This window comes from Sycon ciliatum, chromosome 1 (assembly GCF_964019385.1).
Source record: "Sycon ciliatum chromosome 1, ocSycCili1.1, whole genome shotgun sequence".
Classification (NCBI taxonomy): domain Eukaryota; kingdom Metazoa; phylum Porifera; class Calcarea; order Leucosolenida; family Sycettidae; genus Sycon; species Sycon ciliatum.
Window position 1 is genome coordinate 47,110,728 of NC_088643.1, and position 141,297 is coordinate 47,252,024.

General features: G+C 46.9%; 10 protein-coding genes and 1 non-coding gene across 13 annotated transcripts in view; 6 read left to right on the top strand and 5 right to left on the bottom strand.

The window, feature by feature from the left end:
- The first annotated feature begins 909 nt into the window (after positions 1-909).
- LOC135829352 (chromatin assembly factor 1 p55 subunit-like) lies at positions 910-13,348 on the top strand. The gene is made up of 15 exons (XM_065341760.1): positions 910-970; positions 1,513-1,588; positions 2,740-2,837; positions 3,057-3,111; positions 3,289-3,349; positions 6,513-6,548; positions 6,888-6,944; positions 7,245-7,312; positions 7,642-7,705; positions 9,015-9,077; positions 9,400-9,477; positions 10,324-10,400; positions 10,559-10,616; positions 11,066-11,176; positions 12,325-13,348. Exons 3-15 carry the CDS (start codon positions 2,750-2,752, stop codon positions 12,397-12,399), a joined length of 891 nt encoding a protein of 296 aa, XP_065197832.1. The 5' UTR covers positions 910-970; positions 1,513-1,588; positions 2,740-2,749; the 3' UTR covers positions 12,400-13,348.
- Positions 13,349-13,368: 20 nt separating this feature from the next.
- Positions 13,369-23,052, bottom strand: LOC135829333 (interleukin enhancer-binding factor 2 homolog). Its single transcript, XM_065341741.1, has 16 exons — positions 22,874-23,052; positions 22,745-22,784; positions 22,259-22,321; positions 20,657-20,704; positions 19,967-20,047; positions 19,077-19,179; positions 18,811-18,864; positions 18,405-18,437; positions 17,745-17,834; positions 17,515-17,593; positions 16,991-17,078; positions 16,706-16,767; positions 16,309-16,378; positions 15,121-15,240; positions 14,585-14,603; positions 13,369-14,091 (listed from the first exon to the last, which is right to left on the bottom strand). The coding sequence occupies exons 1-16, from the start codon at positions 22,933-22,935 to the stop codon at positions 13,940-13,942; spliced, it is 1,164 nt and encodes a 387-aa protein (XP_065197813.1). The 5' UTR covers positions 22,936-23,052; the 3' UTR covers positions 13,369-13,939.
- A 162-nt stretch (positions 23,053-23,214) lies between these two features.
- Positions 23,215-45,025, top strand: LOC135829388 (exportin-4-like). The gene is made up of 22 exons (XM_065341797.1): positions 23,215-23,333; positions 23,429-23,534; positions 24,387-24,528; positions 25,699-25,843; positions 26,376-26,492; positions 28,660-28,822; positions 32,697-32,794; positions 33,026-33,183; positions 34,164-34,344; positions 34,553-34,768; positions 35,007-35,315; positions 35,675-35,863; positions 36,280-36,521; positions 36,982-37,225; positions 37,838-38,215; positions 38,780-38,846; positions 39,120-39,230; positions 39,413-39,504; positions 39,877-40,007; positions 40,878-41,007; positions 42,159-42,254; positions 44,123-45,025. The coding sequence occupies exons 1-22, from the start codon at positions 23,280-23,282 to the stop codon at positions 44,315-44,317; spliced, it is 3,564 nt and encodes a 1,187-aa protein (XP_065197869.1). The 5' UTR covers positions 23,215-23,279; the 3' UTR covers positions 44,318-45,025.
- Positions 45,026-46,215: 1,190 nt separating this feature from the next.
- Trnap-cgg (transfer RNA proline (anticodon CGG)) lies at positions 46,216-46,287 on the top strand. The gene has a single exon. It is a non-coding gene; the product is annotated as a tRNA-Pro (tRNA).
- Positions 46,288-46,389: 102 nt separating this feature from the next.
- LOC135829410 (GDP-D-glucose phosphorylase 1-like) lies at positions 46,390-63,555 on the top strand. The gene is made up of 12 exons (XM_065341822.1): positions 46,390-46,739; positions 50,183-50,272; positions 50,618-50,712; positions 52,134-52,250; positions 53,167-53,274; positions 54,206-54,361; positions 56,101-56,159; positions 56,611-56,713; positions 56,974-57,074; positions 58,350-58,495; positions 59,019-59,090; positions 62,801-63,555. Exons 1-12 carry the CDS (start codon positions 46,622-46,624, stop codon positions 62,941-62,943), a joined length of 1,308 nt encoding a protein of 435 aa, XP_065197894.1. The 5' UTR covers positions 46,390-46,621; the 3' UTR covers positions 62,944-63,555.
- A 306-nt stretch (positions 63,556-63,861) lies between these two features.
- On the bottom strand, positions 63,862-71,502 carry LOC135829420 (L-xylulose reductase-like). Of its 2 annotated transcripts, none has more exons than XM_065341832.1 (8): positions 71,320-71,502; positions 70,068-70,165; positions 68,970-69,127; positions 68,381-68,423; positions 66,734-66,833; positions 65,660-65,724; positions 65,003-65,120; positions 63,862-64,603 (listed from the first exon to the last, which is right to left on the bottom strand). In XM_065341832.1, the coding sequence occupies exons 1-8, from the start codon at positions 71,357-71,359 to the stop codon at positions 64,500-64,502; spliced, it is 726 nt and encodes a 241-aa protein (XP_065197904.1). In that variant the 5' UTR covers positions 71,360-71,502; the 3' UTR covers positions 63,862-64,499. The 2 variants fall into 2 exon arrangements, with proteins under 2 accessions (XP_065197904.1, XP_065197913.1); XM_065341841.1 differs by lacking the exon at positions 71,320-71,502 and adding an exon at positions 70,822-70,867.
- Positions 71,503-72,092: 590 nt separating this feature from the next.
- LOC135829397 (ubiquitin carboxyl-terminal hydrolase MINDY-1-like) lies at positions 72,093-83,269 on the bottom strand. Of its 2 annotated transcripts, XR_010555811.1 has the most exons (9): positions 82,790-83,269; positions 80,756-80,862; positions 79,927-80,150; positions 78,280-78,422; positions 76,946-77,208; positions 75,955-76,374; positions 74,673-74,916; positions 73,276-73,377; positions 72,093-73,030 (listed from the first exon to the last, which is right to left on the bottom strand). XR_010555811.1 is itself a non-coding variant. In XM_065341808.1 (8 exons), the coding sequence occupies exons 1-8, from the start codon at positions 83,108-83,110 to the stop codon at positions 73,010-73,012; spliced, it is 1,743 nt and encodes a 580-aa protein (XP_065197880.1). In that variant the 5' UTR covers positions 83,111-83,269; the 3' UTR covers positions 72,093-73,009. The 2 variants fall into 2 exon arrangements, 1 of the variants encoding a protein (XP_065197880.1); XM_065341808.1 differs by lacking the exon at positions 73,276-73,377.
- A 5,777-nt stretch (positions 83,270-89,046) lies between these two features.
- LOC135829438 (uncharacterized) lies at positions 89,047-106,231 on the top strand. The gene is made up of 12 exons (XM_065341849.1): positions 89,047-90,004; positions 91,649-91,739; positions 93,228-93,322; positions 93,536-93,607; positions 96,269-96,317; positions 97,768-97,834; positions 99,494-99,711; positions 100,044-100,816; positions 101,781-101,869; positions 102,758-102,815; positions 103,557-103,712; positions 104,902-106,231. Exons 1-12 carry the CDS (start codon positions 89,480-89,482, stop codon positions 105,277-105,279), a joined length of 2,571 nt encoding a protein of 856 aa, XP_065197921.1. The 5' UTR covers positions 89,047-89,479; the 3' UTR covers positions 105,280-106,231.
- Positions 106,232-109,437: 3,206 nt separating this feature from the next.
- LOC135829447 (NF-kappa-B inhibitor-interacting Ras-like protein 2) lies at positions 109,438-111,004 on the bottom strand. Its single transcript, XM_065341855.1, has one exon. It carries the CDS (start codon positions 110,693-110,695, stop codon positions 110,126-110,128), a length of 570 nt encoding a protein of 189 aa, XP_065197927.1. The 5' UTR covers positions 110,696-111,004; the 3' UTR covers positions 109,438-110,125.
- Positions 111,005-119,024: 8,020 nt separating this feature from the next.
- Positions 119,025-126,654, top strand: LOC135829469 (phosphonopyruvate decarboxylase-like). Its single transcript, XM_065341875.1, has 10 exons — positions 119,025-119,457; positions 121,278-121,364; positions 122,086-122,190; positions 122,581-122,751; positions 123,057-123,216; positions 123,555-123,610; positions 123,842-123,948; positions 124,344-124,560; positions 125,305-125,505; positions 126,013-126,654. Exons 1-10 carry the CDS (start codon positions 119,392-119,394, stop codon positions 126,193-126,195), a joined length of 1,353 nt encoding a protein of 450 aa, XP_065197947.1. The 5' UTR covers positions 119,025-119,391; the 3' UTR covers positions 126,196-126,654.
- Positions 126,655-127,251: 597 nt separating this feature from the next.
- Positions 127,252-141,297, bottom strand: part of LOC135829458 (mucin-19-like) — a 38,186-nt gene continuing 24,140 nt past the window's right edge. Inside the window, exons 29-36 of the mRNA XM_065341864.1 lie at positions 141,210-141,296; positions 139,616-140,155; positions 137,030-137,344; positions 135,312-136,556; positions 131,826-134,913; positions 130,068-130,111; positions 128,138-128,157; positions 127,252-127,942 (exon numbers count right to left, since the gene is read on the bottom strand). Of these exons, the coding sequence (XP_065197936.1) occupies positions 127,858-127,942; positions 128,138-128,157; positions 130,068-130,111; positions 131,826-134,913; positions 135,312-136,556; positions 137,030-137,344; positions 139,616-140,155; positions 141,210-141,296 (5,424 nt within the window). The 3' untranslated portion in view covers positions 127,252-127,857. The remainder of the gene's footprint in view (positions 127,943-128,137; positions 128,158-130,067; positions 130,112-131,825; positions 134,914-135,311; positions 136,557-137,029; positions 137,345-139,615; positions 140,156-141,209; position 141,297) is intronic.

Sequence of the window (141,297 nt, forward strand, 5' to 3'; positions counted from 1 at the left end):
TTTTTTATCGGATATAACATACTTTTGAACACAGTGCATGTTTTCTATTCGCGTATGGAGTACTTATACAATACTGCTTTTTTATTGTTCGTTGGAGGTACATGTGTGTTGTACTGAAGTGGCACTGTCGTTCGATGGGTCCATTTATCCAATACCCATGCATGCTGAATTGAAATTTAATTTCAACACCAATTTACACTAACCAGTGCCTGCCATCATCCACTTGGTAGGTTGTACATGGACGTGTACGTGCGCTGGCGTGAAGACACGATCTATTCAAGCTGCAGCTGTGTGCACGACCGACACACAATCGTTGGGCGTGCCTGTAGCCCCGTGTCTCAGCACACTGCTTGGATTGGCATACTCGTCGTGTCCTGGCAGTGCATTTATGCAAGGCTCCGCGGCGTGTGTGCTCAGCTCAGCACAAATCAAATCAGGATAGTGTTTTGGACTCCAGCATGGCTACGGCATTAGTCATGTGATGTCCGATCTCTTCTGAAGAGTGCGGCTGTCAGCTAGTAATTAAAAATAATGTTCTGAAAACGAAACCTCTAGTTTTGAGTCCAGGGTGTTCTAATTATTGTTGCTATCTGCCGCAGGAACACCCATGATAACGTATAGTCAACTTGCGTATAGCGACACTCGGCGGGGCATCAGAAAAGTGTCCTTATTCGAGAAGTGTCCTATACCCGAAGTCTCATTGTATGTATTACAGTTAGATGGGACTTTGCTCTGGGCACGGAAATTCTGTCGTTATTCGCGAATTGTCATTATATCCGCAGTCATTATTAGCGAAGTTGACTGTACATGCTGGTTTATCATTTTGGTGTGTCTGTAATTCATGCATGTTTGTACTCTTTGCTGCCTGTACTTAGGTCTGATGAGCAAAATCATCTTGTGATTGCCACTGTTCAGTTGCCCAACGAAGATACACAATTTGATGCAAGTCACTATGACAGTGAACGAGGAGGTGAGGCACTGGCGAATCCGAGTAGCCAAATTAGCAGCTGAAGAGACGTGTCAGGGAGAGCTTGAGTTGGGTTTGAATTTAAATTTAAATAGAATTCTCGCCTCGCAGGGTCCTTTATTTTTGAGGCTATGTTTTTCAAGTATGTCCCTCGGTGCGTTCTGCGGCCAGTCTGTTTTCTGATATCACTAGATCCGCTCATGAAACATTACACCACACTGGCTATAGGCTATAGCTTCGCTGTATGTGACTCCAGCCGAAACAGCCCATCTCCATACGAGCTGTGGACAAGTTCTCCGGCCCTCGTGCCGCGATATTTGCATTGTAATTTCGCGACACCTAGAAACTTTCGTGCCACAGGGGTCAAAGTGAGGCCCGTCACAAGCCGCAAGCGAGTGAGGCACAGGCGTGACCCGTTGTGTCTGTGTCTGTCTACTCGTCGCGTTGTGGGCATTGGTCACTACAATCATGTACATGTAGGTTTGACTGTTACATCATACTGCTCTGTGTTTCTTATGTGACGGTTTTTTATTGTATTTTTTTAGAGTTTGGCGGGTTTGGGTCTGTATCAGGCAAGATCGATCTGACGATCAAGATTAACCATGAAGGCGAAGTGAACAGGTATGCTACTGTTAGGTACCTCCTCCCGTACATGCGATGGTGTGGCCATGGATCTAATGGGAACACGTTTGGTGTGACAACTACCATGCAACAGGGCCTGTGATGCTCAAAGTACTTGTGATATGGGAAACCGCAACTGAACAAGTATTGCGTCAGACTGTTGTTAAATCTGCACGGGTTGCTACGTAGAATCGTTTGGCAAAGAGATATGGGTTTTATTCACGGGATTTGCGAGATGTACGTCTGGCGAAGCCAGGGTCCAGTAGCCTATATTGTATATGTGTGTGCGTGGGTGGTGTTCGCACGTACCATGTATCCCGAGTGCCTGCAACTTCATACCTGCCAAGTATCCCGAGTTTTTCGGGATTATCCCGCATTTTTGGATAAACTCCCGCGATCCCGAAATCCCTGTCGATTATCCCGAAAATCACTGTACACGAAACAAGTCTTGATATTGTTCTCTGAGCACTTCAAGTGACTTGTCTAGTTCTCCCCTCGTACTGCCATAGCCTGTAGTTCCAGCGGATCTACTAGTGGCAGTGCTCCTTTTATAAATTGTTGCTGAAACCTCCGCTTTGAGTCCTGAATTTGCGTATATTATGATTGATATCACTGATAATGTCACAAACGTTTTGCATCATCACTTCAAAAAAGTTGGAAATGGAATTTTGGAAAAAAATAAGACATCCTGAAAAACCAAGGCAAATCCCGAGAATTTGCCCTGGCGATCCAGGAAAAGCACTCTCAGTACTTGGCAGGTATGCAACTTTGCCAGTTGCTGCCACGATGCCAGCGCGCCCTACTGGCTTTGGTATCCCGCGTGTGACCCACACCATTGTACACATTCTGCTGAGGTCTTAAATGTATTTGAACATGGCCAGCAAAGCGAGGGTCGACGAGCGCACGTTCTGTTGCACTGCTGTGCGTTCTCTGCCTTGTAACGTGCTGTCATCATCAAAGCATGTTCTGTTGTTGTAGATGGGAGGATCGTTTTTCCAGGGTTGTGCTACTCTGGTGCAGGCTCTCTGGTTTTGTGCATCCTTTGCAGCGCACTTACATTGGGTTGTCGTTGGACCGTGCATAAGGGAGCTGTTGTTCTTTGTCTTGAAGATATCTTTGTTGTCCTTTTGGTTGTTGATACACTCTACCAGAGCCCGGTACATGCCACAGAAACCCTCGGTCATCGCCACAAAGACTCCGTCATCTGATGTCCTCGTCTTCGACTACACCAAACACCCTTCCAAGCCCGGTAAATGGAGTGATGACAATACATCTCCCATTATCATTTTCATTTCCTACGTGCACGTCTTTTTTTCTTGAGTTCCTTGTCACTATGGTTTGCATGAAGCAAGTGATCAAGTCTGTGAAGGAAGAGTTTGTGTATATGTGTACGTGTGTGTGTATGTGTGTGTATGTGTGTGTACGTGTGTGTACGTGTGTGTGTGTGTGCTAACTTTCTATCATGTAGATCCTAGTGGAACGTGCAATCCCGAACTGCGTCTGAAAGGTCACCAGAAAGAAGGGTAGGTTAATAACATTGCGCACAAGTCTACAGCTTCTGTTACAAGATATTGGTGTAGTATATCTGTAGGTCTTACTACAAAGGGGTGATGTGTATCCTAAGCAGTTGTGTATCACCTTTATTGAATAGGGCTGATGGCATCTTTGAGTCGTTTTGCTCTTCTGCTCCTTGTTTGCAGGTATGGTCTTTCATGGAATCCGAATAAGCCTGGCTATTTGTTAAGTAGCTCGGATGATCATGTAAGCACTGTGCCATGGCGTGTTGTTGATTAAAAATTACTTTCCTCTTGGTATGTTTTAGTGGTGAAACTTCTGCTGGAGGAAGATCAGGGCATCTGTGCTCTCTTCCGACGGACCAGCACGACACTTGGTGACAATGTAGCCAGCAGCAGAGAACAGTCAACACCCTCTCCGAAGGAACAGAAGTTGCTGGCACACACAACATATACTTTTGTCTATTTGACCCGCATCTGCAAGCTCGAACATCGACACATTGTTATTGATGTCCACATTGACCAAGTTCCGACCCGCAGCATTGAGGAATAGAAGGGAGCGCGAGCGCAGCTCCAGTGCAGCTGCTGGGAAAGCCTACCGCAACCGTAGATACTGCATTACCCTAGCAAGAAACGATATACCGACTCACCAAGGGCGCCGGGCATGGGGCAGGCGCGCAAGCAACTTCTTCCCAATGGTCCATCGCGTCCGTACTGACAGGGTGGGAAGTAGACGCTTACAACGCAACTGACGAAGAGACCGCCGGACAATCTGCCGGGCTGCATGGGCCGTAGGGCTATGGCGAAATGATCAAGCCAGGACCACGAGCCATGTTTGCAGCTTCGTCGTGTACAACGGTCACAACCTTTTCACTAATGCTGAACTTCTCTATAATTTCCTTGAACTGAGCAGCGAGTTTGACTGCTGTATGCCTGTCATGCAAAGGGCGCGTCGCTAGAACAACGCTCTGCAAATCCCAGTTGTCATCAAGGAAATGCGCGGTGAAAGTCGAGTACGGCCGGACTGCTTTCGATGTCCAGCCATCGGTCGTCACTGCGACACAATGAGCAGATTTCAGCATGGCCTTGACTTCCTTCTTGCCATCGTAGTGCTTGCGCTTGATAACGGAGGCAATGTGAGTCCGACTCGGAATGTTTAAGCCGGGCTCGATGAAGTGAAGCAGCCGCTTGAGACCGTCGTCATTTACTATGTTCAAGGGACACATGTCCGTCGTTATCTACTCAACAAGAAGCCGCGCCAAGGCTTCAGCTTTCGCTCCACTGCATGGTTTAGTGGCTCTGGCTCCACGCGAATGGACAAACAAACTTGTGCATTGCACCAGATTTAGGAACTTTAGAAGCGGGTTCATTCGAAACGACAACGGACGGATGTGCGGACTTCAAGTGAGCAAGTAAATTGCTCGTGGTCCCTCCGTTGTAAATACAATTCTTTTTTGCACAACTTGCAGATGGGCTCCTTATCTTCACTTGTCTCGACGTGATCCCAGACTTTGGAGCAAGAGACTTGATTAAACACAACTCTTGGACATGATGAAAACACTCTGCAACTGACGACTGACCAAGCACAACTTCGCACAAGCAGGAGCTGACAATGGAAGTCAGATCGACAAGCAGTCTTTCGTGCACGTTCCGTTCAGAGCGCGAGCTGCCCTGGCAGTGATGTGTATGTGGCTCTTCAACGACACTGTACAGAATGAGTGTACACTGTGCTAAGATACTGTGCAGTGATGAGTGCAACAGTTGCAAACCATGTCACATCATGTACAGTTGTGGCAAGTGAAATCCGACACTTGCCATAGGGGACAGCGCCTCAAATGGACATCAATGATGTAATGCACTGCACCTAATTTGTACTATAGAGCCGTATGCATCCCAAACAGGTCGAAAGGTCACAGCTTAGATACACACAGTTCACAAACATGGTACACATAAGGAGTATTGGTATCCAATTCCCATTCATTTTTGCAGCACCTTTTGAACCTTGACTGATGAGTACGAATTCTGTCATCAGACAGATAAAGTTGTATGCAGCACATGTACTGTACGTACGGTATGCAGGGCTAGCCGGCTGCAGAGGCTGCAGGATGCATGGTGCAGTCCCTTATGCCAAGTGTCGGATTTCACTTGCCACAACTGTACATGCGCTGTCCGTGTGTGCTGCAGTTCAGAGTACAATGATGTACATGTTAAAAATGCATCCTCACTTGACTCCGTTTAGCGCGAAACACTGTACACTCGAGTTCAAAACGAATATTAGTTTCAGCGTAAGCATTCGTTTGCTTGGCGTTTCGGAAGAATATTCGCATATCCCCATATTAGTTTCGCCAAGCGTACATAACCCCCAAGAGTGTGCAACTCCCTGCACAACCTCTATACAGTGCTGCGACTGGGCAAAGCCTGGTTTTGCCAGTGAAGCTTCGACATTTTACTAACTCATCATCGATATTTTGCTTTCATTTTGCCAGGGCACTAGATATTTTTCTCCCTTTTTGCTCCAGTGCGAGGCCAAATTTGTGTCACGTGTGGGAAAACTGACCAAAAGTGGGTCACGTGTTCGCAAAAAATTAGAAAAAAGTGAGTCCCGCAAAACATGTGCGAAAATGAGTTCCGTGCACAGCGTAAAATCTCCCAATTTCCAGCGAACATACCGATATTTTGCTCCATTTTGCCAACAAATTCTCTTGTCGAAATTAGTTGACATTTTGCCTGCATATTGCTAGCAGCACCGGGCTATGTCTAGCTGCGACGGCAGAAATTCACATCACCTGACATGATATGATTCAAATTGTTACGCTGGCAAACAGTACAAAGTGACCACAAGAAGAGTTGAATCCAAAGCATATCTATCATGCACAGGGTGAAAAATGTGTACATGTTCGTCGCATGATGTGCAATTCTGCCGTCGCAGACCCCATAGCTGGAGTTGCACCATCTTGGGGGCTGTGTACTCTTGGTTTCACCACTAGTATGTTTGCAAAACGGATGTACACGTATTGAAACAGTTCTTGATGGGCCGTTTGCTTCAGCACGATTTCCTGGAAGCATACTAATATAAGTTTCAGTGTGCAGATCCTGGTCTTAGAGATGTGGGATTGGTAGCTGGCTTCAGTATATCCTTGTTGTCATTTCTCTGTAGACCGACTTTGCCAACTCCGCCCATCAAGTGCTGTTCGAGCAACACTCCTGCTGTGTGTGTACATGCACATTTGAAACCATGTCCATCTCCTGGTTATGTTTGAATGCAGTGGTTTTGGCAACTGCTGCATGTTAATGTTTGGTGTGACGCCTTCCAATGGTTTTCAGTTCTACTTATATGGGCAGCTGGACACGGACTGGGCAGCAATCTGATTATAACTGCCATTACCTGTTCACTGCTGTGTTTGTTGCAGACAATCTGCTTGTGGGATGTGGAGGCTTCACCCAAGGTAAGAATGCGCAGCTGACTGGGCAAGCCCCGCTGTACTATTCCAGCTCGCATTGCGTGCGCTTTTGTGTACGCAGTCGTGGTCTGCAGCTGTCTTTTCATGTCCTTTCTTTTGGAGAGTGCAATGGGATTGGGTGATTGTCATGCAAAGTATTATCATAGTTGCAGCATCAGTGCAACTCGTGTGTACTTTATTTCCTTGTGTCGGAAACTGCTCATGGGCCAGGGGCGGGTGGATGCCGGGAGAACTTCTTTGCCTTATCACATGCCTTAGAGTAGTTTGTGCATTGGCTGGCCGTTCAATATGAAACAAATTGACTCCTGTTCTCTCGTTCTGTAGGAGCAAAAGACGCTTGATGCCAAGAACATATATTCGGCACACACAGCAGTGGTTGAGGTAAGTCAGGAGTCCTATATATATTTTGTACTTGCTGCTTCTGATATGTTTGGTGCCTATTTCCTTCTCTACTGTGATAGCTCTGTGTATGGTTGCCTTTTCTGACATATATTGGGAAGTGCTGTTGTCATGGAATCAAAGGCTTCGATAGCATTTATGGTCTTAAGTCTTCCAGTACGTATGTGTTTGCGTTTTGTCTTATTTTCCGTGCCTGATTCTCTTTCAGTTGAATTTTGCTCGCCTGTGCCTGATTCTGTGATGCAATGTGTGTGTGTGTGTGTGTGTTGCTTTCTCCTGTAGGATGTGGCATGGCACTTGCTTCATGACAGCTTGTTTGGCTCTGTTGCCGATGATCAGAAGCTGATGATGTAAGTAGTTAGAGCCTGGCTTGTTGTTTTCTGTTTCGAAGAGCTCACTCTATCCAGCATTACTATGTGTCTAGCGGCTTTATTGCAATTCTGTGTTGAGATACATATACAGGTATTTTGATGTCCCCGTTACTGAGGGAAGAGGTTATTTTGCACTGGGTCAATTGAGTATCAATGATGTCAAATGTGGTAAAAAAATTAGTCACTGCATGCTTTGTATCAAAAGAAGCAGCTTCTAGCTACCACTGGGTGTGCTCTTTTAGATGTGTAGTGCGAGTATTGTGTTTTGGTTATCTGGCGTGACAGTTATATTGACTGTGTTGTTTCAGATGGGATGTGAGGAGCTCGAACACTTCGAAGGCTAGTCAAGTATTCCAGGCCCATTCTGCAGAGGTAGGTCTTGTGTAGCAATGGGCCAGCGGGTGTGATCTGGAAACGTGGCCATTAGACACACTACAGTCGTCCATGCACACTGCCACTGTGCTCTCGGGCTGCAGGTAGTGAGTGTAGGTAGCCCACGGTCAAGTCTGACTGAAGGGCCCAGCAATAGCAAGAAACTCTGTGTTCCATTTAGCACATTGTAGTGGGTGCATTGATCTCCGGGCTCTTCTTCTTGGCGCATCTGCCTCCCCGACTGACTCCCGGGACTCAATCTTGCGGTGCTTGTAAGGGTGGGATTTTGTTCGTGCATGATCAATACTACATGTAAAAAAAATTAAGTAATCGTATCGTATCCGTTCCCGAAGGGAACTAACGACGGCCGCTAACACCCGGTAAACCCTATGCTACGTGTACTGGTAATCAAACTGGCATATTCATGCTTGAAGCGCCAATGATCTCGTGTACATCAAAAACCGCTTAGTATGTACAGGGTGTACGCCGTTCTATTGTGTAGTACAGTCATACTATTTGCAGTTGACGTGTAGTACTAGTAAGTACTTCGGCTAGGAAGTGCTTTTTCCGTGTTCCCTTAGGGGCCATCCGTAAATATCGATAGTTTTTTCAATCCGTGAATTTTACAAAGTAACCAGGACCCACCACCCACCCCCCTACTTTTTATGGAATAAAATATTGATGACACATGTACTGTACCTACATAAATGTAGGTGGAGTCCATGGAGTCCATACACACGCAGGCATGCGCTCACCGTGTCATTCATAACTAGAAGAACTTATCTTTTTTGGCAGCTGTACCAAACAAAGTAGTCTGCCGTGCCATTTTCGTGAGGCCACGCTCCACATGGGAACTGTTCCAACCATTGGCGATGTAGCAATTCTTCGATGTGGAGTTCAAATAAGAGCTGGACTTGACCCGGATTAATCAGGTATTGTGATACTTCGAATAATTGTGCAATAATTATACTTGTGAATAATATCTGACAAACTTCCCTCTTTCTTTTGCTTCAAGAGTTTCGATCTCCACTACATTTTTTGGAGACAACAATCTACGTGTACGTGTGGTTCGACGCACGCAGACCCACGCACACGCAGTACTGGGCGCCAGGTCCGCATGTCATCGATATTTTATTTACTTTGAATTGCGGCTGCACCCACCACCCAGGTACGAAAATTTCACGGATTGTAAAAACTATCGACATTTACGGACGGCCCCTTATGGGTACTAAAGCTACAGTATCAGGGTTTGACTGTATTTCCATGTGTTTGTGCTTGTGGTCTCCACCTGTGTGTGCTTGGCTGGCAGGTAAACTGCTTGGCGTTTAATGCTTTCAGCGAGTACATTCTTGCGACGGGCTCGGCAGACAAGGTCAGTGGTGACACCATGCTACCTGTTGCTAACCATGTACATTGTAATTAAAATTTCTCTTCCCGGTCATTTCCCCTGTCAACAAGCTGCTGGTTCTGTGCTTTACTGCACTTACCAAAATTTCTGTTGAGTTGTATGTGTATTCCATTGTCTTCCTGTCTTCATTGGCACTACCACCACAAATAAGCATTTGTAATTTGTTTCACTTTTGCAATGTGTGTTTGCTCTAGTTACTGTATCTTTGTTTGTCTCGTTGGCTTCTGTTCATGACTGTCATGTGGTTTCGGCGGTCTTTTCTCTGCTTTCAATCATCTCTTCACAGACCGTAGCACTCTGGGACCTGCGTAACCTAAAACAGAAGCTGCATTCGTTTGTTTCTCACAAGGATGAGATCTTCCAGGTTAGAGGACTCTTGAATTCCTCACGTTGTTTGTGCCTCTGCTGTTGTTTGTTACGCTGCACGTGAGAAATGTGGAGGGAGAGAGAGAGAGAGGGTATTTTACGTTAGAAAGAAAAGTAAGTCTAACAAATGATAACTGAGGTTGCAGCGAGAAGAAATTCCAACTCCTTCCCCTTGCCACCGTGCTCTGGGTATATTGGGCCAATGACACGTTACACGTTATTGAGCCAATATCCTATCAACTCCGAAGTGGCCAGATGATGGATGATCATGGGCCAGGGCAAGCGCCTGATCACCCAAGGAGGCAGAGCAGTCAGTTGGTCGTACGATTCTTTATCCAGGGTAGAATCAACACTTCTGTATGTAAAGTGGAAAGTTGTTTTTGTTGTGCAAATAAGTTATAAAATCCTGGACAGTGGGGTTTGAAGCAGCTGTGTCCGAAATAAAGGGTTGGATAAAATCGGGTCAGGTCGAAACAGGTGCTCGAACAACGACAATAGCCAGTGAAACCAGGGGAAACATTTGGTGGGGGGGGGGGGGGGACTTCCAAGATACAACGGGTTCGAACTTTTCAGCGTTAGCAGCAATACCCTGGGATGAGACTAGAAAACCAATACAAGGTAGGAGATCAAGCCCCGCAGGGTTGTGTTCATCAGCCGCTGAAAGGTGGCGGGAACATTTGTGAGTCCGAACAGCATACGAATAAACTGGAACAAACCATCAGGAGTCCTGAGAAAGAGTGAAAGAGAGGAAGAGGCAGACATCAGTGGATACTACAATAGAACTGGTAGTAGGGGTGTCCTTCCTTTTGGTTAAATGCCCGTTTGCCTGTTTTGTCCTTTTTAGGTGCAATGGTCACCTCATAACGAGACGATACTTGCATCAAGTGGAACGGATCGCCGTCTGCATGTCTGGGATCTAAGGTTTGTGTACAATGTACTGCAGTTGAACACTTTGCTTGTGTAAGCCATCTGTTGCGCTTTGCTAGGCGGGCTTGCTATCGTCTGATCATCTACTGAGTATCCTCTGATCATCTCGTGATTATATTGTTGCCGTTTGAATTCTGTGTGCTTCCTTGCAGCAAAATTGGCGAGGAACAAACTCCAGAAGACTCTGAAGATGGCCCTCCAGAGCTTTTGGTTAGTGCTTCTACATGCACAATATTATAAACGCGTTGTAGTCACCAGTACGGACATAAGATTTGAGATATTTTGACCTGTGTTTCCCCTTGATATGTTAAAATACTTGGAAGTTCCATGCTGTAGGTTTAGCTGAAACTCACACAGTCACTGGGCTTGGTGTTTGTACTGGTGGCCGTACATGTGTCACGTGCAATGCAATGTCCAGAGTTCCCATGTCTCGTGCTGTGCAGTACAAAGCATCGCCATGGCACGTCGTCTAATGGTGCACATGTGTTCAGTCCTTAGACTGCACTTATCATGTTATGACTATGGGTTTGATGTGTGGATAGATAAGACTTGGCTTGATCCTGTGCTTTCGGACTTGCTTGAAGAAACAGCCGGTGTCAGTCGAGTTCTACCTGACCGGGATATTCTTGATTCTGCTCTTGCTGCGATGTCTGTTGTAGTTTGTTCATGGCGGCCACACTGCCAAGATCTCCGACTTCTCATGGAACCCTAGCGAGGAATGGGTGATCTGCAGTGTTTCTGAGGACAACATTCTGCAAGTGTGGCAGATGGTGAGTAGTGCCCATCATTGGGCTGCGCTCTGCGTGAGCCGTTGTGCGGCTTGGAAGGATTACAAGAATGTGCTGTCCTAATCTGGTTATCCAAACATGTGTTACTGTGTTTGACCGTACTCCTCAATTTGTTTCGCGTTTAGAAAAAGGACTGCAAACTGCCGCATTTCTGTAAAGTAACGTTAGTAATGGCTACCAACAGATCGCACACCGTTGGAAAGGTCATTTACTCAGCCTTCCTGGGATACTAGTATATAATTATTTGTGATTGGACCAAAATTGACTGATAGGAGACAAAAACTGGCAGTTCCTAACAGCCCCATATGTTGGCAAGTCATACTTCAGAAGTGAAAATGAACGGTATGACGTACAAGGTGTACCATTGTGTGTGTGTGTGTGTGTGTGTGTGTGTGTGTGTGTGTGTGTGTGTGTGTGTGTGTGTGTGCCAGCTAGTTCGGTTGGTGGGTACACTTATGCCGGATAGTGTTGGGTCTGTTGCCAACGGGCTCGGCTGCTTGAAGGTGTAATGTTGTACCTACCACCTTTGTTGGTTTCAGAGTTCACATACTTTCTATATATACCTGTTAACCATGGACTACTTCTGGCTAGATTAACTCTTGTGTAATCATGGTGCTAGTGAAGCTTGTATCAGATCCACTCTTATTTAGCCACCCGCACTAGTTGCAAGTATTACCTTCACTGGGGGCAGGGGTAACTGCAGTTGGATCCCGGGACGGATACCCTGATGCCGTCGATCCTTTTTCTGCACCTTGTCCTCACCCACTTACTGAGGTGTGGTGAGCCCATAAGTGGGATCATTTTCAAGTCCACCCAGAGTTTTGGGGATTTCAGGGGGTGTCGGCCGTTGGGCGGTTCAATAGCCAATTAAGTCATCTTTCCAAGATTCCTTTTGAGTCTCTCTCCCCTCTCCCGGGAAGACCCACGTGACCAGTTTTGGCAGTGAGCAACAAGTGCATGTGTGTGTATGTGTGTGCATGTGTGTGTGCGTGTGTTGTGTGTGTGTGCATGTGTGTGTTCAGATAATTCGGGTGTTCTGGGTGGCGATGGGTTTCTGTTATTGTTGGGGTTTGCTATTGCCCTGTGCCTACTCGGGTGCAATGTGCTTGACTTTTCACTCTGTTTTGCAGGCGTCAAACATCTACAATGATGAGGAACATGAAACACCAGCACAGGAGCTGGAGCCTGCCAGGATGCAAGAATGAGAAGAGCAGGTGTGTGATGCACTTAGCCGCTTGCATCAAATAACCACTGGTGCATTGGGTTTTACCTGCGCGTGTACGGCCATGCAACGATGGGCGTCTGCCACTGTATCGGTCTCACGCCATGCATTTTCTTCCAACTCCTAAGCTCTGCCGTGTGATTGTGTCAACTGGCATTTGAGTTAGCGTCGGCTGCTCCTGCTTGTTCCGCCCCGGCGTATTCCTCCTTCCCTTTCTGATGGCTTGCTATTGCTAGTGCTTGGTGTCCTGGTTAGTGGAGGTCGGTCTGCCGACAACCTTTTGAACATTATGGGTAGACCTGTGTGCGAATGGCACTCTATAGCCTGTCTTTTCCAAACTGTCTGATAACCTGGCTTTGTTCAACTGTTCAAGCACACCATTTCATGTTATTACCACTGTAGCATCTACCGGCTTTTGATATCTCGTTCCTTGACTGTTCGCCGTCCCACGCAGTGGTTCTTCTTGGTCCAGTCAGTTTTGTCTTGACTTTCAGCCCACGTGTTTACCACAGTAGCTTTCTCTTCTATCTGTGTGTGCGTGCTGGGACTAGCTGGACATCGATATGCATGTGTTATTGCTGCTGCTGCTGCTGATGGAGCTGTGCGTGGTTGTTAAGTTACGTTGTCTTCTTCTTCTTTTCATTAGTCCTGTGGTTGTTAGTTACGTTGTCTTTTTTTCATCAGTCCTGCCAGCCGATGCTATGCTGGCAGCCGTGTTCTTATGGCATACCGGAATTACCCCTTGCCTGCCTTACATGCTTTAATACCTGCATGCTCCTTTGCTCATTGGTTCGCTCTTGCTGCTTTCAAGTTGCTCTGCGATGGCAGACCGCACTTCGACATGTGCCACTGGCAAACTAACTTGATTCGAACCACAAACAGACATCTGCTCTGATCAAGAAGTCCTGAAAGCAGAGTGATCCACAAACAGACATCTGCTCTGATCAAGAAGTCCTGAAAGCAGAGTGATCTTATTCTCGTGTACTACTACATGTAGCAGCACTGCAATGCCATGCATCACGCAGCAATGACGGAGTAAAAGCGAAAGAATAAGAACGGGCATCGGGCAATAAAAGATATACGAAAAACACACACACACACACACACACCTACAACACAAGTTAATATAAATCAGTACTATGTACAGAAGGAAAGTTGAATGCACCATACTGACACGACACACGCACGCACACAATCGGGTACCAGCACACAAATCGGATCAGAGAAGAGGGCAAGGGCAAGTACAGATGACAGCACAGCTGAAACCTCCAGTAACGGGGGACTTTGTATAAAAATGCATGCACCGACCCACTACCACAGAGGGTAATGCATTCACATCGGACCTGCTATAATTCCGTGCTGGCAATCTGCTCACTTGTTCCTCTCAAAAACTCGGTGACATTACTGACGATCCTAATATAGGGACAGGGAATCTGTACAAGTGGTAGAGCTGGCATGCACGGAGCCTGGTTACAGCTAATGTGTGGGAAGCGAGTGTCGGAGAGAAAAATGAAGAACTTGAATTACGCCTTCGCTGCTGCGGGTACTGCTATTGCTGGTGCTGGTGCTGCTTCATCTCCAGCCTTTTCACTGCTAGTATTTGTCCCTCCTGCTTCAGCAACAGTTCTAGAAGGTTCAACAATCACTCCACGGCATTTCACGGTCATGCTGATGTCTGTGGAGGAGCAGAAACGAAAGATGCCACAGTTACTAGGAGAAGCAACAAGTAGACGCAGTGAACCGCGTGCCATGCACACAGACACAGAGACACACAAGCGCACACATCACCAACGCAGTACACTGATGAAGAGCCCTGAGCACAGACCAGATAGGAATATCTACAAGCGATCGGTAGAGTCTTTCACACCGCAATACTGGTCAGCGGCCAAAGAGTGCATTCACTCCAGCTCTTCGCAGTAAAATCCTAACCGACTACTGTGCGAATCCTATCTGACCACCTTTCAACACTGACACTATAATAGGGAGGATATTCAGGGTACCACATGGCTTGCCCCACATTCTCAAGCAACAACTTCTAGAATACACGTTAGATCAACATTGAAATAGAATGAAGGAACTGGCAGGTTATGGCCACTGAACAAGAGCATACAGTGCCTGAAAGTCATGGAATTTTAAGTTACACAGCAATTCGGAACATCAGCACCTACCTGCTGCTTTGCTGACTCCCTGCTCAAGAAAACAGCACCGAAAAGCACAACACGCATGCATACGCACACACGCACATACACACACACTAGCAGGTTATTCATGAGCAGCATGTGAAGGGGAGAGGAGGGCACCCCTTTCAGCCGCATCAACATTTCAACCTCCACTGGTGCTGTCCATAGGCACAGCCATACAGCACATAGTACACCGTAGTACATACCGGATAGTGCGGCGGATACGGTATCACTGTCAGGAAAACAAAATACATGTACTCAGTAGTAACCGCAACTACAGTAATGTTAGGCTTCGAAGACTTCGGCTGAAAGGAGAAATGAACGCGTATATGTACCGAATGCTTCTGCTGACTTAGTATAATAGAACACCACTTCTGATATTGGTCGCTTACGACACATATGCTCCCATCTGGACATTTCAGCTTGTGATCACCTCAAAGGCAGAAGCAGGCACAGTACATGTACATGCGAGAAGCAGCACAGCCAGACAGTGGCACTGTCGGCATTGCTTTTCATCCGCTTACCAATCCCAAGACTTGCTTCTCGGCACCGTGACTCAACCACCTGAGCAATGTCTGTGCTGCACAGCAAAGTACATCCTGACGATTGTTTTCAAGGTGCTGATGCACTCGGTAACAGTTCGGCTGTAACAGTTAAGATAGAAAGGAAGGCAGACAGACAGATTTGTATTTATAGATTCTCCACAGGCCGTAGCCTAAATCAAGGGAGTCTCCGTAGATAGACAGAAAGGAGAGAGCCAAAACCCACAAGATGTACATTACATGCCAAACTTAGGTTTGTGAATACAAATTATCCCAAGATCCAAACAAGAAATTTCATAATTATTATCTTGTGTACAATTACAAGCCTGTCTCATATATACAACAGAACAACAAGGACAATCAAGGCTTGGTTGCTGCTACTTTAAGTTTCATGCTCACGCAATCATCAGGCAACATGAAGATCGGGTGCCGACCATGCCGGTATATATATGCCAGGAGAGGGTGGTATAAAAAGCTGTGTGAGACTGTGGGGGCTAGCGCAGTAGCGGTGGTGTTAAACAGTAACAGTAACAGTTTTAGGCAGGGGCTGTGTGCAGAGTGTGTGGTTGTTGAAGGCAGGGGCTAGCAGTGCAGTGTTAGCGCGGAGTGTGTGGCTGGTGTGGGCAGGAGGTGGTGAACAATGCGTGTGGATGTTGTAGGCAGGAGGCTGTAGAGCTAGCAGTGTGATAATAGCGCAGTGTAAATGCATATGGCTGGTGTGGGCAGGGTATATCGGCGCCACCATTCAAGTCACGCCATGCCAACCACATGACTACAACAAGATACGAGAAGTACTCCAGCTGCACTGAGTTCTCCAACTACATCTGGAAGCTGAAGAAATCCAACGCCCAATACGAAGTCGAATGGAGGATAAAAGATCGTGCCCGGGCATACTCCAACATCACGAAGCGGTGTTCCCTCTGTACCAGAGAAAAGTATCACATCCTGAACACGCTAGGGTCACCGTCCAGCCTCAACAAGCGCTCCGAAATGGTGTCCAAGTGCCGACACGAGAACAAGTATCTCCTAAAAAACCACGGTGTCACATACACATGTCTCCACAGCCTCCTGCCTACACCATTCACGTCCACACACCTTGCTCATAACACTAGCCACGGGCTCTGATGGACACTAAACAAGACAAGCAATGGCCGTGTTGACACGTCTTACCTCACAGGGGTCGACAATACCAAGGTTCTTAGCTAGAAAGAAACCGCTGGCCAGGAACTGCAAGCTTCGCCTGGAGGGCAAACAGAACGCGGCAATAATGTGGCTGATCGAGACAACAACCGGTAATGACATAAACCACTTCGAGAACCTGCTTCATATTCCTTACTTCCAAAGCACATGCACATACATGTTCCTAAACTGTAGAGTGCAGTGCGTAGGGTAGAGAAGGAGAAAGCCCTATGGCGTAGGTATACACTGGGCCTATTACAGCGCATGATGAGCGCTTTAGTTAGCAACTGTACAGTAGCAGAGGTATGCTTGGATAGGTGACATTCAACGGTGGAGTACATGTATGGGCTAACAGAAATGCATCACGCAAAATTAGAACTGAACTCACCGCAACGAGTCTGCAATGGGAAGTGCGTCTCTCTGCCCAGGCACCATCGACGACTGGTGGGCCTATAAAGAAAAAGAAGATAGAAAATGGAGACAATCATCAATTCATCACACGGTCCACAGATGAAATCGACAGCAGTCAACTACCATCGTTCTGCAAAAACAACAGAGCTCCCTCAACGCATGTGCACGCACGCACACATGCAAGGAGACCATAAAACAGAGCACACCGAGGCAGGGTATACCCTCACCTAGGAAACTCTACACTGCAACACACGTGGCTTACCAAAAGCTGAACCATCCACGGGGTCAACTGCCGGAAACCAGTGAAGCGCTTCGCAATGTCTGTCAAGATGCGACATAGCATTCTTGTGCTACAAGAAAGCAATCCACACGTGTTAGAATAGATACGTTGATCAGCTGGGCATAGACCATTCTTGAATGGATATGTAATTCACCACACCCTGATAATCAACAACTGGCTTGAAAGCCCCGGATACGGCCATACACGAGTTTTCAGCTTAGAAGTAAGGTTTAAAAAAAATTGGGGCGTTAATATGAAGAGGGTTGGACTGAAGAGGTTACTAATGTGAAAATCCCAACCAAGAAGAATATGTGGAGTCCTCTATGATTGTAGGACTACACTGGCAGGAAACGCGAGTGTGGAATAATCTACATATCCTTCTGTTAAGAACTGAAGTACGCACATCAGTACAGCAGTACGTGTTTTCCTCCGATTGGGCGTTTGCACCTGAATGTACATGCTTGACAACATCTATTGCCATGATGGCAATGACAGGTGCAACCAACCTTGTATGGCTAACGTTGTCTTCAAACCATCTAGTGTGACGGATTTGGGCAAGGCCAAACTCGATCGCCTGCATTTTCACTGAAAAGCAACAGGAGGAAACAGAGCCCCATTAGAAAACAGCACCACACATTCAAAACATAATTAATACACACATACACACACACACACACACACACACACACACACACACACAAACACACACCTGTACACCGTGACAAGATCTGCTCACCTTGCCCAGGGAAGTTGGGCTCAGTCCAGCTGTCGGGCAGGGTAGCGGCATGACACACACATTTTGTTCCATTCAATGACAAGGTAAAACCTGCAAACAGCGCAGCATACCAGAACACAACACATTATACAATTTCGTGCATGGTTTTAGGGTTCCATGGTGAAAACACCCAGACATTACTAACCATAGTAGAGTCAATGCATCACACAGTGTCACCACAACTGCAAAACCCTATAAACTTGTAATAGTTTGAAAACGGCAAGGCAAAACGGTTTAGATTTACAATAAACAGCACAACACACAGTGCATGGCTGGACAGCACAACACACAGTGCATGGCTGGACAGCACAACACACAGTGCATGGCTGGACAGCACAACACACAGTGCATGGCTGGAGTCACATTGTGTCTGTATGCACTACACCGGCACAACACACAGTGCATGGCTGGAGTCACATCGTGTCTGTATGCACTACACCGGCACAACACTGTGTTACACAGTTCTCAAAAGTCGCCAGTCTATGAGCCACATGATCCAACAGGTAACCCATGTAACAGAGAGTCATGTATAAGTTATGCAGTCCACAGTACAGAGACACAGACACTGCTCAACATTACTAGCCATGTTGTGGGAATTAAACGACTGGACACTGAGCTCACCTGATTCAGTTATTGATAGTTCCAGGCCAGGTGCTACAGAACGAAATGCGAAGAAAGTAAACGGGGTTCATTACAAAAAACGAAGAAAGTGAGAGAGCGAGTAAGTGACACACATGCACACGCAGACAAACATGCACACACACGCTCACTCACTCGCACGCACGCACGCACGCACACACACACACTCCCCCACCTCCACACAAAAACACCCACCCACACACCAGAGCACACAAGTGGAGCAAGGCAACACCTAAAGCTATACAGTAGCTGTACTGTTTGCCTTGACAGATGGAATTCCACGAAAAGTAGACACACACAAGAACACATACATAGAGAAATATGTATCCTCACACAGCGTGAGTTGGGAGACAGGAAGCATAAATCAACAAAAATGAATAATACACACCGGTCTGGATGAGTTCTGTTTTAACGTGCTCTGCTATCGTCTGGACATCCTCACCTACACATGGCACAAACACAATATACGTACAAGGAACACTTTTCAAACACAAACAATATATACAACAAATGCATAGATAGCTTGCAAGAAGAGTTAGATAGCAGACACACTGCAAATAAATACCGACAAGCGAGCACAGACGCGCGCACACACACACACACACACACGCAGACACAGACAGGGCAGATAGAGTGTGTGGATCGGGTGCTTACATGTTGGCCACTGTTTGAAGATGACCACAATCTCGATCTCCTTTTCGCCAGCGACATTTACACCCAATTTATGGCTACCGACTGGTCGTACTTCCTCCAATGCCTAGAGAGAAAGAGATAAAAGAGAGGAGACTTAAATTCAATATACATGTACGCACCGGTGAAGCATCAAATAAGAGACTCAAATGATCAAGAGTGTGCAACTTGGTGACCCCTTGGACCGCTGCAGAATTTTTCTATGACAGTCTTTCTTATTTTTTCATCTTTCGTTTTCACGTCTTTTTTGGCTCACTGCGTACTAATGTCATCATGTGTAACCAGAGATCAAAAAGGGCAAATAACTTGTATATCGCAGCTACAGTAGTAAAGAGCAGGAAGAGGAACGGAAGATCCCTAGGCCCTGCTCCCTGAGCCTGATGAACTGACATTGCTTCGAACCTGACAAGCAAGGAAAGGGTCACATTTCTGCCAAAAAATGATGATATAAATTCGGAACGACACTTCACGCAGCTTCTTTATAATCAACTCGCATTATGGCAACACTGTCCAACACTCGGATGCACTGCTACTTCATACAGTCGGACAGTTCTTTCTCAACGGTTCGGTCACTTTGACCATCTTCAGGAAAAAAAGAAAAAGAAAATTACAATGAAAAGCCCTGCCGTAGGTGAGCTCATCGCAGCTCAATAGTTGTTGCCCACTCTTGGTTATGTCATGTAATGTACTCTTGCCATTGAAGTTGCCAAGACCTATCGAAGAGCTTGAAGGAGACATTTCTGCTACAATACATATTACAGTGTTAGTACTGTTGCCTGAGAATCGACGTTTGCGTGAGCATTCTGTGAACAGAGGAAGAGTTCTAGTGCCTGTATTACTATATTAGCACTTACATGCTTCTCTTTGCCAGTTTGCATAACAATGAAGTTGTCGAGAATCGTAGACACCTTGCCAAGCAGATCACTGTTTGCCGTCTGCATAAAGAACGGGTGGCAGAACAAAGACAGTCAAAGTTGTGCTTAGCAACCAGCACATCATACTGCAGAGAACACTGGGTTACACTGACAATCTCATGTGCCCTCGAGTAGCACGCTCCCGGGAGTTATCAATTATTGGTAGTACTTGCAAGCTGATACCGGTAACTATTCGTATGACAATACTATAGGGGTGAAACAATTATACCGAATATTCGAATACTCGTTTGGAGTTTTCAAAAATAATCGTACTCGGAATAAATCAGAGTACTCGCTCATACATGGTACATGCATTTACCACAGAAGTATGCAGTTTCAGGGCAGCAGTCAGCAGATATTGATGTGCAGACTGTGTGGTGAACATTTGTACACGAGTAGAGAGAGCCCAAATGACCCACCAACCAATACACCTGAGGAAAGGACTGCCAATCGGTTCAATCAGGGTTGTACCGTGGATTTTTAAGGCCGTTGGTGTGCGATTTTTAGGATATCAAGAATACTCGAATACTCGAATATTCGATCGGAGAAAATCAGAGTACTCGAACTCGGGATCTCAGTGTCAACTTTCACCCCTACAATACTATGTGCAAAGGTACAAGTACAACTCACCGTCTCTGCTGCAGGGGGTAGTAGCTGCCCATGGCGCTCCACAATGGCCTTTAGAAGAGGCAACACAAACACACCAAATAAGAAGTAAATAGTCCACCACTCGCTGCTTTTAAATACACAGGGTTTTGTAACTTTCGTTGCACCTCATCAGTTGAGCTTCGGCAGGCTAATGCCATTAATTAATTCTGTACTCAGAGCACTACATTACATGGTGCTCTGATGGCCAAAAAATCACAACTAGCTAGGGATACGCACTCACAGTGATGCTCTATTGCCAGCCAGTGAACACTTAATGAGCACCAGGCAGCAGTGAAAGTCAGTGTAGCACAGGAAGGGATGAAAACAGACGCCGGTGATCGTTGAACATTCACAACACTGTTACCTCCGGTCGTCTATTCGCACACCCAGTAAGGGGAAACTATCAGCTCGGACCAACAGTTACAATGATTATGTAGTGATCTACACTTAGAACAACCAATCCCATCACACAGTAGAGCCCCTCGATAGGCTTCCGCAGCCCTTGGACAATCCTTCAATAAAAATCAATCAATCAATACTGTGAATAGGCAAACTGAAATATTCTTAACCCTTTACCATCCGTGCGTACTTGAATCGATCTCTAGAGATCGATGGACATGCATACACTAAAACATTCGTAACTCGATCGATTCTTGTCGGAATGGAAAGAACTAAATATCTAGGAAGAAGCCGAAGAACCCTGCTTTCCATTGCATCAATCGGTAAAGAGCTGCGATGTCGCATTCCAATGATATTTCGCTCGACATTTCAGCTACGGCAAAAGTCGAATTTCTTTCCGAGTGACTGACCTTGAGCGGGGATTTTCCCCTCTCCTGACATGCTGAGTCACTTTGGCATGCTTTGAGCGCGTGGGCAGCATGAAAAAGAACTCAAGCAAAAAAATTGGAATGTTTACGATGAAGGAGCGAGAAATGGCTGGCGAGGAGAGAATTTCCTCGTATATCCAGCGATGGGGTGTATTTGAAGCTCCCTGGCGCTTGATATGTGGTCTTGGTAGTGTCCTGTTTGAGCCCAATGTACGTAGCTCGTGGAGAGCTTTCCAGAATGCCCAAGATTGTGAAAATTGGTTGATTAGAACCGAAGATATTCTCAAAATGAGGTGAGAATTATTGCATTTGGGACTGCTGGGGAATTTTGGTCGGATGGTAAAGGGTTAAACAGCTAATTTGCACTGATTGGGCTGCATGCACAACTGGGAGTAATACTGTAGTGTCGCGTATAAAAGCATGACCCGTATAGAAGCATGACTCGAATAGAAGCCGATTTTTCGAAGCGCGCCATGACACAGAAGCATGATTTGAATAGAAGCATACATGTACATGTACTTGCACATCACATACGAGACAATGTGCGCTGCACAGTGTAGACTGAAGATGTTGCCGTAGAAGAATGTTTCGAATAGAAGCATAACTTGAATAGAAGCATGGTTTGAACCGGGGCTTATGCGGCCATAAGCACCTGCTTTTATACGCGACATTACGGTATTGCCCCCCCCCCCCCCCCACACACACACACACACATTCAGGCGCACAAGCTCGCACCCAAATCCACACAAGCAAATACCTTTGCCAAATTGCTTGCATTGTCCTTGTTTGCGGCACGAACATTCGGGAAGATCTCGCTGGCCTGCAGAATACAGCACAAAAGTATTTCCTTTCTGCCTAACATAGAAGTGGACGAAATAGGACAGCGTTGCTTCTTCTTCCAAACTTTTCGATCATATCTGGTACTCGCTACCACTCTCGAGTTCCAGCTTCACACTTACAAGAGCAGTAGAATCTGGTTACATGTATTTTGAGCGTGTAGAAAGAATGAGGGTGTTAGTGACGATATTGAGCGTATCACTCTATCTACATGCCCATGCTTTGAGTAGTAGACAATACACACTCGTGTACTCGAGGCATTGCTCAAAGCAATAGCAACATGTAGTTAATAGTACACCATGTACTGCAGTACAGACATGATTCCAAGACCAAGTGGTACATGGTGAATGTCACATGGTCTCTCAATCCATCAAGCCTGCATCAAAACCTTGATACCGTCCCCTACCTTCCACAAATCAAACGATTGATGAGGAGGTCTTGATGGCCTACACACAAATCGCACCAATCACAGAGTACAGACCAGCTCGACAACATGCAAACTAAACTCCTCTGTGCAGATATGATTTTAGCTAACCAGTTATTGTAAGGACCAGAACGGCGGCCACGTCCTCCTCGGCCACCTCGACCACGGATCATGGTGAAATATATAGTCTTGCGCGACAGTACTAGCAAAGAAGGACTACTAAAAGTGTTTGATGCTTTCTCATAATACACTGTAATTTACGTAAATTGAAATTATGGTTTGTGAGTTTCGGAAAGCTTCAGACAAGAAAAGATGCTTGCGAGAAAAAAATAAAAACATCGCACACCCTCCTTCTTGTTGTCATGGAAATCGTAACGTTTCTACCGAGAAATCGTAAAAATACTACTCTCAGCCATGTGGTCGGTCTTTCAAAAAAAACGAAGAAGGTTTCCATCACTGATCTGAGATCAGCCTGCCGCATTGTTTTGTCCATAGATATCGAGGAGACGAAGAGGAAATGGACATGGACAGCCTTCTGGTGGTATTGGACCGTGCAGCAGCTGTGCTATTGGTATGTTCACGATTGATCTTGTGGATTACTTTGTTCTCAATTTCTGTGATCGAGTACGTAATGGTATGCTCAACCTCGTGTTCTCTTTTTACCAGTCTCCTCCGAATGTTGTCTCACAAGCCCAGAGAAGTGAAGCAGAGGCGACTTTCCTCTCGTTCAGGCAGTCCAAGCACCCGTTTGACGCATGTCGTCATATTCTGGGTACGATATTGGAAATTGTAGTTGTTATCAAATTCACTATGTCGAGCTCTGTGAATCAGGAGGTTTCTAACACCTTACCTCTTGACTAGAATTGACTATGGGCTACCTTTACTTTACATGCAATACCAGTGAGCATCTATCATCCACAACAGACTCTTTTGCTGCACAATTCCGGCTGCTATAAGAATGTATTCCTAAAGGACGAGAAGTGAAAGTTTTTTTTTTCTTCCCATCTTTCTATCTGACATTTGAAAGAAAAGTTGGCATTCAACAGTCTGGTTACCATTGAAGCAGGAACACATACAGTGATACCTGTCTAAGACGACCGCTCAAGGGACGAGAAAAAGTGGTCTTCTTATCCAGGTCCAGTGGGTCACCTGAACATATTCAGTATACATGTACATGCGATATATCATATTGATCAGTGCATCACACTGCACACACCTATGCAACTATCACGAATCATGTGTCTGGGGCTGGGGGCCTCAGACCTGTCAAGTGGCATACATGCACCATGTACATCTACACTTCCTGCGCTGATGTGTAGATCTACCATGTGTGATGCATAATGGAATGTGTGCATGTGCATTTACTTCATAGGGTACAGCGCGGTCGCTGGTGGGTGGTCGTTGGTCGCGTTGAGCGAGCGGTCGCCGTTTCCGAGCTGTTTTGAATGTGAATGCGTCCGTGACAAGGAAAAGTGGTCGCCATGGTCGAGTGGTCGCCATTACAGGTTTTACTGTACCAGTATGCTAGTACACTTTAATTAAGCCTGGACTCTCTCTCTCTCTCTCTCTCTCTCTCTCTCTCTCTCTCTCTCTCTCTCTCTCTCTCTCTCTCTCATATTTGCAGAGCATTCTTGCACTCCGTATGTGCAGTTCATAGCGGCATCAACTATCTGTGAAGCACTTGTGAGAGAATGGTCAGCTCTCAGTGCATCGCAGGTGGATTCTCTCCAGACCTTCCTTCTCACAGTCGTGGCACAGAACCCTAGGTAAGATTGCAATGGTGGGCATATCCAGGGATCAATGACGATACCTTGCACATGTTGTAGCACCTGACTGTTCTTTGCTTGCCTGCCAATACGACGTGTTGATGGAGTTATCGTGTTGCTGTGTGTTGCTATGTGTTTCTCCCTACATGGGGGGGGGGGGGCTTGTACTTATCCTGCCGACCTGACTTGGCCCTTGGCTCACGACTGCCATCCAGAGCACACAAGAAGTCCATCGAACCTTCCAATCAGCAAACCTGCAAGAAAGCACCACTTCCTGCTCAATACACAGTATTTTGGGGAATACACCCCTCGCCAGTTGAGCATACTACTCAGGGTTGCCGAAGGAGGTCCAAAATAAAGCACTGAGAACCGTTGCCCACTCACAACATTGTAGCCTCCAAAGTGCAAACCCACCAGTCACAAGCTCGCCCTGAGGACAACAGTAGTGACTATAGTGTGTTAGGAGGGAACACCAGAATGGCCAATGGTCCTCAGCGCTTGTCTTGCACCTACTTGGGTGACATTGAGTCACTCTACTGTCTGGAGTTCACGAGGTGTTTGTCGCGCTTGAATCAGAGCATCTCAGAAAGTTGGTACCCCTACTAGTGGTGTTTTGGCTGCTAGAGCGCCATAAACTATAGTGCTCCTGAAGTATGCTCCTGAAGTATAAATTTCTTTAGTATACAAAAGCTCAAGCTCAACTGGTGAGGGGTGAATTCCCTAAAACACCGTGTATTGAGCAGGAAGTGGTGCTTTCTTGCAGGTTTGTCGATTGGAAGGTTTGGTGGCCCTCTCGTGTGCTCTGGATGGCAGACGTGGGTCAGTCAAGTATCAAGTCAAGTGGGCAGGTAAAGTACACGCTCACACGTAGGGTGCAACGTACCAATCCTCCGGTATCGCCGAAATCGCTTCCAAATTCGTACGGTCAATTTTTTCTTCAGTCTTTTCCCTTTTCCATTCCTTCAACCACTGAAAATTCGTACTGTGTTGCTGATTTAGCAATTGATTGAAATGTTATTTTGCAGGATTTGTTTTTACAAGTATGTTCAATGTTCCAGATGATTTTGCAATGACTCACTGCGCTTGCACTAGCACATAACCCAGGCAGGGTAGCAAGAAAGTCTCGAATGATGTCATTTCTCTCTGTGTTTACTTGGCTGCTGCCGCTAGGATGGATGCGTACATCCGTGAGAAGCTGCTCGTGGCGTGTGTTATCATCCTCAAGCGTTGCTTACTGGATAAAGACCAGGCCAAGGCAAGCCAGGAATCTCTTTTCTCCAAAGTCCGTGCTCTGCTGATGGGAACGTGCGCCGAGGTAAGTTGTGCTACAGTAGACCGCTGTTTTCGATTTCGACAGCATGTTACAAGGCAAGGACGCACAGTGCTCCTGACTACAAACATAACCTGGTTGGCAGAGAATGGTCTCACAACCGGGACTCTGCCAACTGAAAACATGTTAAACTATCAAGCAAGGCTTCTACATATATACCAGTAGACCGCTGTGGTTTGCTCTGGATGCCAGGCTGTGTGCACCAGCAATACAGTACTGGCCAGTGAAATTCCACATGACTCAAGCAGTGCCGGGACAGGCCCTAGCACTGCAAGCACTGAACTCTGCACTCAAATGTTGTGCTGCTTTCAGTGCTTTGTCACGGGGCAGGCGCCAGCACTGGCCAGCACTGTGTGATATGGAGAAAGTGTGCATGGCTTGTTCTGCTCTAACGAGATATCCTCATAACGTATACCGTACTCGTGCGATTAGAGCCCTCTCTTGAATAGTGCCCCAGTCTTCAGTTTTAGGTGCTACATGTGATCAGCTGGTGTTTCTAATTGTGTGTGCTGTTCAGATTTCTGTTGGATCTGCTGTCTTGCGAGCTATGATCAGAGAGTGTGCTCTCTACTCATCCACTGGTGATGCTGGTCTCTCTTGGTCATCCCACATCCGTTGCAAAGCTATTTTCCAGGTAAGAGAGAGAGAGAGAGAGAGAGAGAGTGTGTGTCTGTGTCTGTGTCTGGGTGTGGGTGTGGGTGGGTGCATGTGCATGTGTGTGTATGTGTGGGTGGGTGGGTGGGTGTTTGTACATGTGTGTCTGCGTGCTCACTTGTGGGTTTTCCCTCGTATGGCGTAGAATGCAGTAAACCTGTTCGTCAACAAGCCCAGGGCACCTACATGATGTCCTCACTCCTTCAGTGGCAAAGATGGCTTCAGAGTGCAGATGTTACTGTTGCTCACCATTGTAACCGAGCAGACATCCAACACCCATACAAACTGGGCAGTAGCATGTGACTACAACTTGATTGGCATGTATGCATTGGGGATTAGTAGCTTGCAGCCTGATTAGTCCCAGCCTGAGCTCGCCGGCTTCGTGCCAGCTAAGTTTTAGAAAATAATGTTTCATCGTCCACTGTGAAGATTTTGGGAGCAGACATCTGGGGTAGATGGTGGGTGTTGGGTGGAGCCGTGCTTTGACTGAACTTACAGGTGAGACCTGCTCAAGCAGCCACCTTTTTTCAGCCAACACCTTTCTTTGGTAGCAAGGCTTTCCCTGGTGTCAGAGACCACGTGTCTGTGCGACCGCTTTCCTTTGGTACACCATGTGTTGTGTGAGTGTACAAGGGTTTTGGTCGCTGAGACCAGGTCTCACCTGTACGAGGTGATTAGCGAAAATTTTACATTGGATATTTTTTTACATTTTCTGTAAACTAAATTTCGTTGTCGTCGAGACATCTCCTTTAGGAAGTAATCTTTGACATTCGATTAGATATTCCGTTAGTATTATCAGTGTAGTTCGTGTTGCAGCCGAAGTTTTTGTTTCTGCGACTCCGCCATGCCGTGACGAGGCCTCAGTATTTCGTTGTGCGTAGTAAATTGCTATAACAATAGTGTAAACCAGCATGATATGGAAGAAACCAGGTCGCGTATGCAGCTTAGGTCGGCAACCGCTGTTGCTGATGGCATCACTGATGGCTTTTCCAATGAAAACTCGCCTTCTGTAGAGCGCTCGACGGCCACAGGCCCCACACAGACGCCAAACCAAAACAGGCAGAAAAGAGCATAGTTGCTGTTGTTGACTTAGACTCCGGACATCCGAGCCAACGCGACCAATGCTGTTCTATTGGAGGCTCTGCGCGTCCAGCTGAATGTAACCAATGCCAGTGAATCTGAGACCAAGCTCCAAGAGTTAGCATCATTGTTTTACGATGTCCCAGCTGGAGATGGTAGCCTTGCCACCAGCCACTTGACTGCTGCCAGCACAATTGCAAGCGGACCTGTTTCTGCTACGTCTTCTTTATCTTCCGACACGTTCGCCGCAGAGGATATACCGTATACTGCTTCCCTTGCTTCTAGCTGCGATTCCTCCGTCCACATGCACAGTCGGGCAGCCCTGAGCACAGCGTCCTTCAGTAGTGCTTCTCTCCGTTGAGTGTTGCGCGAATCAATGGTGCCAGCACTTGTCTAACTCAGTGATGGCTTTCTGCTTTGCATTCAGCATGTGGTCAGAGTCTGCTAATGCTCGGATGTTACTTGCCTGATGTCAGTTTATTACTTTTTGTCCTAGCACCAGTTTGGCATTCTTTATTTTGAAGTTTAATGGCGGTGATTTGCTCCTGCTGTGAGTGTGGTGTGTGGGTCAATTTTCAAGATGGCACTTGAAAGTGCAAGAATTTGTGTTCTGTTTTGACTCTATTCGTGTTATTTGTGTAGTGGCGCACCTATACATGTGTGTGTAGGTTTCCATATAGCCTTGTTATGGTAATAATACTATGTTACCTGTGGTTTACACACATGTAAAAGAATATACAAGTATTTTCAGGACTGAAAAAACGACCTATTTTGGGTCACCTGGGAAAGTCTACATTGCTGTTAGGGAAGTTGAACTGTGATGGCATGACACGAGTCATAGATTATTCTACCATGTAAACTACTATAAGTCATGAAAAAAGGGCATTGGCTATGAATGCAGGGCGAGTTTACAAACGTGTAAAATGTTTGCTAATCACCTCGTACCTGTTGTGTGTTGTTCTCTCTGTTGCTCTTCTCCATTTCTTGCATGCTGTTTAATGTTTATCCTGTTCATGGGAGCCTACTATTTACAAAGCTCTCTTTACTGTGCTCGTTTTACATGGCAGTCACAATGCCTGCCTGAAGCTTACAAGCTAGTGCTGGAGGTTTTGCGTCAGTACAGCACCTTATCAAGTATCCAGGATATTGGACAGGACTCCCTGGCTGTGCTCGCTGGATTTCTAGAAGTTGCCGAAATGTGCCTCAGCTGGGACTTCACCTCATCTCGATGTAAGTGACGTGTTGTCTACTTGATTTGAAGAACGGTATGTTAGAGTGATTGCATGTGCCCAATTCGTTTCAGCATTGCTCTTTTTGTTAGTTGTTCAGACTCTTTTGTAGTCACAGTATCTTATCTGATAGGCTATGGCTTGGCTGTTCACTGAGCTGTTCCTAGTGCACGACATCAAACTACAAGTGGTGGTGTGGTTCATTGGATCAAAATACAACCACAAAGAAACGGAAAAAGCATCGACCTACTCTCCTAGGAAAGCGGCAACTATTGTATAGCAGGAAATTTTCGGACGGAATTTATTTTCGGACGATTTCGTACACGGCCTCTTTTGTACTAAAATTGATTCTGTACTAACTTTTGTTCCTGTGAAGTTATGTACACAATACATGCGCACGATACAATTATACCGCATGCGAACACGTGCATTTAGCATGCAGCACTGTACGAAAATATAATCCGTACGAAAGGTCGAAATTCGGCTTTGTCCGAAAATATTTCCGTCCGAAAATTTCCTGCTATACAGTAACTTTGGAAATGAAGCATTCACACAATTCATTCCCTTGGGTTGACCAACACATTCTCAAACACAGGTGAACTCATGGCAGGGTCTAACAATGATGGTCAAAATGAAAATTCATTCAATCACTATCCCCATGTGGCGAAGCCAACCGGAACGTAGATTTGAACGGCAATCGTTGTGTCACCAAATAAACTTTCAATGCAGGCATTAGGAGTGTGCTATCGCTTCACATCGACCCACAGCCGATGGTAGAGAAACGGAGAAGGACGAAGGGTTCGTGCTTACTGCTGTTCCAAGCCAAGCTATGCTAGAGCGCAATACTCCAACGGGGTGCTTGATTCACCGAACGAGGTTACCGTCACCCGGACAGACTGCCGAACTGCCATCGCTACCTCAGCTTTGAATGCCTTGCTGACTTCGCCTGCTTTCCAGCAACCCTACAAAGGGGCGTCGGTATCAAAGCGACATGATGACAATGAAGACAAAAGAGAGAAAAAACCTCTCTGGTGAATGACTGTGCACGAGAGGGAATTTTCGGAAGGCGGTCAACTCTTCTCTCTACCTTTTCTATGACCGAGTATGAACTGCCTCTCAACTGCTGCACTTGTCTTGAGTAGCATGGGGACCTACACTGCAGTAGCCTGTAGACTAGGATGTAGTGTAGGTGATCTAACTGCTTGGTTGTGCTTCGTATATAAATGGATTTTCCGCTTCAGAATCGCCCACACGTTTTCGATGGGGTTGAAGTCGGGAGAGGAGTGAGGTTGAAACAGGATCGACGGGACTCCATTCGCCAGTAGGAAGTGCTGTGCCTCCACGGAGTGGTGGCAAATGGTGTTGTCTAGCTGGAGTAGCCAGTCACCGTCTAAAAACATGTTGCCTGCTGACACGATGTCCGTCATGACGCCTTCCCAGAACGTTTCCCTCTTCCAGGTGGGTGCGAATGCCGAATTACTCACGGTGTCAAAGATGCTGATGGCTTCCAGAGCATGCACTTTGGCAGGGAACTGGCTCTGCTCCACTGTTGGCTTTCCTGCGCAGGGAAACCACAAGGAAATTCGCCCGTTTGGACCGACAGCGAAGCATGCCTCAGCGGCAAAGACAATCCGTGCAAAATCGTCGTCACGATTCAATACGGACTAAGTTAGGCGGACCTTCTTGGCCGCCTCCAACAAGGCTGACTTGCTGTATGGCTTGCCATACTTGTAGCCAATACGGCTGAGGGAGAGGCGAACAGTGCGGCTGATGGCTAGCTCACCACTGGGTCTGTGTAGCTCCAGGGCGTTGGCTATCTTTTCACTGCTGGCATACCTGCAGCTGAACAATAGGATATTGAACTGGAATCAAGTCGTCTTTCTTACATAGCCACTAGCCCTTGTCACAAATTCTCTTCCAGATTGCAAAGTCGGAAGAGCATTGTAATCATTCGCCTTTTCTGGTTTCCGACGGAATTCTACAACTTTGTACCTGGACTGATGCGCTCTGTGCAGCCGTGACTTGCGGTAACTGCGAACTTCACAGAGAAAAGTAAGGCATAGGTTGGACTCCACTGTTGTCCTGAAGAGGAACAAGTTTCGACGAAAGTTTACAGATAGAAAATAACTTGCTTCGACGTTGGCATTGACGTGATGTGCATGTAACGTGCGGGTGGATGGCGACTGGCACTTTCAGGTGAACCGTACTGCAGCAGTACAGCCTACCTGTGCTGCACGTGTTTGTCGAGACTTTGTGCCATACTAGTTTACCATAGCAGTAGTCACTTCTCGCTACGGTGTGAAGTCGACTTTCAAGTCTGTCCTGTAACGTACATGTAGCTGTAGTGCCAGGCCAAAAGGCCGAGGGTTAGTGCATACAAGCCAGGGGATTTTGCAACGGGGGGGGGGGGGGGGGGGGTTGCAGCGGACTTTTCGGTATATTGTAGTATCGACTTCTGTCTAATGTTTCTTATTTTAATGACAGGTTTCTTCTCGTTAACTCGTTAGATTTAGCACTCCGTTACATATCATGACTTTTACAGTACTAGCGCGAAGCAGCGTGTCCTCACGAAAAAAAGCCGGCGTGTTATGCGGAGAGAGAGGGAAGGGGGGAATCAAGTAGGAATCTTGGAAAGATGACTTATTGGTTATCGAGCCACCCAGTGACTGGCACCACCCCACCCCCGAATCCCCAAACACTGGATAGACCTGGAAATATGGCACCACTAAAGCAAGATTCGCAATATCACTATCTGCGATTGGACGTCCTGCGACTACAGCACACAATCAACATCTGTAGGTGCATAGTAGTGATGTGCCTGTGGTAATTTTCCACCGGAATGAATCTCCTTGAAAACTGTACTCCATTGACATTGTTGCGAAAGTTGAACTCTCGTCAACTTCTGAGTTAGCGGCCTTGCGATTGTATGCGGCGGCAAGTACTTTAAGTGACAGCGTTTTCTTGTCACATGAGTTGCATGTCGCATGTTGCGTCATAGAAAAACTGATATTGTGCATCATGCTTTGTGGACTCACGACACTGCGGAGAGTGGATTAGAACAAAGTGTAGAAGAAGACGGACGCCATCGGGATATCTCTCCCGGGATCCGACTGCATTTACAGTGCTCCCTCTATAATCCGGCACGGCACCATTTGTGCTACGGAAATTCTGCTGGATGCAGGGAGGTTGCGGGATTAGAAAATCTGATGTGCTGTAGCAATGTGCATGAAAAGGACATTTTGGTATTAAACTAAAAATTATGCTGGTTTATAGAGGGTGCTGGTTTATAAAGTGCTGGATTAATGAGGAACAACTGTACTCATATCTCCGTTGATAATAATAACTTGTTTTTTTGGTGTGGGTTGCTAATTTAGAGTGGCTCTTATTATTAGCTTCACTGGCACCATTGACTATGCGCTAGGTGCCTTACTTTACAGACACTGTATGTTGCAGTATAGGAGAGCATCTCTTTTCCGGGGCGCCTCGGGGACCGAAGGGTGCCCACATCACATAATCATGATGATAATTGTTTGCAACTCGGAAATACACTGCAACCACAGTTGATATGGCATGTCTTTCACTTCAATGGGGCTTGCTGGCCCCAGATTGTTACCACTGACAAGCATACACTGTAAGAGTGGAACAGTATTGTCTTTCAGGCTGTGCAGTACTTCAGCTGACTGCCACGTCTTCCGAGCCCGAAGAATGCCCGGTTGAGGGAGGTACCCGGTTAAGAGAGGTTCTACTGCACTTGTACATGCTGTATGGGCTGGGAAGGTGTGCGGCAACATGGCTACTCCATGGAGCCATTCAACACACTATGTACAATGCACTGCATTGTGCTTGTGGTCTTGCCCTGTGTGTATCTGCTCCAGTTCAGACACCAACCCAACTCACCGCCAGTGCATTCAGACCAGGCAAAGATTGGCGGCCGCTAGTCGTCAACAGCGACATCGCTGCCGTCTTGTTTAATGTAAGCTCCTTGTTCTTGCTCCATGGGTGGTATTTTGGTAGTGCCCTAATACATACGCACTCTTCCAGTCGTTGCTCACTAGCCTAGTCTTTCTCCCTTGGATTCTAGTGTATATGCTCAGACAGTTGTAGTAGTACACTGTACACTGTATTGCGATGTTCGTATCATCAAATACTGTCTGCCCTGGCATGTGTGTGTGTGTGTTTGGATCTGTTTGTGCTGTGAGCATAGATTCATGGCTTGTGCAAAGGCAGTGTTGAGCTACGTCACCTATCCAGCCGTTGCTTAGCTCAGCTGGCATCCCTGAGTGGGCCAGTCCTGATTGAGATGCGTGATCAAGTCCAGCATGTCACAACCTTCTTGCAGAGACTGCTGCCGCTGCTGCAGACGTAAGCTACGAAGCGCTCTGACCTGAGCACATTGTTTTGATGTTATGCTCTGTACTATACTGGAGGTGCTGTTTTATGGCAGAGCGCTTCACCCTAGCATGTTAATCCAGGTCATGTTTACATTACAACCCCGTATACAACCCCGTACTGCAACGGGCGGATAGCGGTAGGGCTAAGAAATAACACCCTAAACGGCCTGTACAATGGATAGGACAAGCCTATCACTGGCTGTATTTGCCCAATAATTGTTATGGAATAATGCAGTTTGCCAATCACCGCGTACTTGTGGAAAGTGCTGATTCTTGGTGCTGTTCTTCGGCTGACGGTGTGAGATCTGCTGTCTGTGGCAGTGAAACGAGCTATGATGGCGCTGGCCCTACCATGGGACGGACCGACCCCGAAAGTCTGATTGGCGGTAGTCAGAGTAGCTGGTGGTTTGTGGTTGTAAGGGTGGTATCTTGTGTTTGAAGATTGGCCACTGACACGGCAGATTTAGACAGTTTGGCCATGTCGTAGATTTCCTTCATGGTATCCTGGACATTGCCACCGAATAATTGGCCAGTCACTTTGACTGGGGAGTTATAAAGGCCATAGTACTGCTTGTTGATACCAGAGCATATGAACTCACGCCTCCGCTGGGCCAAGTCCATAAAGGAATTGCCCAAAACAGCGATAGCTGTGGAGAGATCAACCTTGATCTCCTGCGTGCCAGAATGCTGCAGACACTCGAACTTTTATAGTTTGTCCTTGGCAAACATAACAGCGTTGAGCACTCGGCTTACCTGTTATTGTACTGTACGTGTTGGTCACTATCTTCCACTGCTTTCGTTTGTGTGTGTGTGCGCATGTGTGTGTGTGTGTGTGTGTGTGTGTGTGTGTGTGTGTGTGTGTGTGTGTGTGTGTGTGTGTGTGTGTGTGTGCGTGCTTGCATGCGTGCGTGCGCGCATGTGTGTATGTGTTCTCTGCTTCACTGGACTCAGTGAGGATTACTGCAATGACGGAGCAGCATCCCTGGCGCATGCCAACATCGTGTCGCAGATCATCAGTGCTCACAGTAGCACGTTCTGGGCCAGCTTTGACGAGAGCCTCTGCCAACCGTTTGCACTCATCATCTCAGTGTTTGCCTGTAGTGTTGCACAGTCAGCACACACTGCAGAGCAGGTTAGTGTTCATTTATTTTATTCCTTACTGCTACGGGCTGCTACAACAAGGTAGAATTTCGTGCTTTGATTATGGCCATGGGGCCATTGGGCATCATACTATAAGCTGGCCAACAATGCTCTTGTAATGTGTATTATAATTGCTGTCAACAATCTCTCTCTCTCTCTCTCTCTCTCTCTCTCTCTCTCTCTCTCTCTCTCCTGTGCAGTCCAACGACTCAGAAAATGCTGCACTGTTCCAGGAGTCGTTTGACAAGCTGCTGGAGTGCTGGTTGTTGTGGCTCACCTCGCCGGGCGCTGTGCACTCCGTCATGCTCTCGCGATCCCTGGCCATATTTGAGGCCTACCTGTCGTGGCATCTGAAAGGCTCCTCACCATCGTACCAGGACGAGGAGGAGGTGGATGAGCTGGATGAGGATGATCGGGTATGTTATGTTGCTTATCGCGGGGCGGCATTTGGCGTGGATGCTATTTGTTACGTTGTGAAGTATGGCCTATCTTGGGCCTTCTTGATTCAGGTCTATTGAGAAGACCAATGTAATCATGTGCAGTAAGGGTACGGCTACAACTTCCTGGAAGCTTGTTTGTTCTCCCGCACTAGTATCACTCATATGTTGGGTATCTTGCATTGTTCTTCCTTCCGCTCCCATGTTGTCTGCTTAGGTACGATATGAAGATCAGCTGTGCTCCATGGGCACGCTAAGTCGAGCGATTCTGCCCGCGTGCATGCCCCTCATGTGTCAGCTGCTAGAAGAGAGGCTTGCACAGTGGATGGAGATTTGCCAGCGATGTGAAGCCAATCCCAGCCTGTCGCAGTCGCCCGAGGTTTCAGCGTCGCTGGCCGGTCTGTACGAGGATCTGCACTGGCTTGTGTTACTCTCTGGCCACACTCTATGCTATGACTGCCTGTCTGGTGAGACACCAACTGTACCAAAGCCAGTGCGTGACTTCTCCGCTGCCCAACAAGATCAGGTATGACAGCTGGTCCGCTACGTTATTGTAGAGGATTTTGAGTGCTTCTAAGTACAATCGTGTTTTGCCCCGTTCCGATAATGCACTGAATGTGATTCGTCTAACGTGCCAAGTCCCTGTAGAGTGCTGAAGTTGGGTTATCCGTACTTATCAATAAATATGTCAGAAGGACTTGAAATAGTGGTTCTGACTGGGGTGGCCTGGCCTCTTACCTTCACAGGGTTCGGAAACAACAACCGTCTCCTTCATTTTCTGTATTCAATCCTGTTTCTCAATTTTTTGAAATTGCTATTGGAAAGTCAATGTTTGCGTATCTTTGTGTAACTCTTTTTCTGGCGTCCTGTCTCTGTGGCTACCAGGTATCAGCTGATGCAGCTCAAGCATACATGTCCGCTTTGGGCCAGCCAATCACAGAGAGAATAGCGTGCCCGCACGGCACTGACCTGGTTGTGCGACTGGCTGTGGATGTGATGCGCGTGGCGGATTTCCAACGCTACATTCACTGCCAGTCGAGCAAGGGCCTCACCTCCATGTTCCCTAGTCCCCAGGTATGCTCTAACTTGTTGCCTTGTTCTAGTATAGCTGACTGCTGCACCTGCATGTTACCTTGTTCTAGTATGGCTGACTGCTGCACCTGCATGTTACCTTGTTCTAGTATGGCTGACTGCTGCACATGCTTGTTACCTTGCTCTGGCGTGGCTGACTGCCACACATGCATGTTCATTCCAAGTGTGATTTGACTCTGATTAACAACCAAAATATTAATACGATTACGTTGAATAACGTAGCTTGAGCCATTCGCATCACACTGTCATGATAATTCAATGCTGGTTTCATGCGGATCAAAGAGATGGGGAAAGCTGTGTATACCTTCTTGTTTTTTTACAGCTTTCACATTCGCTGTTCTGTATGTTCTTGGTCTACAACGTTCACACTCGCTGTGCTGTATGTTCTTGCTCTGCAGCTTTCACGCTCACTGTTCTGGTACTTACGGTGCTGGTGTGCTACGTATGTCATGCTCAATGCTGACCAAGCCGACGTCAGTGCAAGCTTGAAGTGCACCATGTCCGTGCAGGGTGCTGGCAAGGCCTGCTTGCAGTGGCTAGTTGACCATATGACCTGCGAGATGCCACTCTGGGCTGGTGACTCCGATGTCCTCAAGGACTTGGTGGAACTACTGGGTTCGCTGACAGAGTGTCCTGTTCGGTGAGGGCTCAGTGCTGCATGTGATAGAATTGATGTGTATTTGATCATGGGGTTTCCACCTGGTCTTGATTGAGCAAGGGGCAGTTTCTCTCTGGCATTCTTCTTCTTGGCGAAATGGTATCGTGCTCAAGTTATTTGAACAGGGCAGGTGTCTGCTGACATGCTGTGTGATTTCCTTGTAAAAACGGCTCAAAAGTCTCCATGCTGGATTGGAATGTACTGAAATCGAGTCGCCCATGTACATTGTACATGTATATGTACTGTTTCACACACTGCTATACAACTGCATATTTGACCATGCCAACTGTCATTGGATGTATCTTCAGTTCTTCGCATAGATGCTCACCGTTGATGTTTGGCAATGTTATGTGCATGTCCTGTTCTTTCAGCTCTTTGTGTATATATGGTGTCGTAAATGCCTGTGGCTAACCTTTTTCTTTCTGTTCTGTGTATCTCCTAGGTTTCATCTTGCACTGGGCTCACCAGATTTCTGGCAACTGACAGTGTCCTGCGTTCGATCAGACAGCTGGCTGCGTTCTGCCGATGGGCAACGCAGCGTGGACCTACTCTCTGCCCTTGTCAAAGGCTGCTCTAGCCCGCCTAGCACTTGGTCTGAGTCTTCATCTCTGTCAGCGATGTCCAAACTTTTCGGCCCTGGTGAACTGGCACAGGTAGAGCAGAGGATGAGCGAGTTTTTACGTTTGGTAAGAGAAAGATGTTTCTCCTCTTCACCTTTTTTTTGTAACTGAGGTACTATGCACAATTTCGAATGACAGTGAATGCGAGAGTACTGCTGTCTGGTTTAGCCTTTTCCAGTGTTTCTAGTTCATGGGTTTAATCCAACGTGACCAATGCGTAGTTTCTCACGGTTCTCTGCGAGATCATTGAGTTTTGAGGAGAGTTTGGATACTGCTTCAGGCTTCTCTTGTTTGAAATGTCTTTATGAGGAGCTGGGACTCCTGTGTTGTGCATTGGGGACTCCTGTGTTGTGCATTGGGGACTCCTGTGTTGTGCATTGGGGACTCCTGTGTTGTGCATTGGGGACTCCTGTGTTGTGCATTGGGGACTCCTGTGTTGTGCATTGGGGACTCCTGTGTTGTGCATTGGGGACTCCTGTGTTGTGCATTGGGGACTCCTGTGTTGTGCATTGGGCACATACATGTACATGTTGCACTATTGGAGTCCTATCAGAGATTTGCATCGTCAGCAACGTTAAGGATCTTGGGTTGGCTCCCTTGTGCGTTGTTTCAATCGAATCACTCCTGGTCATCTCTGTTTTCTGTGCTGTTTGCTTCTTCCTGGATGCCCCTGTGCAGGTACTGGAGCCTCTGACAGGTCGTGTTAGTAGCTTGCAGCTTGGCTCACCAGAGTTTGCCAAGCACCGGCAGGAGAGTGCGGTGAAGGAGGAGGTCTCGTCGCTCATGCGCCTGCTGCGTGGTGTGTTTCAGGGTGTCACCTCGGCGACTCTTCCGACGGCGTTCTCGCTCTTCTTTGGTCTTTGCCTGCCAAAGAAGAGCGAAGGTCACGTCTCCGTTGACGAGCTTCGAGCTGTTGCCAACGGTGCTGGTTTTGACGACGAGTCGTGCAGCATTCTATCACTTATCAATCACTACGCAGACCATTCTGACATTCTTGTCAGCATACTTGAGTTCTTCGAGGCTCTGGCGTCGTCTATGCTTCCGCTAATACCACAGGTTAGGGACGTTATCTTCTGCAATACACTCACACTCTGGCACAAGGGACGATACCAGTTATGAACTGCACCTGTGGTAGCTAGGTGGCTATGATAGTATTAATCACGGGGTGTGTACATACATGTGATTTGGATTATCACGTAAATCCAGTGCATGTACTGGCACCTTGGGTGACATGTTGACAGTTGTAGGTGTGTATCAGTAAGCTCTAAATACTGACCTAGCTTGCCAGTAGCAGCATTCTTGTCTTATCATCTTTGGTCTTCACATCAATTTACAGGCCTGGCTCTGCTAGCACATCACATAGTGAGTAGGTGCAGTAGTATTCCTCAACACATCCCTTCTCTCGATTGGATGGCGCCTTGACAACACAGTGCCCATCGCAGTGTCTGCACTTATTACACAGTCATCTTGTGAGTTCGGCCACTTTGCTGACTTTGCTGGCAGAGTTTAACAATACTTGCAGCAATAGCGGCCATTATCGCTGTACGTGCTCGAGTGTGACTTTGTGGAAAGCAATGTTCTTCTGTTCTTTCTTCTCTGCTGTTGTTCCCGTGTCCGTAGAGCAATGCTCCAGCAACGTACGCGGTTCTGCTACGTACTATGCAACTGTACTCCAAGTCTAGTCTTGGTAAGATATCAAGAGTGTGCATAATTATGTATTCAATATTCATTCATCACCTGAAATACACCTACGTGTACGAGAATATCTTGGAAATAGATTCCGATGAGCTTTGCACTGAGCACCGTGGTGTATCATCACTGGTTGCCGACCATACGTGAGAGACTGTTAGGAAAGGTGTACTAGTATTGTGGCAGGTATTCCATAGTGGTTTGATCTACACTTTTACTCTATTATCAGACGTCTGCATATTCCCCTTGTGCTGATCCTCTGTGTGTTCAGGTAAATTCAAGTCACTAGCTAATGGTGATGATGAACAACTTGAGGATCTTCTGGTCTTCATGAAGCTATGCGATCACCTCATTTCTCGTGATTACTGGCATGATTCTGAAGGTATGTGTGCCAGCTGCTACGATAGATGTCTTAACACTCTTTGTTTGTCTTCCTTGATTCTGAGCATTTCGAGCCGGAGGCTATCTGTGCGTGTCCATGTGTTCACACTTGCTGCAAGACTCAATGACCGGTAGTGCTCATGTATTCTGTGCTGCTGTCCTGGCCACCACTGTGCTGCTTAGATGCTGCCGGCAACGGTCAAATAGAAGGTGTTGACGTCTCTCTGTGCGGACTCGGCTTCATCTTGCCGCTCATAACACCAGAGCTGTTGCAGGTTAGGTCCATGGCGGCTTTTTCTTGTACTTTCTTGCACTTGGGTTATGATAGGTACTAGAACCTGTGTGTATAATACAGTGTACTCTTCCAGTACAATTTGATGAGCACGAGCATGTGCAGCACTGCAGTGTATGTCGTATCAGTCACACAATGGTACAAAGGACTTGCCAAGCACAGGCTTGGCCTGCCTCTTGCTGTTGGACAAAGCCGGCCTGCCTCTTGCTGTTGGACAAAGCCGGTAGACAGCTGAGATAGTGAGTGCTGACAGTGTGAGGTGTTGGATATGCTCAGATGATTGGATCCCCAGCTCCGGTGAGAGTACGAACTCAGCTGCTGCTCTGAATTGCTCTTTTGAATCTTGTCTATCCAGTTCCCGAAGATGTGTGAGGAGTATTTCCGTATCGTCACATTCCTGGCTGAGTTCCATGCAGGCAAGGTTGCGGCGCTTCCTGATAGTCTTTTCGAAGCTTTTGTCAAATCCTTGGAGCTCGGCTTGTCCAAGTAAGTGCACAGCGTACCGGTATACCAGCTCGTGTTCTCTGTGCGCAGTCGGTGGATCCTTATACTATACTGCTGTTGTTTCTGAATGCTCCAAGCATATGTACTAGTAGCCAAACTGGATACAACTTATGGAGTAGTTGTTACTGAGCAAAGGTGGCATACTGTGATCTCCTTCAGGCTTGAAGTGAATGTATTCTGGGTGGTAGACACCGAAGCTAGGTTTTGCCAACTGCTTTTTACAAAGACCCATAACATAATTATGGAACCACCAGAAGAAATGACGAGAAAGAACGCCACTCGCCAACCCGGCAGACCATCCAGACGTGGGTCTGTGCATCAAAAGTGCACATAGACTGTGAGGGGAAAGAGTGGGCGAAGCGAATGGTGGTGCGAAGGTGAGATACGTAACGTGTGTGCCAGACGTGCAATGACAGAGGTACAGACTACAGAGGGCATGGTGACGCATAAGTACACTCATACATATGATCTATACAGGAGTGTGAACGAAGGGTCACGTACAAAATACTACAGTGACTGATTATCGTAGTACAGACAGGTGTGGCTACAGAAGGGGGAAGGCATATAGGGCTACAGAAGGGGGAAGGCATATAGGGCTACAGAAGGGGGAAGGCATATAGGGCTACAGAAGAGACATGCTTGTTGTTATGATGAATGTCATTACGTCGTTACATTCTGCAATGGCCACTTTTTTGAAGACAGTATCAAGGGATATGTCGGGGTATTCCAGGTCGGAGTATTCCAAGTTGAAGTATTCCAAGTAAGGGTGTACCAGGCAGGGGTATACACCATTTGCGTGTTCCTATATCTCACACTGTGCCTGTGTTTTTCTCATCGTGTTTGCCCTTTCAGTTATGGCTCCGAGGTGATGAAGATGTGTTTAGAAGGATTAGCATCGATGGCCGAATGGTTTGCCTTGAAAGGCAGCCGACACCCAGACCAGGCAACTCGCCTACAGCCGATCATGGATCATTTCCTCAAAGTAAGTTCTCCACCCACTACAGCTTGTGTCAAGAGTTGGCGTTTGTATTGCGAGTAATTCTACGAACTGGGCAGCATGGTTTGCATGCAAGCCGGACAATGAAAACGTGTGTCCCTGTGCACAAGCCTGTTGCTTGTGTTGATTTTTCGTACGATAGTGTGTGCGTGCACTGGCTGGCTGAAAAAAAGAAGAAAAACATCTCCCCACCCCGCCTTTTATGGGAGCAGGCTAGCTTTTGTATGTGATTTTGAAACCATACCCAAGTTATGTGTGCGTGCTACCCTTTGCATACAACAAGGAGAGGGGAATGCCATATCTCAGAGTTTCACGCTCTAGTCTACAGTCGACCTACCCTTATACCGATAACCTCTATAACGATATTACCCAACGATATTTTTCTGCCAAACCAAATCACTCCATTGACTTGTGTATACAATGCCTTACCTATCACAATATTGCTATAACGATATTACCCCTATAACGATATAAAATGGGCTGACCAATCGACATTTTCAATTATCTGTCAGGGAATATGTAGGGCCCACTATCCAGGTAGGGCAAGCTTCACTTCATAAGTTGCTGGGAAATGACGAAATGCAATGGGGGCACCAGTGGGCACCTTGCTGTGTACATAATGTGCATGTACGTCAGTTTTTTATGCTATGAAGAGTGTAAAAAATGAACAAAATCCATGCATTATGACGTATGTGTATGAAATGAACCAGTTACCCCTTTAACAATATTACCCTTATAGCAATATTTCTTGGTCTGACGCAAATATCGTTCCACTATACAATATTACCAAGAGTAGATAAACAAGAGTGTGCAACTCCGAGATGGGTTGGCACGCGGTGGAATTTTTTGTTGACGTAATCTTTTCGACGATGCACGCGCTGCGAGTCTTTTGGAAAGTTTTGCCTCGTGCACTTGGCCGGGCTTTACATTACAAAGTCGGTGCACACTCTTGTTTATGGATACTACCCATAATGTGGATCTGTCATAGAATGAAAACTCGTTGGCCATTATCTCTGAAGAGCAAAGAAATCGATGCCGCATGTTACATTCAACTCTTGGGTTAGCTGTGTTCCCTCTGCCTATGCTCACCTGTATGCATTTTTCTGCTCCATGTTCATGATGTTTCTTTGTTCCAGATTGTTTTCAATAAAGGATTGGTGAACCAGGTGGATGGAATGGCAGAGCTCACTTCCGCCTCAGAAGCTTTGTTCAATCTCATTTGCTGCAGCAAGGTAATTAAAATCTGTTTTTGCAGGTGCAAGATGTCATGCTTCAAGCATATGTGCTTTCTGACATGTCTGTTGTCATTAAAGTAACTGGTGCTTTTCTGGCGTCTGCTAGCTTAACATGCAGCCTTGGGTGAGCATCACTTTATGAAGCAGCAGAAAGTGTGTGTTTCTGTGAGTACACTCATGTAGGTGGTCTCCCTGGATAGAAGCCATGCGGATGCCATGCGGATGCCATGCGGATGCCATGCGGATGCCATGCGGATGCCATGCGGATGCCATGCGGATGCCATGCGGATGCCATGCGGATGCCATGCGGATGCCATGCGGATGCCATGCGGATGCCATGCGGATGCCATGCGGATGCCATGCGGATGCCATGCGGATGCCATGCGGATGCCATGCGGATGCCATGCGGATGCCATGCGGATGCCATGCGGATGCCATGCGGATGCCATGCGGATGCCATGCGGATGCCATGCGGATGCCATGCGGATGCCATGCGGATGCCATGCGGATGCCATGCGGATGCCATGCGGATGCCATGCGGATGCCATGCGGATGCCATGCGGATGCCATGCGGATGCCATGCGGATGCCATGCGGATGCCATGCGGATGCCATGCGGATGCCATGCGGATGCCATGCGGATGCCATGCGGATGCCATGCGGATGCCATGCGGATGCCATGCGGATGCCATGCGGATGCCATGCGGATGCCATGCGGATGCCATGCGGATGCCATGCGGATGCCATGCGGATGCCATGCGGATGCCATGCGGATGACTTGAAATGAGTTACTTTTTAAAACATGTACACGAGTGCTTGTGGGGCATCTACATCATTGTGATGTGTGTTACCATACCCCATCTACATCATTGTGATGTGTGTTACCATACCCCATCTACATCATTGTGATGTGTGTTACCATACCCCATCTACATCATTGTGATGTGTGTTACCATACCCCATCTACATCATTGTGATGTGTGTTACCATACCCCATCTACATCATTGTGATGTGTGTTACCATACCCCATCTACATCATTGTGATGTGTGTTACCATACCCCATCTACATCATTGTGATGTGTGTTACCATACCCCATCTACATCATTGTGATGTGTGTTACCATACCCCATCTACATCATTGTGATGTGTGTTACCATACCCCATCTACATCATTGTGATGTGTGTTACCATACCCCATCTACATCATTGTGATGTGTGTTACCATACCCCATCTACATCATTGTGATGTGTGTTACCATACCCCATCTACATCATTGTGATGTGTGTTACCATACCCCATCTACATCATTGTGATGTGTGTTACCATACCCCATCTACATCATTGTGATGTGTGTTACCATACCCCATCTACATCATTGTGATGTGTGTTACCATACCCCATCTACATCATTGTGATGTGTGTTACCATACCCCATCTACATCATTGTGATGTGTGTTACCATACCCCATCTACATCATTGTGATGTGTGTTACCATACCCCATCTACATCATTGTGATGTGTGTTACCATACCCCATCTACATCATTGTGATGTGTGTTACCATACCCCATCTACATCATTGTGATGTGTGTTACCATACCCCATCTACATCATTGTGATGTGTGTTACCATACCCCATCTACATCATTGTGATGTGTGTTACCATACCCCATCTACATCATTGTGATGTGTGTTACCATACCCCATCTACATCATTGTGATGTGTGTTACCATACCCCATCTACATCATTGTGATGTGTGTTACCATACCCCATCTACATCATTGTGATGTGTGTTACCATACCCCATCTACATCATTGTGATGTGTGTTACCATACCTCTTTTGTTGCGCTGTTCTACAGGACACGTACAGGCAGTTAGCGCAGCAACTGGTAGTTGCTCAACCAAATCTTCCCAGCCAACAACGAATGGCTGCATCGTTTGAGCAGTTGATTCCAGCTGATCTGCCCCTTGTCCCCGAGCACTCCAACAAGGTGATCTTCCGCCGTCACTTTCAGACTGTTCTGGAGAGTGTACGCCATCTACTTGCTGCCTGAAGGTTCTCCCCTGACTCTGGACTGTTGCAGTGTACGCGTGTGTGTACATAATTATATATGTGTGTGGGTGTGGGTGTGGGTGTGTGCACAAGTTGATATGGCTTCTGCCGTAGCAGCGCTATCACCGCCTCCGGCGGTGGGCGTCAACAGGTGTGTGTGTGTGTGTGTGTGTGTGTGTGTGTGTGTGTGTGTGTGTGTGTGTGTGTGTGTGCGTGTGTGTGTGTGTGTGTGCGTGTGTGTGTGCGTATATGTGTACTTTCGCTAACTGTTCCATTTTGTATGAAACTTTCCCTGTGGGATGTGCTCATTTGAGTTCTAGGGTGCTGTGATTTTGTGTGCTGTCCACAGTTTGTGTGTCTGCGATGACCTGATTAATAGGCAATCAGAATTTGGTATTATATTTTATCTCCAGCCGTGTTTGGACACATCGCATTGCCTATTTTTTTTTAAAAATATTATCAATGAAATTGGCTGGGCCATTGGTGTGCTTATTTATAAGTTATACATGTAGTATACTGTACTTCGTATAATTATATTGTAACGTTAGGAGGCTTCAGTTGAATTCATAGAATGCCTTTTCATATTTTATTCAGCTTTTTAGGCTCTTGATATTCTCATGCTTTGTGTGTTAGTTTCCGCATGTACATGTGTATGCGATATCGGTCAGCGTGCAGTCTTTTCCCCTGGCCCTAACTTACATGTCAAGTATACTGTGGCACGGTGGTGCAAAGTGAAATCGCGCCGTGAATAAAGCAGAGCGGCTGCACATCCCGGGGCTAGTCGCCCAGTGACTGTGCCGGGGCTGGGCAAACCAGGTACAGTCAGACCTCACTTATCCGGTCCTCTTTTATCCGGATCCCTCACCATCCGGAAGAAAATCGTTGGTTACCGATTTACAGCACATGCCATGCATACATACAGTAGCAAGATGCACTCTTGACAGTATGTGTGTTCGATTATCCGGTTCCCTCGCCTATCCGGATATTTTTGCTTTTACGACTTTTACGACGCTTTCACTGTACGTACATGTACAGTTTTACTGTTGCTGGAAACGTACAACTGGGACACTACACCACATGGTGTGAGTTTTCGCCGTCGGCGACTCGGCGAACCCCATAGAAAGGGTATCAGGAGTTGCACACTCTTGGGGGGGGGGGGGGGGGGTTATACTCTTGGTAAAACCTGTGACTAATGACCACCCCTTGCGGCCAGAGAAAGCGGTTTTTACAACCTGTAACTAAAGACCACCGTGACTAGCGACCAGCCTGGTACTACAGGCCACTTCGCCAGGTACGGACGCGTCGACGGTCTCACAATCACATTCATTATGCTTGTGCGCTGCAAACCTCTAACTAAGGACCACCTGCGTGGTCCTTAGAGTATAACCCCCCCCCCAAGAGTGTGCAACTCCTGATACCCTTTCTATGGGGTTCGCCGAGTCGCCGACGGCGAAAACTCACACCATGTGGTGTAGTGACTAGTGTCCCAGTTGTACGTTTCCAGCCCGTTTCTAGCGAACATGTTTACTATGGTGTTATGTCTTTTTGGGCAGTCATGCCTCGCTACATTTTTTTTACTAAGGCCACAGCTTCCAATCATGACATGCAAAGCAGCATGACTTTGTACTACTCCCTGCCGGCTGCCATGCCCTTGCTTGGCCTTGCCTTGTCACCATGGTCACAGCAGCAGTGACAGCACAAGCACGGTAACATGGTAACCGTTCGAACAGCTAAGCAGCCAGCATACAACACTGACACCGATCGAAGGCACTGTACTGTGCTCTTGCAGTCTTGGTACTACACTCTACAGAGTACAGGACTGCCAGAGCCACTCACTTCGTCTTGTGCTATCAACCGCAAACAGTCAAAGGTCGCATCACCAACTAATCAATCTTCAGAGGCTTGTTGGTCTAGCGGTATGATTCTCGCTTCGGATGCGAGAGGTCCCGGGTTCAATTCCCGGACAAGCCCCACTTTTTACTTTTTTTTATACGATTGTATCTTTTCTACAAACTATGATGTTTCCCTTCTTTTTGACTTTTTGTGGCCTTGAACTTTGTTGAAGTAATTAGTTGAAACCTGAAATTGGCCATTCATTTTTGAGTTTTGCAGCATTGCATTGCATTGTAACTTACTTCTTTTTTACTTCAGCAAAGTATTAGTTCGAGCAAGTTAGTTCATATTGCATCAGAGTACCATCTCCACTGTTCCAGTAGAAGTCGTGAGGAAGAAGAGGCTTTATGAGTGATGTATGCACGGTAATAATGCTGACACCGACAACGAGTGCGTGAGATAATGTTGTGGAATGAGGTATTACAGAGCTGTGTTTAAGCGCAGCCTTAGTTTTTGTGTGAATGGAGCTTTCGACCGTCCTCTCTCTTTTGGAGTTGTGATACTCGGGGCGTTGATATTGATAGGGATCGGTGAGTGTATATTGAAGATCTTCCTGTACACACACCATTGATATGTTAGGTCTTGGTGCACGCCAACTTTGCAGTGTAACCAACGAAGGCCTAGATATGAGATTCATTTCTAGTACTTGATGGATTTCAACCAGGGGGAATGCACTGATGTAGTGTTGATCGACAGACTCATGCTCAGTGCACGAGTGAATTGATTAAAAGAAAGTTTAGATGATTTTAACTCTTGCATGTCGGCCACTAGTTTGTTTCCACAATTTAGGTGAATTGCCATATATCGTATATCATGGAAATTTACACAGGTTCAAATTATATTCAAGCCTTTTGAACCCCAAACCGCCATCGGTGAACCCCTCGGAGCTCCCATCAGAATGGCACTAACATTATGCTGATCACACTGTAAAGTACCGCGAGAGCGCCCCACCTTGATCTTGTAGGCTACTCATACTACGTTTAATACAATACGCGTCACGTTTTGGAATATGACGTACTGGCAGATGTCGTTTTCATGCAGGTGCATTCACACAGGCACATACACGCTGCTCGAACAGCTGTGTGTATAGCTTCTTTTGGACACAAACTGCTGGGAACGACAGAATGAAACTCGGTACAGGGGTCTGGATACGTCGTCTACGTTTTCGTATCAGGGGTACGATTTTCCCGCCACGTTCCATGTTGCCATGGCTATCCGGACGAAAACGTCATGTACGCCACGTTTTGGGCGTAGTGTGAATGGCCCATTACAGCCAGGGAAAGAAAATGGCAGAGCGCAGCAGCGTTTGTACAGTGTGAGCACCTTAGTGTACTAAGGTCACGCTTGGCATTTTTTTCCAATTTGTCTCGAGCTCAAAGGTAAACTGAGTACAGATTGACTGCAGAGTGTGCGGTGTGTGTACATGCTGTCCCCACAGAATAACGCGGATGAAATCATAAAACTATGCGTATAATTATGCGGGCGTAAACAGGCCATTATGCGGCAAATATGCGGTATAATGCGGTCATTTTGCACGAGTTTTCTGTCATTTGTACAGCTTTAGCATGCAATTTCATGCAAGTATACAACTTTGTCGTACAAACTCATGCACCGGTACGACTTTGTAGTACATTTTCAACATCATGTGCTATTTTCTTGTACATTCTCATGAATAACGCGGGTTTTATACAAAACCTCTCGAAAACGCGGATGACAGCCAATAACGCGGAAAATTGCGCGTCCGCGGAATCGCGGTATCCTGTGGGGACAGTACAGGGTATGTGTCGTATGGCCGTCGGCCAGGACACCACCTCCACAGCACGACCGCGAAACTTTGTGACGAAAGGATGAGTTGGTAGGGCGCTCTCATGGTACTTTACAGTAGGTGTGTTTTTAAACTGGATCTGGGTAAATGCAACCGTGATCAAGATTTGTATTGCCTGTGATTTTAAATTAAAGGAGAAGTCCGGTGAAACATTTAAATTTCAGGGTCCGTATAGTTTGGGGCGCTGAGTCGAATGGTCTTTGTCTGAGGAGGCTGCGGTCAATGGTTTGTCGGATATGCCCAATCGAACATGGGCGAAGTTGAGCGCCCAGTCATCCGGAGCCAGGTACTATCGGTGGCCGAATCATTTGAATTAGCATTCACACTATTGCTTCCACGCACTCCTTTTGACCTAGGTGCACGCTATGACGTTGCGGAAGGTGTGGCGCAGCCGCATGACGTCATGGCGCAGCCCCCCCCCCCCCGAAACTCAGTTTTTCAAACGGATATATCTCAAGAACGCTTTGTCGGAGACACGTGGGACCAACACCATTCGACCCAGGGACCCAAACTCTACGGACCCAGAAGTACATGTACATATATGTCGATGATGTAATACCTAAAATCAAAATGTCCCTACTGAGTGGAATGGTATTGGTCCAATGAGTCTGCAATGCCCTGCTCGTCCTATATTCCCAATCGAATTCGAGCACCTTCACCAAATTGGAAAAAGTTTGCCCTACTGAATGGATGTTACGTAAGAAATTTTCACTGGAAGCGTCATTTCGTTCGTATAGAAGCGCAGATGAAGATAAACTTTCAGAGTCTTTAGTCTTCTGGGTGCTGAACTGAGTAGTGTTGGTAAAATGTTAACGAATTCTGGCTGTTAACGTGCTAAGTGTATGTATGTACATTGTGTTTGCAGATAACGAATTCAAAAGAAGTCCCTACACTCCATTCAGAAAGATATGATATCCTAGCTTTTGGCCATAAATGGGTCAAATTTTGAGTTTTTCACAAATTTTCCTGCAATCCCCATGGAATGCTCTTCCAATTATGATTCTGAAGTTCATTTCTCCAAAACGCAAGCCGTAACAAGAATAGGATTTCGGCCAGGTTTTGTCTTATAAACACTGAATTGGGAAAGGCCATGAAAATCCATTCCGTTTCACTCCATTTGCATCACTGCGTTGATTGTGCGGTTCGAACCCCAGTTGAGGTACCTTTTCGACCCTTTTTCAAACTTCAAATTTTTGCAGTACTGTGTACGATAGAATCACGAAAAATCGCCAAATACGGGAGGTCGCCAGAGCCAGCGCTCATCTTTTTATGAATGGACTGTGCTTGTAGATATGAATGTTCGTTATTAAAAGTGGTCTTGCAGTACAATGGTGAGGTGCGCTGTTCATGAGTGCATCAGAGAGTTCACACACACGTATGTTAAACGACTACAACATGGCAGGTAGATTTGAAATGCACCGGGCACAGATACCGTATTTTCCGGAGTATACGCCGCACCTTAAACACCAGTAATTCACCCAAAAAAAGTCGGTGCTGCTTATGCAGTCGTCCCTCTGTAATCCGGCACCTTTTGCAGCGGCATTTTCTGCTGGATAAACAAGGGTGCTGGATCATCAAATCCTGCCCTCCAACCCGGCCCACCTATTAACATACATGTTTGTGTTGTACGTCAAAACGCACGGATTTTCTGTGTCAATCTAAGTACTTCGTGGAATGCATGTCTATAGCATAGGACATTCCCAAGTGTATGTTACATGTGTAGAATGCTCCCTGATAAGTTAGTTCATGCACGTCATGCACTGACCAAACTGACATAGCTATGCACGGCCGTACGGTATGCGATGTGCAACTGCTGGATTATAAAATCGAATTATGTACAGTTTGAGCGATTTGTTGCAGAAAATCGCTGCTGGAGGCGGAATTCAAGTGCCGGATTAAAGAGGAGGAAATGAACTGAACAAATCCGTTTCGCCAGAAAGTGTGCTGGTTTGCAAGGGTGCTGGATAAGCAAGTGCCGGATTAGAGAGGGACGACTGTACTGTGATTGTCAAATTAGCGATGATAAACAGGATAGATGTCTGTATTTCGTGGTAACAACATCTGGGTGCAGCTTATACTCCAGTGCAGCTTATACTCCAGAAATACAGTACTAGTAATGGTTTCTTGTTTTGTGTGTTCCCTATGCAGCCTTAGCAGATCACCACATTGGGAGCCAGCACGGCGTTACGACCACAACCCGTCTATCCAGTGGGGGCCGTCATTATAGTTTCCTGCGCAGTAAGTTGAGCTATTTTGTTGTTACGCTTTGTGGTGAGGTTCAACAGGCCAGCTGACTACATCTACCCGGTATGCGTATGGCCAGAGTGTGCAATACTGCGCCTATGCAGTCGAACACTAACGTCACTAGCTGTTTGTGCATGTCGGCAGTCTTGTCAACTTGAATGAACTTGGTCCATCCTTGGCATGTTTGATCTGTAATTGCAGCCACTGCCTCTGTCTCTGTGTGTCTGCCTGTTACAAATCGCATCTCTCGTGGCTTGTTGCCAAGCAGGCGTTCACTGCCTCTGTCTTTGTGTGTCTGCCTGTTACGAATCGCATCTCTCGTGGCTTGTTGCCAAGCAGGCGTTCGAAGGCTAAGCATGAGTGTGGAGTATGACCGAGAGCAGCTGTCAGCTGAGGCAGGTTTACCTATAGACGGGGCGGACGAACTCAGTGAGGTGAGATCTTAACTAGCTACTTGAAGTACACTCATGTACTCTTGAGCGATACAGTGTATTTGAAGTTTTGGAACACACGCAAATATTGTGCGATGGTGCCTATAGCAGATCTGTGCATGTACCGTATACGTCAGTATGTTGACACTCGTATGGTCGCTCTGGTGCCTCAGCTGGCTGGTTTCTATTCTAAGCACTGGCGGTCTCTTAGGACATGGGTTCTGCTGTGCACGGCTTGTGCCGATCAACTCCAGTGCATGCTGGCCATGACACAGGAAACTTAGGAAAGGCTGCCATTTCGGCAATGGGGTACTTCAGGAGCCCTTTGTATCGGAAGAGGAGGAGATTGGTAGATTGCAACGCTGTCATTTTGGCAATGGTAGCCGTTTTGCTTCGGAAGAGGAGGAAATTAGTAGATTGCACATGCTTCCTCGCAAAACTCTCATTCTTTGGTATGTGAAAACACAGGGGTGCGAGTTATGAGTAACTGTCCACCACTTTGACTGCTCCTTATCTCGTTACAGTGGTGGGCAGTTGCTCATAACTCGTACGTATCTTTTTACATTTATTGCTGGCTTTGTTCATTTCTCCCCAGACCCCTCCCTTTACCCTCAAAACGAACATACACACGTTTATGCAGGGAATTGATATTTTTAATGAAGGCCAATTTCCTCATGAAACGTGACCAGCAGCAACTCCGACTTCACCGTACACCTAGGTTTTCATTGCCATGGTCACAAAACCTTGCCGTGGCTATCTTCACAAGGCTGACTTTCACTTCTTGTAGGTTATCAGCTACATGTTTGTACAGTGCCCATCCACATTTAGAGATCGATATATTTTTTAACAAGGCGAGACGAACAGAGACCAAACCTCCTCCCACCCCCCCCCCCCCTCCCCAACGAACCAATATCTTCTCTAAAAAGATTGATATTAGTTTTGTGGACGACCCCTTAAAACTGGAATTGGATTAGTCGGATCTGAATCCAGATCGATCGGATTCACTCAACATGTGCATGCCGAATTGCATCTCTCTCTCTCTCTCTCTCTCTCACTCTCTATCTCTCTCTCTCTCTCTCTCTCTCTCTCTCTCTCTCTCTCTCTCTCTCTCTCTCTCTCTCTCTCTCTCTCTCTCTCTCTCTCTCTCTATCTCTATCTCTCTCTCTCTCTCTCTCGCACGCGCGTGTGTGTGTGTGTGTGTGTGTGTGTGTGTGTGTGTGTGTGTGATCTGTGTGCACGTGCTTGCGAGAAAGCGATACTGCAGAAACCGAGAAATCATCATGCAATATGTCAGTGGTTCTTGACCCATAGTGGTGAGGAAGGCGTGTTGCTATCATAAAATATATGTTGCTGTACAGGTGTATGTTACGAGTGTAGCCTTGTGTGTCTGTCGATCTCTTGATTGGATTTTCTCTATTGGGCAGTTTGACAAAGAGCTTCAAGAGCGATGGAACCAAGCAATGCACAAGCAGTACTTTCGTTACAAGCTGGGAGAGCTCAAGTATCGCAAGCTTAACGGCTCGCAGATGTTTGTGGCAATGGTAAGGCGGTGGATGCAAAAGCAATTGTGCACCATGTTTGTGTTTGTGCATATTCCAACACTGCACATACAGTAAAACCTGTCGAGGCGACCACCTGTCCTAGAAGACCACCTGTCCTAGAAGACCACCTGTCCTAGAAGACCACCTGTCCTAGAAGACCACCTGTCCTAGAAGACCACCTGTCCTAGAAGACCACCTGTCCTAGAAGACCACCTGTCCTAGAAGACCACCTGTCCTAGAAGACCACCTGTCCTAGAAGACCACTAGAATCACGATCAAGGGATGCTATTTCCAGTCAACTGACCTTGGATAAGGCGACCACCTGTCCTAGAAGACCACTGAAACCAGGACCGGACCGGTCCCGAGGGACGCTATTTCCAGTCTAATGACCCTGGATAAGGAGACCACCTGGTAACAGAGACCTCGTTTTGAAGGTCCCATGAGCGGTCGTCTTAGGCAGGTCCCACTGTATAGTGCACACGTACTGTATGTAGTGCGTACTAGTTTATTAGAATCTGCTTTTTGGGCCTAATTTGGCCCAAGCCGGGTTTGAAAAAGGCCAGAGATCGACTATTTCCGGGTTTTGCGTGAGGTATGCTCATACGCTACATGCAAGAGCCCATACGATGTGTAAGAGACTAAGAGTATACAAGTAGCGATATGTACTCGTGCAAGTCCTTCCAAAAGTAACCATCAGTAATTTTCTTGCTATGATTTCCCGCACAACAATGCGTACAGTACCTCCAAAGTCACCACCACCACTACCAGTATTTTGTGTAATTTTTCTCGTCTGCGTATTGAGTACAAAAGGACGAATGGAGCTCGTGTCACTTGAGCCTTCATCAGTCTCTTCCACACTTTCATACTTTCATACTTGCTATTGTGTTGTGTTTATGTGGTGCTGTGGTTCTCTCAGAGCAACCGTTCGCGGGGTGCACTTCGGAGACCCCCTGAGCCGATGACCAACATCCACGAACCATTCGACCCTGACAAGTTTCATTTTGGCAAGATCAAGGCAAGGGAGGTAAGCTTGAGACACCAGTAAGCATATGCATGTACTTCACTAGTACAGTTGCCCAGTGACGCTAGCAAGCATGTACTTCACTAGTACAGTTGCCCAGTGACGCTAGCAAGCATACACTTCACTAGTACAGTTGCCCAGTGACGCTAGCAAGCATACACTTCACTAGTACAGTTGCCCAGTGACGCTAGCAAGCATACACTTTACTAGTGCAGTTACCTAGTGCTGGTCGGCTGCCACGCAATGCCGCCCATTCATACTGTTTGATGTGCAGATGGGTAGCTTTGCACACTTCGACTATCATAGATGGTAAGCAGAAGGGTGAGCATCAGCTTTCGGTATTTCAATTCCATGAGACTTCACTCTGCCACCAGCGCTGCATATGCTCTCAGGACCTGGAATGGCTGGAACGGTGTGAGCCTACCTGGCAGATGTTCAGCGACACCAGTGTCCAAGCCAATGCCCCGTGGGCACCTCGAACGACGCCAGAAAATTTTCTTTTTGTCTCAACACTGCCATGGAGATGCTATTGCTAGGCAACTGTAACTTCGCCTCTCATACTGGTAGCCACTTGTGACGTGTGATGCCAGACTACAGTGAAACTCGGATAAGACCAACCTGCTACAGGACTGCGCAGCACTCGTACTCGCGCTCGTAGTGCGCTGCATGCCCAGCCGCAAGGAATGAGTCGAGAAGACCTAGGTCCTAGCTCTACAAGTACGAGTCATACATCAGGGAGTCGTACAAGCCCGGGTTTGTGTGACTCCCTGTCGCAGAGCTACTCACACAATCAGTACTGTACACTCATGTACATGTACATAAACTGTACAAAAGAAATGACTTCGGCTTGATTTTGGTACAGGAGGGTCCGTGAATCTCAATCTTTTGGTCTCACCTTATCGTTACTTTTCTCTGTCTGATGTATCCTCTCCAGTTGCTGTTGAAAATGTACCCGAAGTTCCGGTGGCACTCCAAAGACTCACAACCGGACACCGATGCAAACAACGACATCATTATCAATGACAGTCCTATCGATCATGGCCATGTCTTACTTGTGCCACATCGACTTGCCATGGATGGAAGTCCACAGGTTAGCAGCAATACTGTAAATTGGGTCGTTTTAGCAGGGACATCTTAAGCAATTCCCAAAGCAGACCTAAATTCTGAGCAACTCAAGTGTCAAAAACAATACAGTGAATGCTGATCCAAGGAATGCTGATCTCACTTGGAGAGCCTAAAGCTGAGTGGATACACTGATGTCGCTAAACTCACTAAAGTTACTGTGTGTTTTACAGTTGGTAGAAGTAGACGTATGGTGCATGTTGTCGCTGCTGTGTACTGCTGTACCTCGCAGCACTTGACTCTGTGTGGCCTAATTATGCCAGGTGAGTGAAGTGTCGCGCGTTGCAGCATCCTAGCCCATCCTATTCGCTACTGTAAACCGTGAAATTATTGCGATGGTCTGATTTCTGCGAAATTCGCGACCGCGTGGAAATCGCGAAATTTAGACAGCGCGAAAAGGAGATCCATGAAAGGTTTAGCAAGAATGCCACAGGTTTAGCGAGAATGCCATTGTGCAATCGCAAAATTAAAACCTCGCGAACCTGTCCGGATTCTGAAAACGCGAACTAAAAACGCCGTGAAAATTTCACTCTTTACAGTATTCTGTCAGCTGTGCATCACTGTATGAGTGTATGTATATAGTACAGGCATGTACGCTTGTCACTATTGCCTTATAGGAATGTGCATAGTACAATCGTGGCCAAAGAAATCCGATTCACAAGTCCAAAGTAGCGCCAGATCTTTATTTTGATTACATCATACACCGTCCGAAACAAACATCCGAGGGCCCACGTGGGTCTTGGGGCTGCTTCCAGCACGTGGGTCGGATTTCTTTGGTCACGACTGATTATGTACAGTGCTGCGCAATGAAATCCGATCGCGTGAATCAAGTTTGCGCCCTGCGCCAGTTCAAATACTAGTGTTTGCAGGCCTAGGACCGATAGCACCTGGTGTGGCATTGACTCGCTTGATCGGATTTCATTGAGTGGCACTGTACATTAGCACCACGGCTGACTAGTTTCTAGTTAGACCGGTGCTAAGTTTACCGCTTGGCTCTGCTTATGACGTCGTGCCTCTCAGGAGAACTACATTAGAATGGCGTTGTCAACATCTTGCCTTTGTTTGATGTGAGCAGCCATATTGCAAGTAGAGTACAGTACATCTGGTCTTGTTTTAGTGCTGTGGTGTCTTTACGTGTCTTGGTGGAGCGAGGTAGGAATGAACTGTTGCTGCTGTATTGCGGTCTGATGTCCCTATGAAGCCTTTTCCAGCCAGGCGGTGATTGGACCCCGTTTTCGGCATGTATATCATTTGCTGGCTTGGACTGAGTAGCTGAACCAATGTTCCTACTGATAGAATACCCTGTGGCTGGCTGAGAGCTGTTCCTATGAGCTATATGTATGGTAAAATCTGTGGAAGCATCCACCTGTCGATGTCTTTAGGGGCCACTTATCTCAAGTGCCATACGTCAATGTACAATGTGGCTTGTGTAGAAAGACCACCCATGTATAAAGACTGTGTATCTGTGCACACTACACACTGCTGCAGTATGGTCTCTAAAGGCAGGTCTGGCCATGTGTGAAATTACTGTACTAAGTACTTGTGGAACTGTTCCATTGTATTGTCTGGTAGTGGCTTTGTCACATGACCCCTTTGCTCTGCTCATCCTGTTGTTCATGTTGTGCTTGCACGGGTCCTCTCTCTGTATCTGTGTGTGTGTCTGTGTGTGTGTGTGTGTCTACCGGTATATGTTCTTTTGGTCTGTAGAGTATAACGGAATATGGTCTTCGTTATGCAGTCGATCTGTTCTTACTCAGTCGCAGCAGGTAAGCTGTTCGAATCTGCTTTGCTCTCCCCGGCCTGTGCGGATACTAGTAGTGGATACTAGTAGTACTTGCGCCTTTTCTGGGAATGTGATGATACATGTACAGTCACAACCATGGCAGGAATTGTTTTACAAAGGTTCAGCAACATGTTCTGTGTGTGTGTGTGTGTGTGTCTCTCTCTCTCTCTCTCTCTCTCTCTCTCTCTCTCTCTCTCTCTCTCTCTCTCTCTCTCTCTCTCTCTCTCTCTCTCTCTCTCCTCTCTCTCTCTCTCTCTCTCTCTCTCTCTCTCTCTCTCTCTCTCTCTCTCTCTCTCTCTCTCTCTCTCTCTCTCTCTCTCCGTCTTGTCATTTCTCACCCAGTCCTCCTTCCTCTCCATGCTGTGAACTATGGTATGTATTTATGGCTCTTCTTGTGCTGCAAAGTCTATTTTTTTCTTCCTGTCTTTGCACAGAAATTGGATAGTTGTTTTCAATAGCCTGTGTGCACTAGCATCTGTGAATCACCTTCACTTCCAAGCCATGTATACAAAGACTAGCATACCGGTTCAGAACTGGGTAAGTCCATCCTCGTTGCTGTTGCTCTTCCAAGCGATACAGTAATGTGCCTGGTGATACATGCCAATACATTATAACAGTTAGGAATTCTAGCAGTCAAACTGCTGGGCTTATAAACTGTAAGGATCTCACGCATGACACTCCACAGAAATTATCAACCTTGATAATGAAGCCTACTTCTCCTGTCCAATACACTCATTGAGAAGATACTGGTGTTTCTGCAATGTCAACATTTGCTCCTTCTCCTGTGATGTGCGCAGCATACTGAGCATTTAGAGAACAGTCTCTATCGTCTGGATGACAGATATCACAGTTTTGGTTTTCTCGTCAGCTGGCGTGGCAATTCAGAACAGCTCACACTGTAAGTGCTTCAAGTCCCAGTGACTGCTGCTGCTGCTAGTGCTGCTAGTGCTGCTGCTAGTGCTATTAGTGCTAGTGCTGCTGCTGGTGTTGCTGCTAGTGCTGCTGCTGCTGCTAGTGCTGCTGCTGGTGTCGCTGCTAGCGCTGCTGCTGCTAGTGCTATTAGTGCTGCTGCTAGTGCTGCTGCTGCTGCTGCTGCTGCTGCTAGTGCTATTAGTGCTAGTGCTGCTGCTAGTGCTGCTGCTGGTGTTGCTGCTAGTGCTATTAGTGCTAGTGCTGCTGCTAGTGCTGCTGCTGCTAGTGCTATTAGTGCTAGTGCTGCTGCTAGTGCTGCTGCTGCTAGTGCTGCTGCTAGTGCTGCTGCTGCTGCTGCTGCTGGTGTTGCTGCTAGTGCTATTAGTGCTAGTGCTGCTGCTGGTGTTGCTGCTAGTGCTGCTGCTGGTGTTGCTGCTAGTGCTATAAGTGCTAGTGCTGCTGCTGGTGTTGCTGCTAGTGCTGCTGCTGCTAGTGCTGCTGCTGCTAGTGCTGCTGCTAGTGCTGCTGCTGCTAGTGCTGCTGCTGGTGCTGCTGCTAGTGCTGCTGTTGCTAGTGACTTCTGCTGCCAGTGACTGCCATTGCTGCTGCTGGTGATGCTGCTAGTGCTGCTGCTGCCGCTGCTGCTAGTGCTGCTGTTGCTGCTGCTGGTGATGCTGCTAGTGCTGCTGCTGCTAGTGCTGCTGTTGCTGCTGCTGGTGATGCTGTTGCTAGTGCTGCTGTTGCTGCTGCTGCTGGTGATGCTGCTGCTGGTGATGCTACCGCTAGTGCTGCTGTTGCTGCTGCTGGTGATGCTGGTGATGCTGCTGCTGCTAGTGCTGCTGTTGCTGCTGCTGGTGATGCTGGTGATGCTGCTGCTGGTGATGCTGCTGCTGGTGATGCTGCTGCTGGTGATGCTGCTGCTAGTGCTGCTGTTGCTGCTGCTGGTTATGCTGCTGCTGGGGATGCTGCTGCTATCAATGCCTAGTGCTTGGTATAGGTACCTTGATATCAGATGGAAAGAACTCCATGCGCTGCATAGCAGCCTCGACAGCAATGCACATGCAATTTTTCTCCAACCCAGTGGTTTTACTTTGTCACCAACCGCCATAACTATGACATTTTCTTCGTGTTGAATATGATTGTTATGTTTGTTGCTTCCTGTTTCGGGGGCCTCGCTGCCACGGCAGCATTTCAGCAACCCTGCGTCGTGTCTGGACTGTTCTGTGTGACTGTGTGTTATCTCTGTTTTGGTGGCATTCAGAGATGTTCTGCGCGTGGTGAAAGTGCTCAATGCCAACAGTATAGCACATAATGTGGTCATGGTGCGTGGCCAGTCAGTGTCCAGTGCACTCTACCCTGGCCTGTTGGTGCCACGAGTCATCATCTTCCCTCGCAAGCACTTCCTAGGTATGCGCACAGCTGTTAGCTAATGGTTTGCGGCAGTCAACCTGTCTCCTTTGGGTGTATTTTATTGCCATGGTGTTACTGCTTCAAGCATCCGTGTTCCCTACATGTATTTGATATCCGTGGCAGCATTGCTACCTCAAGTACTCGCACAACTGCACAATATATGTACCATAAAATGAGAAGGGTATGGAATGTGATATCAAACCCAGCTATACATGTACATCCTGTTGGAGTGATTGAGAACTCAGCCAGATATGTGGGGAGCTTTCAAGACACTTTGATAAAAAAAAACTAAACCCTTCTCTATTTCTCTCCTCTCCCCCCCCCCCCCCCCCCCCCACACACACACACACACACTCCTCGGCATTACCACATGTTTCTTTTGTAGCTGCAGTGTGGGTGCTTGCTAGCATTCATGTGGTTGGGCAGGTGGCTGGGCATTACTCGCCTGCGTTCGGTGTGCATCAATCTATTTGAGGTTTGTGCGCTCTTGTTGGTGGTGGTGGTGTTGGTGTCCGTGCAGGTGCAAAGCAGCAGAGCATGCACTTCAATGTGGCTGCATTGGAACTAGCTGGATTGCTGTTACATTATGGGTGTAAGTTCATATGTGTGCTGTACTGGCATGGAGCACTTTTAAAGTGGAAGACTCTCTGCAGGAATTTCTATTAGGATTCTGTTCTGATTTCTTGCATTGTGAAGATAATGGGCTGGTAGTTTTGGAACAATAAAATATATCGGGGTTGTACACGCTGATTTTTTGTATAGAAAATGGTCAAAGAGTGTGGATTCTGATTTTACGGTCCACGCCAATGAATGGGTTGGTGATCAACCAGAAATATAATTATGGCTTTTACAGCATTTTTACAATGTATGCTACCTAAACAAGTTACTCTGTGGTGTTGTGGCCACTGCACCTTGTATAAGGCCTGTTTTGGAAGAATTCATTTTTTTGCGAAATTTGGATGAAAAATGAAAGTAAAAATTAAAAAAAGAAAACACATCGCTCCCATGGCATGTATTTTCTTCTTCTTCTATTTTACATCTATTACTGGCTCATTCTCTGAGTTAGAAATAATGAATAGGGTACACATTGAAAAATCTCTATAGGATTTGCTTCCAAATGCTTTCATCTGTTCAGGGAATGGTTTAAAGTTGGAGGAAAGCAACTGAAATAATAGATGTTATAATGGACTGGGATGGAGAGCCAAGGATAAATTTATAGAAAAGAAAAAGGACCAAGGAACTATAAGTTACGCTATAATAGAGAGGTTCTGCAAAACGAAAATGTGTACGAGCTTTCGCTCTACGTCACGAAGTGAGAAACTTCGCACGAACTTTTGCAACTTTGGACGCGAAATGAACTTTCGTAGGAAGTTTTGTGAGATCGGGTCATGGTGTGCGTGCACTTGGCGCGTGCAAACTACGAAAATGTGCAGAACACAAAGTTCGTGCGAAAATTCGTACACATTTTCGCAAGGCCTGTCGCGAAACTTCGTTCGAATTTTCATTGTGCAGAACCTCTCTTATGTCCACTAACACCACCAGTTACTAAACAATCAGCTCATGCGATAACATTGCACGACAATGACCGACAGTACTGGCGTTCTACGTTGGTCACTATTCTTCTCTATAGATGTTATAATCTTCATTTTTTCCTAACATACCTTGCACGTGTGACTGCTGCTGTATCTAACGCACACAGGAGGGGCCGGGGAGTCCTATCAAGTCCATGCTGGAAAAAATACCTTTCATCAATGATGAAAGCAAAATGCTTGTATTTAGGTACAGCGCAATAGCTGTTGAACATGTCTTTTCATTGTTTACAAGCAATGGCCACTCTTGGCAAAGGCATGGTCGCGAGGGGATTGAACTGTTAATAAATTCTGGTTGTCAAAACCAGAAAATGACTGTACATACTACCAAGAGTACATAACCCCAAGAGTGTGCAACTCCAGTTATGGGGTCTGCGACGGCAGAACTTCACATCACGTGATGAACCCGTAACCATTATTTGCACTCTGTGCATGATAGATACAGGGTTGTACGCAGCCCAGCTTTGGGTACAACTCTCTTGTGGTCACTTTGCACTGTTTGCCAGCATAACCTTTTGAACCATGTCACGTGATGTGAAGTTCTGCCGTCGCAGCACAGCATAGAGGTTGTGCAGGCAGTTGCACACTCTTTGGGGTTATGTACTCTTGATACTAGTACCACCAAGAGTAAATAAGCTCCCAAGAGTGTGCAACTCTGCACGTGGGGTCCCCGACGGCGAAAACTCACATCACTTGTCTCCGGTATGTTTTGTACTACGTACAACTAAGGTTCGCGTGCGCGCAATCCGAATATCTGCCATGATTATGCTGGCGAGTTGCAGACGTGCAGTGAGTTTCTGTCAGGGAGTGCTTTTTTTATTACTCCGCTGCTCGCTAAAAATGGGCTCGAAGCGTACAACTGGGACACTACACCACGTGATGTGCGTTTTCACCGTCGGCGAACCCCATAGAAAGGGTGTCAGGAGTTGCACACTCTTGGAGGCTTATATACATGTACTCTTGGTATCACGAGGTACTATGTACATCATTTTTGCACATAACGACTCAAAATTTAACGAATTTAATTCGTTGATCGTTAATATTAAATGTTTGTAAAATAATAGTGGTCTTACAGTATTGCAAACAAAGTGAAAGTTTCTTGTGCGTTTATGGTGAACCCAGCTGCTGGCCAGCCAGGATCCGAGGTCAAGGTGTCCAAGATCCTGGCTATGCACGCACGGACCAGCCCGCCGTTGGGCATGTGTGTCGTAAATATTAATTAGTTACTGTTGACCCCCCCCCCCCCCCCACACACACACACTGTGTTGTTCCCCTGATGGTTTTTCAGCTGGGATCTGGAATTACATCCTGGTTGCCAAGTGCAGTACAATGTACAACACTGCTGCAGAAGATCAGGCTTGCCGTGCTGTATTGTGCGCAGTACAAAATTTAACAAATTATTGATTTCAATAAGTTTGACTCTGGTTTTGGGCATTCAATTATCAATGAAAATCCAAAATCCACACAGCTTGGAGCAGCTGGTTCCATGACAATACGAAGAATGAACAGGTCTTTAGGATAGATGCGTAATCCAGAGACTACCATTCCATGAACAGGAATGCGAGCAAGGAGGTCTTGTTCTTCGACACAATGAGGAATCGCTTGGAAGTCTCTGGTTCCGATGCTGAATATTGACAGCTGAGTCAGGTGCAGCAGCTCACCGACTCTGCCCCATGGTCTTGATGGACAGTGCCAAGTACTGGTTGATGACAACATCTACTCGTCGATAGGTGCAATTGACCAGAGGCACTACGACGCGACGCAAGACGTTTTCGTGTGAACCAGCGCGGGCATGGGCAGTCAATGCCCATCGCTGGAGAGCACACTCCTTCGAACTGATCCCAGTGACACCGCCACTGCTCTTCATATCTTTGTTGATCGTCTGCTCAATGCACTGATCGATGGCCGCCCTAGAGAAGACGTTGTTGGAACGCTGGGCTGAGAATTAGGAGGTAGAGGAAAGTCCTCCGACACAAGTTGTCAACACACCATAGTTTTCATTGTTTGACTGACCGGTTTCACTGTCTTAAAGGCCTCATGTAGTGATTGGCTTCTGGGTCAGTTTCATCCAATGTTCTCATCTCGAAGAGGTACGCTGACAGGTAGCGGCTGTAATTCACCTTGTCATAGGCAAATGCCCATGGCAGCATTCGCTAGGCACAATCTAAGTGTACATGTAGACGCTGTAGAGGCCAGCTCCCCTCTCTGGTGGCACGTATAAATTGAAGCAGCAACTGCACTATGTCCAAGTAGGACTGCCAAAACTTCGCCTTGGGTGTAGAAAGCGAGTTCATGAATGCAGCATGGGCTTTCTGCAGGGCATCAAATGCTGGTGAAGCCAGTGGACACCGACTCTTGAGACAAATCACTGTGCATCGTGGCGAGGAGACTCTTGCATGCAGCTATATCCACATGATGCGGCAGGTTCTCTTCATCCAGATACAATTCAAAGGAAACCCACGGATGCCGAAATAGTATAATCTTGGACGTACCCTTCCCTATATGGCCTAATATATCTATTGTCGCTACTTTCTGTCTGTCTTTTCTCCATCTCTCTCTCTCTCTCTCTCTCTCTCTCTCTCTCTCTCTCTCTCTCTCTCTCTCTCTCTCTCTCTCTCCCTCCCTCCCTCCCTCCCTCCCCTCTCTCTCTCTCCCTCCCTCCCTCCCCCCCCCTCTCTCTCTCTCTTTCTCTATTTCTCCACTTCCTCTGCAGCTGATGAAGAGTTTGAGTCTCTAACGGAAGAAGCTGCACTGGAAACGCTGAGGGAAGCACGTCTGGACAAGGACGTGCTTGAAAAGTTGACAATTCAAGTCACCCAAGAATTTGTTGTGCCAACGGACTCCACAGACAGGTAATTCTTTTTGTTGTGCCTCCTAAGAATGTAACTACATGTAGTACTAGTAGTTGCAGCTAACAGTTATCTTCCTTAGCCTTAGATGCCTTATTTCTGCTACTATGGAGGCTGTTGAGTACATTTTTTTCCAGTTCTACTGCTGAGTACTGAATGTTTCAAGTACACGCAGCTTTGTGCTATACAGTTCACCGCCAAACGGCTGTCGATTGCTTCATGCGTGGAACATAAAGTGATAAAAAAGCATGAAACTATTGAATTGAAACTATTTCCACAGAATGTTCCACAAAACGAAATTGAACTATCCTGCTCAGATGAAGACTCCTTGAATGTCTGATATATTTTCTACATACCTAGGGTGTTTTTATATTAGCAAGTGCACGTATTCCTTTAAATTTAAAAACTGTTTCTTAAACAATGTTGTACTCTTGGGTCTGCAATTTGATCTAAATTGGTAGGTGGTAATTGGTAATTTGGTCTAAATATTGTGTGTTGGTGCTCGACTCTTCTATCTCAAACTTTTCTTTTATTATCTAAGCGTGCTTTGCCATACTTCCTCTCTCGCTTGCTCGCTGTAGCTTGCAACTGGCAAAAGGTATTCTAGTTTTCATTACGATCAGCTTCTGAATTCTGTTTGGGTCCGTAGACGGATTTTGTTTGGGGGATTGAGGGAACAATTGGAATCTGTACACAGATTTGGTTCCAGTGGGCTTTTTTTCTTAGAAGGAAATAGCTCGAGCCGACTTCACACCTGCAGCTGCATTCACAACTGAAGAAATGGTAACCTACAGTCCATTCATTGGAAACTGGCACCCTAACTTTTTGGTGTCTGTCATATAGTTGTAGATATCGTGAAAACAACAGTACATCACGCATTGTGTGACCCGTGCAATTACTCCTTGCCACATTTGAGGCCAGAAAATTCCAAGAACAGGGAAATAGAAATTCAGCCAGGTTTTACAAAATTAGGACAGGTATGCCATGACAAAATGTATGGAGAAGCAGATCCAAAACCCAGATTTTTGAGATTTAAAGTGGGTTTTTGATCCTCAATTCGGCCCAAATCCGACTTTCAAAAGCCAGCGGGCCAGTTTCCGATGAATGGACTGTAGTAAAAAAATATCAGTTAAAATATCAGTTACAATAAGTTGAAGATATATCCTACAGCCAAAATAATAATTATCATCTCTAACTTGCCACTCAGCCCTGGACTGACAAGGTCATTGAAAGAAGGTTGATAAAGAATACCAGTAAGAGTGCATTCTGGTAATACTCGTACGCAGTACTTCACATATCAGAGACCGGCCACTACACTATCAAGGTGATGACAGTTCTGAAATTCAAATCCCCACATAGACTTTCCATCTCTCTGGTTGGTGGTGCTGAAGCTTGCCTTGTGAAGATTCAGGGCAGCGTCGTCTGGTCGACTCCCAGGTACTCTTCTTGAACGCGCATCCCATGCGTGCGCAGCGCATATGTAGGCTGCTAGAAGTACAAGTAGTTGGTAATCCCAGCATCTAGTCACAAGGCAGTGAAGCCAGAGCGGTGAATGTGATGACATCAACAGGCGGTAAAACCACCATCAACAGGCAACATGGTGCCGGTAATCATGGTACTGCGATCACTCAGCAGATAGAGGATGGGGTCAACCACCTCGGATACCTCTGCATGTAGAGGAAAGACGGACGGGCATAGCAACGGAACATAGGCATACGCACAGGCACATGTACACGCACACGCCCGCACACACACACACACACACACGCACCGGCTGGACCGGTGCAAGAATCATTGTGAGAAAGGGATTCTTGCTTGTATCCCGAAGAAGAATACAGTAAAACCTGTGTTTGCTGGACCCTGTACCAAGCAGACTCCTGTATTGACCGGAAGATTTTTTTTCGTTTTTACATAGCTTCGGGAATGAAGGCTTTGTAGTACTCTCTGCTTCCAACATTTCTAGTTTCTATGAAAGTCCATTCCCAGATTGTAGGCAATGGATCATGGCTTCGTCACAATGGCGAGTCAGTGCATGCACACATACATGCATACCCAATATCACTGACCTGCAAAGCGTCCCAGCGGGATGTGATCTAGCATTGGTTTGGCAACGGCAGGGTCGGACCAGTTCTCACGTCCCATAGCAGTAAGGACTACTGTAGGATTGACACTATTCACTCGGATCTACGGAATAGGAATGGGATACACAAAGTTCACAAACCAAGACACACACGCACACACACACACACACACGCACACACGCACACACACACACACGCACACACACACACACGCACACGCACACACGCACACACACACACACACACACACACACACACACACACACACACACACACACACAACATACACTAGGCTATAAACTGACCCTGGGTACGGGTGAGCACTAATGTGACTGGAGAGATACGTATGGAGGGAGTTGCACAAGGCCACTCTGAAGCCAAAATTATCACTCTCCACAATGGGGGCAATCAAACTGTAAATACCACCAGACCCTACTTAGTATGTTTCGCAGCACAAGTCAAAGACACAACACAACACTGGTGTTGTATGCCTCACCAGGAACTGCTTGTGTGCACCAACTGACCGACCGACCGACCAAAACAGTATGCACATAAAAACATGTAAATACTTCAAGGTACTACATGTATATCAATTTGCAGTTGCACTACATACACCAAACAGTGTCTGAGTGTGTGACTTGCCTTGTGTGGTCCCAGCTCCAATGCCATGACACGAGTAAGGTTGTCCACAGCACCCTTGGAAGTACCTGCCAGCAAGCCAGTCAACACCATCAAAGGGCAGCAAACAGACAGCAGCAGCAGCAGCAGCAAACAGACAGCAGCAGCAGCAGCAGCAAACAACAATCAGGGAGGAGAGGTAACTAATTCAGACACAACAAAAGCTTGAAGATAAGTGCGGGTGGCACTTCAGCTCATCTACAATTAGAACATGAACAGCAACTGCAAAGAATAGAAATCCATTCTCGTCAAAATCCGCATCAAGCCATCTTCACAGCATTGCAAGCTAGCTCATGAGCAGAGCAATCCCTCGGTGATGTTGAGGCCAGCAGAGCAATAGTATAAATGACATGATACACTGCTGGGAGTGAGTGGTTCATAACGTCGGTACCGGCATGTGCCTGCTGAGCCACAGGTGTAAGGACAAGTGAGGAAGTTGCACTTGTACAACACTTCACAGGATGCTAACTTGAGGATGTGTGATTAGTCACTGGACCAGTCATCTACTGTCACATACTCATACATCAACAGTACACGTAAGTCATCTACTGTCACTAGCCTCATCTACTGTCACTAACCTCATCTACTGTCACTAACCTCATCTACTGTCACTAACTTGAGGGGAAAGAATACACTTCGTGTGACATCTTTAGTAGTATTCTTTACAATGCTTCTAATTCTAACACAGCACAACGTCAAGGTACTATGTTCTCGCACAGTGTTGTGTGATGCTCACAATCACACTTTATTTCCCATTCCACTCAGTAAGTGGCACATAACCTAGCCCTACAGGACACACCAACCCTGGAAAGGAGCAGTCACTGGCGTGGACTAAAACCTGTAGTCAATGACTACTAAAACAGGCACTACAGAGAATAACCAGCACCAGCAGCACCAGTGCCAGCACCAGCAGCACCAGTGCCAGCACCAGCACCAGCAGCACCAGTGTCAGCACCAGCAGCACCAGTGCCAGCACCAGCAGAGTTGTTAATTGGGAAAGAAAGTGTGGATGTCAGTCAGGTTAATTTGATCACTCACCATACACTGAGTGACCGCTAATGGCGCGCATTGACGCTTGGCTTGAGACATTGACAATGGCACCGCCACCTTTCTGCTCCACCATAGCCTTGGCCACACACTAACAGCAACAGGAGCAACATCACCACAACACCACAACATCACCACATCACCACAACACAAAACACAGTGACAACATCCCCATACCACAAGACACATGCCGGATTCGCCCCAGGACTACTGTACATGTATAAGCAGAAATATTCGTCTGGAACTTAATTTCGTCTTTGTCGTCCAAGGAGCTTTTGGACTAAAATAAATGCCGGACTAATGTCGATTTGTCCAGCTTTTCAATACACTCCTATGATCCATGGACGAAATTTACAACCGGACGAACTCCCTTTCATTGGCGTTGGACGAAATTATTGACCGAGGAAATGTTCTGCCTGTACAGCATATGGAGTGCCCTCTCCTTGACCAAAAAATCCACTCCACCAACATTTCTCAATAAGCACAGGCTCCAATGCAGCAATCAATTATAACCACACTGCCACACTGGTACACTGGTACACTGCCACACTGGTACACTGCCACACTGGTACACTGGCACACTGGCACACTGGCACACTGCCACACTGGTACATCCTCACAACACTGTTTAAACAGGCTACACCAATCCATGAAAAAGAAAAAGTGATCCGAATTTTCAGGCAAGGACGTTTGTCGAATGCCCACCTTCAGGGTGTAGCCCAGAGACCGTTTGAAGAGTGCTGTGAGGATGTATGGTCACTCAATGTTCAGGTGATACTACAATCATGTACATGTACTAGTATACACAGTAGACAGTGTAGGTACTTGTCATATCGGCAGCACAGCCGATATCTTTGAATGCGGCAACTTCTGAATCTCCCCAACAGTCTTTTCGCTGCAACTAACTGACTTTTTGCCCTGATGATGAACCAGGCCCGGGATTTTCAGTTATTCGCAGCAAAGAGACCGTTGGGAAATTGAGTAGCCATATGCTAGTACAAGTATGTGTAGGCTGCGTAGGAGTTTACGAACAATCAAAAAAAGGATATTTTTGAAGCTGAAAAAAGTGCAACAAAAGTGCACACTATACTACGGTCTATACGGTGACTGAGATAGTATCACTGGCCAGCCAAGTCAGAAACCCGGAGCATGCATAATCAGACTAAACAAAGACCGGTTAGAGTCCACATCACACTATAGACTACTGTAGAGGCAGAACATTTCGTCCGTCAATAATTTCGTCCAACTCCAAAGAAAAGGAGTTCGTCCGGTTGAAAATTTCGTCCATGGATCGTAAGAGTGTATAGAAAAGCTGGACAAATCGATATTCGTCCTACATTTAATTTAGTCCAAAAGCTCCTTGGACGAAAAAGACGAAATTAAATTCCAGATGAATATTTCTGCTTGTACAGTATACAGGGACTGCCTTTACAGTTGCAGCCCCCCCCCCCCCCCCCCCCCCCCCCAGTGGAGGTACTGTATGCCACACAGAAAATTAAATGTATGCGCACGAGAAGACCGGTGCCAATGCACAAAGGTGGCCAACATTGGTTGAGTAGTGGTCGACTTGAACAAGCTTCAGCTAGCCGAAATCTAGTTACAAGTATGCCACAAGAAACCTGTGTATGCTCTTCTTACCTGCCCAACAAAGAACACTGCCTTCACATTCACATCCATTTGCCTGTACAGTACAACAAAATGAAGCACAAAACAAAGAACGAGATTGTCACAAAAAAACAAAACAGAACTCAATACAGCACACCATGGTCAGAACACACATGCAGGAACACACATACATACACACACACCTCAGACCTCAGACCTCAGACATGCCCATCGCGGAAGCGATGATAGCGAACAGCTATGTTAGACATAGCAACTTGTGCTGGGATTACACCATTCAACAGCTTGCAAGGCTGATGAATTGACCGCCACTATTTTTAGCCTGGTATCCACCACACAGCTGCACACACACACACACACACACACACACACACACACACACACACACACACACACACACACACACACACACACACACACACACACACACACACACACACACACACACACACACACACACACACACACACACACACACACACACATGCAAACACACACACACACATGCGCACACACATGCACACACGCACGCACACACACACACACACACACAGGCGTGCACGCACGCACACGCACACACATACACATGTGTACATGTACTGACTTGTCATAGGACTCCTCGGTGACTTCGACAAACGGGAGAATGTCAGCAACTGCTGCGTTGTTGACTAGCCCATCAACATGACCAACTTGTGAGACGGCCTTGCGGATTGCGTCCAATCCTTCTCCAAGATCGGCTTGGATCAGCTGAATGTTGGAGTTCTGAAATAAGAGACATCAATGTGCATCCAGTACATGACTCATGCTCAGTCTCACAGTAAACACCTCCACTATCACCGGTATGAAACTTGCTAGATACACTATGGACTACGAGAGGTGTCATCAGACATCATGCAACAGTCACGATAAATATGTGCTATTCTAGTAAGCATTTCTAGTTTCTACCACATTTCGAAACACACGATGGAGAGATCATCCCAATCAGAGCAGGAACACAAGGTGACAACCTGGTGGCATGATCAAAGTACTACTGTAGAGGCAGAAAATTTCGTTGGTCAATAATTTCGTCCAACTCCAAAGAAAAGGAGTTCGTCCGGTTGAAATTTTCGTCCGAAGATCATAAGAGTGTATAGAAACGCTGGACAAATCGATATTTGTCCTACATTTAATTTAGTCCAAAAGCTCCTTGGACGAAAAAGATGAAATTAAATTCCAGACGAATATTTCTGCTTATACAGTACTTCAAAGTAGTACAGTGCTGCACTTGTAAGGATAAAATCAGACCTCTTTAACCAGATGACATCCGTTTGGCAGATTTTCGCCGGCTGAACAAAGGTGCTGGATAAATGAATATCCACACGTAGTGGCAATATGCATGAAACACCGTGTAAATTCGGTTCTCTGTCCACCCTGCACTCACTCGTTGCGCACACATCCGCACACTCACTCATACGTGTACATCACTATTGAACACGTGAACATTGCCAGTGGGGGCCACCACAGCACAGCACAAAATGAATATCCACACGTAGTGGCAATATGCATGAAACACCGTGTAAATTCGGGTGCTCTATTTGTCAGAGGGGAATGCGGGCTTGTTTCATACAATGACCTTGCTCTTAGACAACATTTACAGACGTTTGATCTCTAGTCCAGTCTACTGGATACACAAGCTTGTACACACCCTACCATCTCCACTCACTTGTTTTCCAAGTGCCTCCAGTGACCCGGAGGACTTGCTAATAACGGCTACATGTGCGCCTTCCTTGGCAGCTGCCAGACACACAGCACCGCCAATACCTGACAGAATAAAACCCACATGTGTACACATGTGCGCACACATATGCATGCACGAGCGTGCGAGCGCATGTGCACGCACATACGCACGCACACGCAGACAAACAGACAGACATACACACACTTATTATAACTACATGTACATAGTATTCGATATCGACAGCATGTTACAATGCGAGGACGCATATTGTAAAAGCCATTATTCTAACGAGGCGCAATATAACGATTTCCCAAAATTGACTGGTTTACGTGTACCAAAGATAACGATTCTCACTCATTCTCAACGCTCAATAGGACTGTATATGTATCGATTTCTGTGCAACGATTTATATTTTAACGACAGATTTCTCCTCGTAAACTCGTTAGAATTAGCACTTCGTTATAAATATGGCTTTTACAGTAGCGCTCCTGACTACAACCGCAACCCGGTTGGCAGAGTCCGGGTCTTGCGACCATTTGAACCGTATTGGGGAAACCCCGGCTCGGACCCTCTTTAAAAAAAAAGAGGGTCCTAACCAGGGTTTCCCCAATATGGATCAAAATAATGGTCGCAAGACCGGCACTCTGCCAACCGGGTTGCGGTTGTAGGCAGGAGCATTATGCTATCAAGCAAGGCTTCTATGTTATGTACATAGTACCGTTGAATGCCCAGTACTCACAGTACTGGGCCTCTGGCGGCACCACACGCATAGTTCATGTGATGGGGTGCTCGTGTGCTCGTGAGCGCAGCATTTTCTCGTTTCCTTGCCATCATCTTGTTGGACGGGGCCAATGAGACTTGTTCTGGAAGAGCGTTGCAATGGCAATATCAGTATTGTCTTATCACAATACAACTTCCTCTGCACGAAAATGAATGAAACAAATCCAGTTTCACGTTGGTTCCCTGATGTTGCCCAATACATGTATTGCCTGTTGCACTGCTATTCAGCTCAGCAGCGTGTGTAATTGAGTATACGAGATGGCAGGTATTTTCAACTTGAAAACAAACTGAAGTGAGTGGGGTATGAGCGTTTTGAAGGTGAACAGTCATAGTGATACATTTTACATCTTTCTCAACAGCCCAAACTAACTAAACTCATTGATGGGTTCAGATTGAGTCTCAGACTGAGCATCACATTATTTTTTGAAATTTCCAGTTCCATAGGCCTATTACATACCACTGGCTCCCGTGACCAGAATGCGCTTTCCTGACAGCATTTTCTTTCCAACACCAAAGTACTTTACTCGGACGTCCGTTGATCGATAGGCTCACAACAACTGTTGTCTTGGCAAGTACTTTTTGATGGAGAAGCCTCACCTAAAAATCGACCTGATCTAATACTGCCAATGATTATGTGTCATTGGATGTTGCAGCTTGTGTCTCGAGTCTGAATTCGGGCGCCATGGAGGCGTCAAAAACACTCCATAGACATGTGCGTCACGTACATGTATTTTACCAGGCACATGCACAGTCATTCATCGGCATCATCGCTCATCAAGCATCAGCTGTCAGAGTCCAGATACAGTACTCGTAGATCTACGAGTATTTACTACCTGATCTACTCCTTGCGGGATTTCTTTCCTTCTACTCCTTGCTTTAAATTTGGCATAGCCAATAGCCATGAATGATCAGAATCATGGCTATAGCTAGGGTGTTGTTGTATGTCGTGACCCGCCGCCTGGTCGATATCAACTGCAAGTCATAATAGCGAATGCCATAAGCGAATGGGCATGGCCCCTGTACCATCGCAAGGGCAATTGGAACAAGCAGGCCGGGAGCAAAACCTCATACTAATATTGTTTTGTGTTCCACTGGCATGTCACTTCCACTATAAGCCCATGTCAATTGTTATCTCCTCACAAGGTACATGTATGCCTCCCCAGCCGACAAGCACAGTACAACGACGACGACGACAACGACGACGACAACAACAACAACAACAACAACAACTTCTCTTACTGATGATGGTGCCATCGTGAGAATAAAGAATTCAATTTAAACAACGAATAAAGAAATCAAATTCAAACAAACACTCTTATTGGACATTGCCATTTGTAACAACAGCTGCAGCTACCCGAAGAAGCATTCACAAGCCACCTCAGCTCAGCACACAGTGACAATCACATCATTCAGAACAACAAGAGAAAGAAGTCAATCTTAGCTTGGTGTTCTTTCCACCATGTGGACTCTTTCTTATAGCGGCTCGAACTGGACATTGATTCGTAGGAGTCTAGAATGAAATAATCAGCGTAAAGACATGACTGCTATGTGCGCTTGGGCAACAGTCACAGAGTTTGTCCAAACTGGACAGAGTCAAAACCTTTATCGAAAACACAATATAAAAATTGATATGGAGCTCCGAGACAAAAGACCAAACAAACGAAGAAAAGCAAAAAGAATTTTATGACTTGACCAGCATGTGTGACTATGTGCAGGTTAGTAGAAAAATATAGTGAGGCCAGTACTGATATAGAGAGAACTGTTTAATAAAACGGGATTTCGCCGGACAGACACTGTAAATAAATGCACAAAAAGTTCAGCAACACGAAGTCAAATGAGCTAAAACAACTGGTGCAGCACCAATGAGAGAGGAGGCCAGCGGCGTCCACCAGCTGAAAATCGTAAAATTCACGAAGAGCGGCCAGGGAGTAGAGTGTATGAAATGAGCAGAGTTACCACTGGTACACAGTGACAATCGGCAGCTGAAAATCGTCTTGGCAACGATAGGACTGTTAGCATGCTCTAGTGCAAGATGCAGCTACACACAGGGCAGTGGGGAACATGCATGTTCCGGACAGAGCCTACCCCAACAGGAAGACAATGGCGTTACACGTGAGCAAGTGAGGAGGCAGCAACGCCTCTCTCTATCACAACAGGCAACAGGAGTCCTGTAGGCCAACAGCACATATGAACAAAGAGAGCGAGAGCAAGAGCGAGAGCAAGAGCAAGAGCAAGAGCAAGAGAGAGATAGAGATAGAGATAGAGAGAGAGAGAGAGAGAGAGAGAGAGATAGAGAGATAGAGAAAGAGAGAGACCGGTTAGGATTTTGGGAGCGCTGCCAGACAGTCGTTGGACGGACAGACAAGCAGACACAGGAGCAAACATATTTGTAGACTGCTTACGAATACAGTACCTCATTTGTGTGTTTTGCATTCCAGATGAGGACGCGCAAGTGCCAACAAAACTTCAGTCCATCAGCCAGCCATCTTCCAACTTACGTCCCTTGACTTGGATGCTGTGCATATTTACAACCAAGTCAAGGGGACATAAGACTAATAAGAGTCCAACTAACTTCAGCATGATCTACCACACCTATACCATACCCGATTTTCTGGGATATTGTGTGCACTTTTCGCACCCAAAATTTAGAGATTACATCGGTACTTGATTCGTACATATCATGTGCTGGTTCGAGTGGCTGTGGTTTTGAGTGCACGAGGACAGGACGTGATATAGGCAAGTTACAAAGCACAGTGGGCATTGGTCCATAATTACACAGATGCACACTCTTGATAGCGCCCGATACAATGCATCACATACCCCACCCCCCGTCCTGTTCATGCCGGCTGGATTTAATCCAGCACCCTCCCTAAGGGCCTGGTCAGACTGCGGCAAATTTTGGGTGCCTGGCGAAAAAAGAAAATCGTTCAAGATTAGAATCGCGATCACACTGCACATGTGGGGAGAATGAAAATTCAAACTTCATTTCGAGCGTCAAGTGGTAATCTCCACAAACAACGTCAAACTCCTTTACCTCAGTAATCGCGAACACCTTCAGTGCAATCCTTGCAACCATCCTTAGGAGTTTTGTTGTTGTCGGTGGCCAATTCGCTCCTCGATATCAAGATGAAAAAATCAGTGAATATCAGCGTCAAACTCCTGTTTGAAGCGGAAACGCGTGGTCCGTTCTTGCTTTTTTTTGGAGCGTCAACTCTCGATTTTGCCGCTCTGGCGTCAAGTTAGTATGGAGATTCGGATTATAATCACAGGATTATTTCGTTTTTGCCGCAGTCTGACCAGGCCCTAACCAAGCAGAAGTAGCAGAACTGGTGCCAGATTATAAAGACCGTATATTGAAGTTTCGCTATTATATAACGAGAGAGAGAGAGAGAGAGAGTGTGTGTGTGTGTCCTCACCCACTTACTGAGGTGTGGTGAGCCCATAAGTGGGATCATTTTCAAGTCCACCCAGAGTTTTGGGGATTTCAGGGGGTGTTGGCCGTTGGGCAGTTCAATAGCCAATTGAGTCATCTTTCCAAGATTCCTTTCGAGTCTCTCTCCCCTCTCCCGGGGAGACCCACGTGACCAGTTTTGGCAGTGAGCAACAAGTACAAGTACAAGTGTGTGTGGGGGGGGGGGGGGGAGAGAGACAGGGACAGAGAGGGAGAGAGGGAGGGAGGGAGAGGGAGAGAGAGAGAGGGAGAGAGAGAGAGAGAGAGAGAGAGAGAGAGAGAGAGAGAGAGAGGGAGAGAGAGAGAGAGACCGTGATTCATTAACAGTGAACACACTAATGGTACGAGCGCTAACGTACAGGTGAACGTCCATCCCCAGATCCCTGTCCAGGTTGCCGCTGCCGTTGCTGTCCCTGCTGCTGCTGCTGCTGTCCTTGTTGCTGTTGCTGCTGCTGCTGCAGTTCGGAAACCTGAGCCGTAGAAGGTTGCGTCTGTCGAAGTTGCACTTCTTCCTCCTGCAAACGCAGAGTTTCTTCTTGCCGATGGAGTTCCATGGCAACGTCCTGATCCAAGGCTGCTTGAAGCTCTCGTGCTACTTGCATACTGTGCAGCACAGCACAGTACAACACAGCACAACACAATACAAAGTATCATATCAATCATCAAAGCAACTCCTGTCAATGCTATTTCAAGTACGATGAAGTAGGCTTTCAGCACCCGCTCTGGCAGGTCCGGTTATGGCCCAATCAGCCTTCTGAACACCCAAACACCAGGGCTATTTTTTAGGGACACTGCCTATACTGGGTACTGTATAAATGTAATATTAGGTGTAGTAAATTTTTGGTGTCAGGGGCCAGCCAGGTTTCAGGTGTAACATTAATGTAGAATTATGTGACCAGCGTTCCATGCACCTACTTGTACAGTGCATACTCCAGTGCCATCTAGGTGTACTCTAAATTTCGGTGTCTGGTCTCTCGATACTGGAGATGGTGCATGAAACTGTACAAAACATTCTGTACGAAGTACTACTGTAAATATACAAAATTTCGGCGCTGCAAAATTTCGGCACTTCACGATTTTTGACATTTCGGCGGCGATTTATTTTCGGCGTGGGGTAGAGGGCACTGTATAGTGCGACAGATGCTGTGAAAAATTTCATCGGCGTTTTAATTTAGGCGTTTTGGGTCGGTGCCGAATATAGCCGAAATTAAATAGCTGCCGAAAATTTGTATATTTACAGTACGCAGTTTTACTAAAAGTTCAAAAATCAAATTTTTGGTAAAAGAAAACTGCCCCACACGTGATCCATCAGCTCAAACGCGGGAACTCTAGCTTCTTCTTCACCCTTTTTTCAGCGCATTATAGATCCTATTGGGAGGGTACCAGGGTGGGACTGTTATATCTCCGCTCTCCGCTTTGGTAACGGAGCGCTCATCATCCATCATCAACTGTTATATCTCCGCTCCTCATGAACACTGGGCATTTCATCACAGCTGACAGCAACAGTACGTCGTAAGGACTGCTGTTCGAAGCTAAGCAAGGAACAACCCGAGCACAAGCAATACGCAAGAGATCAAAAGCCAAGTGCCACACACTGACACTGAACGGTACACTAGTACAGGGGGGGGGGGGGGCACTTACTCTAGATCCTCTTGGGTAGGCTGGGTGGGACCTGATTGTGATTGGGTAGGCTGGATAGCGGCAGTTGCCATGGCAATCGCACTGGTCAGCTGATCAGCAGTAAGAACAGGACAAGGTGCTGCATGATCGGCCGCGGGCAAACCGCCGTCCGTTGCTGCGGGCACGTTAGCTACGGCCTGGTGTGCTTGCGTGGACGGACGGCTCACGGAGACCGGAATCAAGCCGGAGCTTTCCTGCACAGGGCGGCATGTGGCGGCCGCTTCTTGCCGAGGCACTTCGGCCGGGGGCACACCGTGTGCGGTGGGTAAGGATACCGCCACGGTGTTGCTGCTTGTAGCCGCTGCTGTACCACTGCCTGCTGCTTGCCCACGCGCAGCTGCAGCTGATTCTTCGTCGCGCAGTGTCAACGCCAGCAAGTAGCTGAGGGAGAGAGAGAGAGAGAGAGAGAGAGAGAGAGAGAGAGAGAGAGAGAGAGAGAGAGAGAGAGAAGGAGGAGGAGAGTACACAGACTTCACAAATGTTCCACGCAAACCCAGAGTATCATACAGGTACTAGTCCATGACGGGCAGGTTGAGAATAAAGAAACGCCAGTCATTCATGAACTACAATGTACTATTCTCATGTACATGAGGTATTACTACTTTGAAGCAACAACAGTGCATCCATAGTCATGCAACAACGAAGCCTCTGACAAACCTAATGAGGTCTTTCCAATCTATACTCACAAAGATCACCACAACGTCCACAAGGGCAATTTGACCACGGAGTAGACATGACACATGCATTGCTCAAGTGAATATGCAGCGTCGAGCCAGCCACGGGAAGACTGACAAGGGTAATGGTACGGAGATAGTCTGAGGCTCTGTTGTTGTGCATTCCACGCCTCCAATTCATTACAAGCAATGCCCCTACCGGCCATGGTAAAGCTGTTCAGAAATTACTGACAGGGAAAGGCATGCAGTAAAGTGAAAGCAGTCTAGATTGAACTCACTCCTGATCTTCCTGCGTAGATGCCAGTCCAGTTGTCGCAGCACCCACCGATGATGGTGCAACCGCCGCTGTTGCCCCGACAGATCCTTGATTAGAAGATTGCGCAGCAGCTGCTTCCTTCGCTCTGTTTTGCAACGCAGCCGTCACCTCGGTGAGGTTATGGTCATAGAAAGCACTGCTACCATGTACATCATTAAGGCTTTCGAACACTACTTGATGCTCGTCAAAGTAGCCTTGATCCGTTACTAGAACATACAGATTACCCTGCAGTACCAGTTATCCAGTGGAAGAAAACAAAACAAAAAACTCTTTCAAATAGAACAAAGGTAGAAAAGATGATAACTTCTCACAACAAGTTTTTAGCACATGTTGATATGAATCAGTTATTTTGATCTACACAAAAGTACAATCCAGTGCACAATATTTCTCAAGTACATGTCATGTACTTGAGAAATATTGTGCACTGGATATGGTCATACCATTCCATTCCTTCTCGCTAGTACTGGTGTACAGTGGTATCACCACCACCACCACCACCACCACACACACATACCGCCTGACACCATGTGTATAAAAAGTAGGGCTGAAACAATTATACCGATAACTCGCATATCGATCGTTAAGAGTGCGATCGATAATCGTTAGTGTTCAAAACGAGTACTAACGATTTTTATGCATGCATATCAGTGACAGTATTCTAGCCCTTGCACTCCATCCGATAGTGGAATACGAGTGCAATCATGTACTTTCAAGCGCAGTAAAATTGATTTGTGGCTTTGAAAGAGATTGGGAGAGAAGAAGTCTTTTCGGTTTATTTGTGGGAGAAGTTGGAGATGAGAGCAGCTGCCAGAGGGTGATGACAAGATTCTTCGCTCAAGAAACAACATGAAATTCTCTACTTGAGTAGTTCATGCTGCATAAAACCAGCCAGATATCTACAGATGTCAACAGGTGCGGTGCCACAAATTTCTAGCATAGCAAAGGAATCATAGAATTTCTTTATAAACCGGTGTTCGATAGAGCCGACAAGAATCGATAAAACCAATATATCGATCGTTAATGATATTGGTTGATCGTTAGGAGTTATTGAATGATCGTTTCAGCCCTAATAAAAAGCAAGATATCATTTACCAGTACACATGCATTTGAAACCTTTTACTTCTAGAAATGTCTCCTTTGGAAGCAGAGCAACTTGCCTCAGACAGAACGCACTGGCTCGATGTTGTTGACAGATGCATGACCCTCATTTGATTTTTTCATATGAGCTATATGCATGCTGTATTGTTATTATTATTATGCACTTGAAACGGGCGAGATGAGAGGCACTATGCTTACATTTTGCTTGTACAGAGTACTGAAATGATTGTTGCGGAAGAATACGCTTGTCTGACCGTCTGTCAAGGCGCGCTTCAGCTCCAGAAGACCATGCACAGTCAATTGGCTAGCTGACTGGTCCAAGAAATCCTTCGCCGCAGTACCTGTCAGAGTGGACAACACGAGAACAACATGTCAAAAAGACTAAATATACTTTAAAGACATGTTGCTATAAAATATCTTTTTAACCCTTTACTGTCCGATTAAAATGTATACAAGCCCACGCAACCCCAAAATCTGAAACTAAAATTAGACGTAACGTTGGTTTGAATTTGACGATTTCCACGATCTTGGGCATCCTGGAAAGGTCTTGACGAGCCGAACGCAATGAGCCCACACTCGGCGCCACAGGATGCACTGGTCCAGCGCTGCAAGCCAGGGAACGCGCAAAAGCGCTGAGCTCACGTTCGAGATCGATCTCAATCCACCATGTCACCCCTGTTGCTCGTATCGAGCTCAAATATTTTCGTAGAGACTCCCGGGAACCTACTTTTGAATTTGAATCGGTGTAGCCTTGCCAACAGGTGACGTAAACAGGGAAAATCCCAGCCGTCGACATGCGCGTCGCGCTCTGAACGCACATTTCCCGGGACCAGAATTACGAGTGCAATAACTCCGCAACCGCTCTTCGTATCGCTTCGGGAATTGTTCGAGGCGACAGCTGAGACTTTTCTCTTCGACCTACATATTTCGATCTCTCCAAAAGACCTAGATTTGAGCAAGTTACGATAATTTCAAAATGCCTACCCCATCGATCCCATTGGATCGATGCTTGTATGTACGGACAGTAAAGGGTTAAACCGTTCGCATGGCACTCAGTTAGACTGAGTTTTCCGCATTTGTAGACAGCCACCCATCCCCCCCCCCCCCCCCCCGAAGATCAAGGCGCAGATGCAGCTCCTAAAGCGGTGGGAAGCGAGTGGATCAGACCCACCAGCAAAGCGGCCAATGACCGAAAATCCCATTCACTGCATCCATGTTTCCCTCGTGCCAGGCCGTGTTACTGAAACAATTGTTAGGCATAATGGCCCAGACAAAATTTATTCTAATGAAGATATTTCTCTAGTTAAAATGCTAAACTAACTTCCTCGCTTTTATCTTCATGTCGTACAGTATGAGAATAGTGGCACTCTGGTACTACAGCAGTATGCTGTACAATTCATTTAGTGGCAACATTCTGTGGCAGGTCCAGGCGGTGCAGCAACTGACCACCCTTGTAAGTGGCACAGTATGTACTTGAGAAAGCTACTGGTAAGTGCCATCGACTTGCGACAAGTCACGCACTGCCCTATAAAGTTACATGCTCCTGATAAGCTGCGCATTTTTTTGGCAATCCAGACAGCAAGTATGTTTACTAGAATACAGTATACACAAGCCAGGCAATCACGATAACACACGCGGCATTGCCCCTACGAGCAGGTTCGCATATTATCAAGAGTAGACAGTATGATGTGATGTAAGTTTTCAGAGCTGCAAACTTTTGACACATCGCACACCCTTGGAGCATTACGTACGGTGAAAAAAATTCTTGATCTACTAAAATGAGTTGCTAAAATGCATGCTACCCAAGGGTTGGGGGCTGTAGAGGTTGTATCTTCCAATGCTTACCAATACTCCGCTGCTCCGTCCAGGCTTCCTGCTGTGCCTCTGTAGCATCCATGGGCAGGTCTTCTGTGGCTGCGATGGCCTTCTCCACCATTGTGTTGTATGTGAGCGTAGCCAGCAGATCGCTGTGAATACTGGAGCCTGGCTCCACTAGCCAACCATGGTACAGGTTGACACCGACCAGGTCAAATATGATCATCTCGGGTGTGTACTCAAACTGATCCACCCTGGGTGATTGACAGCAAACACATGGAGTGTTGCACACAACTCAGTGTCATCCATAAGCAGCCCGTAGGTCAACATGCTTCAATACAGGTGCCCAGAGTCAGACATACTGTACTCCCCAACAGCTGAACCAGTTGGTGGGAGGCCCTAATTTTATCAGGCAACCTGTTACATGCCGTGGTTGGCTATCACCCTTTATTTCACATTCATTTGTCATTGGCAGTTGTTTGACGAGCCAGAAAATGTTGAATAAATACAACAAAAATCACACCCCACTAACAAACACACATACAGTCAACTTCGCTAATAACGACTGCGGATATAACGACAATTCGTGAATAACGACAGAATTTCCATGCCCAGAGCCAAGTCCCATCCCACTGTAATACATATAATGAGACTTCGGGTATAACGACACTTTGCGAATAAGGACAACTTTTTGATGCCCCGCCGAGTGTCGTTATAAGCGAAGTTGACTGTACACAATCACCTTTCGTCTCCCAGCAACACTGCCACAAGCAAAAACAGTTCAAAACACATGCACACACGCGCGCGCGCGCGCACACACACACACACACGCAGTGCAAACATGAGCTATCACATTTACCTGCTCATCTTGACATTCATATTCAGGCCTGTCAGTAGATGCCGTGAAACAGCCATTGCGTCTTGCACATTGCGCTCGTAGTTCAGTTTCTGTGCCTCTGTCATCTCCTGATTCAGAAAAGACATGGCCAAGAAAAAAATAGTAATGCTGTAGTGGTGAAGACTGACATTCACCATCATGAACATGACTGAAACAGGGAACGGGCATGGTACTATCACATCACAGCTGGCTAGCCGCATGCACCAGCCAGTTCCATGAAAGAGGCTTAGGCTGCATGTAGGATAGAGTCTTCTTGTCCTGGTTTGCGTTGCTTGAACACCCCGGCGGGTAAGAACTGTTGTGGACATTGAAGTCCGGTGGTGGAATGACCGGGGGCACCGCCCTTGGCCTTAGTGCGTACACATACACACCCTGCCTCTCACCCCCCCCCCCCCCCCCCCCACACACACACACACAAACAGTCCAGGGTTCTAGCCAAAGGGGGGGGGGGGGGGGGCACAGCTCCCCCACCTCTGATTGAGCTGGCTTACTGCCACCAAATGTACTATACTGCAGTAAATAGCAAATACATAACAGTTGTAGCCAGTATAGTAGTACAACATGTCAGGAACGGTGGAAGCAGGTTTTGATTGATTGGTCCGGCCATACCATAGTCCTTCATACAGTTTCTGTATAGCCTGGGTTACTTTCGACGGAACACTGATGGTACAGGGTGTAAGGGCCTGTCAGGAAGGCTGGGGTGAGCTGTAAAATCCTTTACGATTCGAATGACACGACATGCTGCAGCTGTTGCGATGTTCAACGTCGAATGGCGCAAGTCATAAGGCATGGTCCGCGACGGGGTGACTTTCGGACCTAATTTCTTGTTTCCAGGCCTTCTTTTCAATTATTTCTCCTTGAATGAAGCGGAATCAAGTTCACAATACCAGTTTTTCATGAAGACCAAAAAAGTAGCCCCAAAAGTGGTGCCATTCTAATAATAGCCCCAGGAAATAATAAAACAGTTTGTCCGTCACACTCCTGGACTATCCCTAAATACAGGAAGTGACATGAAATCTTATCTTGCTAAAATTCAACTCAAGTCATGTTAACCATTCTGCAAGTTATCATGGGAAGCGTAGTGTTCCAAGTGCAAACAATTTCCACGTACGAACCGGGAGTAGTCGGCGCATGATGCCGTCTAATGTTCACACTCAAAGTGCAGCCGTTTTGTACGCTTGCGTCCCGACTACAGTATGAAAATTGAACTGATTGAACTCATCCCGTCGCTTCCCGATCTGTACGGTAGTACGGTTGCGTTCCCGTTCCTGGTGTTCACATTGGACGCCGTCAGACTGTCCTGTCGATCCTTACGCCGCGTCCCGTCGAATATGAACTAGGCTTATGATATGGCGGGTACACATGACCTCCTCAGTAATATACATGGGTTGGCGGTCAAACAGCTGGTCCAGCCATAGCCTGACAAACAGGGTGGGTTTCGCCGCTTCTGCAATGCGCCAGTACGCAACATTCCAATGGGCGCTTTCGATTACACATTTGAACCCCAGTTGTATAATTCTCGAATGAACGTATTGCGACCATGTAAACGAATGACTACACGTAAAATCGTAAAAGGGGATCATGTGGGATCCCGTGCACCCTCGCACACACGTGGACCTAGCATGGGGTTAACGTCGAGTGCGTCAATTCTGGAAATAGCAATTCTGAAATTAGCAATTCCGTCGTCTCTTCAGAATTGACGGAATAGGAAGCGACGACGGAATTTGTGTAATCGAACGGTGCATCCACCATAACTAAATCTAGAATTGACCGAAATGTGTGTATCGAACGCGCCCAATGACTATGTCCCCAGTCCTGACGTCATGATGCCCGCACAAGAATGTTCAACGTCATCATGGTAAAAAAATCCACCAGGGAATGGAATTCGAAGGGAATGGAATTCGAAAACATAGAAATGGAATTGTATTACCCCCGGTCCAGGACCCCTGAAATCCACAATGTACAAATACGACCGGACAAGCTCCATATACGTACCTGCGGCTGATTCTCAAGTAAATAGGCGAACAAAGTTTCGATCAGTTGCTGGCCAGAAATAGACATCTTCCCAGGCGTTAGCCGCATTCTCCGTGACAAACATAAAGCATTGATAAGAGCTAGAAGTGGACAGGGTCCGTTTTCATTCTGCGTCACAATGGGGATGCTCAAGTCCTCCTTTTCCAGGTATAGCCACTTTATTTTATGGAATGAACACGTCGCCATATTCACGTCCATTCCCTCCTCACCCACTGCTGACGCAATTGCAGTTGCTGTGGCGAGGTCAATCTCATCATCTCCTGGAACGCGGCTTGCCGACATTTTAAATATAATGCAAGTTACCGGTACATTGACTAGTATGCACCAGTATCCAATAAGATGATAATTCAGCCCCGAAGTAGTTGCTGGACAAACTGCTTGGACGGCGTTCGACTGTCACTGCGAGGCCAGGACTTTTGACGAGGGAATTTGTTCGTGTTGATCGACCACTGAGCACGTACTGCATGCCTGCTATGCATGCATGCTGCCACTCACACTGCACGTCATGAATGACGTCATCTGACCTGAACCGCGCGCGCGGCGCGCTTAGCCGCGCTATATCGCTAGCGCTAACCAGTGCCCAGTGGCAGCTAGATGCTAGATCCTGTTTGATGATCCGCTAGCGCTGGCTAGTTAGGCTACGGTACGTAGATCTACTATACTACACACTCCTTTTATGGTACGGGATGTGTACGGGATGCCTCGCCTGTACCGTATTGTGATTTGTGTACATAGTTTTTTTGTAGTGTACAATGACCACGTCGCCGGGTGCCTCTCAACTCCAGCAAGATCAAACCTGGTTTTCATGTACTCTTGATATCAGACTCATCAGAGACGCACGTGCAGTCTGCCCAGATCAGCCAGGACTTTTCGCGGGACTCCCTCCCACTAGGCCACTGAGCAGCGATCGCTTTCACGCATTGTGAAAGGCAACGCTTCAGGATGGCTCTTTCTCCCTTTACGTCAAGAAGGTTACGACATCATCGCCGGTCTGTACAGTTCCGGGATCAGCTCGCCTGCATCAGATATGGACGCGAGCCCATGCATCTTCCTGCTGAGTGCGATGGTTGCGGCGCTCGTTTCACCCTGCAGCATGGGTTGGATTGCCACAAGGGTGGCCTGGTGAAGAAAGGGCATAATGACATCCGTGAGTCACTCAGATCCCTCGATTTAGGCTAAGGCCTGTGGAGAATCCATAAAATAATATTAAATACAAATACAAAATACAGATACCAGACTCGCCCAGGTAACGTTTGGTGGTGTCCGGGCCATGTTGAGTCTGTTCTCGTTCCGGAGGATGGTCGGAACAACCTGCAAGCTGATTGGTCAGCCCGGGGTGTCTGGGAAGGTAGCCGGGTGGCAGTTGCATTGTTCGACAACCGCATCGTTGCTGCTGATGCACCCAGCTACCCGGCCGGTCATCTTGGGAAACCGTCGCTCGGAAAGCAGCAGAAAGCAAGAAGAAGAAGTATGGCCAGGTGAGTGAGGAGTTGCGTGCATCATTTACTCCTCTTGTTTGCTCCACCGATGCCATACTTCATTGCGAGTATGCTGCCTACCAGCGGCGCCTGAACAGTCAGCTTGCACACAAGTGGGGGAGGTCATACGCGTCTGTGATGGCATGGGTTCGTATCCGCACCCAGTTCGCAATCTTTCGTGCTGTCGACCTTCGGCTGCATGGATCTCGCCATGGACTCATTGGTTTGTCCCTCCATGACGGGGTGGGCATCGGAGTTGGGCACTGATTGGGATACTGACTGTCAGTCTGTCACTCAATGAATGGTTTTGAACTACATGTATATGCAATCTTTTCAGGCAGTTTTTCTTTCCGGTACAACCGTCACTGTTCGCTCTTTTACAAAACATATTTTTAGTTTTGACATAGTTTTGACATCCATGTGTACATGATTGTGCAACATTATTTTTGAGTTTTGCCCGTACTCGTACAACTACAAGAGGCTTTTTTCTCTCTCTCTCTCTTTTCATTTTTGTAGTGTACAATCATGTACACTAGTACTAGCAAGAGTACATAACCCCTTTTGTACACTTGGCCGACTAGTAGTAGTGTTTGTCGCCGTATTGTCTCTCTACATATTGTCTCTCTCTCTCTCATCTGAAAAATGGAAAAAAATGGGGAGAGGAGGGGAAGATGAAGCATGGGAAGAGGGAAACAAGTAGGTCTACCTAAAGATCGAGGTATAACAGCAGGAAAGAAATGAACAAGAGAAGAAATTACCTCCAATCATGCTCGCATCTCACCCCAACTGCTGTCACAGAATCGACACGAGTCATCAACCTCTCTTGGAAGACTGGTCTTTGTCCCAAAGTGTCGGGAGGTCCAGCCAACTCTTGCCCATGCCGAAGAGCAAACCAGGAGCCTATCGCGATCAGCCTGACGAATGCCTTGGGGAGGGTAGCTGACCGCGTGATCACCAGGCGGCTCCGGCACGCGTTTCCTTGAACAGGCGCACGCTATTCCAGCAGTACAAGCTGGATTCCGCCGGGCTATGTCCGCCGAGATGCAATGCTGCTCCTTCGTGGAGTGGATCTCACAACAACAGCAGCTTGGCAACAGTGTGAACAGTGTGTTTCTTGATGCATCTGCGGCTTATGAAAATGTCCACCATGATATCCTCTTATCCCACCTTCGTGCACTCGATCCTCCAGCGCACCTGCTCCGATAGATCAACTCTTTGTCCGTGGTCGCACAGTTGACACGAAATGGGGATCTTCCGAATCAGTAAAAAAAAAGCACAACAGATCGTGGCGTACCCCAAGGTGCTTCCCCCTCACCTGTCCTGTGGGTAATCTACATCCCGCCTACCTTCGACCGCTTTCAGCTATCAACGCCATCTGCAGATTTCATGCCATTCCTCTATGCTGACGGCATTGCTGTGACGAGTAAACAGAACGGGTCCGCCTACAGTCAGTTATGCAGCAGCTGCTGGATCATGTTGCTGAGTTCTGCCGCCAGAGCTGTATCTCCCAGTAAATCCGTCCAGGTAGTCATGTCTACCTCATCCTGTATCCGCGATTCTTCTATCCCTCAGTCTCTGTTCGGGACAGCTGTGCCCTCTGCCACCTCTGCTCGGTTTCTGGGCATTCTGGTGAACTCCAGTATGAATTATGCTGAACAGTGTCTTGCTGCTCGACAAAGAATCCAACAGCGCCTCCGTATCGTCCAGGCAACATGCTCCACCGCCTGGGGTTTAGACCAGCAAAGTTCTAACCGGCTGGTTAGTCAGTATGTCCTGTCGTCTGGGTTGTGCGCAGCGCCCGCGTACTTTGGCCTCGCCACGCAACAAGGACAACACCATCTTCAGGTGGCCTACAACCACTGAATGCCTACGTGTGGTGACTGGGTGCACCCAATCCACACCAATCAGTCTCCTCCATGAATGTGCTGCCGGGTGCCCCCACTCTCACTACCCGCATCTCGCACCAAGCCAGCAACATCGCCAATACTGCCAAGCGACACCCCACTCCAACTCCATCTAGCCACGTTCTCGCATCAAACTCCTCCCAAGCAGCGCATCCGCCTGAAGAAGACCACATGGCGTCAGATGGCAGAACAGCATCTACCACAGGCACGCTTAGAAATTCTGTCCCAGAGATAGCCCTTTCCCAAAGATGCCATAATTTTTCGCAAATGCTTTTCGCAACCGTGCCAAAACAAGTGCTAGTTGCTGAAATCGAATCCATATTTTCAGAAAAAGCTCAAAAGTAATAGTTGCTAATATCGCAACCGGAGAGTTCTTGTGCAAAAACCTACAAAAAAAGGGACCTAGCAGAAATAGCAGAAGTGCATCGACAGCAAACTCGTAGATCTACACCCCTTCCTGCTGTGAACCACCACTTCTCTTTACACAGTGCCAGTAGCCTGTTGCATGTATCCTACATGTACATCATTCCAGTGCAAAGCAAAGGGAACTATTACTTCAGTGCACATTATCACAACTACCGTTGATCTACTGTTTCTCTGAAATCAGTCTGAAGCAGTGAAGGCAGGCGAGAAATGAGCGAGTACGAGTATGCATTTGTCCAACATGTAGGTCTACTAGTAGTCTAGTGACTCTAGTCGGTGAGTCGGTGACTTGACCTTTTGACCCCATGCCATGTCGCCAATTGCGCTAAGGTTGCGGAAAGTTGCGAAATAGTTCGCGAAAATGAAGAAAGTTGCGAAGGTTGCGATTTCTTCCTAAACAACGAAAAGTTGCGAAAAAAGTGGCGAGCATCTTTGGGAAAGGGCTATACCCAGAGAGCACCCACCTCCTTGGAAGTACATCACGGATATGTGTCTGTTCACAAGTCAGCCTGCTCCAGGTGTGATGAACCACGTGCCATGTTCATTCAGTGCTGCAATGGAATGCCTCGACGATGTGTATCGGATGTGTCAAGCCCCGCGCCGACTGGTGATCTGGACAGACGGCAGTGTTACCGAAGATGGAGTTGGCGGAGGTGGCTTTTTTTTATCGAAGAGCACTGTAGCAATGCTGTTGAAGCTAGAGAGGTCAAATGTGGCAGCGTACCCGCTGGAAAGATCGCTACCTCGTTTACAGCGGAGGCCGCTGAGCAGCGGCTACAGTGGCCCTTCAAGCAGCACTCCCATTGGTCAACGTTGATACAGAGATCGTCCTCATTATGGACAGCAGGTCACTCCTGGAAGGCGTTGTGGGTGATCCATACCATTTTGAGCCCCGATGTGACCTCATCATACTCCGCATTATCCGATGTTGCGGAACAGTCCAGATCTGCTCATGTGGTGTGGGTCAGCAGTGGCATCAAGGGCAACAACACGGCAGATCCGAATCAGCTGGGGTGAGATGGTGACCAGGATAACATTGACCTGCCTGTTCAAGCAGCCCCGTAAGTCATTCATCCGCAATGTCACTGCCTGCCCGGGACCACTTCTTGAGCTCAAGAAGCTTGGCCCAGACAACACTGGGCGCAAAACTAAGTCTACACTTAACCAGCTCCTCACTGGACACAGCAGTCTCCTTAATGAGTACCTCCATCGAATCTCGGCACGACCCTCTTGCACCAGACTGCGAATGGTGTGTAGGGACTCGGCTGAGAACGCCGACCACCTACTGCTCAAACTGTGTCCGTTCTGGAAGAGCAGCAGAGATCTCTCGAATTTGGCTGTGTTCACAGATGTACGAGAAGCCATCCTCTCCGAGCCATGCCTGGTCGTTCAGTTTCTGCAATTGGAAGGACTGCTTTAAGTCCTTGCCAAGACTTTATACTAGTAATCAGCGAATGGATTGGACACAAACTATTTGAAGCTTAGCTCCCGTACAGGCGCTAGGCCTCTAGTATCATAGTTATTTTACCGTAACGGCACGTTCTACTGTTTCGGTTGAGCAAGAATCAGATATTTTAGCATCCTTTCAATTGTCTCTATTTCTAGCATCTTTGTTTTGATACCGAAGAAGAAGGAGAAGAATTATGCCAATGATGGTGCTATCATGTGACTATGCTGCGGTACATGTATGGTGAACTCAATAAAAACAGCCCTTGGCAGATTATGCTCGGTAAATTGCTGAATTATGCTTTCCATAATGCCCAAATTATGCCAGTGATTATGCTACCTATGATGGTGCAGCTATACTGTTACACTGTATCCGCCAAGCTTGCAAGGGCTATACCATACATGTAACAAAAAAGTGTTCATGCACTCTTTGAGTCTTGGACTTGGTACCAATACTGGCAATACATGTACCATGTACCGGTATCTGTATGAGCAGGAGATCACCAAATAGGGCATGTGTTGCCAACGGTTCCAAAACTGCCTGCAGCCCTCGGATCGCGGAAATGTGGGCCCGACACCATTCCGATGGCCACCTACAATCTGGCCGGTACGCGGTTGGTAGAGACCCCTGACCCACCCATGCCATGGGGTCCGGCGATTTCGCGGTTACATCAGCTACATGTACATAGTACATAGTACCAAGAGTACATAACCGGGTTAACCGGGTTATGTACTCTTGATAGTACATATGCGGCAATATGCAATGAACTCGTAAAAAGCAGGGAGTAGTACATGTATACAATACTAATCAATACCCCCTGGTAAAAAGCAAAGGAAGAAAGGGTCGTTGTTGGGTGTGTACGGTAAGGACGCTGTACGGTACTGTCGGTAGGCTAAGGTCGGTGCATGCATATCGCGCATTCCACTTTGATAAGTACAACAAGTGGTAGAGAAGAGGTCGAGGTGCAGGTTACAACAAACGGTTTCCATACGAAAGCCACTTCGGCAACTTCGGAAATATGAGAGTCTTCTCAGGAAATTGAAGGCCAATTGGTGGCCTCCAAATCTGCGGATATGGACAGGCAGAGGTCGATGCGTCTGCAGTAAAAGCATTGTTAGTTTCGGTCAATGTTCCCAAAGAACCTAAGAACCCGCCTAAGATCATTGGAATAGCATTTTACCAAGAGTACTCTTCATTTTACTAATACCTAATATTTTATTTACCAACTCCTGTGGAATGGACATCTGCATCTAGTATCTGAAGTCTAGAAACTTCTCCCAAACTTGGTCGGCCAAATTGTTCACGGATGAGGAGAGAAACTCTGGCTACAGCATTGCGGCTTTTGATGGCACGTTTCTAACACTTATCGTATGTTTGGCGGCCCGGAAAACATTGAGCCATGATCGAGAAGGATGACGTTCTGCTGTGGTTCAAAGCCTCATGTGGAAGTAGCCGAGTAAATGTGTTTTGTGGAATGCTGAAATGCTGCACGGCACTAGAACTGCGATACTTCCTCACTCTGCTGGAGGGTATGCTCAAGGAAGTCGAGCATCCTCTGAAGCATGCAGAAAACGAAATAAATAAGTTCATCAAGCCAGCTTCAGATGTCACTTCGTCATTGGACTTATCCCAAGTGAAGGATAGGAGTAACTGTCTGGCATTGTTAGCCTTCCTAAAATCTTCAGATCATAGAATGGCTAGTGATCTGCTTTACCCAGCATTGACCACCATTGACGAAGAAGGCGTCAAAGATGAAAGCGTTCGAGAAGAGCTCTTGCTAATGCTTTACATGGCTGCAAACCACCCTGCTTTTTCCTTTGCTGAAAGAAAGAATCTCTGGGAGAGGATTGACACAGCATGCAAAGCCCTGTCTGCAGGACAAGGAGTTATCCCTGTCGCAAGCCTGGATCCGGCAGCGGAAGAGGTCAGTGCAAGATACATTTTGTGTAAACTGGGATGGTATTATTATTATGAAAAGACCCAAAGGCAATGTGCCTATCGAGGGTATGGCTCTAGGTTGAAGGACTGTGCTACAGCCCTTTGGCCAGCGATAGAACCTTCGAGTAAGGGTAAGATCATATCTTACTAGCAAAGTGCAGGAAGTCTAACCAAGGCCAAAGCCAAGTAAGCATCCAAATACAGTTGAAGTCGAGTTATCCGGCATGCCGGTCATCCAACAGAGCACTGGCAGATCATAGACTGTACATGTATATTTATACTAAACTACAGCCCTGCTTGAAGTAAATGTGGACGGTGAGCAACATGAATGTTGCCTTTATGCAATGTCACGTACAGGTCTGTCTATAGTTGAGTTGAGCACGGCGACAGTCTCTGGATAATACCAGTAACAAAACCATGACATACAGGTCAAATCATGCTCTACGGTCCGTTTGATGTGTGAACGCAAGATAGCTGTGCAGCTCCAGTTATCGAGAACAGGGTTCTAACCAGGTCAAAATTGTAGGGGGGGGGGGGGGGGGCAGGGAAACAGTTACCCCTTAACCCGTTTTTCCATTTTGCGAAAGTGTCTTGCCATGCAATGCCGTACTCGCACGATTAGAGCCCTCTTTGCAGCAGCAATGTTGTGCATCCCATCATACCACGCACACAGAAAAAACACACACACCTTTGAACTTTTGACGCCCATCGCCAGAGGCGATGATAGCAATGCTACAGCAGAAGCCATAGCAACTTGTGCTGGGATTGCACCATTCAACAGCTTGCAAGGCTGAAGAATTGACCGCCACTATTCAGTATTCAGCCTGGTCTACACACACGCACGCACACGCACGCACACACACACACACACACACACACACACACACACACACACACACACACACACACAGAAACACAGAAACACAGAAACACAGAAACACAGAAAAAAACACATCTCGAATAGTGCCCCCCCCCCCCCCCCGGCCTTGTAACCAAGCACATGTGCAAGTTTGATGTTCTTTTGCTAATGATCTTGTCCATGTCATTGCACTGGTGGTTTCAGGATCATGATCGCTGTTCCTGTTGCCGTTTCTGTTGAGTCGTGATAGTTTACAGCAAACTTTAGGCTCTGTGTTTCTTTGTTTTATGCTGGATGATGCAAATTCACCAGCATTGAAAAATAGTACCCTCTCTTGATTAGTGCCCCATCTGTGATGCACATTGAAAAATAGTGCCCCAGGGACACTAATCGCACGAGTACGGTGTGCAAAATACAGGAGCGAACCCCGACTTCATCCCAGACAAGTGTGCCTTTCTGACGCCTCTTTACGACTATCGACTACATTTTTGTTGAATTTCCTTGAAAACACAAAAATCGACAAATGAGTACAGCAGGGGGCGCCACATTGTCACAGGGGGGGGGGGGGGGGGGGGGGGCTCATCGCTACAATTGCATGCTTATTGATGGGCTTCCTGCACTACTTCTTACTAGTATGACTGTCTCTTTCACCCCCCCCCCCCAAAACCTAATTCAAATGGAAATCCTCTTACACCTTTTCTTCTCGTCTCTTTTGTGCCAGCTCAATGATGTATTACATCTTCTTGCTGTTCTTGCTCTCTGCCCTTCTAGAAGTCTCTTGAGACAGGAACAGAAAGTACTAGTCCTATGGTGGACAATGGCTGGGAAGATGACACCAGCAGCACGAATTGGGCTGACTGTGGTGAGATGGCGCTGCATACTTTGCTGCACCTTGCTGTTCTTTGGTTTGAAAAACTGTGTTTTTGGTTGCTGATGCAGGAGTCTTTGAGAGCGTATCTGCCAGCCTACAAGCATACCTGCCAAGTATCCCGATTTTTTCGGGATTTATAATATCCCGCGTTTTTGGATGACCTCCCGAAATCCCGAAATCCTTCTCAAATATCCCGAAAAGTTCAAAAACGGGGTGAACTGCAGTTTTGACGATTTCCTGGCATACTGCATGCAGTCCAGGAAGGATCTCAGCCACAACACTGAAAAGGAATGGTTACGCACAGTTTGTCCTGGTGGCGATGTGGAAGTTTTTTTTGTCTCTGAAAGACTTATGGTACATGTACATGTACATGTGATTGTATAACCTGACATTGTGTAAAATGGATCTTTTACATCATTATTTAATCAATGACGTCACCATGAAAAGTTGAAAATGAATGAATTATGGGAAAATTGACGTATCCCGAAAAAAGAGAGGCAAATCCCGGGCTTTTGCATTGACGATCCAGGAAAGCACCATCTACGTCTATACTTGGCAGGTATGTACAAGTACTTTGACACACAACAAATCTGCATGATAAGGAGTGATCCTGTATGTCATGAAAAACTGATGTTACACTCACAATCTCACTGTTTTACAATGTGCATGATTCTGAACACCCAATGGACGCCATGATTAAGCTGTACGCGAAGTCTGGAATGTTTGCTGACATAATAAATACGCAATTATACTTAGAAGTTAGACTTGGGTGGAGAGCCAAAAATTAATTTATAAGAAGAAAAGAGGACCAAAGAGCTACAAGTTATGCTATATTATCCACTAACACCAAGAGTAGATAAACAAGAGTGTGCAACTTGCGGATGGGTAGGCCCATGGCGGAATTTTTTGTTGACGTAATCTTTTCGACGACGCACGCGCTGCGAGTCTTTCGGAAAGTCTTCCCTCGTGCTCTTGGCCGGGCTTTGCACTACAAGGTCGGTGCCCAGCACGTGCTCTCACACTGCTCTGCGGCAAAATGCGCGTTTCTCTGAAAAAAGGTGACGTCAACAAAAAATTCCGCCGCGGGGGGGGGGGGGGGTATCTGCAGATCCGGAGTTGCACACTCTTGTTTATCTACTCTTGCTAACACTGATTGTAAAGTAACTGGTGGTGTTAGTGGATAATATAGCGTAACTTGTAGCCCTTTGGTCCTCTTTTCTTCTTATACTTAGAAGTAGGACACACTTCAGGCTCTTGAACACTTTGATAGTTTTCACTAGTATACTTTCATGCCTTATCATCAGGTGAAATACAAGCAAAATCAAATGAACATGGACAATGGATTAAATGCAGCAGAGAGGCGATAGCAACAGCGCAAGGAAGAAGAGAGATACTAATATTCATGTGCTTATAAATGTGCTCACAACCATCTATGTACTTCAATTGTAATTGTCATGCCTTACCGCTGTGCACCCATAGATGACGTCATTCCGGAGACAATTGTGGTGACTGGATGCCAGAAGTGTAGTGGAAGTGGTCCTTTTGATGCCTATCGCTTTGATTACTCATTTGAAGTAAGTAGTTGCATGTGCTAGCCTCCTTGTTTTCAGACACCTGTGGCAAACATCGTGTTAGGAGTAGGGCTGTGTGTCAAGTAGCATTTTTCAGGTACTAGTATCTGGTTCAGGTAATAATATTATGGTTACCCATTTTGGTGATATTGCTATGGAAACGCCCTTGTCTCATGGCATGTACTTGTATCTTTTTCTTTTCTTTACCGACCGCAGGTAACTTGGTCTGATGGTGGATTCAACCGGTGTAGCAGAAGTTACACCGACCTCATCCTTTTCCAAAATAAAGTAAGGAAAGTAGATGAAATACTAAGTGTCCATGTTGGTACTCGTTCTGGAAGTGACTTTAATTCTTGTACTTCGAAGTAGGTAATTTAGATTGCATTCACAGGACTACACAGAGCAACAGCTCCTAGGCTTTGCATCGTATCTGCTCCAATCTATGGAAGCGCCGCAAAGAAGCAGGAACAAACTGTTCTCCACCTTTCTCCGACTCTCTTTTTTCCTAGAGAATTAAAAAAAAGATGCACCCCAAGTATGATACTGTAATAGAGGATCCGTTGGACGTAAGAGTCGGCCGTAAATAATTATAACGGTTTTTAAACCAAATCATGAAGACACTTCCTTTATTACCAAACGTTTTCTTTCCCTTCTCTTCAGGATAGTACAGGGAATGGTGGAAATTTTGAAAGACACATTACTACATGTAATTATAGTTATTGTGTCTTTCAAAATTTCCACCATTCCCTATACTTTCCTGAGGAGAAGGGAAAGAAAACGTTTAGGTAAAGGAAGTGTCTTCTTGATGGTGTGGACTTGTGTCTTTGCATGCGAAGTTGTTGATTGCGAAATTAGTTTGACCGCCTCCAAATAATAATATTAGAGAGGTTCCGCACTACGTAAAGTTGAGCAACTTTACGTTAGTGGGCGGGAAAAACCCGTGAATTCGCGAGTTTGCACTCCACTTACGGAAAGTTGTCTACGGAGAGTACGTAGATAGGGCTCTGATAACGTAGCTGGTCCGTAAGTGGATTGGGTACAAATTTATGACTCTCCCCAGGTCGATCTGGTCGTACACTGCCGCATTCGGAGTTGCCAAGGGCAGCTACGTGATTTGAAAACTCGGTATGGCGGAACCCAGATGCGCATGCAGTTTCCGTAAGACTTTCCGTAGATCGACTACGTTTTTTACTAACGTAATTACGTTATGCGGAACCTCTCTAATAATGACAGTTCGCATATCACTCATTGCATGAGGTCAACGCATCTGTTGACAATTTCGAGCCAAGCAGCTCTATCAGAAGCAGATTGCACAGCATGCAGAAGCGAGAGATTAATGCATTGTAAGTCGTTCTTGACGACGTCGATCCATCTCAGACGTGGTCGACCGCCTCCAAACTACCGTTTTAAATAAAATATGTTGTACTATATGTGCTCTTTGCTTCATCAGTGGGCTGTCAGCATGTCGATGTGCTCTGAATGCAGTGCTCATCATGTATGTGTATTCGTTAGAGCAGGAGTGCATAACCCCCAAGAGTGTGCAATTTCAGCTATGGGGTCTGCGATGGCAGAACTTCGCATCACGTGACGGACCCGTACACATTATTTGTGTCCTGTGCATGTCATGATAGGTACAGGGTTGTACCAAGAGTACATTAAGCCTAGTTCACATTCGACACAACGCTGACGGTATGGGACGTAAGGGCCTGTCGGGAAGGTGGGGTGAGCTGTAAAATCTTGTACGATTCGTATGACACGACATGCTGCAGTCGTTGCGTCGTTCAACAGCGAACGGCGCCAGTCATAAGGCACGGTCCGTGACAGGGTGAGTCAGACTTTTGGGCCTAATTTCTTGTTTTTCGGGACTTCTTTTCAACTATTTCTCTTTGAATGAACTGGAATCAAGTTCATAAAACCAGTTTTTCATGAAGACCAAAAAGTAGCTTTGAAAGGTGTGCCATTCAAATAATAGCTCCAGGAAATGATAAAACAGTTCGTCTGTCACGCTCCTGAACTATGCCTAAATACCATACGTGACATCAGACCTTATCTTGCTAAAATTCAACTCAAGTCGTGTTAGCCATTCTGCGAGTTATCATGGGAAGCGCAGTGTTGGAAATGCTAAAATTTCCAAGTACGGATCGGAAGCAGTCGGCGCACGACGCCGTCTCCTGTTCACACTCAAAATGCAGCTGTTTTGTACGCTTGCGTCCCCGTCTACGCCCGTCTACGGTATGAAAAGTTAGATCGATCCAACTCTTCCCGTCACTTCTCGATCCGTACGGCAGTACGGTTGCGTTCCCATTCCTGGTGTTCACATTGGACGCCGTCAGACTGTCCCGTCGCTTCCCGTCGATCCTTACGTCGCGTCCCGTCGCGCCCCGTCGAATGTGAACTAGGCTTAACCCCCTCTTGGTTGTACGCAACGAAGCTTTGGGTTCAACTCTCTTGTGGTCACTATGTACTATGCACTGTTAGCCTGAGTAACCTTTTGAACCATGTCACGTGATGTGAAATTCTGCCATCGCAGCACTGTATAGAGGTCGTGGAGGCAGTTGCACACTCTTGGGGGTTATGTGAGTTCCTCTTGGTTAGAGGGAGGGTATGAGGAGACTTTACGATAACATTTCGTTAAAAAAATATTTGCACTCGACTCACGGATGGCCCAAACAGGTTTCCTTTCAACTTCAGTACTTTGTGGGACTTCTTGTTTCAAGGCAAACACTGTGAAATTCAACCTGTCCTATAAGTAGGCACTGGCTTTCTCAGCATGTTTCTTTTGTAGACTTGTTCAGTGATGTGGTGATGTTTAATAACTTGTCGATATCATGCTCAAGGAACGGGTTTTCAATCTTGCCATTAAATATAAGCACCATTTTATAGCCACGATGAAAACGTTTACTGACAGTTTCATGCTTCTATTATTAAATTTTCCTCTGGCTGCTGCAGCTTCACAATGAAAATGAGGATGCGATGCAGAAAGTTCCACGCCTTTCAAGTGAGTGCTGTTTTGACTTGTTGAGATGTTGCAAACTCAAAGCAATATGTTGCAATATGTTGCAATTTGTTGTGTTCTTTTTGCCAAGCAGAGGTCTAGGCATTGTTAGTGTTGTTGTCTCACGTTGCTACCATGCCAGTCAGGTTGCACCAGAAACCCCCTTCCTTACCTTGGTGCTGAACTTATTCATACTCCAAAGCAGTGCTATCCAGCTACTGTCAACATAGGCTTCTCAACTACCGTATTACAGTCAGACCTCGCATAACCGCACACATCCGTTTTCCACAAAAATATCCGGATAGGCGAGGGAACCGGATAATCGAACACACATACTGTATGTATGCATGGCATATGCTGTAAATCGGTAACCAACGATTTTCTTCCGGATGGCGAGGGGTCCGGATAAAAGAGGACCGGATAAGCGAGGTCTGACTGTATCTCTCTTATAAACACAGGTCTCCATTATAAGCACAGGTCGGAGGGCTGTTGAGATACAAACGCACAGTCTCCAACATAGTCACAGTGATAATACTGGAATGCAGCTGTGCGCCAGTCATACAGTCATATAAAACATAAAAGTGCTCCACGTGCACGTGCGTGACTTCCACTTCCGCATCAATCTTTTTTCTTCTCTCTGTTCTCTAATCATGAAATCTGAGTTAAATTCCAATTTCAGTGTGTTACCGGTATGCAACTTTCTTGACTTTTTCATGGTTGAAAAAATATAAACACGGTCTCCAGTATTATCACGGTCTCCTCTATAAGCACGGGTGCGAGGTGGGTTGAAAAAATATAAGTACCGTGTTTACACACGGAAAGTTGGGTGTGGTCCTCGAAAGAGTGCTCAATGCACCGGGGCGCAGAGCTTCATACAAAAAGAATAGAATAAGATACGCCACAGGCGTGAAACTCTGAGTCACAGCCAACCCAAGCTCCGTATCCCATTCTATTCTTTTTGTAAGTACCGTGTTTATAAGGGAGATAATAGACACCCTTAGCAAAAAACGTTATGTTGTAACGGTATTATCGTAAGGGGGAAAATACCGTGATTTGGGTTCGACCTTTAGCAAGATGCACGCTATTTTTAGTACGCTGTTGCCACGAGAGTAGCTTTGATTTCGCGCGGTACAACCATTTTTGTCACCATATACGCGATACAAGGTGAAATGCGTACGGACTATGCAATATTTGGCCAAAACACGTACCGTTGGTCACAACGATAAATCAGCCCCCATAACGTTTATACGCTGCAGCTTCAACGCTATTTGGGTGATCAAGGTACGAGTACCGTAAAAAAATAGCGTTACCGTCGTTTGCTAAGGGTGTCTACTACGGTATGTTCACTACACCTACAGGAGCTACTGGAATTCCAGGTCGGATCTGTTGTCAAATTTCTGAGCTCGGTTTGGTTTTGTTGCTTCTTTCTCTCTTTTTATTCCTGGATTTCCAGGCAAACGATCATTGAACACATATGAGCAAGCAAAGAAATTGCTTCCTGAGATATCGGAGCTTGTACAGTAAGTGCAAGTATACCCAACTCTACTTGAAGCACAGTAAACTAAAAATACTTGTTTACGAATGTATGCCAGCATTTTGCCACCTTGAAACGACTACACGATTGATCAATGGATCTTCACTTCACTTCATTTGCGAAACTTTGGGAAGAGGTTGAGATTTGGACAGGGTTACCGTACTTTCCCGTGTATAAGCTGCACCCAGATTTTTTGTCACGAAACACAAACATCTACCCTGTACATCACGGTTCCTTTGACCATCTTAGTATAAGCCACATGGACTTTTTTTGGCATGCTAAGGAAGCTGAACCTTGACCAACTGAGTGTGTATTTGAATTTTGTATCTACTTGAACTGTAAGCAAATCTGATGCAAAAGCAGAGATTCACATCACATGACATGGTTCAATAGCTTCTGACAAAGAATGCAATGTGACCACCAGGGAGTTGTACAGGAACAAATTGTAGGGCGATGGTAAGGAAAACAACAGTTCACCTAATTTCCATGTTCCTCTATTGCCTTGTCGGAGAAAAATGCAATGTACGGGTGCACAGAGCACTCGGAACGATCGATTTGTGGCAGCATTTTCGCTGCATGAACTGAAAAAACACAAACGTTGAGAATGAGTGGGGGGGGGGGGGCTGCCTCCCCCCGGTCCTTAGCTAGAACCCTGCAGTGCAGCCCTCTACCTATATGAATTTCTGCTGTCGCGGAACCCAAAGAGTGGAGGTCATTTTGCTCTTGTTGTAACCAAGAGTGTGCAACTCTCGCATACAGAGCTGTCTCAGCAGAATTTCGAGTCATTTTACGATGCAATGCTCCTTGCACGAGTGATGTACACCGCTTGTACTGGGCGTCAGCACATCACATGCGTTTCCTTGCACTATTGTACAGGATCAAATGGGGATTTGTCCACCATGTATGGGCAGGATATGTCTGGTAATACCGTAAAATCCCGCCAGAGCGCCCCTACCTCCTCGATGCTTCAGGTGGGGAGGGGCGGATGGGAGAGTCCTACTTACCGCATTCAGTACTACATGAAAAAGTGCTCACCCTACGAAAACTGTTCGTGCATCTCGTACACCGTCCAAAGGTCAAGAGCTAGGAGTCGTACAGACCCGTCAAAACCCAGGGTTTGTGCGATCCCTGGTCAAGAGGGCGGGCACTGTTGCGCACATTTCCAACGGGGTCGAGCACGTGTCTGCAGTACAGTACGGCATCACAGAGTCATACGAGGATACAATCAATCACTTCCCTGACACGAAGTCAGGGAGGGGCGGATGGGAGAGACGGGGCGCTCTGGCGGGATTTTTACGGTATGTGTACAATGCGCATTGAATCATTAAAAAGTGATGTCAACTTGAAATTCCGTCGGGACAGCACCCATAGTGTAGTTGTACAATCTTGGAGGTCACGTGCTCTTGTTGTAACCTATTGAGCAATGTCATGTGGTGTGAAACTCAGCCGTTGCAGCACTGGATAGAGAAAGTGCAAGCAGTTGCACACTTGTGGGGGCTATGTACTCTTGCTTACTCTGCTTCACCTAACCACAATTCACCAGGAGACACTTCGAGAGGCACTCCCAGTACCGGTGGGTACTGGCGATGAGTGAACCAACTCTTAGCCACTTCTCCGCCTTTTGATTTGGATGCGCTGTGTGTAGGAAATTCCTGGACTTGCCACGTGATGTGCTCAGTAGTCAGCTTGTCATTGATTTCTTCAGCGCTATTGGTGTGGGCTTAGACAGCCTAGAGAGTAGTCGTAGCCTGTCAGATCTGGCAAGCTCACCTACTCGTGCGTCCAAACCTTCAATTGCTACATCCGCCTCTGGGTCTGTGGATAGTTCGACGGACATCACACCACGCTACTCACAGGATAGCTGTAAGCCCATGTGCATGCTGCCTTCTTTGCATTATACTAGTGAGCTACACACTTCATCAGGGTATCTGTCAATGTGTTTATAGCTGGTACTGTCTTCTGTAACACACTTTTCACAGGCATAGTTATTAGTGCAATTCCATTTTTGGTGGGATTTTCGTGGGATTCTGCAGAAATCTTCCTTGCCTCTAACGTTCAACGGCACTCACCTCAAATGTGTAAAACCTTTCTCCAAATGTATTTGTCATACGCTGTGTATGTGGAACAAGTTGACAGAAATTGCTCGATCTTCACATCCCTTTCTTTCGGTATTGTTTTTCTTCCTCTTTTCATAGTGTCCCCATCCAGCTCAACAGATGCTGCTAAATATCAGAATGTTTACATCACAACTACGACTTCTAATTCAGCTTCTCAATCCAATACGAACAGCCTCCCTTCTTTGAAACCCGGGTCCAGTGGTATTCCAAGTCTTCTTAATGGACCACACTCACCTATTGCCGAGGTGGATGAAAATCCTCAAAAGGACCCCCACAGCAAGATTCCTCAGAAGTCCCCTTGCTTTATTCGTCGAATCGGTGGCGGAGTTGTTTATTACGAACCCCACAAAGTCATCGCATCGGCTCCAATGGCATACTTAGAAAAATATGCGAAAATGCGAAGCAATATTTTGCCTTCCATCAAGCACAGCAAGATGGAGACCACTCCTGATGTTACCCGGCCATCTACTGCTGGCAGTAAATCAACAAGGCAGTCGTTGACGATGTCTTTCCGTGATCCACCTACACTCTGTCCATCACCGCAATCCAGGACCAGCAGCAGCAGATCAACAAACTCACCTCATGCCAGTATTCGCTCGGGTGCAATGAGTCCTCCCGGCCTTGGGTCATCCTGTGATGAAGATACTAGCTTTCGGTGCCCCAGTGGCAACGAGTCCAGCAACCGACAGCGGAGGAAGAAAACCACGCCGACGAGTCCAGCAGAGGCGTACATTCTAGGCTCTTACGGCAGTGCTGGGGATATGAAGACATTTCCCTCACTTCAGGAATGGCTGAAGGCCTTGCGGTTGCACAAGTACACTACAACGCTGGAAGACTATGACTTTGATAAGGTAAATTAGAGTGCCTGTGCGTGCGCTGCTATTTTCATACTATTTAGTACAATCAATCCGTTGTTAATCATGTCATAGAGAGAAAAAGAGAGAGAGAGTGCATGTACAGTCAGACTTCTTTAATCTGGCGGCATCCGTTTGCCAGAATTCTGCTGGGTCGGGGAAGGGTGCTGGCTTAACGGATACCAACACATACTTGGACACTCAAAACATACATCGAATACCAACACATACAATGTGCATGTACTTGGACACTCAAAACATACATCCTCACATAACACTCTCCAAGCGATCCCTGACCTACACCAATGTAGCCCAGGGACCATTTGGAGAGTGTTGTGAAGATGTATGGTCACAATGGGTGGCTACAGTGGAGTCTACGCATATTGAGAATGTATACTATTTACTGGAAAAAGTCCTGCAGGGGATGTATTACAAATGCCGGATAAAGGGGTAAAGGGGACTGGCAATGATCTGCTTCTTGAACACCCCTGCCGGAAATCGAGTCCTGGTGGTGACAGTCAATTTTTTCTTCAGACTTTTCCCTTTTTGATTCCCTCAACCAGTGAGTACTAGTATAATATGTCAGCCTTTCATGTACCTAGCCTATTAAAATGTCAGTGGATGTCAGCATTGTCTGTGTTGTGAGACAACTCTGTAGATTTCCATTTCCATTGAGGTAGGTACCGTAGTGTCTTGCACAAAAGCATACCGGTACACTGTACTAGTATCTTGAATTAAAGCCTGATTAGCTTAGCTTTTACCAATATACGCAAGTATACGGTGCATGGCAACTATTCAAAGACATCTTACCGAGACTACATTGACCAGCCCTACAAAAATGGAGTCTTTCAGTTTACAGCGAAATGGCTTTACACAAGGTGTTGGGCATTGAACTTTGACGTGAGCACTACATGTAGTGAAGTCTGGCATCCCCTACCCTTTCGATCTATGTGATTCTCAGCTGATGAGCTTGACACCGGAGGAAGTGGATGCATTGGACATGACGTCCGGTGCTCGATCCAAACTTACCACACACATGGACTGGATGAGGTAGGTACCACTGATGTACTATTCCTGTGTTGCTGTCTTGTTGCAAGAGCACTTACACCTTGCTGCACCGACAATTTCTTTCCTATTGATTTTTGCTGAGTTGTAATCTTTCTTACTTCAAGTATTTCATTTGCACGTAGGATTCGGTGCTCAATCTGCAGGCAGTGCTGTTTCATCCTTTCAGGACCCATTAGCACAGCAGAAACAACTCCCTGGAGGCATTAAATTTAAGAAGACGTCAAAGATAGCAAGAATGAAGAAGTGTATTTGTGGACCAGCAGTTGCTGCATCCGTTCAGCACGCACAGAAGAAAGGTTTTGTTGGATTCGACATTGTTCTTAGAACAAGAAGGTTATTTTATAGAGGAATTGCGCGCACATTGCGCTGACAGGCTGTAGCCTAACAGTAAGCTGGCACATAACAGCTGTGATGCAGCACTCGCAGTCACTCTGTTACAGTTGCAGCCTTTCCTCTTCGTCTTTGTTATGTTGTTCTGTTATCTTGTATGAACAAGGACAAAAGACAAAGGAAACTAATAAAACTACAAGGATAAGCGTTGGTACAAAAGAAGGCAGTACAGAGACGGGGGTCCCGAGAGTGTCCAGATGCATACGCATAGAATCCTAGTTAGGTAATACACGGATATGTGCAAGGCACGCATAAGGAACGTAGTGCGTGCAGGGTACAACAAGCATGCATATATAAGACATGTGAGTTACATACATAGAACACAGTAGACGCAGCACAGAGCAGGGGAGCATCATACATGGACAGGGCAGTCCATAAGAGTGCATACATAAATACGGCAGTGCATACACATCAGTCTTCGCATCTGTGTCTGTCTACCTGTCTGCGTTTGTGTGTGTGTGGCTGTTGTCAATTCTGCAGGAAAAATGGATGCAGTGAGTTTGCCTTGTCCAGCAAAATTTGCGATGGTGGAAAAAAGGTACATGTATTGTGTTATTTGCTCAGACAAAAAACTTTGCACTGCTAATAGTTTGCTAGTCACTAGGGCTGAAACGATTATACATGCCGGTTATTTGAGTAATCGATCATTATGACGAAGCGATCTAACCCATGGAAGGCTGTATGTAGCAACCACCTTTGTCGCAAATTTTGAACAGCAACAGGTGAATTCGCCATGCACAGAATCATTGTACTCTACTTGACTGCATATTGATGTGTGGGATAGCCGAGTGAGATATGTGCAGCCAGAATGCTTGTTTCACAATCTTGGAACAAACATTGATGATCGAAACTATATTCAATAATCGGCTCCTTACAAGGATAGCGATACACAAAATCGGTGATCGTTTCACCCCTACTAGTCACAGTATGAATGCTCGTCAGTATGTTTAAGTCGATTGTTGGCCCACGCCACGATCAATCATCAATAACGCTGTTCACCACCAGACTTGTGAAATGCTGCATGACGGGTTTAATTTGTCCTTGAAGCAGGCGAGTTGGCTATCAGACTTGCTGCCAATATCGTTGTGCTCCCTTGAACCAGGTTGACACGTCAGAGAGATTAACCCATGTCTTGAGATGTCATGCATACCCGTGCTGTTCATGCAGAAGACCACATCCTTTGTGTCATGAAGGTAGTGGTGTTCTACCGCCTGCAGAACAACCTATGTGTCTGGAATGCATGACATTAATTTTTGAAGTTTTACATTTTTTATTGCAGAGTCGGTCTCAGTCACGGACCAGCTCATTTGCCAGTCTTGACCGCATGGACGTTGGATCAGGCCAACCCAGTAGGAGATCCACTAGCGATTTCCCATCGATGCAGTCGAGTGTTTCACCAACTGCCTCGACATGGTCATTGCCAGATGCACTACCAGTAAGAGTTCTCGATTTATCGCCACTGTGCAACGTTCTCTCTTTGTATGAGATAGGAATTTGTCTTTTATATCACCCTGATAACACCATGAAAGCCATGGACTGCAACTGGCAGCCTGGCATTATACTCTTCAGACTCAGCAGCACCTTAGCTTTACTTTACACTGTAATGTCCAGAATGACGTGAACAGTGAAATCCACTTTACCTAATATGGGGTCGTAATTTGTAACAGTCTATGACAGCCTCGTGTAAGGCCACACGTTTTTATTTCTATGTTTCTCGTCACCTGAAAATCTAAAAACGCATGCGAGAGGTGGAAAAAAAATTAAAAAATGACCAAAAAAAGTTTACTAGACCTTTGTTCAAACGGAAATCCTCCAATACACCATGCAAAATAGCATCCATAGTTAGCAACTAGTATGTGGTAGGAGCTTCTGTCACAATCTGTGCATGTGCAGCTAGATTGCGCACAAAAAAATGCCGACCTCGCATCATGTGTCGCGCAGGCTAGGCCACATATGTACATGTGCATGAGTGTGCTGATCCCCACATGCACAGTCAGTGCAGCACAGTTTTTTTTCTTTTTTTCTTCCAGACTCCTGAATCGTATGCGCGCGGGTGACGAGAAACATAGAAATAAAAAATTGTGGCCTAAGAGAGAGTGCTTCATGTGGAACTCTCCCACCGCTTCTGTATTTAGACAGCAAAAAAATATGTATAAAGGAGCCACAGAAAAAGGGAAATGCTGTCAATGAAAAGCACATACGTGTAGTTCATTTGGGAAGGTAGGAGTTAAATTATGTTGAAGTCTCCATGTGTGACTGTTATCTCTATACAGAATAGAATGTGAGACCGTCCGTGCCTGGTGAGGTGGTTAAGTAGTTTGTTTGTAAAGTGACCGTCAACACATGCCGAACAGATTCTCTCATGAGTCCACGAGGGACGAAACTCGAGTCACAATCATAAAAGCCCTCGCCACATCGGCTGAATATTTAAATATTGTACAGTACTAAAGAAGTGCATTGTCTTTAGGGTATACTTCATTGAAAAGCATGTGCAACAGCGCATAAATTCCTTTACTGAAACGATATTCTGCATCATAGGTCATGCTCAGGTTCATCAGAATGTCTGCTACCTTCCTGCTAATGCAAGGGGGCCTTTGCTCATCCCTGGTACTTGTACATTACAGGGAGGCAGTGATTTGACCCGTCCACGCTCCGCAGCTTCAGGAACATCATCGCGTCCTTCTTTATACGGAGCAGAAGCCATGCGCGGACATAACACAGTCTCTCATCACACCAGCATGCCGCAGCTTGCCACATCTCCAAGGCGCAAGTCTGAAACAGGTCTGGGGGGAAGTACCAACAGCATTCCAGCACATAGAGACTCTGGATCTAAAGCACAAGCCATGCCACGCCAATCTTCTGTCAACAGCAAGACCCGGCGGAAAGCCCCTGCTTCTTCAACTCCAGCTCGCCAGTCAAGTCGCCCTGGCTCATCAAACAGCCTTTCATGGAGAAGCTCAGATTCCACTGATGGTGTGCCTCCAAACAGTAGGCGGAAATAACAACAGCATTTTTTTGCTTTGATGATTTTTTAACTACCAAAACAAACTGCCTCCAGGCCACGTTTGTGTCAATCTTTTCGGTAGTGTCGATATTTCTATTTATCTTCTTTCATTCTGGCTTTCTATTTGCAAATGGGCACAGATTCGTCTCCAACTGTTCTCACATCTTCTCATATTTCCTGCACCTGGTATTCTGTCTGCTGGTCTTGATCACATTTTATTCGGTTATCTATTCCAAATACTCTGAAGCGTCGTCTGTTGAAGGTTCACTCCGTATTCAAGGAGAGAACATAGTTTATGTTTTATTTCATAGGCCCTGTTTCATCTCCCAGAGTATATATTTTTCATCTCCCAGAGTATATATTTTGTCCGGTTGTCAGTCAAGGCTTACAGTGCCTTTCTAACATTTTTAAAGGAGATCGACAGACACTTTATTAATTTACTAATGTATACCTCGAAGACAATTATTGTTAGAGCGGTTTTGGTTCTCTTAGTTGGTGTAAGCTACATTTTGATCTGCAGCAGTTATGTAGACTGTGCCAAATTGAAACTATCACCGGCAGGTGCGAATATCTGATTTAAAAAAATACTATAATAATTATACCCTCTCGCTTAGGATGAGCTTTTTTATGGCAGCTTAAGCGAAGGCTATATATCTGCTTTATGCAGGTTTATGCCAATGCGAACAAGCAAAATGATAATAATATACCCGCATCTCAAACTGTTGCAAACCTTTATATGTGTGCCATGAGGCTTATCTATCATACAGTAGGTTCTGCATTTTTGTCATTGCCCGTCGGCATCTTTAATCCTCTCTATGAAACGGCTCTGTTCTATTGTGTGTTTAGTGCACTGCTTTGTTGCACTGCTTGATTGCACAATGAAAACAATTCCTCAAACCCATTCCCACGCGCGAGCACATTTGCAGGCACACTGCATGCAGAATCAGCACATCAATTCCGTTTCTGTGTGTGGCGTGTGTGTGTGTGTGTGTGTGTGTGTGTGTGTGTGTGTGTGTGTGTGTGTGTGTGTATTATGGTCACACACGTCTTTCTTCTCTTTCTCAGACTCTTCCTGACTTTTCTTTCATTCTCCTGGGTGGTTACCAACAGCCAGTGCATGCCGGAGTATGTGGTGTGATGTGTGTGCGGGGGAAAAAAAAATGAAAAGACCAAAAATAGGGATTCACTGGCAAGAAAATGTCACTCCAAATAGCTGTATGGTGTAGACCAGGCTGAATAGTGACGGTCAATTCTTCAGCCTTGCAAGCTGTTGAATGGTGTAATCCCAGCACAAGTTGCTAAGGCTTCTGCCGTAGCATTGCTATCATCGCCTCCGGCGATGGGCGTCAAAGGTCAAAGGTGTGTGTTGAATGGTGCAATCCCAGCACAAGTTGCTATGTCTAACATAGCTGTTTGCTATCATTGCTTCCGCGATGGGCAGGTCTGAGGTGTGTGTGTATGCGTGTGTGTGTCTGTGTGTGTGTCTGTGTGTGTGTCTGTGCACTGCATGTTCTATGTTTCCAATTCTGTTGTTTCCTTTGGGTTGGGAATTTATCGTTTTACCGTAGTGTCTTTAGCCTGTCAATAGAAGCCTGTTTTGAATACGAGCCTGATTTTTCAAGATACACTGTCGGCACATAAGCCTGGTTTAGTGCTGACACACATAGGCATGTCCGGTTTGAATAGAAGCCTGATGTGAATAGAAGCCCAGCCCTGACATTGGCGTCTACAGGAACTTGAATAGCCCGGCTTTAATGTGCGACAATACGTTAGTTGTTAGTACTCTTCTGTTCGCATGTACAAGCAACAAGAAGAAGAACACCCATCTTCGTTGCCAGTTGTGTCTCTAACTAAGAGACTGTGGCTTCACACGTAGAGTTTACGTCAATTCAAAGTTTATTCTACCATTGCAAAGCAATAAGAAGCGTTGAGGTGTGATTGTGCTTGAGGATCTAGAAGTTGTATCCCCAGGTGTGGGATGCATCGGGTGTTGGGTGGCAGTACAATGAATTGCTGTAGAGTGTTCATGACTAAGAGGTTGTGGTTTTGGGGTGGATCAATAGCACTTGCAATTACACTGTAATTAGTTTGTAGCTGAATACGTGTCTGGTACATACACCACATTATGAATCATGATAATATTATTATTATGTGAGTTATCGTTATCAGCACACAAACATTTAACTATTACTTCCGAATCTCTCACTTTGGTGATACCCAGTACATTGTACTATGGTCTCATGAGTCATGTTGTCTACTTCGAAATAACTTCAAGAATCAACACCACAACACTGAGCCACAATTACTACAAAATGACACACACATACACACACGCACACGCACACACACACACACACACACACACACACACACACACACACACACACACACACACACACACACACACACACACACACACACACACACACACACACACACACACACACACACACACACACACACACACACACACACACACACACACACACACACACACACACACACACACACACACACACACACACACACACACACACACACACACACACACACACACACACACACACACACACACACACACACACACACACACACACACACACACACACACACACACACACAATATTATACTGCATGTGAACGATGTGGCTCACGTTTTTGTTGTATTTTTCCCCGCAAGGAGTATCATTTAGATATCAACCGCTGGTAAAACAATAGTACAATCATGTAGTTTGCACAGCCGATTGTACTGGAAGCTTCTCCCGTTTACATCGTGCAGCCAACCAGCTGCTGATGTGAACCATGTGATGTCATACGAGTGTTCGCCATCAGATACTTATACCGGTAGTACCGCGTTTGCAGTCACATACACACACACCTTCCTTCCTTCCTTCGCCCACTGCCACGATTGGCTATGTGTCCCCAAATGGGGCGACTTGAAGGAGTGCTGTCTTCGGGACGCGGCATGAAGCCCTGCGAGTCCGGGGGGACGTGAACGGCTGTTTCACTGTTTTTTTTTTTTTGCTTTTGCGGAGCGACGGGAGGTGCAACTATGTCTAGCGATGTCTTGAGGACGGCTGAAACGGCGTGTGCAGACCATACATAGGAGTGGTTTCACGGCAGGTTGTACACGAGAGCATACCACACTGTAGACTCCATCCTGACACCTGGTTCTCCACTCGGACCTATCATCTGCTGTTTCAAGCCACTCATTCAAGCCAATGGACACTGCCGTCAGGTCATGTTTGATTGGGTCTTTCCACCTCTTCCGGGGGCCATGTGGAGGTCGTTTAGACGGCAAGGCACCAAAGAGCGGGGAATACGGTCATCCATGCGAGCCAGGTGGCCCAGCCATTGGAGACGACGGCGCCGGACCTTGTCCGAGACCTGCTCCATGTCACCCCACCACTGCCGTACCTGAAGGGTTGTCACGTGCTCGTCCATCTGGCGCGCCCGACTGATGCCCAGGACCATGCGTATAGATCGCAGGTGAAACGACTCCAGACGCTGGAGATCCCGTTGCCTCGGTGTCCAGTTCTCAGCACCATAGAGGAGTACCGCCAACACAGTGACTCCGTACACAACACGCTTGAGACCGATAGGAAACTCAGAGTTCGCAAACACAGCTTTCTTCAATGCGCCAAATGCACCCGAAGCTGCGGCGATCCTGCGAGAGACATCAAAGCTACTCCTAGCATCAGGAGTGATCTGGCAGCCAAGATAGTGAAAGCTGTCCACGCATTCGACGGTTCCACCCAAAGGCAACATATCCGACGTCACCACACCAACGCCCATAGGCATGAACTTAGTTTTGCCCAGATTGACTGACAGGCCAAAAGACACACACACACACACACACACACACACACACACACACACACACACACACACACACACACACACACACACAAACTCACTCTTGGGAGCTTACTCTTGATACATGTACAGCAAGGCTTTGGTGACATGGATAGTAACGACCAGTCATCAATAACTACGATAACAATGCACAAGTCATGTAAACGGTTGCTCACAGTACAGTGCTTCCAGCATGGCAGGATCGGATGTAGGAGCTAGGGACACGCGTTAGTTGCATACTGGAGTGTGTGTTACGTGTACACATAAGCTTCACCGCACCACTCACTGCCGTGAACACCAGTCCAACTCACCGTCAGTGCCTCATGACGATGACAACAATTTTTAAATAGCTAATCGTCTACTTCATTGACCCGCACATGTACAAGTACAACAGCGTCGAATAGTCGACAGAAGTGGCCAGAGTCGCATGTACCAGCACCTAGTACATGTACTTGGTTGATAAAACATGATATACCGTATAAAACTCAAGAAGGAAAACAAGCTCACGCCTGTGCTAGAGTGGCATTGTTCAGCCGCAGTCTAGTGTCATGTAAATCGACAGCCAGAAGAAGAAGAAGAAAAAGCTGCTATAAAAGAGATATGACAAACACATCACGTAACGAAACGTACATGTATTGCGTGTATGTGTTCGTGCAGCTGCTAGTAAAATAATAATAATCTGACTAAAGATCAGGATGAAAAAAATGTGAATTCAAATCAGTCTAGTCCTTGTGGTGCCTATGCAGCTAGTACTGCACGGACTGCACTCACTTGTTATGCCCAAACGCACGCGTGGGAAATTGCCGTAGACTGGCAACTGTGTAGACTGTTGGATGTCAGTGCAGACGTAGCAAAACGGTTGGTGCATGGCAATGGCCGCACCTATCCTGTTATCCTGTAGTGCACCGGATCATTCCTGCAGCCACAATGGGAGCGCGGTGAGACAGAACGCAATAGCTCGCCGTGCACACACCCACAGACACACGTGGCTATCTCTGTCTGTCCGGCTGGTTTCTGAGACCACCGGTTGAGAGGAATTTCCTACTCATGGGGTACGCCATTCGCGTGACAACATACCGGAACGGCTCACGGAGACTTTCCCTCTCACCAACGCTCACTTCAAACTGTCTTACATTGTGCATCCGTGACCAATGCGCTGTGGAGACATTGTCAACTACTCGCTCTGATACTAGGTCAGTCTTTGTACCCAGCACAAGCAAGGGGAAGTCTTTGCCCCTCTGCAAATCGAGCTCCTTTCGTAGCTGCACTACGAAGTCAAAGGATTCTTTCGCTGTAACACTATAGACCAGGACGGCTCCATCCGCCATCAGTATGTAGTGCTTTGCCAGTGCTACGGACAACTTTCCTGGAGTGTCCACAATCTGAATCCTCTCCTTGGGTCCCTTCTCCGTTTCTACCCAACATTCGTAAATATCCTCAACTGATGGCATCATAGCGGATCCCACAACATGACGTCCAGTCACCAGCTGTTCAAGTATCGACGTCTTGCCAACAGAACTTTGTCCAAGCACTACTAATTTGTAAGTTTTCTGGGGCATTCTCCTCGGAGCTGACTCGTCCAGAAATGATAAAAATGATAACGTCCAAGACGACACAACTATAAGGCCATTGTCGATTTTGTTGACAGATCCTAAAAATAGGGCACACAGCTGGTACAGATGTCGCCTGAATCAAGTGAATGCAAGGTGTCTTCTCCAGGTTTATACAAACCGCTAGTAGACTACCTTGTCCTCCACTGCTATATACATGCTACCTCAATAGCCTTTGGCCTGGTGAGCTCACGATACGAACGACACGACGCCGTTCAAACCCGAAGTATCTCGGTGACCTGCTCTGTTTTTACTTCTTTCGGTGCATCGAATCTGCTTTCTGGCAGATCATCTGCAGATCTGTACCATTCTGCATGACATCATGAATCATGTCATGGGCACTGTTTCGATATCAATGCAGTCATATTTGGATACACGTAGCCGTATGGATATCGATAGACTTTTTATAGGGCCTATAAGTAGATCTACAAGTACAAGGGGCGATCATAGGGAGTTCCAGATAACCCGTTCAGTCCCTTTATAATCCGGCACCATTTGTGCTACGGAAATTCTCAGCTGGATTAGGGAGAGTGCTGGGGTGCTGGTTGGTCGGTTTGGTTGGTTTTTATTACTTCATGTTCGGTGCCTCAACAGTTCAAAGTACAGTGTGTATCGGCAAGAGTCCATAAGGACCATAACCCTGGGATTATGGCAGGGGCGTCGGAAGGTATTTTTAGTGTGGTACGGTTAGCCATCTGAAGTACAATTTGCTCGCGAGGGAGGGGTGCCGAACCGAATTTTTGGAAATTTAGAGCCCAGATCAGTGTGTTTTATTGATTCACGGGGTACCTGCCGGGGCAAAAAGTGGTACGGTCAATACCGTAGTGACCGGCGCACCGTGTCCGACGCCCCTGTCCATAACTCTTGGTATTGGCGTGGGCGTGTAAAAGAATATACTGCTTACAAGAATGACCTCTCATATTTTCATAATCAGAACATGGGTTTCAATTATTATTATTATTTTATTAAGTTGATTGTTCCAACTAGGAACACACGCTAGTTGGAACAATCAACTTCATGACTATTACCACCGAAGTCGCAACTTCTAAGTTCGTATTATTTTATTAACGCAATAAATAGAGTAAGCTGCGCACTCAGTACAAACACCATGATATGAGACCTGATAGTAGCATACATGTAGGCGTGTGCAGTGTGATGCACTGATCAAAATGATATATCGCATGTACATGTATAGTGCATATGTTCAGGTGACCCACTGGACCTGGATAAGAAGACCACCTGGCCAAGGTGACCACTTTTTCTGGTCCCCGGTGAGTTGTCGCCTTAGACAGGTTTCACTGTATGAACACCCGCATGCACAGCAGCGATACCTGTTGTATGTATGATGGCCATCCTGCACAGCAGCGATACGTTGTATGTATGATGGCCATCCTGTCTCAGCGCACATGCATCTGATATGTCACACTTGATTTATCGCGTGTAAGAAATATCGGAAATAAGAATAGAAAGTCGCTTTTCAAACACCCACGCTATAACCGATACCTACTGTACAAATATCAAGAGGGACGAACGGAAAGAGAAAGTAAAACAGAGCAGAAAGGAAGATGCAAATGGAAGGAAAGAAAAAAATTCCAAGCCTTATTTTGGGAACCTAATGAAGGCAATTTGCCGAAACGTTGTAATAATTATTGTGAATTGAGTTGAATTATTGTAGTGTTAATGGAAGAGAGCGTGTGGGCTCTACTCTTAACTGTTTATGAAACTGCAGGAAGCCTCCCCACTTTTACTTATTTTATTGGTTAAATATACTTTCAAAAAGGAGGGGATACGGGGATACAGCCAATTTGTCATCATTTAGAGCATGCAAAAGTTCTGTAGAAAATGATCTAATGTCTTCAAGTAGCTTCAGGTGAGCAGGGAGGGCATTGAGTGGGTTGCTATGCACACACACACACACACACTGAGGCAATAGCAAAGTCACACCTTAGTGGATCCAAAAGTAGAAATCTGACGTGAACTTACTACTCCCTGGCCGTTTGGACGTCATCACTTTCAAGCCCGGGCCAATATAATGTCTTCAAGTAGCTTCAGGTAAGCAGGGAGGGCATTCCACACAAGGGAGGGCATTCCACACGGCTAGGGATGCTTTGGAAGAAAAAGAATTAGGGCTGAAACGATCGTGGATTTTCACCTATCAATTACACTTTTTAACGATCGATAAATGGAAAAGTAAACAAATTTTAGGAGTTAATAAACAAATTATCGTGTCCGTTCCCGAAGGGAACTCACGACGGCCGCTAACACCCGGCAAACCCTAACGATCGATTAATCGATTATAATCATTAGCAAATAGTGTCAGAATATTGTGCAAAAATTACTCCGTTTCCACAAGCTCTGTCCTCATGATGCCAAAGAATCTGCATTCGAGAAAGGGTAGCTCCGAAACATGGCAGTTTTGAGGTCAATTGAACGTCAGAATATGAACCGTACCCCTGGCAACTGTATACGGCGGCACAGCGGAAACTGATTCCAACTTCGCGAAATGTGGGGGAATATGTAGAGTCCACTATCCAGGTAGGGCAAGCTTCACTTGATATGTCGCTGGGACATGGCGAAATGCATCGGGGGAACCAGTGGGCACCTTGCTGTGTATATAATGTGCATGTACAAATCCTTCCACTGTCGCGCCTTGTCCCGCGCCAGCTTTTTCCCCATACCTTACACCAGATTTAGCGCTAAGTTTGTTTATCCTTGTGGCCCTATGTGTTTATAAGCATACTGCTGGGTAGATCCGAGTATCAGTTGTCTGATGATTGCCTAGCGGCACGAAACTCAGAGTCACAGCAAGGTGATATAGCCGGTGAAATTGACTGGATTGGCTAATGGGGGTGGGGTGACCATGGTGGCAACTGGTGACGAAGAAAAAGTAAAGCCCGCATACGACATGCGTGGGTTGCTATGCACCCACACACTGAGGCAATAGCAAAGTCACACCTTAGTGGATCCAAAAGTAGAAATCTGACGTGAATTCACTACTCCCTGGCCGTTTGGACGTCATCACTTTCAAGCCCAATACGAGAGAGCTTGGAAGCTCAGGCCGGGCCCTACGCTATGCTTTTTTGCCTAGCGCATCATGCATGTTATTAGAACTGATGGAAATGTTTTTCCATTGATTGGCTTGACATCATTGTATTGCAAAAACGTTTCAATCGGTATAAATATGAGTTAGGCAAAAGTAATTGCAGAATTTATTGGGTTATATAAAATTAGGCAAAAAAAGCATAGTCTCAAGGTTTGGAGACTCCACTGTAGCCAATACTTGAATCCATACATCCTGTACACACACCTTGTACACACTCTCTCTAACGGTCTCTAGGCTACACTGCAATTGATATACATTAGCTCTTCAAAAAAAGCATAGGGATGTTATAAATTTTTCATTTCTCCTATTTTTTCAAGACATAACCTGGGATTCAAACCCGCACTATCGCCCTGCATGCATTCCCCCGATACACTCCGCATACATACTCATTCATAAAGTTCCAAGTTGCTTCACGTTATGATCTTGCATTTGAAAGCCCTATTTGAATATTGTGGCCAGCTGTCTTTGATGGTACGGTACGGGACAGGTACGGGATAGCGCCAGGCATCTTTTCCGTTTGCCGTTCTTCGGCAACAGCTCTCTCGCCTTCATCTCTGGTGCGGGTGTAATCTAGTGACTTCGTACATGTGTTATAATAGACCAATCCCTTTGTCTGGGTTCGTGAAAAGGGCCACGCGTGCAAGTCAGCTCGTGTGAAGTGCATGGTTTTGTATTTAGTTGGTATGTGGCAGCTTATGGGACAGAGAGACTTTTGCTCCCTGAGCACATGATGTGTAGCGGCAAATAGTGTTTTACGTCGGCCATGATGGCTACAATGCCCAGCCATACGACAACGAACTGATCGGCTACATCATGTATTGCAAAAAGTTTCCATCTGTTCGAATAACATGCATGATGAGCTAGGCAAAAAAAGCATAGCGTAGGGCCCTGAGCGAAAGAAATGAACTTTCTCTTTGCATTTGAGGGTAATACGACACTGTCTACCACCTTGATGACCTAGGCAAAAAGAGCATAGGGATGTTATAAATTTTTCATTTCCCCTATTTTTTCAAGACATAACCTAGGATTTGAACCCGCACTATCGCCCTGCATGCATTCCCCCGATACACTTCGCATACATACTCATTCTTCCACTGAGTTGCTTCACGTTATGATCTTGCATTTGAAAGCCCTATTTGAATATTGTGGCCAGCTGTCTTTGATGGCACGGTACAGCACAGGCACGGGATAGCGCCAGGCATGTCGACGGCACAAACAGACACACACGAAATTAAAAGCTAAGTGGACCCTGGCTAGCGCCAGACGTTACTGAAGTAACGTCTTTTGCATAGCTACGGGAATAACGGTTAGTTTGTTTGTCTTAGTTCTTATGATTTTAATTGTATTTTAATCTGTATTAGGTGCTGCTGTAGCTTTGGAGTGGTGCGACAAGTACATCACATACAATAGTGTTAATCACCGTGACTGTTTTTTTCTTTTGGGTTACATTTTTTCCCGGTTTTCTGGGTTTGCATTTCCATTATGTTTCTTTTGCCCGTAAAAGAGGCTTCATCATAATATCATAGTCCTAAAAAAGCCGATATGTCTTGGTCTGCCGGAAATATCGTTATAATAAGGGTAGGTTGACTGTAAATTACCATAATACCCTACAGCCTATAATTATGTACAAGTGTGTGGGTTGTGCACAGACTGACCTGTCAAGCATGATTTCAGCATTACGGTATGGTTCCTCGGCAATCGGCATAGTGACGTGTGATACTCCCAGTCCCACATAACCATGATAACACAGCAGTGCAGCCAAGTTTTGTTTCTGAGCAGGTTCTCTACACTACAGTACTTCACTAGTCATCCGGCACTGTGTCAGTCAGATTCATGGGTCGACGGATGTCACGAAGCCTTCATGACTGGTATGGTTGCCTTACAGTCACAGGCTAACGTCTACACGATATACTGGACTACAATGTACATGTAGTATTATTGCTAGGTCAACGTCTAGTCGTTCGATTCGAAAATAGTCACAGTAGCCTAGGAGAGTAATCAGTCCTGGTGATGTCCTAGATAGGACATCACGGAACCCAGCATACATACTATGCTGTTCCCATAGTAATCGTGACACGTGACTCAAAACTTTGTGTCGCGTCCGAGGAAGATGAACATGTCGCACTCAAAAACAAACGCAACGAAGGCCTTTCGTCTCAAAAGTAATTATTAGTTGTCGTTCTCCTGGCGGCTTGCCTCAAGCGAGTCGAGATTCGTATCTTGCCTCTTGCCTTCACGAATTTTATTTTCCTCGTTGTGGAGTACGCCTGGACAAAGGAACTGGCAAGCGAATCGTTTTGGTCACATTGAAAATTGCAAGTGCACAAGAGGATTGGCGAAGCAATTTGTGTTCGCACTTTCAGCAGAGCAGTAGCTGCTGCTGCGATAAAGTTTTTACTTTCGCCATTGGCTTCAGGCAGCAGAAGGATCTGGCTGAAAGCGATGGCGATACGTCCATGACCACCACGTCCTGGGTTGATATCCAAGAAAGACCGTCCAAGGTCCAGTTTTAGCCAAGAGCTGTCGTATCCAAGAAATCAAAAACGCCAACAGCAAGCTTTGGCCAAATAATATCTTCCAGGCAGTAATTTACGGGCCTAGCGCCTGCTGGCTCGTCTTCCTCCTCTGCATGGCCAGGTTTGGGGCGAAATGAACACACGGGGCCCGTGAACATGGTGAAGAAACATTCCAAAGGCAAAATATTCAAAATTAGAACCAATCGTTTCCAAAGAAGCGCCGCGTGGCTACGAGAAACCCCACATGAAATCCCCAAACGAAAACGGCCATTCGGTCGGGTATTCGATGGAGAATCGAATATACACTACCTCAATCCCCGCCGATGTCTGATATTCTCCGCCTATTCCCTCAAACTTGACCAATTCGGAAAGAAATCCATCGCCATTACGATCGTGCATCCTCCACATACATTCAGAAATGCTCACGCAGCACTTCTTTTCATCGCGTGTGCGCGACCGACGCTTCCATGACAACTCTGGGACAGGTAACCAATCAGACTCATTCAGAGTGCGATGTCCTAGATAGGACATCTCCCCGACTGGTAATGGAGAGTAGACCGGTCGACCGTGGTAGAGTTATCTTCTTACTGACTGATAATAAAGTCTGTAGTCAGTGTAGAGTGTACTGGTAGGTAGTGTAGCGCGCATAGCAGTCCACCAGGCACCACTACTGCACTAGGCACTAGCACTGCACCATGCCAGGAACTAGGAACTGCATCGAAGAGATGAGTAGATCTATGAACGACACGTGGCACGCGTAGATTCTATGTGTCTTGTTTATACAATGACTAAGTAGTTATCATGGTTATGTATGACGATCCTTCACCACTTGTCTTCACTTGTCTGACTTCAAGGGGAAGTCCGGTGAAAAATTTAAATTTCACAGTCCGTAGAGTTCGAGTCGCTGAGTCGAATGGTCTTTGTCCGAGGAGGCTGCGGCTTATGGTTCGTCAGATACGCCCAATCGAACATGTGCGAATTTGAGCGCGCATCACCCAGATCCAGGTGATGACGTCACAGCGTGCAGCCAGGTTGCCACACCATCTAGTTGTGTACAAAAATGGCCATATTCGGAGCGCGTTCGATTGGGGAACTGTTTGTCGCAGCTTCTTCGGACCAAGACCATTCGATTCAGTGTTACAAACACTACATACCCTGTGATTTTCAGCTCGGTAAACCTCGAGGTTATACCGTATTTTAGCCGTTTCCGAGTTGGACTTTTTCCGTCAGCCTCTACGCGCTGTGCGCTGCGTGCATGCAGTGCGTGCAGTGTGTTATCTAGCTGTGGTGCAGTCAACAAACTCATCACAGACGGAACTACTCCCGCACTGCCGTGCTGGGGTAGTATCTACAACAAGACTCGAGTCACAACTGACACAAGACTCAGAAAACTAGTCAACACACGGACTTGTCATGTACTGCACTCGTATCAGTCGTATTGTACAGTCATGTAGTCAGAGAACGTGCGTTTCTCCTTGCCGGTGCCGGTGATTGTGCTTTGAGAAAGAAAATTTTAGTTTTCCGCTCCCGCCTCATTATTTTATGCTACAGCGATGCCGGAGTGCACAACCGTGACAAGTGACAAAACAGGGAACAGCTCCCGGACCTAGAACTGTCAGATTCCATAGCGTTGCGAGCGAAGAGTCGTGCCCGTGGTTCAAAGAGCCTGCACTGTTCTCCAAATGAGTAGTCCGAAATATTCCAAGTTCGCACCAAAACATCACCATGTGGCAGGCCACTGGAGTCTAAGCGAATCTAATCGGTATGGAACAACATTTAGAGCACTCGCATCACTCTTCTCCATTTTGGCGACCCTGCTCTCCAGCGATCTGATAATTCGTCAGCCTCGTCTGCAATAGCTGCAGTGCTGCTTCTTCATCAGTCGGAAACTCAGTAACGCTCACTCTTGACGGGCCCGCGCGGCCATTTCTTCAGCTGAATACCGAGGTTCTCAGCCCCAGACCGAACTCATGAAGGTCAGCCATGGCTGCATCCTCACTCTCACAAGGAGTTACAGGTCTTCGGGGTCGCTTGCACCACCTAATATCAGTCGCCAAATCATTTGAAATAGCACTGACACTATTGCTTTCACGCACTCCTTTTGACCTAGCTGCACGCTATGACGTTGCAGAGGGTGTGGCGCGGCCGCATGACGTCATGGCGCAGCCCCCGAAACTCAGTTTTTCAAACGGAAATATCTCGAGAACGCTTTGTCGGAGACACGTGGGACCAACACCATTCGACTCAGCGCCCGAAACTCTACCAACCCTGAAATTTAAATTTTTCACCGGACTTCCCCTTTAAGTCTTCACTTGGTTTTCAGACCTTCACTCATCACGACATCACCAGATCACTGACTGTCATCACTCATCAGTCATCATGTCTACTACTAGTACTAGGTCAGGAAGTCGTACGACTCCCTGTATCAAGCCAAGGCTTAGCCCTATACTCCCTGCGCCTACATTCAGGCTACAAAAAAAGTACAATGTAGGCGCTTGTACTTTTGTAGCCTGCATGCTGCAGGCCTGCTCGATCGTCTGATGACTGATATGTATCAGCACACATCATCACGCGTGAGCGCTTGTGTTTGTGCACGCGACTGACCACGCACGTGGCCAGCTAATGCCACCAACGATAGGTAGATCTAGTACGTGGTTTGAACTTTTTTCAATCTAGCCTAGCCTACACAGGGGAAATAGGAAGAGCAAGTAAGGTTAGTTACGTGAGTTCGCGAGGTCAGGGAAGGACAGTTTTTGTGTACTGGCTACCCTGAATGAAGTGGTTCATCTTCAAGCCAAACTTACTTCTTTCTGTAAGTAGCGACTGCTAGGCGGCGTTATATTTCTAATAAAAAATATAGCGAGCGATCAGGCCGCACGGACCAGAGTGAATATTCATAAGTGAATATTCACAGTCATGCACTATTAGAGTCTCGCTGAGTGTCCAACCTGTACGTCGCGCAGTTTCTGGACCCACGTCGGCACAGTCACAGGGATATCGACGTGGTGCTGCGACTGTAAACAACGATGATGCTGGGTTTGGGAAGGCAATTAGTTATCCGATCATCAGCCGTAGCAACGCGTCGTTTTAAGGTGAGTGCTGCGCCCCACTGCCATGACTACCACTGTCCTTCTTTCCAAACGATCTGTTGCATAATGTTTCATTTTGCCACATCGTGTGCTTTTGGGAGAAGGTGCATCCACTCCCTGGACCTGTAGCCTTGCACTTTGGCTTAGGCTCTTTTGCCTTGCCTTTAATATCGTTTGCCACCCGATGCATGGGTAGACTGAGTCACCTGATGAGTATACCCTGGACCATCATCATGGGTTACTTAGTGACCGTGGCACTGACGGTCTATTACTGTACATGCAGTACACACATGCAAGGCTGCGTAGTACATGCAAGTGGCTACCAGCGCGTGGACTGGAGAGTGCAGAAAGGCTATGAATCAACGATTGTCAGCTACACATTCCGTGATTCCCGGACTGTTCTGAGTCACGCCGGTGTGATTTCCGGCACTCGCGTCCTTTCTGAGAAAGACGCTGAGACAGTGTCCTAGTCCATTGCACCATAATATTATACCGTAACGGCATGCTGAGTACAGTACTGATCGCTGAGCAGGCTCATCATCAATTTCCCACAGCGCGGTGTTTACTGAACCGTGGATATCTTCGCTCCCCAATAGCAGTGCATATGGTCGCATAGACCAGGACCCTACCTAGCATAAAAGTGGCCAGTGTAGTCATGCAAGACTGGCTACATCTCGAAGTACATGTACTCCTTCCACCTGGCTGCACTGGGACTCTAGAAAAAGCCATGACTGGATACAGGACCGGCGGAAGCAGTTTTCGATCGGTCCGGCCACACCCTAACCGTTCATACTTTGTGTATGATATGACGGGTAGGCCATATAGGCATGACCTCCTCGGCAGTGAACACATGATGCTGGTGGCCACAAAGTTGGTCCGGCCATGGCCTGACCAAACTGACCTGTTCCGCCGGGCCTGACATAGTGTTCTCTGGCTACAAAGTATAATACAATGTAGTGTTGCAGATAATATCAAAATATTGTAATCAGGTCCAGTAGGGTATAACCTGGTTGTTAGCTGGGTGCCATTGCCATCCGACCTGTCACTGTTCTTGGCACCTTGACCGTTGACAGTTGACATTTTGGATGTGACAGCAGTGACACGCCAGCGCCTCGTGTAGTCATGATTACGAGGTGTGATGACAGATCAGGGCATGTTGGCCACTGTTTGAAATTTAAATTGTCAGGGAGTTTTACGAATGCCGGCCTCTTCGGAGAACAAAACGTCTCCTCGATGCTCCCAGCGTCATCAGCGGAGGATGAATTAGGCACGTCGGAAGGTATTTGGCATTAGTGCGGCTATGGAAAGGTGTGGGTCTTGTGGGCATCCCATGGGAAATTTTGGAAATTGGGCGCAAATAGGTCATATTTTATTACTTCAAAAATCAAAAAATCAAAAAAATTATTGGTGCTGCTTTAGCCGCACCTGACGCACCGGTGCCGACGCCCCCTGCGGATGATTGTATTTCAGAGAGCTTTGAATAATCCAGCAACACCACCTTTTTGAATGCATTTCCTGTTGAGCAGTTTACAGCAGTACATGTACCATCTGCACATGCACACATCGCGATGGCATACTGTTCTGCACATGCATGAAAAGATCAAGCAGTATCTCTTCTAAGATGATCATCGAAACAATCATGATGCTGCCTCTCCCCGCCGCTTCCCCTCCTAATGTGTGGTCTGGGTGCAGCCTGCGCTAGAGCACTCTTCATTTCCCGCATCATGCTAAACACCTTACCCCGCCTGCTGCGGGAAGTCACTGAAATCAGAAATAACTGCTTGGGCCTTGTCGATTGTGTTACTGTGTGTGTGTGTCCACAGTTGACACGCTTGGTCTCCAGCTCGTCAACTGCATCCGGCCCAGTCGACAACCAGCACCATGCTGGCGATATCATAGCAAACAATCCAGTATGTGGCAGTGTCTCACAGCACTATATCACTTGTATGAACATCTAGTGACGGTGTACCATGGATCTTAGTTTGATGCCCTTAGTTAGGTGTGGGCGAGCCAATGCTCCAATGGCTACTAGTTACAGTATGTTGAACTGCTGCGGCTTATGGCACTTACATTGGCTATGGTCTGGATTGCTACTAGACCAGTGCACCGTGTTGGTTTTCTTGAGTGCCACCATGGGACTGACTCTTGACTCTGCCCCCCCCCCTATACCGGACTCCCCAGATCCAGGAATTCCCCTATACCGGACTCCCCAGATCCGGGAACTCCACTATAACCAGACTCCCCAGATCCGGGAACTCCCCTATGCCGGACTCCCCAGATCCGGGAACTCCCCTATGCCGGACTCCCCAGATCCGGGAACTCCCATCTAACGGTCACATTTCTGACCCAACAAAACCGTTGGTTTGTCACCAATAAAAAAATATATTAATAGTTGATTGGCATGAAAAGTGAGTACTTGCATGCAATCAGTATGGTGTGTGTGTGTTGAGTTGTGGGCAATTCCTCATTACAGCAGTGCCCGGTCCCAACGTGCCCACATAAGGGGAGTTCCACTGTATATACTGGCCACAGGCACAGCTTCTCAACGGTCCACTGTCCCAGTGGCTTGTTATGCCAAATTCACTGTAATGTTACACAGCTTTTGTCGATGTGCATTGTTTGGCCTGCCAGGAGCCACAGGAGGTGCAGAAGAATCAACCGGATCAGCCGTTCACAGAACTGGTGCGGCACTTCGTCAATCCACAGGATTTCTATGGCGTGCTTGCCAGGAATGGGGTAAGTAATTAGTTACCATGGGAACAACAGCGGGTAGCTTTCTAGCAACTTCAGAACATTTCCTGCAGCATCTGCGGATTTCACATTTCCGATCCTGTCACCGACAGTGCAGATAGAGCCGTGTGTGACCTGGACGGCAGGGAACCTTGGCCATGGACCTCAGTGCTCAATGTGCACCTGTACCGAATTGATATACAGTCTACCATGCAGCACAGCACACTGTGTGTACAGACCCACGTACACACAGCGCACTGTGTATGCCATTCCATACATGACACACTGTGTATGCCATTCCATACATGACACACTGTGTATGCCATTCCATACATGACACACTGTGTATTCCGTGCTTGGCCTACACTCGGTGTGTCTGCCTGTGCACCCGTACAGTTTGATTTCTTCTGCGGAGTGCCCGACTCACTGCTGAAGGACTTCTGCAGCTACGTCGAGGAGAACGTACCGGCCGACCGTCATGTGATCACCGCCAATGAAGGGAACGCCATTGCCCTGGCTTCTGGGTACCACCTGGCGACCGGCAAGGCTGCCGTTGTCTACTTACAGGTGAGTGCCGCATGATGTCATCTCATTCTTGTTACATAATGACTTGAGTGTTTTGACCAGTCCCTGGCCACTGGTGTATTCTGCTGGAGATGCAGCACGCTCCCCACTGGGCTGGTGAACTGATAATCCAATACAAGGCTGTAAAAAACTATTTAACTGGTTGTGCTAAATAACAGACAGTGTGGTGGTAACATTAGGAATGCACGCAGCTGCTGGTGTTGGTTATTCTGAACACAGAATTTCATCCGGTGATTAATATTCTGTGTTGGAACAAATGTTGTTTGGATTGTGATGCTGTGCTGCAGAACTCCGGCCTCGGGAACTGTGTTAATCCACTCATGTCGTTAGCCACACCATCCGTCTACAGCATACCAATGCTGCTCTTAGTTGGCTGGAGAGGCGAGCCGGGAAAGCTGGACGAGCCACAGCATCAGGTCCAGGGTAGCTGCACTCCCCTGTTATTGGGTAAGTCTACCGTGGCAGTTGCCACTAAGAGCAGCAGTGCGAAGCAGCCCCTGCGTGGCCACATTTGCTGAACAAGAAGAAAAGAAAACTACTGGCTGTATGTATCAGAGGCGTTGACTCGCAATTCTTGTCACAGTTTGATGGTGCTGGGCTGCATCACTTGCAGCTCAGCGCTGCCGTTAGCCTGCTTGTTTCCCTTTGTCACGGTGGATTTAAGATTGGTTGAGTGAGAGAATGCATCCATGAGTATGTATGTCCGTGATTGCCCCTCTGGACAGGACAAATTGAAAATGATTGTGTACATTTTAAAATGCCTATTTGATGAATACTCACTACAGATTCACTCGGAATACCCTACCAAACATTGCCAGACTACATTGAAGGTGCCGAGAAGGTAAGCCAATCTTTGCCCTAGCTATGCGTTATGTAGCCACAGCTTGCTGCACGGCAAGCCCTATTGCCTTGTTTTGACCAGAGATCTCGATTGTGTGTGTGTGTGCGCGCATGCACGGGGGGGGGGGGGGGGGAGGGGGGGGGGGCATGCTCATCATGATACCCCTGGTATATATATATATATACGCTGTAGTGATACCGTTGCTTGTACCCACACTATGTTGTATTTCAGGCAGTGCTGGCAGCGAGAGACTACGTTAACACCGTCGGAGGTCCATGGGTGCTACTTGTACGTCGCCAGTGCTTCTACAAATTCAAGTCAAAATACGTCCAGAACACGTAAGCGACAATGACATTAGTAACCGGGGTTTGACTACTATTAGTAACCGGGGTTTGACTACTATTAGTTTATTAATTCAGAGTTACTCGAGTCTACAACTGTGTTTCATGAAAATGGACGAACAGTCGTGTTGTAGCAGTTATGGGGTAAGATGCAGATTATATTTACCTCTGCAACATTCATCTCCTTTTGGGAATTTCTGGCAGGAGCTAGAGTAACAAATCAGTCTGGCTGTTAGCTGCTGCCCCATTTGTAGAATGAGTCCTGAAAAAACCCGTAGAACATCTAGTTAGCGAATGACGAAGTGCGGTACTGGAAATGTTCTGCACGGGAAATAGAGGTGTTGAAGTTTAAATTATGCGTTCTTCTGACGGCCCTGGTACTTTGCATGCAGCCACCCATTGACACGTGAAGAGGTGTGTGAGAACATCGTTGCGTCGCTCAGTCCATCGGATGTGGTTGTGAGCACCACCGGTATGCTGTCTAGAGAGCTGTTTGAGTACAGAGCGCGTAACAAGCAAGGCCACCATCGCGACTTCCTGACTGTGGGTAGCATGGGCCATGCGTCCTCCATAGCAATGGGAATTGCCATGGGAAAGCCCAACCGCCAGGTGAGTCACACAACAAGAACAGCATCACGGCTGTATGCTAGCTGAGCGCAGCACCGTCTATACATCAGTATCATCACACGCCACACACATTATACGCCAGTATTTTGCATTTGTGATGCTCATGCACTTCAAACTTTCAAACCAGTTGAAAGCACTGCACCACTGTGTGTGCTTTGCTTGCAGTTGTCCCGCCATGCCAATGCAGGGTTCTATCCAAAGGGGGGGGGGGGGGGGAGGGGGAGGTAGGGGATGCAGCGAAAGTGCCGCCGCCTACTCCTTTTCCAAGTTTTGTGTTTTTTTTCATGCTATTCAATGAGAATGCAGTCGATAGTCAGTACTAGAGGGTTCATAAAGGCACATTTGTCTGGGGTGAAGTCAGGTGTTTGCCCCGTATGTTGCATTTCGCATTGCAAGACAGTTATTTGAAAATGAAAAAAAAATGGGTTATGGGGTAACTGTTTTCCCTGCCCCCCCCCCCCCATACTATTTTGACCTGGCTAGAACCCTGCAATGCCGAACTATAAACGGCCTCGGAGTCAAGACAACAGCTGTCAATTGATCACCCTGGTGTTTCTTTGTAGCATCTTTTATCTTCGTTCGTTTCACTACTTTCCTGTGCTGCTGCTGTTGCTTCTTGTGTAATAGATCTATTGCCTGGATGGAGATGGTGCATGTTTGATGCACATGGGAACCATGGGTGTCGACTACTTTCCTGTGCTGCTGCTGCTGCCTCTTGTGTAATAGATCTATTGCCTGGATGGAGATGGTGCATGTTTGATGCACATGGGAACCATGGGTGTCGCGGGCACAACTGGCTTGGAGAACTTTCGACACATTCTCGTCAACAACGGCGCTCACGACTCTGTTGGTGGGCAACCAACTGCCGGAACCAACTGGGATAGGCTCAGCTTTGGACAGATTGCAAGGGGATGTGGCTACAAGACGGTATGGCTGCCATGTCCATTGTCCACCCTGCCAGCAGCACACTACAATAGTACATTGCACTGCTCTGTTTTGGGACATTTTCCATGCAGTTGATCAGACTCTGACTGCAGTGTGATGAAAATCATTCTGTTTGGTGAACTGTCACGTCTACCCTTGTTTCCAAGAACTAGCTGTGGCTGAATAGTATTCTTCAAGCAGCCTGCAGCTGCTACTGCTGCAGCACACACTTACACGTGCACCCCCCCCCCCCCCCAACACACACACAGACTCAGACTCAGACATGCCCATCGCGGAAGCGATGATAGCGAACAGCTATGTTAGACATAGCAACTTGTACACACACACACACACACACACACACACACACACACACACACACACACACACACACACACACACACACACACACACACACACACATACACACATACATGTGCACATACCACATGTTCTTTCTAACCTAGTATCGCTCTCCTGTTTTTCCCCAAACTTTTCTGTTGTCTGTAGATCTTAGACCCAGTGTCAAGTGCCGAGGAGATTAAAGCCGCCGTTCACAAATTAAGGAGTGTGCCAGCGCCAGCGTTCCTCGAGATTCGCTGCAAGAAGGGAAATCGCATTGACCTGGGCCGACCAACTCGCACCCCGCAGGAGAATAAGCTAGACTTCATGCACTTCCTGAGGAGTGAGTGAATGCAACAGCTGTGCACTATGAAACACACCATCGCACCATGAGACACGCCATCGCAACAGCAGCACCAGCAGCAACAGCAACAACAGCAGCACGACGTATGCTGACCATCACACCAGCTACATGTACACTGCTTTAGTTATCTGCATTGCCGGTTTTGTCTTTCATCACAGACAAGAGTCATCTGTGGTAGAGCATGGCCGCTATTTATACATCTCATCAGGTTATTCCGACAGCATTGATTATTTCATTTCTAAGTTAGCCGGTGCTTCCCATTCACTGGCTACCTGGTTAAATTATCTGTGAGTTTTATGTGAATTTTACGAGCGTCACCCGCGTTATTTGACTGTCTTCATTAGGAATATTCTTCAATTTATTGGTATTGGTATTTTTTATTTTATTTTATTTTTTAAGGTATTACAACAATCTGTGATACCCACCGAAAGGCGTCTGATGTCCAATGTCCGCAGCGACTGTGTTCTGTTCTTTAATGCACCCCGGCCAAGCTCAACAAAGACTGACAGCTGCAACAGTTGCTATCCGACCTCAGGACAGCGCAGTGCATGGTTACAGTTGTAGCGCCACTGCACACCATACACAGCGCATTGAAACACACCCTGCAGTGCAGCACAATCCTGTAGCTATGTACAGTACAGTGCACACCGGAAATACATGACCCTTTGCCGGTACGTTTAGTATCACCAGTGCTTGGCTTGTCACGTCCTGGCCATGTCTCATGTAATTGCATGAAGGTGCAAATACAGATCTGACTCATCACCGTTCATCACCGGCCAGCTCACTCATTCACATTTCTGAAAGTACTCTCAAGCGTGCAGTGGAGAAACGAAACACGGCGGCATTGCCTTCCACAAAGACATTCATGTGGTCAGTGTGACTGCCTGACCGGTATACTGACACAGTGTGTCTATTCGTGTATGGGCCAGAGAATGCCTCTCAGCATGCAGCTACCAAACACAAACAAATCGCCACAGATGGCCCACCATGCCAGCAGTCGCAGCAGCACAAGGTCTACAGTCACGCTCAGTGCTACAGAGTGGTAGGTTTGGAATAGTTACTGTTCTTAGCATTATGGGGTTAAAAAGAGGGTATGTAACCAAGCGGACAAAGCTGCTTAGCTGCCATACATGTTAAACCAAGGCAAATGACCGAGGAATGTCACGATACCTTGGTGCTTGACTAACACGGCAAGGCCATGTTCGAACAAGCCTTGCAAATGAAGACGAGGTCGGTATGCCATTGGCAATGGACTGGGAATTCATGGCATATCAACTAGACGAAACAGCACCAGGCTGATCAACAATAGGATCGTATTCATAAACAAACACATGCACACACACACACGCACACACGTGCGCATGCAAGCGCTACAAAATCTCATGTACCAGCATTCTAAAAAAACAAAAACAGCAACAAAGCAGATGGAACGAGGATGAGATATCTCTCATCCCAAGCCCCACCGAAAGGCATACAACTACAGCTTATCTCGCAGCCAAGTACCTGCCACTGTTAGAGCGCAGTGGCAATATAGACACGTGCAAACACCACCACATAGTGCTAGCACGTACTGACAAGAATGGGGGACAGAACAGAAGAATCAGCACCAATAGCCGAGAAGAGCGGGCGACAAGTACGGACATGTGCCGTCAGCGCTTATTTGAGCGCGTATCGCTTAGCGACTGGAAAATTGCCAAACGACCAGCCTGCTCTCGCTCCTGCCTAGCTCCGGATCTACAAAACGAAGAAAAAAGATAGAAAAATCACAACCATTTCACACTAACCATTAATTAACGGCCGGCATCACTCTGCATCTACAATACTAGTACAAGTAATTTTTATAGAACAATGACCACAATGTAGAGATAAAATGCACCATTTTGCTGTGACAAGCTATGAATACCAGTGTAGTGTGGCGCTGATACTTACGCAAAATTGGTGAAAGAGGACTGGAAAGTGCACACATGCAGCAGAAAACAAAACAAAAACAAAACTGAGCATGATACAGTAAACTGGCGTGGGCCCGTGCGTGGGTATCATCCTATCCAGCATCCAGACCACAGACATTTTCAGCAGGCTCGTTCATGAACATGATAACCTTTGCACACTAGGCCCATTCCACGCCCAAAGAACGGTCACTTGGGAATCTTGTTGCTACTCAAGAGTATCTTACAGAAAGCGATCATCGGGCAGCAGGTGTTCTGACATTATAAACGTTATAGTGATATCAAGTGCATAAAAAAAGAATGGTAAAAAAATTGTTCTGTTGTAATTCTGAGCTTGTGCCACAGGACAGCTAGCTAGGTGAACTCTGACCCAAAGTGCACAAAGCTAGCAGGGCCCCGGACCAGTTCTCAGTACATCACTGTTGTATTACCGTAAAGAGCCGCGGGAGGGCGCCGTCTCGCGAGAGCGCCCCACCTTGACTTACAGCCAGCGAAAGGGCCAGGGAAAGGAAAATCGAATGGCAGGGTGCAAACAAGTTTGTACAGTTTGAGAACCTTTTAACCCTTTCACTACCCATTATTTTCGCAATTGAGTCAATTCACAGTCTACAAAAATACGACCTTTGTTATATCTCTGCTCTCCTTTGGCCATTTCTCACAAGCAACCACTCTCTGGAAAGCTAACGATGGCAGCTACGCACTTGTACAAACTACAACACCAAGCGCCATTCGTGTGTGCTGCGCCGTGATGAAGAAGACGTTTTCAAACTCAAACAAATATGCACAGCGCGATCTGTCACGAGTGGCTCACTGATTTGTAAAATCGTGGCTCATAGAAACCAGACGAAGTTCTTGTGAAAATACCTAAAACCCGAAGGATTTCCAGCCCCAAAATGCATAGGTAAGCGAGAAGATATCAAAGTTATTCTCAGCGTGACGCCGACTCAAAATGTTTGAATGCGCATTTTTGATCGCGCACTAGCTTCGAGCTTCGTCGTGCGCCAATTATGCACCAAGGAAAGAAAGCGATAGTTGCAGTCGATAGTCAAGGTCTTTCTGAAGACGTAGAGCCCTCATTTGTAATAATCTGACAATATTTGAGCGTGTGACGGAATATTTAGTGATCGCCTATTGCATCGATCCACGGGGATCGATATTTGAATGGCTGGTAGTGAGAGGGTTAAAATGAATTTTGGTGGTGACAGTGTGGCACGGGATTGGGTTCACTTGTAAGCCGTGCACATCACTACCGGGAGGGGGGTTATTTACCGCAACTGTATACTACATACAGTTTAGGTGTCAGATTTCAGCTACAGCATAACTGTAAGTACAGTTATACTAGGTAACATGGCGTTGTCTCGGCTCAGCACTCTTTTTGGTTGGCGGCACAACGCTCTCTACCTCAGTCCAAGCTCGCTGCATTTCTTGTAGTTTGAGCCCTCTGATTTTTGACGCTTTCAGCCGATTTAAAAATGCTTTGATATCCCCTTGACTTCATTGCAATCGGTTCGGCCAATAGCTCTGCTGATGACACTAAACAAGGTGGAACCCGCTGGCAGTGTGGAGATTGAGTACACACTAAACAAGGTGGAACCCGTTGGCAGTGTGGAGATTGAGTACACACTAAACAAGGTGGAACCCGCTGGCAGTGTGGAGATTGAGTACACACTAAAAATGATTGTACAGTGAGCCACTCCAGTACCTATTTGTGCCATGGCCCAGGACATGGGTGTGCTGTAGGAACAATGAACGCTGCCCGGTTGGTTAAAAAACAGAGGGGGGGGGGGGGGGGACCTTGCCCAAGGTCAGTTAGTTTTAATTCTAAAAAAAACATTGACAACCCCTTGGTGGTTAACAGTAATGCATGTAAGAAAACAATTCAAGACAAAAAGAAAATTCTAAGAAAATGTTACCTCAAAGAGATCCGATGGAATAGCCATGGCCATGTCGTCATTGCCTGTACACAGCAGAAGAGGAATAATAGTAACCAGAACAAGTCATCATCAACACAGTGGTTGTACATCATCATCTTTCAATGACATTACAAGTCGTTGGCTGATTTGAGCAATGTCAGCTCCAAGTCTAACCGACTTGTGTAACTTCGCTGCGTGGTTAGATTGAGGCGCTGGGTGTTAGCAACACTACAGGTCACAAGTACATGTAGGAGATTGAGTAACTGACAGTCATGTGTCTTGATGCTGTGGTTTCAAACTAGGGAGACACACTCCGACACCTAGTCACCATTTGCAATTTACCCCTTCGGCACGGAGCCATCTCCAGGGGGTTCGGATGACGAGGATGTTCGAAGTTTGTTCGGATACCTAAGCAGGCGCAAGCCCATCTAAGACATGCACATTGCCTCTTGCTTTCACCTTTTCTTGTTCCGCTTGGCAGTGCCACAGGAAATAGGCACAGTCCAGCTCCTTCTAACTACTCATTGGGATACATTTCAACAAGAGTACATCAACCAGAGTGTGCAACTCGGGATGGTTCCTGTGGGAGCGTAATTCGTGCAGTACGTCAAATCTGACAGCATGGTAAGCCACAGGTACGGTGAAAAGTTGCGTAACCAGTCACGGTGGTGCAGGTCACTGAGTTCGTCCTGATTTCGGTTTTTTGATACGGATAGCCTGGTGAATTTACTTGTCGGTGGATGTACGCAGCGTACACAGTCACACAAAAACACCGAAATCCTGAAACAGGACGTCTAAAATCAAGCAAACTTGGCTGATTTCCGGGCTATGAACCATGAAAACTTGAGCTGTACGCAAGTCGCGGCTTGGCTGCCCTCATCAGGGTGACGTAGTGCACGAATTGCGCTGTTTCAGATCTGATATGCACAGTTGCACACTCTGGTTTATGTACTCTTGATTTCAACAATATGGTCGATCGTCATTTCTATTTTATCATCGCATTGAATATATTGATTACTCCTACAAATACGCTGCTTGAATCTTATTCTTTTTCAAAATCTACTTCGAAGTAGTAGTTATTACCTACCATGCCTGACGAGACCAACGGTGGTCGAAACAGCTGCCCGGAGATATTACATGTAATCCGAATTATCAGTATCGAATTCCTTGCTGGGTCTATGCTGGGAGAGTTTATGAGAACTAGAAGAAGAGTGTGCGGTGTTTGTTGGTCGGCTTAGAGTGCATGGTGGGTGAAGACGTTGAACTTATCTGCTATGTGTATGTGACTACGTGTGCAAACTTCAACGCACTAACACGGGATATACGCATCTATACTATACCAAAGAGGTACTGTTTAAATCCGAGGTCCAATGAGCAGTACATGCATGATGCACGGCTCTCAAAACCCGTACTTTATCTCCCATAGTGCTTGTTTTATCCGCGGTAGAGGTCTACATGTAGTTTATACAGGTACTACACTGTTTCACCGTACACTGTTCATGTACAAAACAACTGCACACAGGCACACAGGTGCAGTGTACACTGGATTAGGTGCACAATGTATGGGAACATTTTATTATCAAGACAGCTGTGCTCATCCAGACATGCCTCGGAGAAGATCTGCCCAACCGTATCCACATACTAGTAAGTGAGGTAGAACAGTAGATGCTGTATACATTGGCAGGGGGTGGGGTCATTGCACACTGCAGTGAATGTAGATGCTGTATACATTGTACACTGCAGTGAATGCAAACATACCTGATCTGTTAGCCTGCTTGAGCGCGGTGGTGCCACTTGACCAGTTGCTGCTGCTTCCGGGTGCTAGCGAATGAGAGGCCTGCTGCTGCTGTTGATTGGCAGACCTACTCCAAATATCCTGACAAGGTAGGCCTGGCTGCATGGCATGGCGCTGCTGTTGTTGTCTATGCTGCTGTTGCTGCTGTTGCAGCTGCTGCTGCTGCTGCAGCTGGGCACCTGACCAGTCTGAAGAGGAGTTAGGCCACTGCCTAGATGCAGCAGCATTCGGTGCACCTGCACTCGAGGGAGGCCACTGCCTAGATGCAACAGGCACAGCACTAGCCGTTTTTTGTGGATCAGCGTCACGCGACCACAGGGATGTGGACCCCCGCTGCTGTGAAGAAGTGTCTCGGCGCTGAACTTCAAATGACTGCTGTTGCTGAAGCGGCTGCTGTGGATTTTGATCAGCTTGCAGACCACGCTGTGCAGATACGTCTCGTGCACTCATTCTCTCTGACCAGTCTGCCTGCTGCTGCTGTTGCTGCTGCTGCTGACCAGTGACAATCTGTGAAGATGGTGCAGACATTGACCAAAGGTCATCCGATCTCCGTTGGGTCTGCGTTGGTTGGGACTGCTGGTACTGCGACTGTTGATGTTGGTGGCTGTGCAAGCCAGCACTGCCGCTGGACCCACGCAACTGTCCAGCTGAAGGGCCACTATCATTGCGCTCCTGATGCAGCTGCTGCTGCCATGGAGAACTAGAAGAGGTGGGAGGCTGCTGACCAGGAAAACGGCTGTATGCGTCAGGGACTGGCTGGCGGCGACTTGCCTGATGGCTAGCTGCATAGTCTTCCGGTATGTCTCTTGCCATATGCCGCTGCTGCTGCTGCTGCATTGGCGGCCGCTGGGGTTGTCCTCCATACATAGCACCAGTGTCCTGCCAAGGATCAGTTTCTGGTTTTGCTCGCATCTCTGGGAAAGGCAGTGGCTCCACAGCATCTCTCTGAAGCATGCGGCCTGGGCCAGAATCAAACAGACTACCACCGGATCTTTGATGTTCATAATCCAACTTTTGTCGTTGCTGCTGTTGCTGCTGCTGCTGCTGGGCATGATCATACTGCTGTCGGCTCATGGCATCATCTTGATGACGATTCCTTAGCATACCATCTTCCTGAAGATTCTGCTTTGGAGGCCAAGGCTGGTCCAAACTGCGCTGCTGCTGGTCTTGATGCTGATGTCGGCGGTGAGGATCATGCTGTTCCTTGGAGCTATGTGTGGCATGTGCCGTTGTTGCTGCTACTGCCCCCGCCGCCGGTATAGTCGGTGATGGTGCCGGCCGATATCTCTGGCCCGGGGCAGCTGTACTAACTGAAGTAGGGACAGTCGGTTGCACACCTTGAGGTCGCTCTGGCTGCCAGCCATAGCCAGCAGAATCACTAAAGCTGGATGCACCACCATTCACCTGTGAGCGACCACCATTCGATGTTACATCCCAAGACGATTGATGCTGCTGCTGCTGCTGAACATGCGGTTGAGATTTCGGTGCTGGCAACAGCGGCTGATTCTGGTGTGGCTGCATGTGCCAAGCCGCACTGCTACCCGGGAAGAAATCAGACAGCGCTGCTGCATTAGACTGCTCTCTGGTGCCAGTGCTACGACTACCAGCAACGGCAACACTAACATTAGCATCACCATTAGTACTAGCTGCTGCAGTATTAGATGCTGATGATGCAGATGACCATCCAGCCGAATGCTGGTAACTTACACTGGCTAGAGTTGGCTGCGTAGCAAGCTGATGACTAGTGCCGTGAGCACTCCTATCCAACCCAGTCGTGGTTGTACGACTGGATGCCACAACTGCAGCAGTAGAAGCAGAGGCCGCATGGTTGCTACTAGAGGAAAGCGGCGGTCGAGGTGATGTCAAAGGAGACGGCCGGGACTGGTCTTGACTGGCATCGTGCTGTACGTAGTGCTGTTGACCTTGCACACTGGGACGCGATGCTCCTGTAGACAGTGAAGGAAACAATGATCGTCCACCATCTCCAGCTGGTGGTATCTGCTGCTGCTGCTGCTTTTGTTGTGTGCTTCCAGAGGTGTAGAATGAAGATGGCGCCGGAGCAGAAGTGAGCGTTACTGGCGGAGTATCCGCATGAAGTGGCGCCCGCCTCTGCTGCTGTTGCTGCTGTTGTTGACGTTGCTGCTGTTGCTGCTGTTGTTGCTGCTGCTGCTGCTGATGTTGTTGTTGTTGTTGTTGTTGTTGTTGTTGTTGCTGGGATTGCCAAGGTTGCTGGATGTGGGAATAATCATGACCATGGCGTTTCTCTGCGCTAGACTGCTCATGCTGCAGCTGTTGTTGCCAATGTTGCTGTTGTACATAAGGCTCTGACTGTTCAGTGAGCCTGGATTGGCTGCCTATAGGTTTGGGCATGTTCACATGTTGGCCATTCGCATTACTCTGCGACTGGGCCACTGCTGCTCCAGTTGCGTGGACCTGATCGGCCGAATCTCCCTGTCTCAGGACTGGTGTCGATGAAACTGCCGGGGAAGACTTCGGCGCACGTGCTGGTGTAGGTGTAGCAACAGATGCTGATGTTGGCGCACTACTTCTCATAGATGTTGTGAACAATTGAGGCGAGTGCCCCGCAGTCACTGTCACACTGGATGATGCAGTAACCTGGCGACCCATGGCCGACAGTAGAGAGTGAACAGGCTCAGTAGATCCTTCTGCAAAGACCACGGCATTGTGCTGATGATCAGGTGGATTCACCAGTGCTGCCATTGAACCAGCTTGTCTCTGCCTGTTGGCAGCTGGGGAAGAGGAGTGAAAGCCAGGCGGCGGCGAGCTTCCTTTGTTAGAAGAAGCTGCAGCGGCGAGCGGCATTGGGCTGAGAGCAGATGTTGAAGCACTGGTGGATGAGTAACGCATGTCTTCTTGCTGGAATGATACATCCACAGCAGTTACAGAATTGCTATGGCTGCTCTGGATGGTGATTGGCACGACCGAGTTGGTGGCCTTGCCCTGCACAGAGGAAGACGGTGTACCGGCGGCTGGCCACTGCATTGGCTGAGAAGACGGTGCACTTTCTTGCATCTTGGACAGAGGTGGAGTCTGCATGGCAAGGACAGCACATAACATGAAAGCCAAAAATACGTGAATAAAGAGCACCAAACAAGTTTGCTAGAACCTTACGCTGCTAGAATAAAGGCAGATAACAGGCAGTGATCAAGTCAAAACATCGTTGCAAGGAGAACTTCTACAACATGCTCAATTCCACCACAGAAGTGTGTTAGGAAAAGTCTGCCTGGCTGATTGGAAGCCCCCTTTCTGGGTAACGGCAGTGGAATTGGCAGGATGGAACTAGTACACTGCGAACGGCAACCACCGCATAAGCATCATACATATGCGCCTGTGAAACACTGTGCAACTTTCTACGTGCTTTCTTCTTTTTTATTTCTTTTCGAAGCAATCCACCAAGAAGTACTACACAACAAATCCAAGAAGATTACCTTTTCAGTAGGCACTGCGGGCGGCTGCTCTACATTGGTCTGGTTAGCAGCACGTTGCGATACGCTACTGCGACCTGCCTTCTGTCCTAACTGTTGCTGCACTTGCTCGGCATACGTAGATCCTGGCTGCACTTTGTTACTGGATACTGTGTGGGTGGGCTTGGCAACAGTGACACCGCTGTTGCTGGACGCAGCGGCGGCGGCAGCAGTGGCAGCATTACCGCGCTCCCGAGCAGCGCTGCGATGATTGCCAACACCACTCCGCTGACTGTTAGCTGCAGCACTGCGCGTCTGAGGTTGTTGTGGCGGCTGCGGCTGCGCTGCTTGCGGCAGGCTGGCGTGGGCAGGCTGGCGGGTGCGACCTGTAGAATTCTGTAACTGCTGCTGCTGTTGCTGACGAGAACAGGATTGTTGCCAAGCTGAGTCATGCGACCCAGTCGATGTGGGCAACAACGGGGCAGCAGAGGATTGCCGTGACGAGCGGTCACTCTGCTCTTGTGCTTTGGCCCTTTCTTGCATCTGCTTCTTCCTTTGCGGAGTGCTAGTGCCGGCAGCAGTCACACAAGCAGTACTGGTGACATCAACAGAGCTGGCCTGTAGTGATTTCGATTGATTGGCAGTGCCGTTATTAGTGCTACTGCCGTTGCCGCTACTGCTGCTACTGCTCATTGAGCTGGAGCGAGTATGGCCACCAGATACAGAGCTACTGGAGCGAGCATGATAATCCTCCGATCCTCTGCGTGAAGATGTTGTCTCTGACGCTTTCGTCTTGACTTTCTGACCAGACGATGACGACTCCTTGCTTTCCTCGCTCTGTTTGTGCCCATTCTTCGATGCCGCAGCAGGCATTCTGCTCTCCTCGGCCTTTGTCGACGACTTGGATACCTGTTGCCTTTCAACTGACTGATCCTTCACGTCTGCACGCCTGAGGGAGGTGAAGGTACTGAGTTCATCGAGCGAGCCACCTTTGTGCTCCGACAGGCCAGCAGCACCAGCAGCTGGTGCTTGACTGAGTGATGATTGGTCTTTGGTTGCAATGTGCCGCGAGCTGTTCCGACCGTTGGCCTGATCTTTACCTTTCGATGTAGTCACACCGCTGCTAGCTACAGCCGCCTTCCCCCTACTATCAACCTTCACATCTTTCTTCTTTTTCTTCTTGCCACTGCTGCTGCTAGAGCTAGTTTCTGGTGCCGGTGCCCCCTTGTTAGCGACAGCTGTAGACACTTTAGCCGGCTCCTTCCCGGTCTGCGCATGCACACAAAGAAAAGGCAGCAAACAAGCATTACGACACAGTGATGGTCTCAGACTATACCGGCAAATTCCTACACACGCACACACGCGCGCATGCACGCACACACACACACACACACACACACACACACACACACACACAACAGGGTGGTAGTGTACGACTGAACCATCACACTAAGCCTGTATAGGCATACAGCTGGCAAGCATGACTTCATCTACAGATTCTACACGCATTGAAGTTTGAAACTGTGCTTGGGGTAGGTGCCATACCCAACTACACAACACACAGCTGCTGCAATGACCAGTTCTGTACAAGACCATGTGGGTGCACATGCAGACAGGGCATGCGAGGGCTCACTCGGACAGCACTGGCATGCAAAGAGTCTCACTATAAGCCAGTTCAGGGAAAGGGAGACCCTAAGGATGCACACGGAACAAAATACCAGAAAACTAGCAGCAGCACTAACATTGGCCATGGTCTGCGGGCTGTGACGTCCACTGGTGCCACTACTGCCGGCACTGCATGAGGCGCCCACCGACACGTCAACTTCACAGGAAGTTTCAGTCACAGCAGCGGCATCATCACTAGCTAAGGACGTTGACCGTGCGTTGCCATCCAACTTGGACAGCTCTGCATCCTGGCCAGGCGGCGAGCAATCAGTGGCCGAGTTCTCCACCGGCTTGCCTGCATCCATGCCGACTTGGTCTTGGGAGTCCATACTCTTGTCCTTGCCACTTTCACCAACACTTCCATTGGCAGCAGTGCCCGTGGATGCTTGGGCCTGGCAGCAACAGCAAGCAAAGAAAATGGATGTGAATTGTAAACGAGAGAGCTTGGAAGCTCAGGGCCCTACGCTATGCTTTTTTGCCTTGATGACCTAGACAAAAAAAGCATAGGGATGTTATAAATTCTTTAAAAAAATCCTTTTTTTTAAAAGACATGACCTGGGATTCGAACCCGCACTATCGCGCGCCCTGCACTATCGCGCGCCCTGCATGCATCCCCCGATACATACTAATTCTTCCAAGTTGTTTCACATTTTGATCTTGCATTTGAAAGCCCTATTTGAATATGCATTGTGGCCAGCCGTCTTTGATGGCACGGTACGGTAGGGGATAGGTACGGGACAGGTACGGTCGAGGGTAATACGACAAGGTCTAGCTGCCCGCAATATTCAAATACGGCTTTCAAACGCAAGATAATAACGTGAAGCAACTTGGAAGAATGGATATGAATGCGAAGTGTATGGGGAATGCATTTAGGGCGATAGTGCGGGTTCGAATCCCAGGATATGCCTAAAAAAATTGAAAATTTGATAACATCCTATGCTTTTTTTGCCGTCAGATACGGATAGCGCCAGGCGTGACACAAACAAACAAACAAACACACAAACAAACAAATACCAAACGAGAGAGCTTGGACGCTCAGGGCCCTGCGCTATGCTTTGTTGCCTAGCTCATCATGCATGTTGTTAGAACTGATGGAAATGTTTTTCCTTTGATTAGCTACATCATTGTATTGCAAAAACGTTTCAATGAGTTACTGAAGTAACGTCTTCTGCAAAGCTATGGGACCGGCGCTGACTCTGCCGATCACGGGCGTTCTGGAGTCGACGGGATGTCTGTCCTGACGTTTCCTGGGACCGGCGCTGACTCTGCCGATCACGGGCGTTCTTCTTCTTCTTCTTATTATTATTATACTGACGGCAACTAACATCCATTCTAATTGCATTTACTCGTCTCCCTACTTCGTATTTCTTTCCAGAAAATCTCCCCATACAGCAGGGAGTCGTTTACATAATATGACTCCCTGCTGTATGGGGAGATTTTCTGATTGCATTCACTCGTCTCCCTACTTCGTATTTTTTTTCCCGAAAATCTCCCCATACAGCAGGGAGTCGTTTACATAATATGACTCCCTGCTATAGATCTACATGACTGTATATACGTTATAATTACTCAATCTGATACGTTATAATTATTATGCTATCAGCCTACATGTGATCCCCGGGCTGGTCGACAGGCGGACCAGCCAGCCTGCTAGTGGGTTCTCGGCCTCGCACACAAATCCACACAAAATGTTACTGCACTGAATGCATTCCCCCGATACACTTCGCATATATACTCATTCTCTTGATGGTACCGTACTCTTGATGGTACGGGACAGGTAGGGGATAGCGCCAGGCATGTCGATGGCACAAACAAACTAACATATGTAGCCAGCTGTCTTTGCTGGTACGGTACAGTACGGTACAGATACGGGATAGCGCCAGGCGTGACACAAACAAACAAACAAACAAACAAACACCAAATTAAAGCTGTGTGGACCCTGGCTAGCGCCAGACGTTACTGAAGTAACGTCTTCTGCATAGCTACGGGAATTAAAGCTGTGTGGACCCTGGCTAGCGCCAGACGTTACTGAAGTAACGTCTTCTGCATAGCTACGGGAATAATTAAAATTATTTTATGTTACATGACCTCCAAGCAGTCGCGTGGAGTACACACAGCATACACGTTTGCACAGTGCGCCGGGCAATGCACCGGGCATCACAACGTAGACATTGCAGTGCAACAGAGATGCATCCCACCTCCGAATCTATGCTGCACAAAACCGAGCCCACGGTGAAGATTTTTTAGTTTAGGTCATCATGAATCATAGAAAACGCGTCGTACTGTAGGTTCAGTGCCAAATCACCGTATCAAGGTAATAGCAGGGAAATCATGTGCGTTTTAACCTTTGGTACGACAAGTAGCAATGCGCAACGGAAATTACCTCGGTGATGCGGCAAAATAACCATGTGAACCAGTGCGAGATGCAGCAAAGGTGAGTCACTATGACCTAAACAAACAAAAAACTTCTCTGTGGGACGATTTTTTCGGAGCAGCACACTCCCGTTTATGTACTCTTGATCCCACTACACTGTATAACATAACTATCAATAGCATGTCGAGCATTACTACAGCCTACAGGACATATCCGTAGAAGAGATCACCGGCGTGCAAAGAGACAGCAACACTGTGCAAACGCTACAAATTGACCAATGCAGACCCACCTTCTTCTTTAGCTTTTGCCGCTGTCTCTTGGCTGCCTTGGAGGTGGACTGATCTGATTTCTTGCTGCTAGCCGTAGCACTGGATGCAGCCATTGCTTCAGAACCAACAATGTATTCCATCACCACTTCGATTGGCTGAGCACCCACAGGCTGCTGCTGCTGGCTCTTGTCCGCAGCTTTCGTACCGACCTTCTTCGAGGATACAGATGAATCACTTGAAGCTGGTGTCTTTGTTGATGACCCAACGGCAGCACTGGGCGGCGGCGGCTTTTTACTGAGCACAGCGGCTGCAGAGGCTGTGGTAATCTGCGACTCAGTCACGGCAGCAGTGGAACCATTAGCACTACCGGCACTAGCACTACCGGCGCTAGCACCACTTGCACCAGTGCCAACTGCACTATCAGCGTCTTCGACACCACTGCTGGCTGGTACATCTTCCAGTGGCAAGGGCTGTGACATGTCCATGGCGCTCTCAGTTGCTGTCGCCGCCAGGAGGCCACTGCCGTCTAAGTGATGATGATGATGGTGGTGGTCATGTGGCTGTGTGCAAAAGCGACAAGGGTAGTCACAGCAGGATCAGCATAAGAACTACAGTATCACAAGGGTAGTCAGAGCAGGATCAGCAACAATACTGAAGTACAACATGCAAAGCACCTGACATGTGCCAATGATGAACGTACAAGACCCAAGTGACTTCAGTGTTTGGAGGTAAAAAAAAAAAAAAAAAGTTCCCCGTGATTGCTACAACTCTTGGCATCACGCAGTATCAGCCCACTTCTTGATGAACACAACTCCAGATAAGCTAGCGTTACAAACAATTGCAGGCCATCGGTTGATTTCACATTATACGGAGAGAATCTTCCATATAAAGGGATGTAAGTACACTTATTCAAATGCCCATCACTGTCATAGATGACGATTTTTGACTGAGATCGTTTGCACAGTGATCTGCTGGATTTCAGCAATGTCATGGTACAGATAACGCAAAATGCTCAAAATGACGCAAGCCCCCCCCCCCCCCCCCTTTGGATCTAGAGGTTCATAATAGAGAGGTTCCGCACTACGTAAAGTTGAGCAACTTTATGTTAGTGGGCGGGAAAAACCCGTGAATTCGCGAGTTTGCACTCCACTTACGGAAAGTTATCTACGGAGAGTACGTAGATAGGGCTCTGATAACGTAGCTGGTCCGTAAGTGGATTGGGGTACAAATTTATGACTCTCTCCCCAGGTCGATCTGGTCGTACACTGCCGCGTTCGGAGTTGCCAAGGGCAGCTACATGATTTGAAAACTCTGTATGGCGGAACCCAGACGCGCATGCAGTTTACGTAAGACTTTCCGTAGATCGACTACGTTTTTTACTAGCGTAATTACGTTATGCGGAACCTCTCTAATATAATTATTATTATCTTGGCAGGGACAATATTCCACTGCAGCCACACCATATCATAATCACTGATAGCAAATCACTAGAACTCCACAGCTGACCTCTGGCCTCTTTACTACCGGTCTCTACACTACAAACAGAACATTACATTTCCAAACCATAGTACAATTTAGAAATGCAAATGGAAGTCAGTGCACAGTGAGGCTTACCTTGCCATTGCTCCTCTTGTTGTTTAGCCTGGAACGCAGCTTTTCTCTCACTGTAGTATAGTTGTGGCTGGCTGGCATAGTCGCAGGC

Excerpts from the sequence above, each read along its gene's own strand:
- LOC135829388 (XM_065341797.1), top strand. The coding sequence starts at position 23,280 with ATGGACATGGACAGCCTTCTGGTGGTATTGGACCGTGCAGCAGCTGTG. Across the intron at positions 25,844-26,375 it reads TGATGGGAACGTGCGCCGAG|ATTTCTGTTGGATCTGCTGT; the intron begins GTAAGTTGTGCT and ends TGTGCTGTTCAG. Across the intron at positions 32,795-33,025 it reads TCGCTGCCGTCTTGTTTAAT|ATTCATGGCTTGTGCAAAGG; the intron begins GTAAGCTCCTTG and ends CTGTGAGCATAG.
- LOC135829333 (XM_065341741.1), bottom strand. The coding sequence starts at position 22,935 with ATGATCCGTGGTCGAGGTGGCCGAGGAGGACGTGGCCGCCGTTCTGGT. Across the intron at positions 22,322-22,744 it reads AATCGTTTGATTTGTGGAAG|GCCAGCGAGATCTTCCCGAA; the intron begins GTAGGGGACGGT and ends TGTATTCTGCAG. Across the intron at positions 17,079-17,514 it reads GACAACGTTAGCCATACAAG|CACAAGAATGCTATGTCGCA; the intron begins GTTGGTTGCACC and ends GCTTTCTTGTAG.
- LOC135829438 (XM_065341849.1), top strand. The coding sequence starts at position 89,480 with ATGATCGAGAAGGATGACGTTCTGCTGTGGTTCAAAGCCTCATGTGGA. Across the intron at positions 90,005-91,648 it reads TGGATCCGGCAGCGGAAGAG|AAGTCTCTTGAGACAGGAAC; the intron begins GTCAGTGCAAGA and ends CTGCCCTTCTAG. Across the intron at positions 103,713-104,901 it reads CATTGCCAGATGCACTACCA|GGAGGCAGTGATTTGACCCG; the intron begins GTAAGAGTTCTC and ends TGTACATTACAG.
- LOC135829469 (XM_065341875.1), top strand. The coding sequence starts at position 119,392 with ATGATGCTGGGTTTGGGAAGGCAATTAGTTATCCGATCATCAGCCGTA. Across the intron at positions 121,365-122,085 it reads ATATCATAGCAAACAATCCA|GAGCCACAGGAGGTGCAGAA; the intron begins GTATGTGGCAGT and ends TTGGCCTGCCAG. Across the intron at positions 122,191-122,580 it reads GCGTGCTTGCCAGGAATGGG|TTTGATTTCTTCTGCGGAGT; the intron begins GTAAGTAATTAG and ends GCACCCGTACAG.
- LOC135829410 (XM_065341822.1), top strand. The coding sequence starts at position 46,622 with ATGAGGTATTACAGAGCTGTGTTTAAGCGCAGCCTTAGTTTTTGTGTG. Across the intron at positions 52,251-53,166 it reads CGCAGATGTTTGTGGCAATG|AGCAACCGTTCGCGGGGTGC; the intron begins GTAAGGCGGTGG and ends TGGTTCTCTCAG. Across the intron at positions 59,091-62,800 it reads ATTGCTGTTACATTATGGGT|CTGATGAAGAGTTTGAGTCT; the intron begins GTAAGTTCATAT and ends CTTCCTCTGCAG.
- LOC135829352 (XM_065341760.1), top strand. The coding sequence starts at position 2,750 with ATGCCACAGAAACCCTCGGTCATCGCCACAAAGACTCCGTCATCTGAT. Across the intron at positions 7,706-9,014 it reads TCCAGGCCCATTCTGCAGAG|GTAAACTGCTTGGCGTTTAA; the intron begins GTAGGTCTTGTG and ends CTTGGCTGGCAG. Across the intron at positions 9,478-10,323 it reads ACAAGGATGAGATCTTCCAG|GTGCAATGGTCACCTCATAA; the intron begins GTTAGAGGACTC and ends TGTCCTTTTTAG.
- LOC135829447 (XM_065341855.1), bottom strand. The coding sequence starts at position 110,695 with ATGCCCCAGAAAACTTACAAATTAGTAGTGCTTGGACAAAGTTCTGTT.
- LOC135829397 (XM_065341808.1), bottom strand. The coding sequence starts at position 83,110 with ATGTCGGCAAGCCGCGTTCCAGGAGATGATGAGATTGACCTCGCCACA. Across the intron at positions 78,423-79,926 it reads GACGGAGCAGCGGAGTATTG|GTACTGCGGCGAAGGATTTC; the intron begins GTAAGCATTGGA and ends CCACTCTGACAG. Across the intron at positions 76,375-76,945 it reads TCTACGCAGGAAGATCAGGA|CTACTTGCTGGCGTTGACAC; the intron begins GTGAGTTCAATC and ends TCTCTCCCTCAG.
- LOC135829420 (XM_065341832.1), bottom strand. The coding sequence starts at position 71,359 with ATGCTGTCAGGAAAGCGCATTCTGGTCACGGGAGCCAGTG. Across the intron at positions 69,128-70,067 it reads TGGAGGCACTTGGAAAACAA|AACTCCAACATTCAGCTGAT; the intron begins GTGAGTGGAGAT and ends CTCTTATTTCAG. Across the intron at positions 66,834-68,380 it reads CAGTGTTCTTTGTTGGGCAG|TGTGTGGCCAAGGCTATGGT; the intron begins GTAAGAAGAGCA and ends TGTTGCTGTTAG.